This window comes from Bubalus bubalis, chromosome 9 (assembly GCF_019923935.1).
Source record: "Bubalus bubalis isolate 160015118507 breed Murrah chromosome 9, NDDB_SH_1, whole genome shotgun sequence".
Classification (NCBI taxonomy): domain Eukaryota; kingdom Metazoa; phylum Chordata; class Mammalia; order Artiodactyla; family Bovidae; genus Bubalus; species Bubalus bubalis.
This window is the reverse complement of record NC_059165.1, coordinates 70,677,346-70,818,583: the sequence shown is the minus strand read 5'-3', so window position 1 is coordinate 70,818,583 and position 141,238 is coordinate 70,677,346. Positions and strand designations below refer to the sequence as shown.

Below are 141,238 nucleotides of genomic sequence, written 5' to 3'. Positions count from 1 at the left end.
TCTTTGCATGAAATATTCCCTTGATAGCTCCAATTTTCTTGAAGAGATCTCTAGTCTTTCCCATTGTATTACTTTCCTGTTTCTTTGCATTGTTTATTTAAGAAAGCCTTATCTCTCCTTGCTGTTCTCTGGAACTCTACATTCAGTTGAATATATCTTTTCCTTTCTGCCTTGCTTTTTGCTTCTCTTCTTTCCTTAGTTATTTGTAAAGCTTCCTCAGACAACCACTTTGCCTTCTTGCATTTGTTTTTACTTGGGCATGGTTTTGGTCACTGCCTCCTGTGCAATGTTACATACCTCCATCCATAGTTCTTCTGACACTCTCTCTACCAGATCTAATCCCTTGAATCTATTCATTACCTCCACCTTATAAACATAGGGGATTGATTTAGGTCATACCTGAATGGCCTAGTGGTTTTCTCTACTTTCTTTAATTTAAACCTGAATTTAGTAATAAGGAGCTCATGATCTGAGCTACAGTCAGCTGCAAGTCTTATTTTTGCTGACTGTATAGAGCTTCTGTATTCTGTATTCTGTATTCAGCTGCAAAGAAAATAATCAATCTGATTTCAGTATTGACCATCTGATGATGTCCATGTGTAGAGTCATCTCTTGGGTTGTTTGAAAAGGGTGTTTGCTATGACCAGTGGGTTCTCTCAACAAACCTCTGATAGCCTTTGTCCTGCTTCATTTTGTGCTCCAAGGCCAAACTTACCTGTTATTCAGGGTATCTTTTGACTTCCTACTTTGCATCCCTATGATGAAAAGGGCACCTTTTTGTGTGTGTTAGTTCTAGAAGGTGTTGTCAATCTTCATAGAACTGGTCAACTTCAGCTTCTTTGGCATTAGTGGTTGAGGCATAGACTTGGATTACTATAATGTTGAATGGTTTGCCTTGGAAATGAACTGGCCTGTAAAGTTTCTGCTGAAAGTCAGCAGATAGCTGAATGGGAGTTCCTTTATAAGTAACATGTTGCTTTTTCCTTGCTGCTGTTAATATTCTCTCTTTATCCTTAATTTCTGCCATTTTAATTACAATCTGTCATGGAGTGGTCCTCTTTGGGTTGATTGTATTAGGGATCCTTTGTGCTTCCTAGACTTGGATGTCTGTTTCCTTTCCAAGATTAGGGAAGTTTTCAGCTATTATATCTTCAAATATGTCCTCTACACTTTTTTCTCTTCTTCGGGGGTTAGTACTGGCTCATTTGAGGGAGAACTGGATTCTGAGGTGGTTGTGGGGAAGGAATCTAGTGGATCCCGGATCTAATGTTGGCTTGTTTTGGTGTAGGGTCAGTATCTGACATGGTTGGCTGTGGGTTCTTTTTTTTTTTTTTTTTCTCATAGTGGTATATATTTAATGGTGTTTATGATTAGTTATTATAATTTTTAAGTAATTTATTTATTTTAATTGGATGCTAATTACTTTACAATATTGTAGTAGTTTTTGCCATACATTGACATGAATCAGCCATGGGTGTACATGAGTCCCCCATCCTGAACCCCTCTCCTACCTCCCTCCCCATCCCATCCCTCAGGATTGTCCCAGTACACTGGCTTTGAGTGCCCTGTTTCATGCATCAAACTTGGACTGGTGATCTATTTCATACATGGTGATATACATGGTTCAATGCTATTCTCACCAATCATCCCACCCTCGCCTTCTGCCATAGAGTCCAAAAGTCTGTTCTTTATAACTGTGTCTCTTTTGCTGTCTTGCATATAGGGTCTTTGTTACCATATTTCCAAATTCTATATATATGCATTAATATACTGCATTGGTGTTTTTCTTTCTGACTTACTTCACTCTGTATAATAGGCTCCAGTTTTGTCCACCACATTAGAACTGATTCAAATGCATTATTTTTAATAGCTAAATAATATTCCATTGTGTATATGTACCACAGCTTTCTTATCTATTTATCTGCCGATGGACATCTAGGTTGCTTCCATGTCCTAGCTATTGTATACAGTAGTGTGATGAACATTGGGGTACATGCATTTCTTTCAATTCTGGTTTCCTCAGTGTGTATGCCCAGCAGTAGGATTGCTGGGTTGTACAGCAGTTCTATTTCCAGTTTTTTAAGGAATCTCCACACTGTTCTCCACAGTGGCTGTACTAGTTTATATTCCCACCAACAGTGTAAGAGGGTTCCCTTTTCTCTGCACCCTCTCCAGCATTTACTGTTTGTAGCTTTTTGATAGCTGCCATTCTGACCAGCGTGAGACGGTACCTCATTGTGGTTTTGATTTGCATTTCTCTGATAATGAATGACATTGAGCATCTTTTCATGTGTTTGTTCAGTTCAGTTCAGTTCCATCACTCAGTCGTGTCCAACTCTGTGACCCCATGAATTGCAGCACACCAGGCCTCCCTGTCCATCACCAACTCCTGGAGTTCACTCAAACTCAACGTCCATTGAGTCGGTGATGCCATCCAGCCATCTCATCCTCTGTCGTCCCCTTCTCCTCCTGTCCCCAATCCCTCCTAGCATCAGAGTCTTTTCCAATGAGTCAACTCTTCACATGAGGTGGTCAAAGTACTGGAGTTTCAGCTTTAGCATCATTCCTTCCAAAGAACACCCAGGACTGATCTTCAGAATGGACTGGTTGGATCTCCTTGCAGGCCAAGGGACTCTCAAGAGTCTTCTCCAACACCACAGTTCAAAAGCATCAATTCTTCAGTGCTCAGCTTTCTTCACAGTCCAACTCTCACATCCATACATGACTACTGGAAAAACCATAGCCTTGACTAGATGGACCTTTGTTGGCAAAGTAATGTCTCTGCTTTTCAATATGCTATGTAGGTTGGTCATAACTTTCCTTCCAAGGAGTAAGCATCTTCTAATTTCATGGCTGTGATCACTATCTGCAGTGATTTTGGAGCCCATAAAAATAAAGTCTGACACTGTTTCCCCTGTTTCTTCATCTATTTCCCATGAAGTGATGGGACCAGATGCCATGATCTTCGTTTTCTGAATGTTGAGCTTTAAGCCAACTTTTTCACTCTCCTCTTTCACTTTCATCAAGAGGCTTTTTAGTTCCTCTTCACTTTCTGCCATAAGGGTGATGTCATCTGCATATCTGAGATCATTGATATTTCTCCTGGCAATCTTGATTCCAGCTTGTGCTTCTTCCAGCCCCTGTATGTCTTCCTTGGAGAAATGTCTGTTTAGTTCTTTGGCCCATTTTTTGATTGGGTCATTTATTTTTCTGGTATTGAGCTGCATGAGCTGCTTGTGTATTTTTGAGATGAATCCTTTGTCAGTTGCTTTGTTTGCTATTATTTTCTCCCATTCTGGAGGCAGTCTTTTCACCTTTCTTATAGTTTCCTTCGTTATGCAAAAGCTTTTAAGTTTAATTAGGTCCCATTTGTTTATTTTTGCTTCTATTTCCATTACTCTGGGAGGTGGGTTATAGAGGATCTGCTGTGATTTATGTCAGAGAATGTTTTGCCTATGTTTTCTTTCTAGGAGTTTTATAGTTTCTGGTCTTACATTTAGATCTTTAACCCATTTTGAGTTTATTTTTGTGTATGGTGTTAGAAAGTGTTCTAGTTTCATTCTTTGCAGATGGTTGGCCAGTTTTCCCAGCATCACTTTTTAAGAGATTGTCTTTTCTCTATTGTATATTTTTGCCTCCTTTGTCAAAGATAAGGTGTCCAGAGGTGTGTGGATTTATCTCTGGGCTTCCTATTTTGTTCCAATGATCTATATTTCTGTCTTTGTGGCAGTATCATACTGTCTTGATGACTGTAGCTTTGTAGTATAGTCTAAAGTCAGGCAGGTTGATTCCTCCAGTTCCATTCTTCTTTCTCAAGATTGCTTTGGCTATTTGAGATTTTTTGTGTTTCCATACAAATTGTGAAATTATTTGTTCTAGTTCTGTGAAAAATGCCATTGGTAGCTTGATAGGGACTTCATTGAATCTATAGATTGCTTTTGGTATTATACTCATTTTCACTATATTGATTCTTCTGATCCATGAACATGGTCTATTTCTCCATTGATTTGTGTCATCTTTGATTTCTTTCATCAGTGTTTTATAGTTTTCTATATATAGGTCTTTTGTTTTCTTTAGGTAGACATATTCCTAAGTATTTTATTATTATTTTTTTCATTGCAATGGTGAATGGAATTGTTTCTTTAATTTCTCTTTCTGTTTTCTCATTGTTCATGTATAGGAATGCAAGGGGTTTCTGTGTATCAATTTTATATCCTGCACCTTTACTATACTCATTGATTAGCTATAGTAATTTTCTGGTGGTGTCTTTAGGGTTTTCTATGTAGAGGATAATGTCATCTGCAAACAGTGAGAGTTTTACTTCTTCTTTTCCAATCTGGATTCCTTTTACTTCTTTTTCTATTATTGCTGTGGCTAAAACTTCCAAAACTATGTTGAACAGTAGTGGTCAGAGTGGGCACCCTTGTCTTGTTCCTGACTTTAGAGGATATGCTTTCAATTTTTTACCACTGAGGATAATGTTTGCTGTGGGTTTATCATATATGGCTTTTATTATGTTGAGGTATGTTCCTTCTATTCCTGTTTTCTGGAGGGTTTTTATCATAAATGGATGTTGAATTTTGTCAAAGGCTTTCCCTGCATCTATTGAGATAATCATATGGTTTTTATCTTTCAATTTGTCAATGTGAGGTATCACATTGATAGATTTGCAAATATTGAAGAATCCTTGCATCCCTGGGATAAAGCCCACTTGGTCATGATGTATGATCTTTTTAATATGTTGTTGGATTCTGTTTGCTAGAATTTTGTTGAGGATTTTTGCATCTGTGTTCATCAATGATATTGGCCTCAAGTTTTCTTTTGTTGTGGCATCTTTGTCTGGTTTTGCTATTAGGGTGATGGTGGCCTCATAGAACAAATTCGGAAATTTGCCTTCCTCTGCAATTTTCTGGAAGAGTTTGATTAGGATAGGTGTTAGCTCTTCTCTAAAGTTTTGGTAAAATTCAACTGTGAAGCCATCTGGTCCTGGGCTTTTGTTTGTTGGAAGATTTCTTATTACAGTTTTGATTTCTGTGCTTGTGATGGGTCTGTTAAGATTTTCTATTTCTTCCTGGCTATGGGTTCTAAAGTATCTCAGAACTGGTGCAGACCCAGGTGTCTGGGCTAGATACCAGGGCACCTGGCTGTCAAGTCCAAAGTATCTCAGAGCTGACATTGGTTTGTTTGTAAGTGTGGCCAAGGTTAGGGGGATCCTGAGAATGGTGTCAAACTGCTGGTGCGTGGAGCTATGGCTCAGGGGATTCTGGGCCCAGTACTGACTCACTTGTAGGTGGAACCTGGTCTGAGGATCTCTGGCTAGACAGCCCAGGTGTTCCAGCCGTCTGGCAAGTGGTACCAGATCCCAGGGTAGCTGACTGAAAGGCCCAGGAGATCCAAGGTCTGTGCTAGCAAGCTGGTGAGTACACTGGGTCCTGTCACAGCCAGCTGTGTGATTGCAATAATCCTGAGGCTGGTCTCTGCCCACTTGGTAGCTATATGGATCCCAGATTCTCTGTCTACAGAGCTCTAAGTTTCCACAGTTGGTGTGTTAGCCTTCTGGTGTGTGGGGCTGGGACCCAAAGGGTCCTGAGTCTGTTGCTTAACTGCTGATGGATGAGATTGGTCATGGGGTTAATGCAAGCCCACTAGTGGACTGAACTGAGTCACAGAGTCTCTGGCTGCAGGACCCTAGGGGTTCCTGGGCTAGTGCCAGCACACTCATGTGTAGGGCCATGAGCTGGGCTGCCTGGTGGACATGGCCATGTCTCCTGGTAGCCATGGATTCAAGAGGTCTTAAGGCAGCCTGTCAATTGGTGGGTGGGGCCGTGTCCCTGCCTGGCTAAGTGCTTGGCCTGCAGTGTCCTAGTACTTGTGTAGATAGGCTGTGAGTAGGGCTGGGTCCTAATGCTAATAAGCTAGAGGGAGGATTCCAAAATGATACTAGTCAGCATGAGCTCCTAAAAGTGTCTTCCACCATTGCTTATGTCCCCAAGGTGAGATCTAGTTACCTCCTGCCTCTCCAGAGACTCTCCAACACCAGCAGGTTGATATGACCCAGATTCTGATCAAATTACTGCATCTACCCTGGGTCCCAGAGTGTGTGAGATTTCTGGTGTATCCTTTAAGAGTAAAGTCTCTATTTCCCACAATCCTCTGTGACATCTGAAAGTAAACATTGACAGCCTTCAAAGCCAAATGTTCTGGAGGCTCACTTTCCTGGGGCAGGACCTGCAGGCTGAGGAGCCTAATGTGGGGTTTAAACCTGTTGCTCCTTGAAAAAAATCTTCACAGTTTTAATTATCCTCCCATTTATGGGTCATTCATCCCAGGGGTTATGGTCTTGACTATATCATGAGTCATCCTCTCCTACTTGTCTCCTTATGGTTCCTTCTTTATATCTTTACTTGTAGAGTATCTTTCCTGCTAGATTCTGGTCTTTCTCATCAACAGTTGCTCTCTTAAAAGTTATTTCTTCAGTTGGTCATGAGGGGAGATGAGCTTAGGGGTCTCCCTACTCTGTCATGCTGTCCTGAACACCCCCACTCAGTTGTTTATAATTATTTATTCTTTTATTTGCCTTGGGTTCAGATATTGTGAATATCACCAAGGAAGCTTTATCATTTTATTAATAATATGCATTACTTCTTTTCTCAATTTGGTTTTTGCCCTTGTATAACTAGACCATGTCTGTTCTTTTATACAATAAGATACTTAGAAAAAAAATCTGGACCAAATATCCAGGAAATATCTAGGAAAATATCTGGGAAAATATCTTTTCATTGACATGTGCTGCTCTGTACTTAGTCTCTCAGTCACTGCTCTTTGTGACCCCATGGACTGTAGCCTGCCAGGCTCCTCTCCATGGAATTTTCCCTGCAAGAACACTGGAGTGGGTTGCCATTTCCTTCTCCTTGATTTCAGTACCACCTCACTCCAGTACTCTTGCCTGGAAAATCCCATGGATGGAGGAGCCTAGTAGGCTGCAGTCCATGGGGTCGTGAAAAGTCGGACATGACTGAGCAACTTCACTTTCACTTTTCACTTTCATGCACTGGAGAAGGAAATGGCAACCCACTCCACTGTTCTTGCCTGGAGAATCCCAGGGACGGGGGAGCCTGGTGGGCTGCCCTCTATGGGGTCGCACCGAGTCGGACACGGCTGAAGCGACTTAGCCGCAGCAGCAGCATACTGAGGTAGGATTACCTGCCCTTGATTTCAGCACCAGTATACTAGAGCCCCTATCCTGGAGTCAGTCAAGCTCTCATTCTTCTTAAGAGGTTTGGGGATGAAGTCACTGCTTCTCCCTTGTGACTTTTCTGTCACTCCCAATATAATTGACAACAATAATATCCAACAGCGACTCTTCCTTCTCATGTGGGGCACTAGAGAGCCCTTCATTTCTATATATATTTAAAGTACTGCAGAGTGGTTATCATAACAAAACTCTAAGAACAAAGAGAAAGATGTAGACTAAAGATAAACTCATGCTTCATTCCCTTCCATTTTATAACACATATAAATTGTCTCAAGAATGAAATGATTTAAGTCCTGTTAGACATAATTTACCAAGTCAATGTGCCCTCTGATAAAAGGCTCAGTGTAATATAGTAAAGCCAATACCTTCTCTGTTGAAGGAAATTGACCAAAGGGCCTATGAAAGATAAAATAATTCTTTCCATTCTTATTGACACAGATACATCCCAATACGGCTATGCAGTCCAATTCTGTAAACCAGAAAGTTTCCTGTTGCTGTGTTGGGGTTATGAAGGGTTGCCTGCTTCAATGTCCCAAAGCTTATGTTGTTAAACATTCTTGAGTTACAAACATAACAGCTGCCTGAAGATGTGGAATATAGAGGTCAATAAATAAATTTCAGTCAATCCAATATTTTTTGTCCATGTTTTCAGGTGACCAGGAACATCAGCTGAGCCATGGAGATATGGTTGAATCAATCATCCACAGATGACTTTGTCCTCTTGGGCATCTTTTCCTACAGTTCCACTGACCTTGTTCTTTTCTCAGCAGTCATGATGGTCTTCATAGTGGCCCTCTGTGGGAATGTCCTCCTCATCCGCCTCATCTACATGGATTCTCGACTTCATACACCCATGTACTTCTTCCTTAGTCAGCTCTCCCTCATGGACCTGATGTTGGTCTGCACCAATGTGCCTAAGATGGCAGTCAACTTCCTGTCTGGCAGGAAGTCCATCTCCTTTGTAGGTTGTGGCATACAAATGGGTCTTTTTGTCTCACTCATGGGATCTGAAGGGCTCTTGCTGGGACTTATGGCTTATGACCGGTATGTGGCCATTAGCCATCCACTTCACTATCCTATCCTCATGAGTCAGAGGGCCTGTCTCAAGATTGTTGGGAGCTCCTGGGCCTTTGGGATAATAGATGGTTTGATCCAGATGGTGGTAGTAATGACATTTCCTTTCTGTGGCTTGAGGGAGGTGGACCACTTCTTTTGTGATATGTTATCCTTAATGAAGCTGGCCTGTGCAGACACATCTATTTTTGAGAACTTTGCTTTTGCTTGCTGCATCATCATGCTGTTTCTTCCCTTCTCCATTATTGTGGCCTCCTATGCTCGCATCCTGAGAACTGTGCTCCACATGTGCTCTACTCAAGCTGGTAAAAAGGCTCTGGCCACATGTTCCTCCCACCTGACAGCTGTGTTCCTCTTCTATGGGGCAGCCATGTTCATCTACCTGAGACCTAGGAGCTACCGGGCCCCAAGCCATGACAAGGTGGTATCTGTCTTCTACACAGTCCTTACTCCTATGCTCAACCCCCTCATTTATAGCTTGAGAAACCAGGAGGTGATGGGAGCCCTGAAGAAAGGGCTGGACCATTGCAGAATTGGCAACCAAACCTGAACTTCAGGCCAGATATTGTGACTCTGTGATGTTGGATAAATAAACTCTATGTGAGGCTCAATTATCTTATTAATAAGAGAATCATGAAACCTGAAGCCTCAGAGAGGTCTTTTTCAATCCCAAGGAACTATTAGATGACTCTGATTGGACAAAAAATTAAAAGGTTTTCCCCTTCCATTGTTTTTGGACTGATCATTTTGTTTAAAATGGAATGCAGGATTTTGTAAACTCAATAGCAGTGTGGAAATAAGACATTGGGATTTTGGTCTCTTAAATTGAAATTGTTCATACTATCAGAGAATGCCCTGACCCTAACTTCCTCACTGGTAACCTTCACCATAGAGTCAGAGCCTGCTGCTGCTGCTGCTGCTGCTAAGTTGCTTTAGTCATGTCCGACTCTGTGCGACCCCATAGACGGCAGCCCACCAGGCTCCCTGTCCCTGGGATTCTCCAGGCAAGAACAGTGGAGTGGTTTGCCATTTCCTTCTCCAATATATGAAAGTGAAAAGTGAAAGTGAAGTGTCTCAGTCATGTCCAACTCTTCGAGACCCCCTGGACTGCAGCCTACCAGGCTCCTCCGTCCACAGGATTTTCAAGGCAAGAGTACTGGAGTGGGTTGCCATTGCCTTCTCCAGAGTCAGAGCCTACTATATGCCAAACACAGTGCTTTGTTCCTTATATGTTTACAGAGGTATCACTTGTCTTTTATTTATATGTCTAACACAGATATACCCTCACACTACCATCTTAGATGAAATACTTCTAGATGACAAAAAAAGAAGTTAGTAAAATTCTCTAGAGAATGTGAATGCTTCACCCTAGTACTAGAATCATTATAATGACTTTCTCAAAGAATAAAAGTGCAGTCTTTTAGATTCATGATGAAAGAAGTAAGTACTTGCTTATTGGTATATTCACATAAAAATATGCATAAATGTTTTATATATATATGCAAACTTCCAATGAAATCAGTCATTTTTTTAAATTTGTTTTTAATTGAAGGATGATTGCTTTACAATATTGGTTTGATTTCTGCCACACATCAACATGAACTAGCCATAGGTGTATATATGCCCCCTCCATCTTAAAGCTCCCTCCCACTCCACCACCCCTTTTCCTACCCCTCTAGGTTGTTAGAGCTCCAGTTTGAGTTCCCTGAGTCATATAGCAAATTTCCATTGAATCAGCCATATTTTATCATTTCTGTTTCTATCAATAAACTAGGAAAATTATATTATTTTTCTTTGGGGGATTAAGATTGAAACATAAATGGGAGAATTTGATCTGTTATTTCAAATTTATTTTCACACACTTTTATTTGAACAACTGGGATTATTTGTATTCATATAGCTAAACTCCGGACTAGCTCTTGTACACATTTGCAATAAAACCATCTTTTCCTGGGGTAAAAATACTCTTGGTTGCATGCAGACAGAAGAGAAAGGATAGAACTGGGCTCTGGAAGTTGGACCAAGCCAGAGGAAGACATTTGCACTGTTTTCTGTTTTCAGGCGTGGAGAGAATGAAGAGTAATGACACTAATAGTAATTATGATTCTTAGGACCTACCAGGGAGAGCTGACCTGATGACTCAGTTTAATGTCACCATAAACATTTCATGGGGAACATCATTCACTTTTTGCAGGCAAGAAAACTGGACCTCAGATTAGTTAAGTCCCTTGTCCTCATGCCCCAGTTTTCCTCTCCACATCCTCCAGGGAGAGTTTGTTGGAGCAGCTGAGATGAAAAGAGAACTTTGCAAGAGGCTTCCTTCTGTTGGAGTTTAATTTGCAAACTGAGGGGAATGATGTAGCATGTGTGGGGTCTCTGGAAATTTGTGAAAACTAACTTTTCTTAGTCACATCAGAGGGGAGAATGATGGATGGCAGTGAGGAGTGGCAGAGCATAAAATCTCTGAGCCTGGAGGTGGACCTGGCCCAGTGAGGCATTTTTTCCACTACTTCGCTGGCTCCAAGTAACGGGCGCCTCCTCCTAGTCCAGTCCACTCCCACAGTGCTCCCCTTATGGATGAGGATGAAAGTGCTCCTTGTGCTATAATTTTTGTTTCTGGAAAGCTTTTTCTTACCCCTAAATATTCTGCCAGAGTTTTAGGATGAAGCTCTCTCAGGTTTTTCTGGGTTCCTTTTTTCAGATCTATTTTCTTTCCATTTTAACCAATTAGTACATTTCTTCAAAACGTTTCTACAACCCTGTGGATGGGCACCCCAAACATCTCCATCAACTCTTATTTTCAAATGATAAGAGGAGATATTCTAGGGGAATTCTGACTGTGCAAGACTTTCTTTCTCCTGGAAATTTCTCTATTCTACCTTTCCTAGGCCCCTCCCTCCATTTCAGGCCCATTTTCTTCACGGTGATGAAGATAAACTGGCTTCCCTGCAAACCCAACAGACTGATCAGAGCAGCCCTCCCTGGATTGTGGAGTCATTTCACCAAGGACACTGGGCTCCAGATTGGAACAACGCCTCTTGACCCTCTGGCACTTCTTGGTGTTATTGACTAGAAAGTTTCTATAAAACATTCTCCCTTTTTTAATACGTTCATTTACCATCACTGTCATTGGATATTTTAAAATGTTCTTTATTCACTTCTTAAAAACTGTTAAGTAAAGCGTAAATTGATACAGCCACTATGGAGAACTATGGAGGTTCCTTAAAAAATAAAAATTAAATTACCATATGACCCAACAATTCCACTAGTGGGGATATGCCCTGAAAAAACCATAATTCAAAAAGACACACTTACCACCCCCCCCAACCAATGTTCATTGCAGCATTATTTACAATAGCTGGGACATGGAAGCAACCTAGGTGTTCATCAACAGATGGATGGATAAAGAAGTTGTGATACATAAGCACAATAGAATGTTACTCAGCAAGAAAAAGGAGTGAAACTGAGGCAGTTGTAGGGAGATGGATAAACCTAAAGTGTCTCATATAGGGTAAAATAAGTCAGAAAGAGAAAAACAAATATCGTATATTAATGCATATATATGGAATTTAGAAAAACAGTACTGATGACCCTATTGCAGGACAGGAATAGAGACACAGACATAGCAGACATAGCAAACGGATTTGTGGACACAATTGGGGAAGGAGAGGGTGACATGAATTGAAAGAGTAGCACTGACATATATATACTACCACAAATAAAATAAATAGCTAGTGGGAAGCTGCTGTATAGCACAGGGAGCTCAGCTCAGTGCTCTGTGATGACCTAAAGCGGTAAGATGGGTGGGTGGGAGGGAGCTTCAAGAGGAAAAGGATATGTGTATACTATAGCTGATTCACATTGTTGTACAGCAAAAACTAACAAAACGTCGTAAAGCAATTATCTTCCAATAGAAAATAAATGCTAAATAAATATATAAGAGATAAACTTGATGATTAAAAAAAAAACTGTTAAGGGAAGGATTGAATCATGCATCCCTTTTCTGGATGAGCTTGTCAAAGTTTTGGGTTTTTGTACAGTCAAAAACACAATTCTTGCTCTTCTTGTGAGCAGGCTGGTGTCAGTGAGAGCCTCCTGTCCCCCACTGTCTGGGTAGGAATGGTATTGAGACCTGAGGAGTTCAGGGGTCCCATCACTTCCTTAGGGTCTTGACTCAAAGGTACCACTCTTCCCATCTCAAACCATTGGGCAACTGTGTGGAAAATGTGATGGCAAGCGTGTGATCTGTGAGTCTCTGTGAGTCCTCTATGCATCCTGCACCCTGATGTGCATATGCAATGTGTATAACTATGGCTCTTACCAGGGATGCTGTGTGATTGGTAGAGGCCTTGAGTTTGATACTGGAGTTCATCACCCAAGAGAAAGATAGAGATGGTTGCCCAAAGATTGCCAGTTTGGGGAGCTCTAAGGCAGATCTTTTCTTTAAATGCAAAAAAGTATGTCTTCAAGAAGAGGCGATTGATGGGCTGCCACTTCCTTTCCTCATCAAACTGCTGCAGCTGCCAAGACAAATGCCTATGACTGCAAGCAGAAAGGAAGTGGAACACAGAGCCTCAACTGAATTGCCTATTAGTACACTGGAACCTATCCACCCTTTCCTCTTCTCTCACTCAGAAGTGGTAAGAATGGAAAAAAGATTCTTCGCAGCACATTCTGGCAGGTGGTATCAGAGAAAAACTGATAGATTAGTTTCATGGTGTTTCTTAAATTCAAGAAGCGAGGCTGTGTTATCCACATTGAAAAGTTCTTTACACCAAAACCCTCTAAAACACAAGTATCATTTCAGTCTTCTGTTTGAGGATTTGACTGTGACACTATCTGCAGTGAGACTCATGTTTTACAGCAGCTCTGATAGCAGTTGTCCTTGATGAAGCATCTGCAGTGTGGTGGAGAGCTCTCAGAACAATAAATATAGACATTTCATCTTGCAATCATGTTACTTTTCTTTTAGAAAATTGAAAACCCTTTCTGCTGCTCTTGTATTTTAAAGTAGCACACTGACTTTTAAAAAATTTTTACTTTCAGTTCAGTTCAGTTGAGTTGCTTAGTTGTGTCTGACTCTTTGCAACCCCATGGACTGCAGCATGCCAGGCCTCCCTGCCCATAACCAACTCCCAGAGTTTACCCAAACTCATGTCCATTGAGTCAGTGATGCCATCCAACCATCTCAACCTCTGTCATCCCCTTCCTTTAAATTCTATTTAACTCATTAGTGAATGGGAAAAGTGAAAGCAAAGTTGCTCAATCATGTCTGACTCTTTGCAACCCCATGGACTGTAGCCTACCAGGCTCCTTGTCCATGGAATTCTCCAGACAAGAGTACTAGAGTGGGTTGCCATTTCCTTCTCCAAGGGATCTATCTAACCCAGGGATCGAACCCAGGTCTCCCACATTGCAGGCAGACGCCTTACCATCTGAGCCACCAGGGAAGCTATCAGACAGTAAAACCAGTTCTAAAAGCATGGGCTATCAGAAAATTTCCTTTAAAAAATCAAAGAATATTAGAATAAGATTTCTAAGGTACACAAATGGTGAAAATCCTATAAGATAATAAAACCATAACCTTTATAGCTGTGTTTTCTACTGGACATAAATCTACAAGTTAACATGGAACTTCACAGGGCCCGGCCTTAAGTTAAATAGCAAATGTAAACACATACAATAAGAATTATTTTTCCCTATCATCCTTCTAGCATATATCAGCAAATGCATGAAAACAGATTCTCAATTTTTGCTGCCATCAATGGAGAATCAATTATCAGTCATGTGCAGCACAGAACTAATCTTTCCCAAAAACTAAAAACAAAAGCAAAGACACAAATACAGAACATCAAGAACAACAAGAAAATAAAAACCAGAGAGCCAGCAAAGAAAAAATTCTTAGCCCCCAGGGAATCATTATTCTGGGAGCCATGCTTGGGTTTAAGCAGCCCTGAGGTACACTTCTTCAGCAAAGTTTACCTGTTCCCTCAGGTAAGTCCACTCAAGCAAGTATATGGGACCTCCAAAGCATAATTTTTTGAAAGGTTAAAAACCTGACTCTCATATAAACATAAAAGAAGCATGTCAAGTATTTTATTTCATTTATATTAATTGATGAAGCAAGCAATAAGATGGTAAAGATGGCTCAAAGAGTAATTGAAGAGTTGAGAGTATGGGCTATCTAATAAAGAGCTGACAGGATAAAATGCTAGGTAAGGTAAAAAACTTCATGACTCAGATAATCACGATGGTATGATCACTCACCTAGAGCCAGACATCCTGGAATGTGGAGTCAAGCAGGCCTTGGGAAGCATCGCTACAAACAAAGCTAGTGGATGTGATGGAATTCCAGTTGAGCTATTTCAAATCTTAAAAGATGATGCTGTGAAAGTGCTGCACTCCTAGGATGACCCAGAAGGATGGGGTGGGGAGGGAGGTAGGAGGGGGGTTCAGGATGGGGAACACATGTAAACCCATGGCTGATTCATGTCAATGTATGGCAAAAACCACTACAATAATGTAAAGTAGTTAGCCTCCAACTAAAATAGATAAATTTTTTAAAAAAGAAAATGAAGTGCTGCACTCAATATGCCAGCAAATTTGGAAACTCTGCAATGGCCACAGGACTGGAAAAGGTCAGTTTTCATTCCAATCCCAAAGAAAGACAAAGCCAAAGAATGCTCAAACTACCACACAATTGCACTCATCTCACACACTAGTAAAGTAAAGTAATGCTCAAAATTCTCCAAGACAGGCTTCAACAGTACGTGAACTGTGAACTTGCAGACATTCAAGCTGGATTTAGAAAAGGCAGAGGAACCAGAGATCAAACTGCCAACATCCGTTGAATCATTGAAAAAGCAAGAGAGTTCCAGAAAAACATCTATTTCTGCTTTATTGACTATGCCAAAGCCTTTGACTGTGTGGATCACAATAAACTGTGGAAAATTCTGAAAGAGATGGGAATACCAGACTACCTGACCTGCCTCTTGAGAAATCCATATGCAGGTCAGGAAGCAACAGTTAGAACTGGATATGGAACAACAGACTGGTTCCAAATCAGGAAAGGAGTATAAGGCTGTATACTGTCACCCTGCTTATTTAACTTATATGCAAAGCACATCATGAGAAACGCTGGACTGGAAGAAACACAAGCTGGAATCAAGATTGCCGGGAGAAATATCAATAACCTCAGATATGCAGATGACACCACCCTTATGGCAGAAAGTGAAGAAGAACTAAAGAGCCTCTTGATGAAAGTGAAAGAGGAGAGTGAAAAAATTGGCTTAAAGCTCAACATTCAGAAAACTAAGATCATGGCATTTGGTCCCATCACTTCGTGGCAAATAGATGGGGAAACAGTGGAAATAGTGGAAACAGTGAGAAACTATTTTGGGGGGGCTCCAAAATCTCTGCAGCTGGTGAATGCAGCCATGAAATTGAAAGACGCTTGCTCCTTGGAAGAAAAGTTATGACCAACCTAGACAGCATATTAAAAAACAGAGACATTACTTTGTCAGCAAAGGTCTATCTAGTCAAAGCTATGGTTTTTCCAGTAGTCATGTATGGATGTGACAGTTGGACTATAAAGAAAGCTGAGTGCCAAAGAATTGATGCTTTTGAACTGTGGTGTTGGAGACAACTCTTGAGAGTCCCTTGGACTGCAAGGAGATCCAACTAGTCCATCCTAAAGGAGATCAGTCCTGAGGGTTCATTGGAAGGACTGATATTGAAGCTGAAACTTTAATACTTTGGCCACCTGATGCGAAGAGGTTATTGGAAAAGGCCACCTGATTAGAAAAGACCCTGATGCTGGGAAAGATTGAAGGCGGGAGGAGAAGGGGATAACAGAGGTTGAGATGGTTGGATGGCGTCACTGAATCAATGGAGATGAGTTTGGGTAAACTCCGGGAGTTGGTGATGAACAGGGAGGCCTGGCATGCTGCAATCCATGGGGTCGCAAAGAGTCGGACACGACTGAGCAACTGAACTCAACTGAACTGAAAGTAAAAATTTTTTAAAAAGTCAGTGTGCTACAGAATAATATGTTAAATCTTTGGGATTATTTTTTCCATCTGACAGAAATTTACAAGTTCAGGGTAGAACCTCACAATGTCTAAGCTCTAACCAAATAGTAAGTAGCAAAGTCAAACATACATATTAGAATATTAAATAATCCTTTGATAATCCTGTGAAACACAGATATTGAAAGGATATGCCTAGAATATTAAATAAACCTTAGCTGAGCTTGTGAAACGACATTGAAAGGATATGCATTTATCCTCAAGCCATATTTCCAAACTTTGGATGACTTTTAACTCAGAGCTCAGATGATATTTAAAGCCATGAAACTGGATGAGATGGTTCATGAGTTGCCTAAAACTAGGAATGATTAAGCAATTCCTCCCTTAAATGGCTAAAGGGACTAACCATGAAAGACAACTTCATTCTCACATAGTCTAAGAGCTGCCTCCGCTCTTCCTCAATGACTTTCTTGTTTTACAAAACCCCAGTTTTCTTCCTCTTCTTTGAGACTTTCCTCATTACTAAACATTCTCTGTATTATAATAGTCTGAATAAAATAATCTGTTTAGCTTTCTAGTGCATTTTGTCTTTGACAGTCACTTAGGCATCATAAAGAAAGAAGAGTCTGCTTTTTCTATGAAGCCCTCCATTCTTTGCCCCATTTCCCCAAGTGCATTTTCAATGTAAATTATTGTATTCATTTTTAAAAGGTAAGAAATACAAAACAGAGAAAAAAACATACAGTGAAAAATGTCTCCTTTTCTCCTCCTCCTTCTGCTGTCTATTTCACCTCCCAAAGCAACAATTTCTTTCATTCTTTTCAAGAACTTCAGTGTGTTCCATTGTGTGGATGAACCACAATTTATTTTACTGTTCCCTACTGAAAGCCAAACTTACTCCTTGGAAGAAAGGTTATTACAAACCTAGACAGTATATTAAAAAAAAAAACAAAAAAAAACAAAAACAGAGACATCACTTTGCCAACATATATCCATCCAGTCAAAGGTATGGTTTTTCCAGTAGTCATGTATGGATGTAGAGTTGGACCATAAATAAGGCTGAGCACCAAAGAATTGATGCTTTTCAAATTGTGGTGCTGGAGAAGATTATTGAAAGTCCTGTGGACTGCAAGGAGATCCAACCAGTCCATCCTAAAGGAAATCAGTCCTGATTATTCATTGGAAGGACTGATGCTGAAGCTGAAACTCCAATACTTTGGCCACCTGATGGGAAGTGCTGAATCATTGGAAAAGACCCTGATGCTGGGAAAGACAGAGGGCAAGAGGAGAAGGGGACGACAAAGGATGAGATGGTTGGATGGCATCACTGACTCAATGGACATGAGTTTGGGTAAACTCTGGGAGTTGAGATGGACAGGGAGGCCTGGATTGCTGCAGTCCATGGGGCCACAATCAGGCACAACTGAGTGACTGAACTGAACTGAGAAGTCAGTGATCAAGAAGCAAAGAGGCTTCAGGTAAGACCCAGATAGGATTATAGTCAATATCTTGTAATAACCTCTGTGGACGAAGAATGATACCTGCCATATCAGTAAAAAAAGGATATCACAGTCATCACCGATTTCAGGCGCCTCGAGGGAGAGCCCTGAGGGAACTCAGGAAAGAAACAAAGAATGCCTGCCATCTAGTGGTTACCAGTCTGCAGCCACCCCTCAAGGGTGCAGCTTTAGGAATCTCAGGATTCGAAAACATAAGATACTGGCCCCAGATAGCTGAGTTCAGTTCAGTTCAGTTCAGCCGCATAGTTGTGTCCGAAGCTTTGCAACCCCATGGACTGCAGCATGCCAGGCTTCCCTGTCCAACAGCAACTCCTAGAGTTTGCTCAAACTCATGTCCATTGAGTCGGTGATGCCATCCAACCATCTCATCCTCTGCTGTCCCCTTCTCCTCCTGTCCTCAATCTTTCCCAGCATCAAGATCTTTTCCAGTGAGTCAACTCTTCACATCAGGTGGCTGAAGTATTGGACTTGAGCATCTTCTTTCCAATGAATATTCAGAGTTGACTTCCTTTAGGATTGATGGTTTGATCTCCTTGCGGTCCAAGGACTCTCAAGAGTCTTCTCCAGAAAAATGTTATAGTTAACCGGAGGTATCTAGTTTATTTTATTAACAGTAACCTTTTATTCAACCATCTGCTTTTTGTTGCAAAACTCATATTTCCAAGCTCCCCTCTTGCCTTTGCAAAGAAGTTTTCTCAGTGTTACTTGAGATGCTGCCTCCCAGGCTTGATGTCCTAAAAATGTCCACTGAATGAAACATATCTCTCAACTTATAGGTTGTGTGTATTTCCCAGTTGACACCTGTAATGGAAAAGAATCTGATAAATGAGATTTATATATATATATATATATATCTCACATATCAAACACAACATTGCAAATCAGCCATACTTCAATTTTTTTTTAATTTCAAAGAAAAAACAAGAAAAGAAAACCCAGATAAGGAACACCCCCACCCCACCAAAAAATGCTGTAGGCTTTTGAAATATAACCTCTGAGGCTCCCTCCTGTTCATCGCAGCACTTTACACCATTCATCTACATTTTGCTCCCTGAATCCTTGCCTTTGAGGACTAACTGATGAGAAGAACATTTCTGGTACATTCACCGCAACTCTGTCCTAATGGGAGTAGGGTGAGGAAACCTGAGGACAGTTTTCCCAGACCCTCCCTGTCTTCAGGGACCCCCCATGTGGGTCCTTTTGAGACAACGGCTGGATTTATACCAACCCAGAGCAAAGGAACCAGTAGTTGGAACAGCTCTGGTGACAGACTACTTCTTTTCTGAACTTCTGTTTCCCAGGCCCAGGCTGCGTAAAATGAAGAACAATGGTGGGGAGGTGTTGGGGCAGTTTAAGGCTGGTGCCTCATTACATGTCACAGAGGCCAACTTTTCCAACAGTACTCAGGCAGTCCAGAAAATGACCTCTTGATTTTGGCCTTTCAGTCACCCTGATAATGGACAGGATGCTCGGCAGAGACATTATTGGAAATAAGACAAATCTAAATGCCACAAGAGCAGGGAATTTCAGAGCTAGAAGGGACCTTTCAAGATCAACTTATTCTGCCCTCTCATTTTACAGATGTGAAAACAAGCTCAGAGATGGGGATGGATGGCTGGCATCACAGAGCATGTCCCTACACTCCATGCTCAGGTCTCCCAGGCCGTGCAGCCCTGGAACTGAATCCACATGGAGTTCCAAATAGGCAGAGACCAGCCAACATAGTTGTCCCATGGATGCCAGACTCAGAATGACCCTACCTGTGAAACTTCCAAAGCAAAGCTCCCCCCATTAAGTCTGGATTGTGCCTCTGTGCTCAATTTGACCTCTGGGGGTCAAAAGGACCTCAGATCTCTCAGGTTCCTTTCCAGGGTGGCTGAAGGCCAGGAGAAATGTCAAGGGAACCAGAGGCTGATCTCTGAGCATCAGAATATTTCCTGCCTTATCAGTAAACAAAGGAAGTCACAGTCATCAGGGATTGCTGTCATCCCAAGGGTGAGCCCTGAAGGAACTCAGGAAGGAAACAAAGAATGCCTGCCATCTAGTGGTCATCAGACTGCAGCTACTCCCTATGGTGAACCCTGAGGAAACTCCAATATGAAAACACAAGATACTGGCCCCAGACAGCTGAGGAGCATATAAAAGGAATGATTTCAGTGAGTCCAGACTCTTGCATCTTCCCATGAATAGAAAAGCACTACATTCCTTAACTTGGGATATCTGGTTTTCTTGAACTAACAATCATTTTTTGATGTTCCACCTACCTGCCGTTTGTTGCAAAACTTCTGTATAACTTAGCTCCCCTGCGCACTCCTCAGAGAAATTCTTTCAGGGTTACTTGAGATGTTTTCTCCAGGGCTTTGAAGTCCTAAAACTTCCCACCAAATAAAACATGATTCTCAAATTCAGGTTGAGAATATTTTTCAAGTCAACACCTCCATGCCAGATGAACTCGGTACATGGGGAGCTAGTCTGAAACCTCCAGAAAGCTGTTTTCAGTCCCCGGGTGGAAGATGTCACCCCCTTCTCAATCCCTCTTTTGTCATGTGCTTCATCTTATCCTATCCTATCTAATTTGGGACATCATATTTACAGTCAGTTAAGTTTTGAAAACCAGTGAACACAACTAGCTCCCTCTGATCCTCAAACCAGCCCTAGGAGGGAATGATTCAGATGATGCTCCCATTAAACAGCCCTTCAAGGAGAGAAGTGTGAGCCATGGCATGTCAGTGTAGAAAGGAGAGCCAGGGGGACATTCTCTTGGCAACAGAGAGGGGAAGTTCCTGCTCCTATGATGGGAAGAGCAGCAACTGTCCTGTACCCTGGAGCCCTGGCAGATCTCCCTGGAGCCGTTGCCAAGGACATGTGGCTTCCACCAGATGGGTGAGTGCTCCCAGTGGGAACAGCCAAGACTCCAAGGCAGGGAAGGACTCTTTCTATCGAATTTGCATTCTTGGTAAGTTTCCAGCAAGACCAGGGACCTTTATGTCCCAAGGAATGCCTGCCTCTCCCAGCAGCTCTCTTGCTGAAACTTTCCTGTTAATGAGCCTGGAGTGAGGCACAAAGAGCAGGGAAAAGGAGAGAGAAGACTCTGCACTCTGAGCAGGTATACCTGAAGCCTGAGGAGCAGGTTTCAAAGGGACCCCAGGATGACCTCAACCCTCCTTGGTCCATGTCCCACCTGAAAGAGCTCCTAAAAGAACTTTCAGAGCGAAAGGCTCAGGGCCATCTGCTTTATATAAGTTGTAACAGTTAATAGAAAAGCAGAAGCTTAGGCTGCAGGAAAATGGGGCAACTACCAACACTTTTATTTTTTCTTTAGTATTCTTGATGATAATACACAGAAACCTGGGCCCAGCAGCCCCCCACCCATACATCCACCCACCCACGTCAGGCCGGTGTGTTAGTCCCCTCCACTGTTTGTGATCCCATGGACTGTAGCCTGCCAGGCTCCTCTGTCCATGGGATTCTCCAGGCAGGAATACTGGAGTGGGTAGCCATTCCCTTCTCTAGGGGATCTTCCTGACTCAGGGATCAAACCCAGGTCTACTGCACTGCAGGCAGACCTTGTCTGAGCCACCAGGGAAGCCCAGGCCCCCCTTTTGTCTTTCATTGTTCTAATCCCTCCCAGGGCTTCCTCTGGTCCTACCTCAGATGTCCTCCTCCCAGCCATCCTCCATTCTTGCTGGTCTGTATATTGTGTCTTCCTGTTGTGCAACCATCCCTCCCCCCACCCCTCTGATTGTAGTGCTGGAGAGCAGGGTACTCCTCTGTCTCCTTGCCTTCCTGCTGTATCCCCTGAACCTAAAACAAAGCCTACCCTGGCACACCTGCTAATCCAGTAAGCATTTCTCAACTTGTGCTTTGCACTTGTTAATTCGTTTAACCCTCCTCATCACCCTATAAGAACACTACTATCATCTGTTCTGCAGATGAGAAATCCAGGACATCCAGATGATGGCTAACTTGCCCAGGATCCACCCTGATGGTGAGGATGCAGAGGGGAGGCCTGACACCACCCCAGGTGGGAGCAGTCCAGAAGTCACACACACTCTTAACACTACAACTTCTCTGCAGTCCTGAGTGCTTATAAACAGAATCCTTTGAATTTTAATTTAAAAAGACAGTTATAGGGACTTCCCTGGAGTTCCAGTGGTTTAAAATTTACCTACCAATGCAGGGGACACAGGTTTGATCCTTTCTCTGATGAGATTCCACATGGGCAACTAAGCCCATGTACACAGCTACTGAACCCCTACTCCGGAGACCATGAGTCACAACAAGAAAGGCAACCGTACCTAGAGAGTAGCCCCTGCTCACTGCAACCAGAGAAAGCCCAGTGAAGCAACAAAGCCCCATGCAACCAAAACAAAAAAGACAGTTATAGCGTATAAAAGGTGAAAATCTCCTATTTGTTCAAGCACCAGTAAATAGCTTTCACATCATGCACAAAACATCAACATAAACTGGCACCTCGTGCAGACACACCATGGGGTGTGTGCTTGTTTTCACCATAAACTGGATTATTTTATTTCTGTGACAGTCAGTTTTCATTTTTTAAACTATCTCATGGTAAGTTCTCTGTTTTGGCAATTTTATGTTGGATGACTTCCATCACTCTCATTCAACTTATGCAATCTTACAATGGCTGCTCACTTCATTTAATTGACATTTCTTTAAATTTACTCATATCTTTGTTACTTATATAACTACTCTAGCTTCATTGCAAGCAATACCATCAATAAATTTCAACTTTCAAGGTGCAAGATACACACCCGCTAAGCTGCATTAAAGTGTTACATGAACAGTATGTCTCTGGGTCATTTAAAGAATTTTGCACACTGCAATTGTCACCCATGCCATTCTCTGAAAAATGCCTGCACACTGTTGTGATTTTGGTTTTTTGTTTTAGCATTTCGTAACAGCTTTCTTGAGGTATGATTAATGTGCAACAAAGTTCCTTCACTGTGAGTATACAGTTTTGTGATTCTTTACTCAATCTTTTTTACAGATTTCTGCAACTATCACCACAATTCAATTTTAAGTGTTCCATTATGATAAAAATTTCCTACATGCACATTTGCAATCAATCTTTGCTCTCTCCTTTAGGCACAGACAACCACTGGTCTGCCTTCTGTCTCTATGGATTTTCCTTTTCTGGAGATTTCATATAAATGGTAGCACTGGAATTGTCATGTGTTAGGTTTAACTCTGCTATCAAAAAGTCAAACACAGAGTTACCATTGCCTTCTCTGCAGAGTTACTATACAACTCAGCAGTTCACTCCTAGGTACATATCAAAAAGACTGAAAAGCATGTGTTCATGCAAAAACTTACACATGTAATATTCATACTAGTATTATTCCTAATAGCCAACAAGTGGAAACAACCCAAATGTCCATCAAATGGATAAATAAAATGTAGTACAGCTATAAAGAGCTTCCCAGGTGACGCTAGATAAAGAACCTGCCTGCCAGTGCAGGAAACTTAAAAAGATGTGAGTTTGATCCCTGGTCCTGGAAGAGGGCATGGCAACCCACTCCAGTATTCTTGCCTGGAGAATCCCATGGACAGAGGAGCCTGGTGGGCTACAGTCCGTAGGATTGCACGACTAAAATGACTTAGCACGCACTCATAGCTATACAGTGTGATATTATTCAGCCATAAAAAGAAAAAAGTGAAAGAAGCCAGACACAAAGGCCATATGGTGCAGCCTAGCACTCTTCCTCTTCCCCAGTGCCAGAGATGACTCAGCATTATTCACAAGACTCTTCAAGGCCACAGCAGATAAGAGGGTGGCTTGGTTTAAGGCCCTGCTGTGTTGAAATTCTTTATGATTTGGTCTTTGAAGGTGGGCTGCCGTCTATGGGGTCACACAGAGTCGGACATGACTGAAGCGACTTAGCAGCAGCAGCAGCAGGAAAATGAAGCACGCCTATGAACAGAGATCTATGCACTGTTGTACATTATGTGTCCCGTGTTCCTTGCCACCCCATTTGTACACAATCAGCAATATCTCTTGGGCCCACAAGGCATGCTAATGCTAAGTCGCTTCAGTCGTGTCCAACTTTGTGTGACCCCATGGACAGCAGCCCACCAGGCTCCTCCGTCCACAGGATTCTCCAGGCAAGAATACTGGAGTGGGGTGCCATTTCCTTCTCCATAAGGCGTGGGAATTCAGTAAAACTCAAAGTCGAATTCAAGGTAAGCTGTTAGCTTAGGACTGAGTAAGGAGAGACAAGGAAAGGGAAAGATAGGGAGACCAACTACTCCTTCAATCCTTTCTTGTCAGTAAGCAGAAGGTAGAATGTCATTTCAAGAAATGAAATAAAAATAGTTGAGCTAGTTTTGTGTAGTGTTTCCACTGTTACAATAAGAATGAACTACCTGTGTGTTTATGAGCTACCAAATGAGGATCATGTGGGATTTTGGCAATTCTGTATTTGAGTGAAATGTTCTTTTATCTGCATTTAAAACCAGCATTACATAATAAAAAGGTGAATAGAAAGCCCATGCTAATAATTTAGGTTTTTAATTTTTCTTTACTTAGAATGACATTGACTAGCAAAACAAAAAAACAAAATCCACCATGACAAGTCATGAGAAAGACCACAGAAGAGTGGGAAAGCCTTGCATTTATGTTTTTAACTTTACTATCTTTAACTTTCTTGCTTGTTTGAACAAGAATCCCTACATTTTTTCTTTTTTTTTTTTTTTTGCTCTGTGCCCTGCAAATTATGTAGTAGACCCTGTCCTTGAACCTGTGACCCATTATTCTCCGAGGATGCACCCCCAGCAATACTCATTGCCCCCCCCACCCCGCCCACCCTGTCCCACCCCTCTCCACCTTGGGGCCACAGGTGAGGTCTGGTATAAGAATGCACCTGGGTGCACCAGAATCATGAATGCTGCCCCTGCTGCACTCTGACTCTCCCATGTGCCTGAAAACTTGTACTTCTCCCTTTGCAGCTTTCTGCCTCTCCCCCGCCCCCCCTCCATTTAGAGCACATTCACTTGTCTCTCAGTATGAAACCCTATCTTCCCCACAAGTCCATGAGTTCTCTAAGGCACACATCTCTTTATGCTTAAGATCTACAGCAGGGCCTAGAACAGGAGCAGGTCACAGAAATGTATGAATGAACTGAGTATATGAATGAATAAAAAGTAAAAGTGTGGGTTGCGATAATCCTTCATTCCTTCAACAAGCAAATCCTGACCAGCCCATACTCTTGACGAGGGACATTTCTTGCATTAGTCGACTTAACTCTAGCCCTGACCAGTCCCAGATGGCATGCCAATTTCCACCAACTTCTCCCCAGCAGTGTGCTAGTGGAGACCACCCGCACCTCTTTGCTACTTTACAAGTGTGAAACTCTCCCTGACCACCCTGGGTTCTGGGCCCTCCTGGTTCTTGGAAAGTCACTGTTCTTTTATTAAAGGGGGTTTCGTTCCACCTCTCTTGCACTATTTCCAAGAGTCTCAACCTTTTTGGGATCATGAACCCTTTGGTAAGTCTGGTGAACATTATGGACCTTCTCTCAGAATCATGTTTTATATGTACAAAACACACGGCATCTTAAAGAACCCAATTCTACTGAAAAGAAAGAAAGAAAGTGAAGTCGTTCAATCTTGTCCAACTCTTTGTGACTCCATGGACTGTAGCCCACCAGGCTCCTCCATCCATGGAATTTTCTAGGCAAGAGTACTGGAGTGGGTTGCCATTTCCTTCTCCAGAGGATCTTCCCAACTCAGAGATAGAACCAAGGTCTTCTGCATTGCAGGTAGATGCTTTACCATCTGAGCCACCAGTTGCCAAATATTTTTAAATCAATTTTCAATATAGAAATAAATATGCTGCTTTATTAACACACTTAATAACAAGATCCAGAAGAATATCTAATAATTACCATAATTTTTTTAAATACTAAAGAGCATAAAGGATAAAAAGTATTTACAACAACTATGATGAGATGTGAAAACATCTGCAATTTCTATTGGCAGTGAAGTCACAGGTCCTGTTAATCCTACTGGGGTCTGTTGCCTGCATTAAGAATGGAAATAAAGACTCTATTTCACTTAGTGATTAGGAAAAATATGAATTCTGTTCTTTTTTCCCATCCAGGATCACAGAACCGCCCCCTCACCTCCAAAGAATTCTCTTCCAAGATTGCAACTACCGCTTATTGGCAGTAGAGGGCGCCAACAGCAAGGGGTTCCCTCTGCCTGTTGGGACTAGAACCAGAACCGGCAGAATTGAGTCCTCAAGCTTTGACAGAAGAGTTTCCTTCTGTCAAATCGTGAATATCATTATTAGAAAAACTAAGAATGCTCTTATCTAGATGACCGTTATTTAGCTAAAATTATTATTTTATCTAAAAAATTCATCTAAATGATTTCTTCAATGAGACAAGAAATTACCCACACGGTTTGAAAGAATTCTATCCAGGTGAGAGTTTGTCATGCCGGGTACCTGCTCACCTATTACTTTCTGGTTTCCCCCCTTGTTGCCTAACACCCATCGCCAGTGTCAATTGTGTTTTATTTCTTACTGCAAATTCTGGGCTTTGTCCACACATCCCTTTGAGCTTGGTTAATGGAGTAAGCAGAGAAGAAATGGACAACTTTCTGATGTTCTGGAAGGAGGTGTTGTGGGGGTTCCTGATGAAGGGTGTATCAACAATCCTGAAGAGAGATGATGGCGGCAATAGTGTTGGAGCTACCCTGTGGGCTTGTGAGTTGAACAGCGGGCAGGATGCTGGCAGCACTTCCTGAAGGCAAAGAAAATGTGATGTATCTATAGATACAGGTTCCCACAATGGTGCCCATGCCTAGTATAATCCTTTTCCCATGAGTGGCTATGACCAGATGTCACTCCCAGGATCATGTTACGTTTTATGGAAACAGTGATTTTGCAGAGGAAATTAAGGTCACCGGTCAACTGGCTTTGAGCTAATCGAAAGGGGAATCATCTGGCTGGGACTGACTTAATCGGTGGGAACCTTTTCAGTTCAGTTCAGTTCAGTCGCTCAGTTGTGTCTGACTCTGCGACCCCATGAGTTGCAGCACGCCAGGCCTCCCTGTCCATCACCAACCCCCGAAGTTCACCCAAACTCATGTCCATCGAGTCGGTGATGCCATCCAGCCATCTCATCCTTTGTCGTCCCCTTCTCCTCCTGCCCTAAATCCCTCCCAGTGTCAGGGTCTTTTCCAATGAGTCAACTCTTCGCATCAGGTGGCTAAAGTATTGGAGTTTCAGCTTTAGCATCAGTCCTTCCAAAGAACACCCAGGACTGATCTCCTTTAGAATGGACTAGTTGGATCTCCTTGCAGTCCAAGGACCTTTAGAAGAAGATAAAGTCTTAGAGAGAGGCCTTACCGTGACCTCAAAGGAGGAGTAAACTGCCCTACTGTGAGAGGGCCAGTGAACCAGCAGAGGGGCTCTTAGAAGAGCCCCCAGCCAACAGCTAACAGGGAAATGGGGATTTCAGTCCTACAACAGCAAGGAACTGAACTCTGCCAACAGCTAGTGAGGATGGGATAGAACCTGAGCCTGCTGCCATGTAGCAGCAACAGCCAACACCTTGATTTTACCTGGTAAGCCATGAGGAGAGGACCTTGCTAACCTGTTGCCAGGCTCCTGACTCACAAAAACTATATGGTAATAAATTTGTGTTGTTTTAAGCCACTAAATTTGTGGAAATTTGTTATGCAGTAATCAAAAACTACTGCAGTGGTTTTCTCATTAATTAACTCATGTTCTTTATAATTTTTGTGCAAAGATATCTTTATTGTGTACTCTTATATGTGCAAAACTCGTAAGTGCACAACTAAGTGAATACATAAGTGTCTGTGTCTGTGTGTGTCACCCAGATTAATACAGAACATTTTCAGCACCCAAAATACTTTCCTCATGTCACTTGTCAGTATTAGTACTTCCTTCTCTACAGTAACAAAATTTCTAACTTCACCACTAATTAGTTTTACATTCTTGAGTGCCATATGTATGAAATCAACAGAATTCAAACTGCTTTTTTGTTGCTATTTAGTCACAAAGTCATGTTTTGTTGTTTTTGTTTAGTTGCTAAGTCTGACTCTTTGCAACCCCATGGACTGTAGCCCACCAGGCTCCTCTGTCCATGGGGTTTCCCAGGCAAGAATACTGGAGTGGGGACTTCCCTGGTGGTCCAGTGGGTAGAACACCGAGCTCCCAATGCAGGGAGCCTGAGTTTGATCCCTGGACAGGAGACTAGATCCCACATGCTACAACAAAGGCCTGGCACAGCCAAATAAATAAAAAATTAAAAAAAAATACTAGAGTGGGTTGCCATTTCCTTCTCCAGAGGATCTTCCCAACCCAGGGTTGAAACCTGGGTCTCTTGCTTGTCAAGTGGATTCTTTACCTCTGAACCACCTGGGAAGCCCGTACAAACTGTTTTACATCCAATTTATTGTGCTCAATATTAATGTCAATGAAATCATTCATGTTGTTGTTTGTAGCTGTTAGCCTGTCTTAGTCTGCTCAGGCTGCTGTGATACAATACCACAGACTGGGTGACTTATAAACAGAAAAAAATTATTTCTCACAGTTCTAGAAGCTGGAAGTCTGAGATCAGAGTGCCAACCAAGTCAAGTTCTGGTGAGGGCCGTTTTTCAGACGGTCAGTCAGTCTGTTCAGTTGCTTAGTCCTGTCCAGCTCTGTAGCCCACCAGGCTCCTCTGTCCATAGAACTCTCCAGGCAAGAATACTGGAGTGGGTTGCCATTCCCTTCTCTAGGGGATCTTCCCGACCCCGGGATCGAATCCACGTGTCCTGTATTGCTGGCAGATGCTTTACCATCTGAGCTATCAGGGAAGCAATATGTAGATAGCAAAAGCTCTGCTACTGTTAGGGGCTGTGGTCAATTAATGATTCCGTGTAGTTTTACAGACACATTTTCTAATCCACACTGAGGTCCTCACTGTAGAGCAGAGGAAGGCCCTGTTATTAAAATGATTGAGAGGAAGTTCGTGTTATTAATATTAAAACACAAAATACTTAGCCGAGGCCATCTCTGCAAGCCCACGAGGCCTGAAATACACACATGTTGGCTGAAAAACAGACAGCTATACAGTTCTAAAAATCACACCATCATCTTTACATTAAGGTTTAACATAAGCACCAAGAACACAGCCACACCATGCCGCAGTTATCTCAGTGTATTCTACTCTATTATGGGTTACCATCCTCTCTTTCAATCTCCCATTCAAAGTCAGGGGCTAGGGCAGAAATCTGGCTACTTTTGTCTTCTAGAAATTGAGCTTTCAAGTGAAGTTTTGCACTCTGGGAAATGTAGGACTGTGCCATCTAGATTCTAGATTCAAATTAAAGTTGAATATTCATAATCAGGAAAAAAAGACAAATGAGATTTTGGAATATTTAATGACACAAAAATCTGTCATTTTTTTTAATGACAAAAATCTGAGTTAAAAAAAACTTGTCTCAAGCGTAGCTCCCTTCTTAGTATAATCGCCTTTGGGGAGGTTGAGCCACTTGCACAATATTGGAAATGTACGATCAGTCCCAGCTCTACGAAGAGAGTATTTACATGCAGACGGATCTGATACATGGCAAGACTGACCTTCCGCAGATGGAGGTAGGCAGCTGGAGCCAGGAGCATCCCTGAACCACCCACAAAGGAGACCCGCCACAGCCGACCAGGAGGCCCAGTCAAGCAGGAGGAGACACAGCCAACGGCAGAGCAAGAGAGGGACCAGAGTTTTGCTAACTGGTCCAAGTCTGGGGAGCAGCCAAGCCAGATTGCCAGCCCTGGCTTCGAGAAGAGGGGATGGGGGTAGGCGGACACAAGGAAGGCTGGGAATTTTATGACTAGGACTATCTGGAAGAGGAGCAATCAAGTGGTGCAGACTACAGAATTTCAGCAGCCCTTGAAGAAGCCAATAAGATGTTTCTGAGAACATCCTGAGCAAGAGGAGAAGCTCTGGATGGTGGGTTTCAGATGCATTATGAGAAGACCTTGTTTGATCAGTTGGCTTTTATCGAAGAGCTTTTTTCCACTCATGATTGTCAATCATTTGACTGAAAAACAATGATTAGGTTATCTATATGATAGTAGTTCAATGATGCTATAAGAGGAAACTAGTCAGAAAAGACCCAGCATTCCATTGTCTCTAGGGTTCATTCCAAATAGTTACCTGCCAATGCTTCAGTAATAAGTTTCCCCTTGGTCTCATGGCACCAAGAATTGAACCTGTGCTTTTGGTAGCAATTCCAAAGAGTCTTTTCTGCTAGTTCAGTTCAGTTCAGTTCAGTCATTCAGTCGTATCCGACTCTGCAACCCCATGGACCACAGCATGCCAGGCCTCCCTGTCCATCACCAACTCCCAGAGCTTACTCAAATTCATGGTGCCATCCAATCATCTCATCCTCTGTCATCTCCTTCTCCTCTTGCCCTCTGTCTTTCCCAGCATCAGGGTCTTTTCCAATGATTCAGCACTTCCCATCAAGTGGCCAAAGTATTGGAGTTTCAGCTTCAGCTTCCAATGAATATTCAGGACTAATTTCCTTTAGGATGGACTGGTTGGATCTCCTTGCAGTCCAAGGGACTTTCAAGAGTCTTCTCCAACACCACAGTTCAAAAGCATCAATTCATTGGTGCTCAGCTTTCTTTATTATCCAACTCTCACATCCATACATGACCACTGGAAAAACCATAGCCTTGACTAGACGGACCTTTGTTGGCAAAGTAATGTCTCTGCTTTTTAATATGCTGTCTAGGTTGGTCATAACTTTTCTTCCAAGGATCAAACATCTTTTAATTTCATGGCTGCAGTCACCACCTGCAGTGATTTTGGAGCCCCCAAAATAAAGTCTATCACTGTTTCCATTGTTTCCCCATCTATTTGCCATGAAGTGATGGGACCAGATGCCATCATCTTAGTTTTCTGAATGTTGAGTTTTAAGCCAGCTTTTTCACTCTTCTCTTTCACTTTCATCAAGAGGCTCTTTAGTTCTTCTTCACTTTCTGCCATAAGGGTGGTGTCATCTGCATATCTGAGGCTATTGATATTTCTCCCAGCAATCCTGATTCCAGCTTGTGCTTCATCCAGCCCAGCATTTCTCATGATGTACTCTGCATAGACGTTAAATAAGCAGGGTGACAATATATAGCCTTATACTCCTTTCCCGATTTGGAACCAGTCTGTTGTTCCATGTCCAGTTCTAACTATTGCTTCTTGATCTGCATACAGATTTCTCAGGAGGCAGGTCAGGTGGTCTGGTATTCCCATCTCTTTAAGAATTTTCAACAGTTTGTTGTGGTCCACATGGTCAAAGGCTTTGGCATAGTCAATAAAATAGATGTTTTTCTGGAATTCTCTTGCTTTTTCATAGGTCCAACAGATGTTGGCAATTTGATCTCTGGTTCCTGTGCCTTTTCTAAATCCAGCTTGAACATCTGGAAGTTCATGGTTCGTGTACTGCTGAAGACTGGCTTGGAGAATTTTGAGCATTATTTTGCTAGTGTGTGAGATGAGTGCAATTCTGCTAGGCCACCAGGGAATTCCCCAGACTGAGGGTATATTGAGAAACCTTTGAAGATTCCACTTTGTGCTCTATCCAAGTTGTGGTTATCAAAGGCTAAATTTGTAATGTAAGATAAACTGAGTATTCTTCAATATCTCAAAAGGATAATCAAGCCCCCATAGACATACGTATCATGTGTGCTGTATCCAAAAATGTACTTCCAAGAGCATCTGAGATTTTGCTTGTACTTGTATCTTAAATGTTTAGAAAGCTACCGTGATCTGTAAATCAAGAAAATTCGTTGTCTTGACAATTTTTAAAAGTCAAAATTAAGACTTCCTTAATGAAGTTTCAAATTTTATACATTAAGATGTTTGTGAAAGGAAACCAAACTATTTCTAACATCTTTATACTCTAGAGAAATTGTTTATTTCTCTCGCTCTCTATTTTTCATTTGCTTTACAGGTAAAAGACTATTTCAACTTCATAATGTTAAGAACTGTTAAGTGAAAATTGTCAAGTGGAAGAAAAGCCCTACATCTAAAAGAGACTTCGTGAACACTCATGTCTGTCAACCCTTAAAGATTTTAAACCTGCCCAGAAATCTACCTCAGTATCTGAAGTTTCCCTCTGTCTCCTCCTCTAATTAAGCTTGTCATAAGTTATGCACTGGCATGGAGATAGATAATTTTTTAAAAAAAAGCTTAATTCAGATCTGTATCTGTAGCATGATCACAAGTAAAGACATAGCCTCACTGCTGTTCAGTCTCTAAGTCCTGTGGGACTCTTGGCGGCCCCATGGACTGCAGCATGCCAGGCTTCCCTGTCCTACACTGTCTCCTAGAGTTTGCTTAAGCGCATGTCAGTTGAGTCGGTGATGCCATCCAAACATCTCATCCTCTGTCACCTCCTTCTCCACTGGTGCAGGTAAAAATCAACAGAAAAGCAAACTGGAGATTAGTTCACCAAGTATTGATGGTTGTCTCTGAGTTTGGGGCTTGCGAGGGGATTTTTTTCTATACATTTTTCTAGGATTTGCTATTTTTTTAGAAATAAAAAATTTTTATGATTGGTGAGGGGCGGGGAGGCGGGGAGGTCTCCAAATAGTGTGCAATCAAGCTTGTTTTGTCAAGGCCCTATACCTCCACCAGGAACATTTGTTTCAAGGGTGGAAATATCAGGCAACAAAACTGCAAGGATGGAGGCTTCTGAGATGGTGGCCACGCGATCGTTAATGAGCCACTTCTGAATGTGTCCGTGTTATTATCAAAAAATGTTATGGGGTAAACAAAAAAGAACCGGGAGAAGTAGTGTAGGGTTCCTTTCTGGTTTTTTTTTGTTTTGTTTTGTTTTAATTTATAAAAACAACAGAAGATCACAGTTAAAATATAAAAATAAAGCAAGTGATAGTGTAGAAGTCTTCCCCTGCGTCCACGCCCACTTCCCAAAAGTGAAATGTCGGAGTGACTTGAATGTTCTTCCCCAAACCATTGTGTGCGGTGGTCTGGACTCCACGACTCATCCTTTGTCAGAGGAGCGCAGGGTGCAGATTCCGCTCCCGGTTGGTTCTGCTCTGACCTGTAGAGGCACCGGAACACAAGATTTCCCTCAGGAGCCTGGGGACGTTATCTAAATTGAAAAACAACACCAAAAAAAGCTATTCCCCGGTACGGTAGCGTGGCCGAGCGGTCTAAGGCGCTGGATTAAGGCTCCAGTCTCTCCGGGGGCGTGGGTTCGAATCCCACCGCTGCCAGCTTGTGAATAACCTTTTTTTCTCCCGCCCCCTCGCCCCCTCAATCCTCCACAAAAAAAGATTATGCATAATGGTCACTCAATCGCGACCTTACCTTTATTCTGAACATGAGACTGTGTTTGCCAGCTTTCAGCGAAATACCCCTTGGATCATAGAAAAAGCAAGAGAATTCCAGAAAAACATCGACTTCTGCTGCATTGACTATGTTAAAGCCTTTGACTGTGTGGATCACAACAAATTGTAAAAAATTCTTAAAGAGATGGTAATACCAGACCTCCTTACCTACCTCCTGGGAAACCTGTATGCAGGTCAAGAAGCAACAGTTGGAACGAAAGACTGGTTCAAAATTGGGAAAGGAGTAGACAAGCCTGCATATTGTCATCCTGTTTATTTAACTTATATGCAGAGTACATCATGCAAAATGCTGGAATGGATGAAGTACAAGCTGGAATCAAGATTGCTGGGAGAAATATCACTACCCTCAGATACTCAGATGACACCACCCTAAGGGCAGATATCGAAGAACTAAAGAGCCTCTTGATTAAAGTGAAAGAGGAAAGTGTAAAAGCTGGCTTAAAGCTCAACATTCAAAAAAGGAAGATCATGGCATCCAGTCCCGTCACTTAATGGCAAATAGAAAGGGGAAAAGTGGAAACAGTGACAGACTATTTTCTTAGGCTCCAAAATCACTGCAGAAGGTGACCGTAGCCACGAAATCAAAAGATGCTTACTCCTTGGAAGAAAGGCTATGACAAACCTAGACAGCATATTAAAAGCAGAGATATTACTTTGCTGACAAAGGTCTGTCTAGTCAAAGCTATGATTTTTCCAGTAGTCATGTATGGATGTGAGAGTTGGACCATAGAGAAGGCTGAATGCAGAAGAATTAATGCTTTTGAACTGTGGTGTTGGAAAAGACTCTTGAGAGTCCCTTGGGCTGCAAGGAGAACAAACCATCAATCCTAAAGGAAATGAACCCTGAATGTTCATTTGAAAAATAGATGCTCAAGTTGAAGCTCCAGTACTTCTGATGTGAAGAGTTGACTCATTGGGAAAGACCTTGATGCTGGAAAAGACTGAAGGCAGGAAGAGAAGGGGACGACAAAGGATGAGATGGTTGGATGGCACCACTGACTCAATGGACATGAGTCTGAGCAAGCTCCAGGAGATGGTGAAGGACAGGGAAACCTGGTATGCTGCAGTCCATGGCGACACAGTTGGACACGACTGAGCGACTGAAAACAAGCAAAATCACCCAACTTAGTGAGTGCAAAGTCCCAAACTGAAAGTGGGGTGGGTTAATACTAGTTTCATGGGTTAATGCCTCTTGAGTATGAGAATCCAGAGGTGTAAATGTTAAATTTCTCTTCCCTGGAAAAGTGTACACCTCTGTAACCAGGTGAAGGTGATGACTGGATGTCTTGGACTGGGACGTCCTGGACTAGGACTAAATTTACCTCAAAGTAATAAATTTCCAATAGTGAAAAAAAAAAACAAAACCCTCAAGATGCTACCAACTTTGTTTCCCCTCAGTTTCAAACTGGAGACCTTTCACCTGTTAGATGAAGGTAATAACTACTACAATAGAGAAACGCCTGAGCTTGGTCATCTTTGTGACACTATTGATTTTTAGGAAAACTGGTGGGATCAGTGAATATACAGTTCTGTGGTGGGAAAGGATGGTCCCACGACCCAATCAGTGGAAACACCCGCGGGAGGCTCTGCTCCCAGTCTCTCACCGGGAACCATGGGCTCTGAAGCGCCTCACCCACTCTTCTACCCGTACTTCTTTCCCATCCCCAAACGTTTGGTAATGCCCATTACCCGTCCAGGACCAAAACTGTCCACATGAGAGATTTTTAGAAAGAAAGGGACAAAGGAAAAGAAGAAAAGGGCTCGTCCGGGGTCTGAACCTGGGACCTCTCGCATCAGAAGCAAAAACTGTAACCTGTAGACAAAATAGCCTGCCCCCAACTCGGGAATGATTGGGTCAGTCCCTGGTATGACGCTATGTGGACTCTTTTACCCACTGAGAAACCAATTTTTCTTTCTGGCACGTTGAAAATGTTCTGTGCATTTCGGACTTTCTCACGCCCGACCTATCCCAGTTCGACGGTATCCACGTCCGCCGTCTCAGCTGTTAGTTCTGCTGCTGCTGCTGCTGCTGCTAAGTCGCTTCAGTCGTGTCCGACTCTGTGCGACCCCATAGACCGCAGCCCACCAGGCTCCCCCGTCCCTGGGATTCTCCAGGCAAGAACACTGGAGTGGGTTGCCATTTCCTCCTCCAATGCATGAAAGTGAAAAGTGAAAGTGAAGTCGCTCAGTCGTGTCTGACTCTTAGCGACCCCATGGACTGCAGCCCACCAGGCTCCTCCGTCCATGGGATTTTCCAGGCAAGAGTGCTGGAGTGGGGTGCCATTGCTTTCTCCGGTAGATAGTTCACTCAGCATCAATTCTCAGTATCTCTCGGCCCCTCTGAGATCTCCTGGAATGCCAACGAGAGCCTCGTTGCTAAGATTTCTCGGGCAGCAGGCAGGGGTACCCTTCCACTGTGGGGACTCTTTTCCCAGTGGAGCCCAAATAAGGCGCAAGTCTGGAGAACTGGAGGCAGGGCACAGAAGCCGGGAGAGCCTGAGGGTCCCTGAAGAGAGTCGGGGACCAGGAGGGGTAGACTGGGTCAGTAGCTGCCGCAGACGAAGGGAAATCTGGATAATCGCTTCCTAACGAGCGCCTGGTAAGGGGGCGGGGGCTTTTCTCTATCATTTTATGAAAATGTTTTCTAAAACAACTATTTATTTGCAAAGTATTCCGAAAATGTAGGAAAGTGAGAAATGAAAAGCATACATGAGATGACCAGGAACCCCGCTCCTTCAAGGGTGACCGGCAGCGGCGGTTGGTGCACACCCGGCAAAGTTCGCCTCAGTGCCCTCGCGCACACATAGGCGCGGCGCCCAGGCCGCGTGTCCCGGCTATCCGCCCTTGCTGCCTTCGGCCGGGATCGTCCCAGAACAGTCTTAGGTCGGGTGAACCGGAGGCCCAGACTGGGCGGGTGCTTTCCTGTTCCAATTCCACTGGGTAATCTAGTTGTGAAAAGCGGTTATTCTGATTCCTTGCTAGAAAAATTCACGAAAATCCACTTAGAGTTGACCCCAAAGTGTATTTTTGTGCCACTAGCGGAGAAATTCCCCTACACAGATGGCTGTTACAAAACAGCGTGGGAGATGAATGCTGGTAAACCCACTCCGGGATGGGGGTGGGAGGGTGGGGGAGAGAGTGCTCTTTTTTCCTATTGCCATTCTCTTAGATCTTAGCTCAGCGCTCTGCCCTGGCCTCTCCACTCAAGTGCTCCTCCTCTCGGCCTCTTCCTTGGAGACTACGATGCTCACGCACCTCATCACCACACCGCTGTGTCTTCCCCTTCTCCATTGCCCATTCAGCAATGGAGGTAGGTGGGTTCACCTCTGCTTACGGCCGCGGTGCGTCCTTGGCCCCTTGGCCACTACTGCCTCGGTGTTATAAGCATTCGCCTGTCTTCTCTATGGAATTATATAAAGAAAAATGCAACAAAAAGAAAGAAAGAAAGAATCCACATTCGTGATACCTGGACCTAAAGACTACAATTTTGTCACATTCACTTCCAATCTTAAAAAAAAAAAAAAAAAAAAACAACTTTTGGTTTTCCTTTTAACGAACCAAAAGCAGTAATTCATGATGACCTGTCTGATTGATTTATTAATGCCGTGAATGGAAATCAAGTGCACAAATTAGCCTAAATCCTAAGTGAACAATGGGGGCCCTGCCCAACGGGCAGAACCAGGCCCGCTGGAGGTCTTGGGTGCCCGCCCGCCGTGGCCTTCGCAGGCATGACCCGTGGCAGGGGTTGGGGGTCTTGGCAGAGGCAGAGACGTGATTAATCCCGCCGCGCCATCCGGCGGGTGAGGACCCTCAGAAAAGCCCCGAGTGAGTCGCCAGTCCACATGAGGTCTAGCTTGGATCAGCTTTGGAAAATAGAGCCCGGGCCGTATCACCAGAGGAGAGAATACTGCTCGCGGGAACCTGGGTAGACTCCCAGGAGGGGTAAATGAGATAGGTGGGGTGCGTGGAGCAGGAGGGACTCGCTTCTCTCCGTCACACAAGGCAGATCTCATCCGAAGAATCACGCTTTGCGTCAAGAGCCGAATGGATCTGCCCCACACTGGCACGATGGGGCATTTGTGCGGCCTGAACTCCTAGATTCTTCAATCCCAAAGTGACTACCCTACTGGAAGGCCACCTCATTGAAGAAGCCGGATTTCGAGGACCAAAGGCAGACTTCCCGGGGTCTTAAACACAGCCCCACTCGCAACTAAAATAATAGATTCCCAGAGTACGGAGGTGGATGTGGAGCGTTCACAGGCGCTCCCGGCGCAAGGAAGAAGAACGAATTAGAGAACACGGCAAAGGCCCTGGCCCGAGTCAGTGACGGGAGGGGAACAAAAAGACTCGCTATGAATTTGCCAAGAAGACGCGCAGAAAGAAGCGAGGGAGGGGTCGCTGGGGAGAAGGCGCGCGGAGCCAGCGGAATCGGTGATCGCCAAGTCCAAGGGAGCAGTGGGTCTGGTTCTTAAAGAGATAATGCTAGAGGAGGGGTGGAGGGAGCGAAAAGTGGCGGCCACTTGAGGGGCAAAAACACTCAGATCTGCTTAATTTAAGTCTACCCTTTCAGTATGGCGAAAAGTCGTGTTGGCAAGCGCATCTTCCCCCCTCCAGAAAAAAAAAGGGTGGGGGGAAAAAGGTAATCAGGCCCCAGCGAGATTTGAACTCGCGACCCCTGGTTTACAAGACCAGTGCTCTAACCCCTGAGCTATGGAGCCAACTGCGATTCTGCACTCTGCGCACGAGCAGTTGATACCGCTATGGTCACCGCGCAGCCGCAGACAGAAGAGCGACGCGGAAAGGCGGGGCCCACGCCCCTCAGCCAGTGACCGCCCTGTCCGGCTGCCACAGCTGAGTCTGCAGCGTCAGTAAGTGTCAGTGTCACAGACTGAGCCGCAAATCCTGGGAGAAAGTCCAGAGTAGAGGGGACCACGTGGGTGGGCGGAAGCTGGGAAGGATCGGGTGAGGGCGGGGCGCGCTGCGGAAGAGGGTGGGGCCACCAGTGGGCGGAATTGTTGGAGGGCCGGGGGCCTTCCTCCTGCCCTTGGAATCAGGGGCAAGACTTGAGTAGAGAGGTCCACTAGTAATTGTGTATGAGAATAGGGTTCAGGGAGAAGGCAATGGCACCCCACTCCAGTACTCTTGTCTGGAAAATCCCATGGACGGAGGAGCCTGGTAGGCTGCAGTCCATGGGGTCGCTAAGAGTCGGACACGACTGAGCGACTTCACTTTCACTTTTCACTTTCATGCATTGGAGGAGGAAATGGCAACCCACTCCAGTGTTCTTGCCTGGAGAATTCCAGGGACGGGGGAGCCTGGTGGGCTGCCGTCTATGGGGTCGCACAGTGTCGGACACGACTGAAGCGACTTAGCAGCAGCAGCATAGGGTTCAAGGCCGAGGCCCTGAGGGGAAGGCTAAAGGAATGGTGTCAATATGCCTGTCCTGAGAGGAATCCAGCTAGGCTGGTAGAAGAGATGATCAGGAGAGAGAGATTGGTAGAGAATGGTGAGAAAATCAGGTGGTCAGTGTGTTAACGATTGCATCAGGACAGGAGACGCAGATCACTGGGTAGCCAGGCCCAGCGAAGTTTCCTAGGTGCCTTCCTGTTTGGATGCTGAGGACCAGTGTGAGGGTCTGGTGTCAAGGATGTGGGTTCTCATATCTATCGCAACTTAAAGCAAATTATTAAAAAGCAACCCTTAGAACCCTGTCTTGGACTTTGGGAGAGCTGGATCCATCATGGCCCCCCAAAGGACCCATGGAGCAAAGGGCAGAGGTTGAAAGCCCAGGTATGGGACAGGAACCCTAGCCCAGAAATGGTCAGAAAATGTGTCTGTAGTTGGTAGAACTTGGTCTGATGGCCCAATCTGTTCTTTGGTGCCTTCAAGGCCAGATGACTGATCACTGGGTAGCCAAGCCCAAGGAAGTTCCCTAGGTGCCCTCCTGTCTGGATGCTGAGGACTAGTGTGAGGGTCTGGTGTCAAGGATGTGGGTTCTCATATCAAAGTAGCTCTCAAGGATCCAGGACCAATGAACAGGTAGTGTCAGAAGGAAACCAAATTAGGCCAGTCATTGCTTTCAGAGGCCCAGACATCTCAGAGAGCTTACAATGGTCACAGGATGGAAGAGGAAAATGTATACACAGGCATACTCACACCAGCATTGTGACATCCTAAGTCACTGCACCACCCTGGAGACCAAGAGAGAACATCTCTCTTACCAACCACGTGTGATTGTTATGTATTGTTACGTCTTCGGATATGTATATATCTATCTAGTTATTCTACAAACTCTGACAGACATATAGTCATATTCACAAACATAAAAGCTGAAAATATACACACAGACAGCCAGCTCTGCAGTGCCCAGACCTGATCCTACAGGCACCTCCACCAGTCACCCTACCTTCTGTGATCCATAAGTGTTGCCATACTTCAGCACAGTTATTAGAGGATAGAAAGGGTAATTGTGACACTCAGTCAAAAAGCCATACAAGCCATACAGCCATACCTGAGGGTTTGATGATTTTCCTTGTAGAAATCAGTATATTCAAATACATGGATTGGGTACAGTGTTCTAGAGCTATACAACATAGGATTTACCCTTTGGGATGCTGCTGTAGGCTGGACTCTTAAATGATCCTGTCCCCAGCCTATAGGACACTGGATTCTGATTGCCTGGTGTTATGTCCACTGGGTCTACCTCTAGAACAGTGTCATGCTGGCCTGACGAAAACATCTCTCTTACAGTCCCTTGTATGCAAAGTGTGCTTGAAGTATCTCAGGGACAGAGCATGGAAACTCCAAGATGCTTGTAAGTCAGACTATTTAATTGTCGCTGTCCCTGCATGCCAACAATATGTGCAGGACAGAATTAGGTCTGAGACTGGCTTTCATCTAGCTAGGTAGCTAGGTAATGGGGGAAGGAAACCTTTGACCTTCACCTAAATATGGGGTGGCTAATATTAATATTTTACAACAACAAATCAATAATAGGGTGTGACCATACTGACTTAGGTCTGTTCGTACCTAAATCCTATATGCATACTTATAAATGCCCTCTATAAAATTTACATGGCCCTGCACCCCATTCCTGAGATCTAAGACATATACACACATACAGATGTTCCTCACACACATAACACACATGGCCACCTAGTCTGGCAGAAACTTTGCTCACAACTGCTCTTGCATTCAAACTGGGGGAGTTAAGAATTAGCCAAGGCACCATACAAATGAGCTCACAGTCTGTATTTCCATCCCCTTTTCCAGGAGCATACTAAGCAGTGAATAGCCCACCTCCACTCTCCCAGAAATGCAGCCATACAGAAGCTGGGGAACAGTTAGCCAAGGGAATAACACAGGCCAGGGTACAGACTGAGCAGAGCTTGAAATCAGGGTCTTCTGCCATTGGCATACATTTGAGAAGCTCCAGGAACTGTCTGTCAGGGGTATGCCTGGGCCCTGCACATTTCCATGCTGGAGTTAATTGCTTCTGTAAAATTATAAGTGCTGCCTTGAGTTTCAAAATTCCATAATCTTTGGTCTCCTGTCCCAGGGGAGACTGTACTTTGGCACTTGGAAAGGTTTAGGCAAATGTGAGAATGTGGGATTGTCACTGTGGCCAAGGATATACATATAATCTCATCAGGCAAAGCTGTGTTGAGTGACAGCAATGTCAATAGGCTGTTGTCCTGGGCTGTTCCAATTGTACATATCAAGGGTCTCTTCCCACTTCTGGCCTAGACTCTCCTTTGGGCTGGGAATACCATGCTCCTCCCTGAGTAGACGACTTTGTCAAGCTAGCCAGATCCAGGTTCTGAAGGCAAAGCTGGCAGCTGACAAGAAGGCAAAACAGGAGGGATCATGAAGCTGAGCAGTCTGGGAGGAAGCTGCCCCCTTGCACAGCCAAGAGCTTGGTTTTGTTCCATGGAACTAGAGGTCCTGCTGAATTGGGGCAGTGATAGGAAGCACCTCTGATGGAGCTGGGCTCCTCTCACCTCCACCTCCTTACAGCTCATGCCAAATCCTCACCAGGACAACAGGCAAGAGACAGAAGGGAGAGTCCAAGGCCATATATTCCCCTGCTGAATTAACCTTAGAATCCTTTTCCCCAGTAGCCCAATCTCATGTGTTTGATGTTGTGGTCTGCAGAAGCCCCTCTAAGGCAGCCTGGGGCAACAGTCAGGAAGACAGACCCAAAGTGTCCAGGAGGTTCCATCCGAGGGCAACAACCCTTCCCATGGGCAGCCAGGACTGGGAGGAGTTCACCCTTGACTGGTTTACTCCCTCCGGGAGGCTGGACAATGACTCTCAAGGCCAGATTCGCAAGTAGGTGCCGGTAGAGCAGACAGAGAAAAGAGGGAACACGCGCTCTTGGAAGTTGACGCGGAAGGTATAGATGTGGCGCATGTCCTCTGCAGCGTAGAAGGACACAGCCCCCACCTCCAGGTCCAGGGCGACCCGCACGCGGGACAGGTGTCCACAGCTGAGGGGCGTCCGTTCAGGGCTGGTCACCGCCCAGTACTGCCCGTTGTTGAGCTGCAGCGCCCAGACGCCCTCCTCCGGGGTGAAGGGCGTGAGACCCTTGCGGCGCACGCTCTCACGGGCCACGCCGAAGGCCCAGCCGTCCTTGGAGCCCACTTCCACTTCCCAGTGGTGCCTCCCAGAGGAGAAACCGCAGGAAGCCAGAACTCGTGTGTTGGTGTCGAAGCGGCGCGGGTGGCTGGGCAGGTCCTGGGCTGCTTGTCCGAGGCGCACGCTCTTAAGATCCAGAGAGAGGATGAGGCGGGGGTTGGCCGTGTCGGGGTCCAAGGTCAGCTCCACTGCGGGGGATGGGTGGTTTAGGGGAGGTGGGGAGACAGACAGAGGACTTCCCATGCAGGCTCCTTGCACAGCTCCCCTTGCCCAACTGTCCCCTCAAATAAGTATATGTTGAAATCACACAGCTACAGTTTATGGGCTTGATTTGGATCTCAATTCACACAAATTGATAAATCCAATTTAAAACACTTGTATCATAATTTATGGAAAAGTTTTTCCATAAAGTTTTCTTTGATATTGTATTACCTTTTGATACTATGTAAAATTTTACTTAAAACATATATGTATTATTAAACTGTATTTTTTAGCAAAAAGACACCTGGGGAATTTTGGACACTAGATACTGGAAAGAATCATTAATTTTTTATTTATAACAATAGTTTCCTCTTTATGCTTTTTAAAAAGTATGTCTCTTTAGAGACAGCATACTGAGATATATATGAAATCACAGTTATCTATGATTTGCTTCAAAATAATCCAGTGGCAAGAAGTGGGTAGGGACGTTTATGAAAAATACTAGTCATGAGTTGATAATTGCTGAAGGTATATGATGAGTACATAATACTTGTTATGCTCTTCTCTCTACTTTAGTGCATGTTTGAAACCTTCCATAATGAAAAGTTAAAATACGCATACTTGCTGTAAGTACTACTATGTTCCAGGTCTGTTCTAGGCCCTGTGAATCCCACAGAGGAATATCCCTGCCCTCCTGCAGCTTCCTTTCTATGGGGAGAAGGAGGAGAGACAATAAATGATAAAGGGATCAGAAGAGCAGGCTGTAATTTCAACTAGACAGGCCAGGGAAGGCCTTACCGAAAATGTGCATATGAGCACAGACATCAAGGAGATGAGAAAGCCAGACAGGTGGCTGTCTGGGGGAAGGGTGTTCCAGGCCCTGGCACAGCTGGTGCAGTGCAAAGGCCCTGAGGTAGCTGTGTGCTCCTGGTGCATTCCAGGAGCAGCAAGCGCGTGTGTGACTGCACAGAGTGAACCAGGGGAAGAGTATGCAGTGAGGCTAGATTTCATGAGACCTTGAAGACCAGTTACCCCACCCCTCACTGAGTGAGAGGGAGAGGCAGGGCTGTCACAGAGTCCTGAGCAGAGGAGGTCTGATTCAGTTGGTTTACTAGGTAAGATATGACTTGGCTTAGTCATCAGCATCAGGAATATGTGCCTTCCCCTCCCCACTTTCCCAGCCCATTGGGGTTAGATCCCACTCACCCCAGAACTCTGCAAGAGTAATAACCGCTTCCCTTCCTGTTTTCAGTCTGACCCCTGACCCAGTACACAACCCCTGTCCCCAGAAGAGGTCTCCGTCTGTCTGGGAGTGGGAACAGGGAAGAGAGATTTGTCCAGGTGACTGACAAGCACTTCCAGATCTAAATACCCCAAGGTGCAGGGCACTCCTACTCTGGAATGACCCATAGCTTTATCGGCCTATGGGCCCCACTGTGACATGAAGGAATCATAATTATGAGGATGAGGGAGAAAGGACAGCTGATGGCAGAGTTGCTTAGGTAGATGGGCAGAAGGAACCAACCATGCACAGAGCCCAGAGAGACAGTTACTGTATCTCCACATGGCCAAATGACAGGTACTCACTGTCACAACAACCATCGTACCTTTTTCCTCTTTCTCCAGCTCTCCCCGAAGATCCTCTGAAGAGAAGAAACAGAGCAGGTTGTGCATGAATGACATGGAAAATTTCTATCTGGCAATGACAGTGACACCATCTCTTGACTTGTAAGCCCCACTGACTCACTCACTCCCCAGATAACCTAGAGATGACAGGCAGGTACCGGGCCAAGCACAAGGGCAGAAAGGGGACAATAGTCTAACTCTACCTCTCCCACTTTCCCCTATTTTGTCTGGAGCCATTCTGAGCTGAGCTCTCCTTCCTCATCCTTCTTTCTGCCCCTAATGACCCTCGACTCCATCTGTCTTCAGCTGAAGCTTTGTGTCCTGGGGTAGGGTTGGGGGTTCTAAATAAATTAGCCACCACTAACTGCCCGAACCAATCTGGCTTTGAGAGACACACTAGTTCCTGTTTTATCACACAGCTTCTGGAAAGGCACATCCTTAGGACCCTAAACCACCAACACCAGGACTGTAAGGCCCAGCCCCACACACAGGCCCCTACCTTTGAACTTCTTGAGCAGCCCCTTTAAGACAAAGGTCTTGAGGGAAGCATTCCAGACTTTATTCTTCATCTCAGAAGAGACTGTGGTTGGCTTGGGGGCAGGCACATTGCTGCACCTGCAGGACAAGGACCCTGAAAAAGGCCCACAACCACTGTCCCACTCCCCCTGGGCTTGACAATTAGAATAGTGAGGTCCTCTGGGTAAAGAATGGTGAAAAGAAGAGCCTGACCCTGTGCCGAATACCCATGGCCAGGCAGCAGATGTTTGCCTCATAAAGTACTCAGGTAAGTTGGTGAGGGGAACAGGAGGTGAGAAGTCAGGATGGGGAATGACAAGAGGAAGCACACTAGAAGAGAAGAGCCACCTTAGAGAGGCCTCAGGTATTGTTAGGTCCACTTACCTGCTTAGTGTGTTTTTGAATTCCTGGAAGGAAAGGTGAGAGAAAAACAAATCAGCATTCACCTTTGAGAAAATAAAACTGGTCCCTTGCCCTGCTTCCAGAGGAATAAGCAATATGGAGATGCATTACCCCACACATACACACTGCTTGCATGGGCCCCACGTGGCAACAGCTTCCTCATATGGCAGACCACTGCATGTCTCATCAACAAGGTAGACCCCTCAACCCTGCCCACACCTCTGCAATTGCTCCCATCATTACAGAATCATCACTGGAGACAAGTGCCAGGAGTCAACGTTGCTTCTGCTTTTAACATAGCCTAAGAAAACTGATGGGGCTTCTCTAGTGGCTCAGATGGTAAAGAATCTGCCTAAAATGCCAGAGACCTGGGTTCGATCCCTGGGTAGGGAAGATCCCCTGCAAAAGGAAATGGCAACCCACTCTAGTATTCTTGCCTGTACAGAAGAGCCTGGCTGGCTATAGTCCATGGGATTGCAAAGAGTTGGACATCACTGAGTGACTAACACTTTCAAGACAACTGACAGCCCTTATTCAACAACTGGTCACTCAGATCAGTGCTTTTTTCCCCCATATATTATTATTTTTCTTCTTTTTATTTTTTAAATTATGAAAGTATGATGACACATTTACCAGAGACTTGGAAAATACAGAACAAAGTTACATACAGTTCCACTATATATCACAATTATTTTTTAAGTAGATAAGAATTTTAGTTGCATTTTCAATATCAGACTCTCAAAAATTAAAAAAATGAATAGACAGATAAGTAGAAGGATATAATAGATCTGAAAAGCACTGTGAACCAATCCAACATAATTAAGATTTATACAATTTTCAGACAACAGCAAGATACAAATTCTATTCAAGTTCCCATAGACTATAAACCAGGAAACATTGGAACATATTCAGGGACATAAAGTGTTAGTCGCTCAGTCATGTCCATAAAACAAGGTGAAAAAATTCTTAGACCAGTGCCTTTTAAATGACCATTCTTTTTAGGGGGTGGGGGGGGTGGTGGGGTGCTGCATGGCTTGTGGGATCTTATTTCCCTGATCTGTGTGGAAGCACAAGAGTCCTAACCACCAGGGAATTCCCTTAAATGACCTCTCAATCCATTTGTCCATTTGTGACTTGTGAAGTTTAATTAGTGGGTTGTGACTATTTATTTTAGAAGGACATATGATAGGAAAGATCAAAGTGCACCATATGTAGTACAGGTGTTATTTTCTGAGACTTTTTTCACACATATGTATATAATAGAATGCATTGTAAGATATATTATTGTGGATCATGGTCAAGAAAAATTTTAATCACATCCTTTTAGACTGCTAACCCCAGGAAAATCAGGGCTTTTCTCTTCAATACCCTTTGGCTCCAGATTGTGTGATTCTACTAAACTAATTCTGTTCTCGCTGCTGTTTCCTCATTTGAAAAGTAGGAGGGATACATTCAAGCCTCCTGTCTTAAAATTAATGACTCATACCCCTGGCCAAGCCAGACTCACCTGGAGAAAGTCAAGATCAGGCCTGCAAGTTGTCTCCTGGATCTGACTGCTGAGCTTGGAGAGCTGGGCAATCTCATCCCCAAGCTGGGCCAAGTTCTCATTCTGCTTCTGTGTCACCTCCCGGGACAGCTCCTCCAGGCGGCCTAGAAGTCGACCCTCCTGTTCCACCAGGAAGGCCCGCAAAGCCTGGAACTCTGCCCCTACCTTCTCCTGCTCAGCTGCCATCTGCTTCTGTCTCAGGAGAAATGAAGTTGAAGAAGGCAAGGGATGTGGTCATCAATGGGTCATCGATCCCATCCCATTTGGATGGGACCCTCTGTGCCATCTCACAGGAAGGGTTCCATCTCCCTCTGACCTCTCACCTCCATGCTCGGGGGTCAGAGACTCATGTACACATACCCACAGTACACACACTCTAGTTTAAGTATCACAGTTCCGAGTATGCAGTAGCCTCAACATGTGCTTTCCCTTCCCCTGTCACAGTTGTGCCCATGTGTTACTTTAGACCTGGGCTCTCCCATCAACCTAGGACAACTTCAAACTCATTCCAGAACCACCCAGGGCTGCAGTTTCCTCATTTGAAAAATGGAAGGGATAAATCAGTGCCTTCTGTAGTTACTGTAAAGATTAAGCTGAGGTCCCCAAACACATTTATTTTGTGTTAAAAACAAGACAACAGGCTCCAAATGGAGTCACTTATGCTAAGCCCCATGTCACCAAACCGAGACCTAATTACAGTTTCAGCTCTCAGAAATATTACCTTAAACCATCCTATAAGGAATGGCCTCCTCAACGTTTGTTTAGTAACCTGTCTGATAAAACCATGCCAGCCACTACAAGGAAAGCAACTTTGCAGTAGCCAACCCACTTTTCTGTGTGTGTGACCAAATTTATGATCTTTATTCTGCGGAAATCCAAACACATTATGGTTTCAAGTAGAGTTGGAAAGTTGGAAAACATTAAAGTTGCAGAGTTGGAAAACACCTTTTATAGCACACAGTGAGATCTCAAACGTTATGCTGTCGAACTCTTCTCACTTGTATTTAGTTCAACATTTTTGGCAATGATTTAATAGATGATTTACAAGGCAACTTTAAGGTGTGACTTTGAAGCAAAACTTTTGTGGAGCTGGGGGTGCCAGTGAAAATTCGTTTTAAGACACAGAAATTTAAAGTGAACCAACAATGTAACTGGCTGTCAGACAGACAAGCCAACATAGTACCCTAAGTCATTGTTAGGCTGCAAGGCTGAAGCAAGGTATGGAGAGATGGTGTCCGACCTCACATTTAAAGAAGCACATTCAGTGTTAAAACACATACTAATAGAATATCAAAATTGCAAAATTGGAAGTAAATTTTAAATAACTCTACTTTCATAGCTTTTTGTTTTGTTTTTTCTGTTTTTGGCCACATGGCATGTGGGATCTTAGTCCCCTCAGTAAGGATTGAACCCATGCCCTTGCATTTGTAGCATGGAATTCTAAACACCGGACCTGCCAGGGAAGTCCCTCAAAGCACTTCTGATATTTAAATTCCCTCTCTAATCAGACACCCAAGTCACTTTAGGACCATAAATCATGTTGATGAATCAGTTTATAAGCCCTTACTAGTGCTGACTGAGGCTCCACAGGCAGCAAAGACAGTTCTTATTCAGAATATGTGTCAGTTTCAGCCAAGATAAAATACTTTCCCTTCCAGGGTGGAAGAGGTCCAAGGCAATCCATCTGCTACCAAGTAACTGGTTTCCTTCAAGGATGATGCTGTATCAGGCCTCCACATTGCTTCTGTTGCTACCAGGCTGAATATTGTGTGGATCACAACAAACTGTGGAAAATTTTTAAAGAGATGGGAATACCAGACCACCTTACCTGCCACATGAGAAACCTGTATGCAAGTCAAGAATCAACAGTTAGAACCAGACGTGGAACAACAGACTGGTTTCCAAATTGGGAAAGGAGTACGTCAAGGCTTCATATTGTTACCCTGCTTATTTAACTTCTATGCAGAGTACATCAGCCAAAACACTGGGCTGGATGAATCACAAGCTAAAATCAAGATTGCTGAGAGAAATAGCAAACTCAGATATGCAGTTGATACCACTCTAATGACAGAAAATGAAGAGGATCTAAAGAGCCTCTTGATGAGGGTGCCAGAGGAGAGTGAAAAACCTGGCTTGAAACTCAACATTCAAAAAATGAAGATCATGACATCCGGTCCCATCACTTCATGGCAAATAGAGGGGGAGAAAGTGGAAACCAGATTTTATTTTCTTGGGCTCCAAAATCACTGCAGATGGTAACTGCAGCCATAAAATTAAAAGACACTTGCTCCTAGGAAGGAAAGCTATGACAAACCTAGACAGTGTAGTAAAAAGCAGAGACATCACTTTGCTGACAAAGTGGTAGCCATTTAGTCAAAGCTATGGTTTTTCCAGTAGTCGTGTATGGATGTGAGAGTTGAACCATAAAGAAGGGTGAGCACCGAAGAATTGATGCTTTTGAATTGTGGTAATGGAGAAGATTCTTGAGTTCCTTGGACTGCAAGGAGATAAAACCTGTCAATCCTAAAATAAATTAATCTTGAATATTCATTGGAAGGACTGATACTCAAACTGAAATTCCAATACTTCGGCCACCTGATGTGAAGAGCCAACTCATTGGAAAATTGAAGGCAAAAGGAGAAGGGGGCGGCAGAGGATAAGATGGTTATATAGCATCACCAACTCAATGGACATGAGTTTGGGCGGACTCCAGCAGATGGTGAAGGAAGCCTGCTGTGCTACAGTCCATGGGGTCAAAAAGAGTTGGACAGGACTTAGCGACTGAATACAACAGCAAAGAAAGAAGAAAGTGAAATCAATGCCAGTGATCAGAGGTAACAGCATATCCACAAGAACTAAGTGAGAATATGCTGTGTGCAAGCTTTATATTCCATTCTTTCCATTATTACTATTCATGGGATTTTCTCCCCTGTGTTTTTAGACCCAGACTCTCGCCCAGGGATGGGGGAGCCTGGTGGGCTGCCGTCTCTGGGGTCGCACAGAGTCGGACACAACTGAAGTGACTTAGCAACAGCAGCAGCTCGCCCCTGATCCTCTTGATTCTTTACACAAACACATGGGAGGGACTCTGTGTGATATCACAAGTGGGGCCTCTCGTGGCCAGTGAGAAGAATCCCATCCCTCCAGGGCAAGCTCAAATGTCAAAGTTCCTTTTCCCTGAAAATGTTATGGGAGGAAAGAGTAGCTAGAAGAGCAGACTGTAAGTGAGTTCTGAAGTCAGGCAACCCGGGGTTCAGGTCACTGCTGCCTAGTCTTCAGGATGTTGGGCAAACAGGCAGCAGAAATAAGGGGCACTTTACAGGTATCAGCTCCCTCAGTGATGACAACCACACAATGGCATGGATATACTCTCATCCCAATTTACAAATGGGGAGACGAAGACAGGTGAATTACCAGGAAGCGGGAAGTCAGGATTCTAATCCAGGGAGTCTGACCTCAAAGTCCAAGCTTCTTACACAACAACACAAGTGGAAATAACACAAGTGTAACAATATTTGCCAAAGTACTCTAAATCAGGGTTTCCAGCCTGGGTGCTATTGACATTTGAGGCTAGATAATTGTTTGTTGTGGAGGGCTTTGTCCTGTGCTTTACAGGATGTTTAAGCAGTACCCTGGCCTCTACCAGTAAACACCAGTAGAACCTCCGCCCCAGTGTTGACAACCAAAAATATCTCCAGGTGTCGCCAAATGTTCCCTGGGGCCCAAAATTGCCACCGGTTGAGAACCACTTCTCTAAATAGTAAGAGCATTTTCAAACAAAAATGTTCTTTCTCTGTTCTCATGGCAGCAATATTGTTTCATTAAGCAGGTATCTTGCAGTTATAAAGGATGTACGGGCCAGAGAGGGGTTGGCTGGGTGGGTGTAGGACAGAGTAGAAAGTGCTAAGCAAGGCCATGGGATGTAGGATCAGAGACCATGAAGCTGCCCAAGCTGAAGGCCCTCTGGTCATAGATATACAGCAATGGCCAAAGAGCCACACGTTTATTCCTTTTTCCAGCAGAGAGCGTGGAGGTGTGGAGGGGTGAGTTCTTCCTTATGGAAGGAAGTGAATGTTCAGAAGAGAAGGCCTGAGGTGTGCACCGAATGCAAGTGTACCCGATGCGGTTCAGGATCAGGAAAGAACACTGGGGCATCTGTACACATGCCTCCCCTTCACCCCACCTCTCCTCCCTTTAAGGACAGAGGGGTCCTCAGATTCCTTTCCCTCCATTTTCCAACTTCACAACTAGACGGTCCTGTGCTAACAAGCAGGAACTGAATTTTCGGGATAGAAAATAACAGTGACCCACATTTCCCCACCTTAAAATGAACCCCATTTCACTTTTCTGTTTCACTTCAAGGAAGACAAAATACCACCCCAGGCTCTGGGCACAGGGGTGCTGGCACAGTCAGCTGCTGAAAACCCAAGTCCCCAAACCTTCTGCCCTCTGCTGGGTGGGGAACAGCTCTGCCATCCCCTCCTCCACCCCCAATCCCCTCTCTCCTAGCTTCAATTTCAAAATCTAAAAAACTCTAAAAATGAAGAAAAAGTTTTTTTCATAACTCCTTTGGTGGTAAAATTTGCCCTAAAACTGACAGAAGGCTACTTATTTTCCATTTATATGTTTCTCTACAGGAATATTAATGTATTCAATTACAAGATGCTCCACAGACCCTAACTGAGGTGTTATGTCATATTAGGGGGACTATACTTCCTGATTCACTGAGACAGTTCCAGTTTAAGCGAGATGTTTAAAAATAATTATTTTAGCTGTCCCTTTTACCCTCAAAAGTTCTGGTTACATAATAAATTATATGGTCACACTATATGATATGCATACTATTATATTTCCAAGAAGAGAAATGCAAAAAAGCAAAATGGCAGTCTCAGGAGGCCTTACAAATATCTGTGAAAAGAAAAGAAGCAAACAGCAAAGGAGAAAAGGAAAGATATACCCATTTGAATGCAGAGTTCCAAAGAATAGCAAGGAGAGATAAGAAAGCCTTCCTCAGTGATCAGTGCAAAGAAATAGAGGAAAATGATAGAATGAGAAAGACTAGAGATCTCTTCAAGAACATTAGAGATACCAAGGGAACATTTCATGCAAAGATGGGCACAATAAAGGACAGAAATGGTATGGACCTAAGAGAAGCAGATGATATTGGGAACAGGTGGCAAGAATACACAGAAGAATTGTACAAAAAAAGATCTTCATGACCCAGATAATCACGATGGTGTGATCACTCACCTAGAGCCAGACATCCTGGAATGTGAAGTCAAGTGGGCCTGAGGAAGCATCACTATGAACAAAGCTAGTGGAGGTGATGGAATTCCACTTGAGCTATTTTGAATCCTGAAAGATGATGCTGTGAAAGTGCTGCACTCAATATGCCAGCAAATTTGGAAAACTCAGCAGTGGCCACAGGACTGGGAAAGGTCAGTTTTCATTCCAATCCCAAAGAAAGGCAATGCCAAAGAATGCTCAAATGACCGCACAATTGCACTCATCTCACACGCTAGTAAAGTAATGCTCAAAATTCTCCAAGCCAGGCCTCAACAATACGTGAACCGTGAACTTCCAGATGTTCAAGTTGGTTTTAGAAAAGGCAGAGAAACCAGAGATTGAATTTCCAACATCCATTGGATCATCGAAAAAGCAAGAGAGTTCCAGAAAAACATCTGTTTCTGCTTTATTCACTATGCCAAAGGCTTTGACTGTGTGGATCACAACAAGCTGTGGAGAATTCTTAAAGAGATGGGAATACCAGACCATCTGACCTGTCTCTTGAGAAACCTGTATGCAGGTCAAGAAGCAACAGTTAGAATTGGACATGGAACAACAGACTGGTTCCAAATTAGGAAAAGGAGTATGTCAAGGCTGTATATTGTCACCCTGCTTATTTAACTTATTTGCAGAGTACATCATGAGAAACGCTGGGCTGGAAGAAACACAAGCTGGAATCAAGATTTCCAGGAGAAATATCGATAACCTCAGATTGCAGATTACACCACCCTTATGGCAGAAAGTGAAGAAGAACTAAAGAGCCTCTTGATGAAAGTGAAAGAGGAGAGTGAAAAAGTTGGCTTAAAGCTCAACATTGAGAAAACTAAGATCATGGCATCCAGTTCCATCACTTCATGGCAAATAGATGGGGAAACAGTGGAAATAGTGGCTGACTTTATTTTGGCGGGGCTCCAAAATCTCTGCAGATGGTGATTGCAGCCATGAAATTAAAAGATGTTTGATCCCTGGGAGAAAAGTTATGACCAATCTAGACAGCATATTAAAAAGGAGAGACATTACTTTGTCAACAAAGGTCCATCTAGTCAAGGCTATGGTTTTTCCAGTAGTCATGCATGGATGTGAGAGATGGACTATAAAGAAAGCTGAGCACTGAAGAATTGATGCTTTTGAACTGTGGTGTTGGAGAAGACTCTTGAGAGTCCCTTGGACTGCAAGGAGATCCAACCAGTCCAGCCTAAAGGAGATCAGTCCTGAGTGTTCATTGGATGGACTGATGTTGAAACTGAACCTCCAATACTTTGGCCACCTGATGCGAAGTGCTGACTCATTTGAAAAGACCCTGATGCTGAGAAAGATTGAGGGCAGGAGGAGAAGGGGACAGCAGAGGATGAGATGGTTGGATGGCATCACCGACACACTGGAGATGAGTTAGGGTAAACTCCTGGAGTTGGTGATGGACAGGGAGGCCTGGTGTGCTGCAGTCCATGGAGTTGTAAAGCATCGGACATGACTGAGCGACTGAACTGAACTGAACTGATATTTCTAAAATCCACCTCTGTTCCACAGGCACACACTTCAAAGCCAGAGTGGTAGGTGGCCCTCTGTTATCAGCCTGGGCATGGGGTTGGGGGAGGGGGAGCCAACCTGGGGGTTACCATTCTCACCAGGAGCTCCTTGCTCTCCTTCTCTTCTGTGGAACGAAAGGCCTCATAGTCCTCCAAATCCTTCTTCAAGACCTTCAGCCTGGACTCCAGAAGCTCCTGCAGGAGGGTGAGAAGGAAGACATTGGAGGGAGAAGATTCTGGAAACCCCCACATGGGCCTTCCTGAAACCACCCAGAAGAAATTGAAGGCCCTGTTCACTGAGGCGGAGGAGGCAGGATTGAAGCCACCTCTGGAAGTTGGGATGGATGCAGCCTACACAGGCTGCACTTAAGGGTACAGGGCAACTGCAAGCTGATTCCAAAGACCTCAGGGTCTCCGGTCCTCAAGATCATCTGTGCACAATCTAGGCTGAAATGCAAACACTCCAGCGCCCAGTCTGCCTAGTCCTCTTTTCCACTCTCCTCACGAGCATCAGAAAGCCATCTGGGTAGGAGGGCTGGAGCAGAGTCAGAGCAAAGAGAGACTGGGGACTGTGCCGCAGGCCTCCTAGTGCACACTCCAGCAAGTTGGCAGGAAAGGGAGGCGGCAGGCACCCAGAATCCCAGGTGGCTCTTGGCACTCTACTCAGCCCTGGATCCACTCACCCCCTTAGCCCAACCTCCTGGGAAGGTCGTCTCACTTGGCCACAAGAGGTGAGAGAACATTGAACAGAGCTATGCCCGTGGTAAGGGTTGATAGTAGGGGTAGCAGATATGGGGGTGTGAAGGAGGCACTACTAGAAGCCAGGGACCGACAGAAAATCGCCAAATCTGTGGGGTATCATGCAGTTGGTCCAGTATGGGCCCCAGAGGAAATGATAGGGGTGTGGGAGGCTGGTGACGGAGAAGAGAGCCGCGTTGAGTCCCGAAGCTAATGCCAGGCAGCATGGGATAGGACAAAAAAAGCAGGGGCTCACCTAGGCCTTCCTGCGTGAGCAGGAATGTAGAACCGGGACTGCAGGTCCCGAGAACCCGCATGGGTAGGGACGACGCTCACCTTAGCCTCCTGAACTGCCTCGTCCAGCGGCAACACGGCGTGAGCGCGGTGCTCGCGGGCGCGGTCGCACACCACGCAAATAGCCCGTCCGTCGTCCTGGCAGTAGAGCTTGAGCGGTTCGCCGTGCTGCGCGCACCCGGCCGCCACGGCCTCCGGAGGCCCGCGTTCTCCTGGCGCTCCGGCCGGCAGGCTGAAACGCCGCAGCAATGTGGCCACCGCGGCCAGCTGCCGGTTGGGCCGCAGCTGGCTGGGGCGCGCGGGCTCGCGACACTGCGGGCAGGGCAGCGAGAAGGACAGCGTGTGGGACACGGCGGTGGCCCTCGTCCCCGGGCGCTCCCAGCAGCGCGCGATGCAGGCGCGGCAGAAGCTGTGGCCGCACTCGACGGACACCGGCTCGCGGAAGAGCTCCAGGCAGATGGAGCAGGTCGCCTCTCCTTGCAGCTCTGCTGCCAGCGCCAGCGCCTCGGCCCCGGCACCTGGGCCAGTCCGCGGCCCCACTGCCGCCATGCGCGCTCCCAGCTCACCGAAGTCGGGCGACGCTGGGGAAGTTGCTGGACCCGACAGTGCGCCGCCGGGGCGGGTGTCCGAGCGGCCGCTGAAAGAGGAAGGGCGGGGCTGACGCCGGCTGGCAGAGACTAGAGCTGAGTGCTCCAGGCTGAGAAACGCTAGAGGAGGGTGCGTCTTGACAGCTAGTGGAGTAGCACAGGTCAAGGGGATCCAAGCGCGGGCCAGTGCCTTGCGTTCCCGCTCTGAGCCCCCTCAATACCCCGCCTTGGCCAGCGGCCTCGGAGGTCCCGCGGCCCTCTCTCCGTCTCTCCCTTATTTCAGCTCTAACGCGAACCTACGCTGTCCAAGCCTGACTCCGTCGGCCGTGAGAAACGGCCCGGGACAGGTGTAAGCACACGCCCACCTGGGCGCCATTCCCAGTTGCTGCCCGAGACCGACCCAGCACAGCCCGAGGGTCTGGCGCCCGACCACAGTGTCGGGTTCCCGGAGCACAGGTTTGTCCGGCCCTGTACTAAGTTAAATTTAGAATCTGGAACCTGGCTCTTGCTCCTACCCCCACCCACATGAGTGGCCTTTTATCCACTTTTGTAGCTACCTTTCTTGCATTTGTGTCCTCCCCTGCCCGTTTATTCTTTTTTTTTAATGCAAGTAATACACTTACAACCAATCCCCCCGCTTTATTCAGTGTTATCCTCCTCCCCTAAAAAACCCCCCATCCTCTATTGTCTCTTTATCTTTATTTGTACAGCTCTCTGCAGCCCTTCTGGAGCTGCCAATAATATTTGCTCACACCCGGTCTCCCCTCGGGGGCTTCCCTGGTGGCTCAGACGGTAAAGAGTTTGCTCGCAATTCGAAAACTCGGGTTTGATTCCTGGATCGGGTAGATCCCCTGGAGAAGAGAATGGCTACCCACTCCAATATTCTTCCCTGGAGAATTCCATGGACAGAGGAGTCTGGCAGGTTACAGTCCCTGGGGTCACAATGAGTCGGACACGACAGAGCGAGTAACACACACACGTCTCTCATGACTCCCTCTGGAGGGCACTCGAAGCAGATTTCTTCCTCAGCCTCCTCAGAAACCGCGCTTGTCAAGGTCACGGGTGACCGCAGCGATCATAACCCAAAGATGAAGAAGGCAGGCGGCTTCTTAGGCTTTACCTCCTCTCTCCTCGGATGTTTCCTCCTTCTGGCACCATCTCTTCCTTCCGGGGTACTGTACTCCCTGGCTTTTCTCCCACTTCTGTGGCCTCCTACCAGCTTCTTGGTCACCATGGTTGTTTCCTCTTCCTCTCCCTGCCCTTGCTTGGTCCTTGGACTTTCTGTCTACGTTCACTTCCTTGTGATCTCTTCCACTTTCTTGCTTGAAAGACTTTCTCTCTGCTCTACAGACAAATCCCCAGCCCAACTCTTCCTAGGATACCTGGCTCCCACAGCCAACTCACTGGGCAGCATCTCCACATGAAGCATTCTAAGGGAGAGTTACACACTCGACACTTCCACAATGCACTTCTGTCTGCCCCTCCACCTGCTCTTCCCATAGCCTTCCCCACTACACTCCTTTAACAGCAACTCCATCCATCCAGGTGCTCAGGCCCAAACCGGTGAGTCTTCTGAGACTCCCCAAGAGAGGGGAAATGTACAGGACCCACCCCTAATCCTCAGCATCTCTTCAGTTCTTCCACAGCATCATCACCTATAATTTGATGATCACAACATTTCTTTCCCCTTCTGTCCCTCTCCTGCCCTATCTTCTCCATCCAGCTGTGAGAACAATCCTGTTAAAATGTTAAGTCAGTTGGGGGCCCTCCTTTCCTCAAATTCTCCCATGGCTCCCACCTCTCTCAGAGTAAAAGTTGAAGTCTTCACACCGTCTAAAGGTACTATCCATTCTTTCTCTCCATCCCCTGCATACAAAGTGATAGGGGATGCATCCCCTCACCTCCTGTCACTCTACCCTGCTGCATGGACCCCCTTATTATTCCTGCAATAACATGTCACAAAGCTCCTACCTCAGGGCCTTTAAACTGGCTCTCACCTTCACTTGGACCTCTTTTCACAGACACTTTCATGGCTCACATTCCATCTCCTTTCAACCCTTTTCTTCAAACATCACCTTCTCAGAATCATGCTTTACTCCATTCTCTCTCTCAAGGCTGGCTCTATTTTCTCTTTAGCACTCAACCTCCTCTGAAACCAGAGCTGAAAGATGTAATGAACTATGTCAGTTTTGCTTATGGCCGAACTCCCAGTTTCTACAGCAGTTCTAGGTACACAACAGAGCTTGATAAGCTTTTCTTGGATTCAGTTAATTTAAATATGGCTCAAAATTCAGATGTACAGAGCATTTAACAGTGAAAACCTTTGCCCATCGCCTATGCCCCAGCCCCCTTCCAATCCTGAGTGTCAACTTTGCAATTCTGAATTATTTTGTACAAATATTGCACACTTTACTACACTCCTTCTTCTCAACAATACTTGAAACAAGAACTTCCAGATGTACAAGCTGGATCTAGAAAAGGCAGAGGAATCAGAGATGAAATTGCTAACATCTGTTGGATTATAGAAAAAGCAAGAATATTCCAGAAAAACATCGACTTCTGCTTCATTGACTAAGCTAAAGCCTTTGACTGTGTGGATCACAACAAATTGTGGAAAATTCTTAAAGAAATGGAAATACCAGACCACCTCACCTGCCTCCTGAGAAACTGGTATGCATGTCAAGATACAACAGTTAGAATCAGACATGAAACAATGGACTGGTTCCAAATTGGGAAAGGAGTACATCAGGGCTGTGTATTGTCACCCTGCTTATTTAACTTCTGTGCAGAGTACATCAAGCGAAACGCCAGGCTGGATGAATCCCAAGCTGGAATCAAGATTGCTGGGAGAAATATCGATAACCTCAGATATGCAGATGACACAACCCTAATGGCAGAAAGTGAAGAGGAACTAAAAAGCCTCTTGATGGAGGTGAAAGAGCAGAGTGGAAAAACTGGCTTAAAACAACATTCAAAAAACGAAGATTATGGCATCCAGTCCCATCACTTCATGGCAAATAGCTGGGGAAACAATGAAAGCAGTGAGAGACTTATTTTCTTGGGCTCCAAAAGCACTGCAGATGGTGACTGCAGCCATGAAATTAAAAAAACGCTTACTCCATGGAAGAAAAGCTATGACAAACCTAGACAGCTCATTAAAAAGCAGACGTCACTTTGCGGACAAAGGTCTGCAGAGTCAAGCTATGGTTTTTCCAGTAGTCATGCATGGATGTGAGAGCTGCACAGTTGAGAGGCTGAACGCCAAAGAATTGATGCTTTCCAACTGTGGTGCTGGAGAAGACTTCTTGAGAGTCCCTTGAACAGCAAGGAGATCAAATCAGTAATCCTAAAGGAAATCAACTCTAAATATTCATTGGAAGGGCTGATACTGAAGCTCCAATACTTTGACCACCCAATGCGAAGAACTGACTCATTGGAAAACACCCTGATGCTGGGAAAGATTGAAGGCAGGAGGAGAAGGGAACAACAGAGGAGGAGATGGTTGGATGGCATTACCGACTCAATGGACGTGATTTTGAGCAAGCTCTGGGAGACAGTGGACAGGGAAGCCCGGCATGCTACAGTCCATGCGGTGGCAGAGTCGGACACAACTGAGCGACTGAACAACTCTTCTCTTTGTTTAACAAACGTAGCATCCTGCACCTAATCTTACTTTGCTTCTTTCGGCTCACAATTCATTTTTGAGCCTCGTGCCGGATGACTTTCCCTTCTTTTTTCACCGCTGCCTCCAAGTGTTTATCCTGGTCCTGTGCTCCCCTTGGTCGTCATCTCGGTCGAAGTCCAGTCGCTTAGAGTCAGTAGAGGACCCTGGAATAGCTCCCAGCGCTGGCCGCTGGCCTTTGCAGCCTTTCGATTGTCAAAACCAGCAGATGCCTTTCGTTCGACCGTGCTTTTTGCCCATAACCACCTAACAGAAATTAGAGGAAGGCTTGCGGCGGCCTGGGGATGTAGCTCAGTGGTAGAGCGCATGCTTTGCATGTATGAGGCCCCGGGTTCGATCCCCGGCATCTCCAGAACAAGCAGCAGTTTCTGTTTTGCTTTCTCTCGACCCCAGAGTTTAGAAATGCAGAACCCAAGGAAACACCCTAAATCGTGGAGTTTGGCAGGTTGTGGGCACGGCGGCGGCCTTCACCCACTCTAGGCTCAACCCCGCGACGGTGCATTTAAACTTCGGACTGAAAATTCACGGATTAAGCTCTGCTATTGCATCAGGATGCAAACATCCCTCCTCAGAGCCTGTGTTTCTCAGGGATGGAAAAGGGCTAGGGTGATGGCAGAAAAGGGACGGAAGTGGGAAGGACGGTAAGTCAAGCATGATTGGTAGAGTTTGAATTTCTCAGGTTGCCAATAATCTTGTCTTTAGTGGCCCAATTTTGTCCCAATTAAATTCAACTTTAAACCTCAAGCTAGATACAACCGGAACCCTTCCTTCAAGTAAAAGTTACTGAGACGAAAGTTTACATGCCCGGCTAGCTCAGTCGGTAGAGCATGAGACTCTTAATCTCAGGGTCGTGGGTTCGAGCCCCACGTTGGGCGACAGGTGTATTTTGCTCTTAACTACCGGAAGGTTGATAATGAAAAATACTTCTGTTCTTGATCCATGTGTATAAGTTGATGTGGGCTTCTTGCTGTTATGCTCTTGTTCGTTGATTGCTGTATCCTTTACCTACTAGCAAAGCAACATTTTAGAAATTACTGATCCCTGGCCTGGGAGGAACCCGCATTGCCTTGGGCAACTAAGCCCATGGGTCACAACTGTTCAGCCTGGGCTCTGGAGGCGTAGCCGCGACTTCTGAAGCCTAGGTACTCTACAGCCTGAGCTCCACAAGAGATACCACTGCAATGAGAAGCTTGTGCGCCGCAATTAGAGAAAGCATCCGTCCAGCAAAGAAGACCCAATGCAGCCAAAAATAAATATTTTTTAAAAATTGTTCAAAACGTATGTAATAAAATTTACTATTTTCACTATTAAAAAATAATTATAGCTGATACACAATGTGTTAGTTTCTGCTATACAGCAGATATATATATCAGTTCAGTCGCTCAGTCGTGTCCAACTCTTTGCCTGTATGTATATGTATATATGTCTATATACATATAGACATATGTATGTATGTATATGTATATACTTTGTCATATTCTTTTCCACTATGGTTTATTAGAAGATAGTGAATATAGTTTCCTGTGCTATACAGTAGGATCTTGTTCGTTTTCACTATTTTAAAGTGCACAATTCTGTGCCTCTAAACACACTTACATCGCTAGGCAACCCTCATCACCATCCATCCTCAGAACTTTTCCATATTGCCCAACTGCAATTCTACCCAATGAACATTAGCTCCCTATCTATCTTTCTCCCAGTCCCTGGCAACCACCGTTCTACTCTCTGTCTCTATGCATTTGGCTATTCTTTGTTGTTGTTGTCTAGTCACTAAATCGTGTCCGACTCTTTGAGATCCCATGGGCTGTAGCCCACCAGGGATCCTCCGTCCTTGGGATTTCCCAGGCAAGAATACTGGAGTGGGTTACCATTTCCTTCTCTGGGATCTTCCAGACCCGGGGATCCAACCCACTTCTCCTGCATTGCCTGATGAATTCTTTACTGCCTGCCACTCTAGGAACTTCATATAAGATGAATCAAAATTATTTTTCCTTTGTGATTGGGTTATTTCACTTAGTGTGATATCTTCAAGATTCTTCCATATTGTAGCATGCTCCAAATTTCTTCCTTTCAAGGCTAAACAACAGGGGGTTCCCTTGTGGCTCAGACGATAAAGAATCTGCCCACTTTGTGGGAGACCTGGGTTTGATCGCTGGGGTCCCAAAGAGTCAGACACGACTGAGCGACTAACACTTTCACTTTTCAATATTCCATTGTATGTATATACCATATTTTGTTTATCCATTTATCTCTTAGTAGACACTTCAGCTCAGTTCAGTTGCTCAGTCCTGTCTGACTCTTTGTGACCCCATGGACTGCAGCATGCCAGGCTTTCCTGTCCATCACCAACTCTCCAGGCTTGCTCAAACTCATTTCCATCAAGTCGGTGATGCCATTCAACCATTTCATTCTCTGTTGTCCCCGTCTCCTCCTGCCTTCAACCTTTCCCAGCATCAGGGTCTCTTCAAATGAGTTAGTTCTTTGAATCAGGTGGCCAAAGTACTGCAGTTTCAGCTTCAGCATCAGTCCACTTAGATTCCTTTCATCTTTCAGCAACTGTGAATAATGCTGCTGTGAATATGGGTTTACTTATATCTGTTCTGTTCAAGTTCCTGCTTTCACTTCTGCACATATATCTAGAAGTGGATTTGCTGATCATAAGGTATTTCTATGTTTATTTTTTTTAAATCGTCATACCATTTTCCACAGAGGCTGCACCATGAAATGAATTTTTAAAACATCTTTTGAGTAGGTAATATACTGTACTGTTCAAAAAGTGAAACATCTATAAAAATATTCAGTGAAAAGTATCCAACTTCTATTCTCCTTTCTTAGGTAACAAGTTTGCATCCATGTGCATATTCTCCCAGAATTTTTTTAATGCAGAGATATTTTTATTTTCCTCTATCTTACATAAAGATATAATTACAGCTCTGTTATATTTTTATTTTCTTTCTATCTCAAGACATAGAAATTTTACTCAGTCTTTTTTGCAGCTGTCTAATATCCCACTGTAGATGAATCCTAGTTCATTCAGCAGATCACCTACTGATGGATATTTATAGTTTCCAATCTCATGCTATTTCAAGTGATGCTGCATTAATAAGCATGTAGTGTAGTCATTTTGCACTTTTGAACTTACATCTGCAAGGAAAATTACCAGAAGTAAGATTCCTGGGTCAAGTAAGATTCATTATATATGAAGCTGTAATTTTACAGAAATAGACAAATTACCAGGCTATGGCTCCTACAGGGTATTATTACTTCCCACCAGTCATGAATAACTGTTTCTCCTCTGCCTTGGTGGCATCAAGCTGCTTGAAAAACAAACCTAACATGTGGCTGTCCCTATCCCCTTAATATTGCCAGGGTCCCTCATTGTCTGTCTTATAAAATAATAACCATTGCAGGGCCTACAGGATACTACCTACAGAGAAAGGGACCTTCCTTTTGCCTCTCATAGGAGCATACTTGGACAAAAGATTTTGAAGATCACATTGTCACTCTAACTTATGATTTCTAATCCAACTGTATAGGATAACACTGTTTTCTCTTTTCAGACATGTTTTTGTGGGAGCCATCGTGTTTTCTTCACTTGCAAAGCCATGACATCGTTGGAAGACCTGTTTAGTTATTTTTTACTTGGCAAATTTTCTCCCTTGGGCAGGAAGACTCTAGTCAGATATAGGAAATTAAATTTGTATGTGATTTTCTATAACATCTTGATGTCATGTAGGGCATATATAAATTATTTGATCATGCATGTAGATTGTGAAGTGATCTCGAATAACGATTATATATAATTTATATGTAAAGGGGCTTCCCTGGTGGCTGAGAGGTTAAAGCGTCTGCTTGGAATGCGGGAGATGAGGGTTCGATCCCTGGGTCGGGAAGATCCCCTGGCGAAGGAAATGGCAACCCACTCCAGCACTCTTACCTGGAGAATCCCATGGAGGGAGGAGCCTGGTAGGCTACAGTCCATGGGCTCTCAAAGAGTCGGACACGATTGAGCGACTTCACTTTCACTGATCAACCATCTACTTGAATATTTTTATTTAAAAATCTCATTTGAAACAAAATTATCTTCAGGTTTACTATATTCATGGCTAGTGGGTAAAGAACCTGCCTGCAATGCAGTAGACACAGGAGATGCAGTTTTGATCCCTGGGTCAGGAAAATCCCCTAGAGGAGGAAAGGGCAACTCACTCCAGTATTCTTGCCTGGGAAATACCATAAACAGAGGAGCCTGGCGGGCTACAGTCCATGGGATTGCAAAGAGTCGGACACAACTGAGCATGAACAAGTAGACGGATATTCTGACCAGTCTAAAAATATTCTAGTATCAAAAATAAAAATACTCCTGTATCTTTAACAGTTACTGGTTTCCCTTTCCTAAACTTGAGAAAATCATTCTTCTATGGTCTCTGTAGCATCAGCAGAGATGGTTCAAACGTCATCAAAGGCTCACCCCATTATTTCAATGCTATTTATATCACATTGGTTTAAGGGTGCAAGTCCCCCTAGAAAAAGGCATATCTCAGTCACATCATGGGGAATGTGAATTTGGGGTAAGGAAGAAGACAAAAGGTCAACTAGAGCAAGCTAACTCTGGAGGACTCCCTGCAAAAGGAATAATGGCCAAAAAAGATGACCCAGAATGACCTGCTCCTCTAGTCTGTGTCAGGACCAATTGAATTAAAATCACTGCCTATTTTGGGAAACCCTTTCTGCTGTCATTTGAGATGTTCAGTGTCTAAGGGCAGTGGAAGGCTTTTGAAAAGGGAAAGGAATATATACTTCTTTTGTGATTAATATTCATTGTATTATAGTTACAAATGTTAAAGTCTAGTTTTTCTCAAGGTTTTAAATTCAATTAAAAAATTTTGTTGTTTTTCTTATAAAGCTAGAAAATGTTGAAACAACCAGAACAATCCCTTTCATTGGTTCTTATGTGAATTAAAGCCACCGAAAGGCATCATTCTGAACATCTAAGCCACTGATGATATTCTCTAAAACATTTTAAATGATAATTACAGACTTTATCTGAACCCTCAATTCACGACGAGGTGAGGGAGGCGCTGGTGAGGTCACACAGCTAGGACCTAGAGCTGATGTTTATTGTTTATTTGAAAATTTCTGAATGAACCTGTGTGTTCATCTTAAAAACTCCACACTGTGTTAAAATTCCTACTGTGTTCTTCATTTGCCTGGGAGTCCTCAAACACATAAAATCCTGTGTCCTCCACTCATTTTTCTACCCATCTGCAAACAAAACCAGCAAATGGTGTGGATGCAGTCATCAGAATGCAGAGCCTTGGGGGTATAGCTGTGGCTCCTTAACCTCCAAGGTTGGTTAAGGAGGTCTTGGTTTTTTCCCCCATCCTTAAATCCACCAAGTTTACACCTACTTCAGGGCCTTTGAACCTTCTGCCCCTTCTCCCAAAGTCCATTTCTCCAAGATATTTCTAAGGTGGCTCTTTCTTATCTTTCTCAGCTCATTGTCACCTCTTGTGATGTATCTTTCCTGGACTATCTCTCTAATACTGTCCTCTGCCTACCACTCTGTCAGATAACCCTCACTAATTTTCTCACAGTCTGTATCACTCTCTAAGATTACTTTTCTATCTGCTTATTTGTTTGTTGTTTTAATTGCCTGTTAGAAGGTAAACATCAGGAGGTCAAGTCTTTTTCACTGGCCTGTCTTTTTCACTGCAGTGTAAATGAATGAATGAATGAAGTTTCCCTTTAACAGTGGCACACCATAGGTTTGTTGCAAGAGTGCAAAGAATCAATGTGTGCCCAGCATCTAGAACAGTTTTTAGTCCATGGTAAGGATTCAATTCACAAGGTTTGTAGCTATTAATATTATTTCCTAACGCTGAAGTTTTATACAGTAACAGAATAACCAGAGGGAAAGGGAGATGATCAATAGAGTGACTATAGAAGGATATATCACGAGATCTATGAGGAATATAAAGAAATGAGGCCATGGGGTGGGAACTGGGGAATGTAGAGATAAAACAGAAATGGTGGAAGAGAGAGAAGTGTTGAAGCTGAGTGATGAGTGCTTGGGACTTCTTAATACCATTCTGTCTACTTTATATTTCTTAATAAAAGTTTAAAAAATAAAAGCAAAAAGTAACACAATTACTTTTGAGTGAGAGATTTAGGTAAATAATTTTGTAGAGTATTGATGTTGAGTATATTTGATTGAGGTTTATTTGGGGGAAAAAAAAAAGGTAAAGATCCAGCAAAGCTACAATTAAATAGAGCTCTCAGTGTACGTTTACATCCTTTAAAGGATTTCCCTAGGGAACCTCAGAAGTGGGGGAGCCAACCTTTGGTCCCATGCATTGTGTCCTGGTACCCATATTTGACTCTTTTATTTTTTACTAAAAAAAAAAAAAAAGAAAACAAAACACCTTTCTGAACTTGATTCTTTCAAGAATTCTTCCAAGTGAGGTCCAAAATTATTCTTTATCTAGGAAAAATTAAAGATAGGCCTGAAGTGTGAGTTTCTACCAGAAAATAAGTGTGCTTTCAAATTGTCAGGGCAGTGCTGAAAGGATAAAGGGGCCAATTTTAAAGGGGCTTCCACTGACAAGCAGCAACAATTTAAGCATCAAAAAGAGGATAACTTTAGCATTAATTGAAACAAGATGAAACTAATAAAGCTCTCAAGCCCTATTGACAAGTTAGCATTAAATGTAACCCAAAAGAAATATGACCCTCATGAGACAACTTCCTGTGGAGCTTATTGCCTAGCCCAGCTGCCTCTTTGGTGTTAACTGTGTTGCAGTGGATTTGTTTACTGCCTCCCCAAGGAAGTCAGAGGAGACTCGAAGGTTAGCTGAGGCAGGGACCAAAATCCACCTGGTGAAGAGTGACAGGACTGAGTGATGATCCTGGCCTCCCGGAGTCTTGGGTGGGCTTGGAGGGGGTACAGCAAGAGACACTCTGACAGTCCAGAGCCTGGGATGCAGGGACTGTTCTGATCTATCTCAAATCAGTCAGTAAAAACTGAGGGAAAAAAAAAAAAGAAAAGAAAAAAGAAATTGAGGGAGCAGGGGAAACTCTGGGAAAATTCTTCCAAGTGGGGTCCAAAATTCTTCACTCTTCTAGGGCTCTACGTTGTACAGCTGGGCCCTAGCCGTTTTGGTCGGGTTTACATCTGTAAACCAAGCTAAGGCATATGAGTGAGTATTTTTAAAAAAGCACTGATAAAGATACGGGCATGATATTGATTTTGTGTCTGTGAAAGTTATGTGAATGCAGGTAACCTAACAAGCTTTGCCATCACGTAGCTAGTTTTGATTATGCTTTGTCTGCATTTAAGATGCGAAAGTGCTTTCACTGCCAGGGCCTGGGGTTTGATTCCTGGCCTGGCAACTAAAATCTCTCAAGCTGCGCAGCACAGCCTCCCAACCTTCCACCCCGCCCCCACCTCCGCACAACCAACACCCCCGGCCCCAGCCCCGCCCCAATGCAAAAAGAAAAAAAACAAAAACAAAAAAACCCTGTGAAACTTTATTTAAAAAGAATTTGATTTACCACTTAGATATTTTATCTATTTGACTTTCAAGCTTGACAGAAGTCCTAGGGAAAGAAGTAGTTGCTTCTCGCTCGTGTAAATTGTTGTACCGTCAGGTGTATGAAAGTGTAAACCCCATTTTCCATGCATAGAAGCAGGCTACACTTCTTCACAAGTCCACACCGTGTGCCTGTCTGCAGACATCTTTCAGGCCGGGAACTCTGGCCTGGGGACTCCAAGTACCGCTGGTCTGCTTCTCTGAAGCCTTTGCGGACGTTTTGCCCTTGACCTCTGGAGCCCGTTTCCTAACACACCCTTCGAGTCGCATAGGCACGCAGCAGATGCGCAGCAAGTGAGGACGGATGAAGAAGGCGGCTGACCGAGACACCTGTGGAGAGGCTGATGTTCTTTTTACTGTTCTATTCTGCCGCTGAAGACGGATGCCGTAGGTGCAGGCCTGGAGTGAAACTAGTCAGGATAGAAGAACTTAGACTCGCTCACGGTGGTGTCCCGTAAGGTGAAGGTTGTCGCGCTAATATTCGTCAGCGCTGAGCGGGAACCAGTCACCAGCAGATCTCTGGCAGAACCAGGTACTTTCCCGGCTATGCTAACTTGAATTTCTCTAGGAGCCGTTTCATTCCGCATTCTCCGTCCTTTAGCTCCGTCTGCTACTTCCTCTACCCCACATTTAGTCATCTCGTGTGACGTGTCTGTGGCTCAGTGGCCTCACCTGCAGGAGAGGGAGACACCGACAACAGGACCAGTCAACGTGATTGTGATACATGGTGAGGTTATTACTGCTGTTTCCTGTGAACTCTCTTTCCCAGCCTGACTTCCACTATATGATTCCAACGCACTTCTTGTACTTTCTACTATTTCATTTGTCTTTGAGTGGCATTCCTGCCTTCTGATATTCTAGGATTTTAAGTTCTGTGAAGGATGGCTCTAATGACAGACCACCTTCTCTTGCGCTACAGACCTAGACATCCGTAATATACTCGCTTGAAGTGAACTGGTAATAGATTGGAAAAGAGAGCGATAGTATAAAACTGTAAAAGCTAAGCATACTTTTACACACATACATTCCAGGGACAGATGACAAAACTTGACAAATCAACCAGAAGAAAGTGGTTGTAGCTGGGGAAAATAGAAAGCATCCTTACTGTTTCCGCCCGGTTTCGAACCGGGGACCTTTCGCGTGTTAGGCGAACGTGATAACCACTACACTACGGAAACACCTGACATTTACTCCTTTCAAATCCCTTATAGACTATAGTCATTGTCATTGCCCAGGCCCTCCTACCTCACCTTCTGGGTCAGGAGCCCTTGGAACAATTCTACTCTAGGACATCGGTCCCCTGGTGGCCCCAGGTAGCAGTGTTTGTCAAACTTGTGGAGCACGACCGGTTGGTAGGTTATGAAATCAGTCAAGTTCAGCAATTTTTTAAAAAAAGGCGTGAATGAAAGCAGCAAGCCTCGCCGAAGGGAAGGTAAAACTTGGATAACCCTTTTCATTATCTGTCTTCTAGGGAGACTGCTGATGCTGGGTAAGATTGCGGGCAGGAGGAGAAGGGGACGACGGAGGATGAGATGGTTGGATGGCATCACCGACTCAATGGACATGAGTTTGGTTACACTCCGGGAGTTGGTGATGGACAGGGAGGCCTGGCATGCTGCGGTTCCTGGGGTCGCGAAGAGTCGGACACGACTGAGCAACTGAACTGAACTGAGGGGGACTGCCGCCGGGTTTAAATTTTCACATAATTTGTGCTCTATTGATAGTTACACTCTAAAGTATTCAAATAAAAATACATGAGATTTGAATATATTTTCATAAAAATATATGTTAAATACGAACAAGCAACAATGAAATTAATTTTACATATGCTTTCAGAATAACTATTTCTTAGAAATAATATAAAATTATTAAGAATAAAGGGGAGATTAAAACATATCGTTTTAAGTCGATGTTACTTAAATAAAGCTGAAATTTTTATTAAATTTTGAAAATGTAGTGAAATCTCTTAAGTACCTTATAAAAATAAAATTCATCAATCCTAGCATTCGATGCCCAGAATTGGGATGAAATTTAACGTATATTATATGTCGTTTACACGTATGCAAATTTAAGAGCAGTATGGATGGTTTAAAATACTGCAAAGTGTTTTTCTGCCACCAGCGCTGGTTGCCAAAGACCAAGGTAACCAGGAATTGGAAAAGAGGCTGGGTCGTACTGAGTGGGGATTCTTAATGTGTGAGTACGGATTCTGTGACAGGGAAGCCCCTCTCCCCCAGAGCACAGGGCAGGAGACTCTTGTCAGAGTCTAGTTCAAGGTTAGCAAGGAGACTGCAAGTGGCTGAATTCATGCATGCGTTACAATTTTCCCTTCCTAAACCATAATTTGACTCTACCCATTTGTCCTTCCTTTTTTTGCACATCTCCACTCCCTTGGCTTCAGTGGAAGTTTTGCTGCTGGGTTTCCATCTAATCGGACTCCTCTATGTACTTGAGGCCAACTCCCTGAGGGTCAGATCTCAGCTCACACTTGACCCACTCTCCTTCCCTCCATCTGTCACTCCAGCTGTGACCGCTCTCCCCAAGCTTCAGATCTTCCTGCCTTGGACATGCCCTTTTAGATATCTCCCAACCTGTCCAAGACTGAACTGACTAAACCTCTCTCCTCCCTCCCCTAACAGCCCCAATCTTCAGCATCTGATCTTGATTATTAACCCATATAAAACAGAAATCCAGAAGACCCCTTTCCTACCCTGAGTACAAACCATACATCCAGCTCCTTTGCCGCTTCTCCGTCTGGCTGCTGCCTTGACCCTGGCACAAGCCCCTTCCTGTCTGGACTGTGGTTGTGTCCTTCCAGCCCCTCTCCCTGAGGAAGTCTCACTTGGCTCACACCTTCAGCTCTTCATTCCTGAAAGGCTCCAAAACGTACATCAGAGTCTTTCTGCCTCTTCGGCCTTTAAAGAGCAAAGATCCTACCATGCATTAGCCTGATTCTGAACTGCTGAACGCCAAGAGCTACATAGGTCACTTACTAGCAGAGGGATCGGAGAAGGCAATGGCACCCCACTCCAGTACTCTTGCATGGAAAATCCCATGGATGGAGGAGCCTGGTGGGCTATAGCCCGTGGAGTCGCTAAGAGTCGGACACAACTAAGCGCTTCACTTTCACTTTTCACTTTCATGCATTGGAGAAGGAAATGGCAACCCACTCCAGTGTTCTTGCCTTGAGAATCCCAGCGACGGGAGCCTGGTGGGCTGCCGTCTATGGGGTCGCACAGAGTCCGACACAACTGAAGAGACTTAGCAGCAGCAGCAGCAGCAGCAGAGGGATTCCAAACAAGACCTGGCCTGAGGGGCTTCTGTGGAATGGGTGGAGAGGAGAGAAAAGCAGAAATTGTAGCAAAAAGCTGGGGAGGGTGTGCCCTTGGCTTGTTGGGAGACAGGGAAGAGAAACGTGTACATTTGGACTTTCTCTTAATGAAAAAGTCAGAATCTTTTAAGAATGTTTTCCAGTCCCAGTAAAGGTGGTAAAAAAAAAAAAATATCCCTGAAGCAACTTTGCAGATGAATTTGCAAGCCTTTTGCAACACGAAATGCCAAAGTCCAAACTATTTCAACACTGGCTTGTTTAGACCCGTCTATTCCAAGAAAAGATGGTAATAACAGTAACTCCCCAGGGATCTGTGAGTTATGACTGTACTAGGAACTCTACCTGTTTTACCAGCTCTGCCCAATTCCTGTCTTGCACTGTGCTGGGAGCCGGCATATTGCATATTGAGTGAGGATCTGTAATAGCTCAACTGGAATTCTGTCACTGCCGGGAGCCAGCGTGAGGCACTCCGCCCATGGCAAAGGTCATGAGGAAGGAGGCTCGGCATACGCAAAGGCGGGATCGAGCCTCAGGATTCCCCCTGGAAATTCTCGAGCATCTACCCCCAAAACCAGAGTCTGCCTACTTTCTGCTTTGTGCTTTCACCTACACCTCTGACTTTACGGGGGGCTGTCCCCCACTACCTCTCTCTGAAAAAAGAATTAGCTTACAGCTCCAGTTAATTCCTGGGTGTGACTGTGTTTAACCTACAAACTCCTTTGGAAATCCTCTAGCCTGCCTGAATAGGTTTTTCCGGCCACATGTGATTGTCCAGAGCCTCCCAACTGTGAGAGGCAGGAGATGTTCTAAACTGTCTAAACACAGATTCCTTTGAGTAGTTAAAAGATTGATTAGAAATTGTATTGGTGAAGGGTTTTTCACTTGTTGGGCCAATGTTTGCTGCTAAGTCTGCATACTCCTTACCTACTGTGTCCTTGGTAGTGTATTGATTGATATAATGGGTGTATAGAAATGTAAAATGCAGCTTTGTCCAATGCTTTTTGGGAGGCTGGTGCCTGACTTTGGAATAATCACCTTTAGAGAAAAATAAGTTTCTTAAAATGTTAACAGGCCTCCAAGCCAGAAGATGATGTAATTCACCTGAACTTTTGCATATGATAAGTTTGAAAGCCTGGCTTCGATTAGGACCAGGAACTGCTGTCCTTGCATGACTCCACCCCTTCCCCCATTATCCTCTATGCACAACTTAAGGTATAAAAACTACTTTGGAAAATAAAGTGCGGGCCTTGTTCACCAAAACTTGGTCTCCCCATGTCGCTCTCTCTTTCAAATTCTGGCTGAGTCTCCATCTGGAGCGCGGAACCCACCATGCTTGCTAATTATGCCTGGGCTTCTAAGATCCGACTGGGGAGGCCTCAGTGTCTCCTCTCCTTTGGGAGAACGGAAGGACGCCTGCAGCCTACGTAAGTGGTGCAAACTTCTTGTCTTGAAGTTTTATTGGTCTCCCGCGTAAACCAAGCTACTCAGCCTCTTTTCTCCACTGAATTTTCCTACTGAGCTATCCTCATTCTATTACTCTTTGTATCCTTAATTAAAGTGTAATTAAGCAGTTGTTTCCTGACCCTCGCCTACGCCGTCTCTCCTTCAAATACCCTGGATCAGCTGGGGCTGGACCCCGGCAACTGTCTTCAGAGGGTGTCATGCTAAACTCTCCCTAACTCTTCCTTTCCATACACTTCTGAGACTGAAGGTGATAACTATCCTTCACTTAGCAAGTTTAATAAACCAGCTTTATATAATCAGCCAACTTCTGTTGTGGTCTGGTATGTATGTGGGGAGACTTCTACAGATGGAAAATAGAAAATGAGATGAATTTATAGGACCGACCGAGGAACAATAAATGGAAAAGAATGAATTCATGTGAAGTTAAGGAAGAAGCTGGTGACAAGACCTGCTGAAGATGTTGATGTTAGGGTCTTTTTAAAAAAGGGCATTTTAGCTGGAGAGGATGTGAAGAAAAGGGAACACTCTTACATTGTTGGTAGGAATATAAACTAGTACAGCCACTATGGAGAACAGTGTGGAGATGCCTTAAAAAACAGGAAACAGAACTGCCATATGACCCAGCAATCCCACTGCTGGGCATACACAATGAGGAAACCAGGATTGAAAGAGACATGTGTACCCCAATGTTCATCAAAGCACTGTTTACAACAGCTAGGACATGGACACAACCTAGATGTCCGTTGGCAGACAAACAAGGAAGTTGTGGTACATATACACAATGGAATATTACTCAACTATTAAAAAGAATGGATTTGAGTCAGTTCTAATGAGGTGGATGAAACTGGAGCTTATTATACAGATTGAGATAAGTCAGAAAGAAAAGCACCAATACAGTATATTAATGCATATATATGGAATTTAGAAAGATGGTAACAACGACCTTATGTGCAAGACAGCAAAAGAGACACAGATATAAAGAACAGACTTTTGGACTCCCTCGGAGAAGACAAGGGTGGGATGATTTGAGAGACTACCATTGAAACATGTATATTACCATATGTGAAATAGATGACCAGTCCAAGTTTGATGCATGAAACAGGGCACTAAAAGACATTGCACTGGGACCACCCAGACAGACGGGATGGGGAAGGATGTGGGAGGGGGGATCCGGTGACTGATTCATGTCAATGTATGGCAAAAACTACAATATTGTAAAGTAATTAGCCTCTAATTAAAATAAATTAATAAAGAAAACAAAAAAATAATTTTTTAAATAACTGTAAAGACCTGTCATAAGCATATCCTCCAACACTCACCAAATGCCTTTTCCCAGAATAATGTGTTTGATAGGTCATCAGTCTTAGAACTCTATAAATAAAATGTATCATGATTTTAAGATTTAAAAAGGGGGGGGGGTTATTTTAACATTCCTTTATGTGTGTGGGGGGAATGTGGAGACTAGGATGTGTAGGGCAACATTTCACAAAAGATCGACTCAGTATGGAGCTTAAGGAGAATATATTGAACGTGAGGTCTTCAGACTTCGAAATAGGGCCGTGGCTTTAAGAGCGCGGAATACTAACCTCAAAATCACCTCGTAAAGTGGTCGCTAATCAGGGTGCCCTGGGGTCATACCTCAGTTTCTGGAGGAGTATTGTCTCGTAAACAAGGAATCTGTCGCCCGGTATTCAACCTTCACTGTCCCCTTAGAGCTTGGTGCGTAAACAAGGAATCTGTCGCCCGGTGTTCAACCTTCACTGTCCCCTTAGAGCTTGGTGCACTCCATCTGTTCTGTAGCCCAGCTACTGGGCATCATCAGCGGGAAGATGGATCCTAGAAGGGTCTCGGACTGCTGCCCTTACACGGAGATCTCTTTTACTGTCTCATTTTCCAAAATCGATTACCGCCCAACGTGGGGCTCGAACCCACGACCCTGAGATTAAGAGTCTCATGCTCTACCGACTGAGCTAGCCGGGCTACTGGTAGACGCATGTCTTCTGTCCCAGGAGACCAAAATCCACAAGCAAGAATGCAGCTCACTGCTGCTGCTGCTAAGTCGCTTCAGTCGTGTCCGACTCTGTGCGACCCTATAGACGGCAGTCCACCAGGCTCCCCCGTCCCTGGGATTCTCCAGGCAAGAACACTGGAGTGGGTTGCCATTTCCTTCTCCAATGCATGAAAGTGAAAAGTGAAAGTGAAGTCGCTCAGTCGTGTCTGACTCTTAGCGACCCCATGGACTGCAGCCTACCAGGCTCCTCTGTCCATGGGATTTTCCAGGCAAGAGTACTGGAGTGGGGTGCCATTGCCTTCTCCGGCAGCTCACTACTAAACAACTACAAAAGTACTATGGAGCTCCTACTGTGCGCCTGGCGAAAGCATCTGAAATCTACACCCTCTCGACGTGGGACAGCTGGCCATGCAGGCTTCCGTGGGGAAGAGCAAGAAGATTAGCTAAGGTGCCAGAACCGAATTTCCACTGGAGCTCTTAGGTAGAATATTGCCTGCTACAGTGCCGCTTCACTGCCTGTCTCCGAGAAACAGAAATACAGGTAAACATAGATACACACACACGTTTTTGATGTGACGGTCTTCAATCCAGGACGCGAGAGAGGTAGTGACTAGAATTGAAAAGTAAAACATGTTTCCGCCCGGTTTCGAACCGGGGACCTTTCGCGTGTGAGGCGAACGTGATAACCACTACACTACGGAAACGCCCACAAGGGCTTTCTCGCTGATTACTTCCCTGAATCTACACATGGCCCCTACTGGTCAGGATGATACAACACAGGATTCCAAAGGGACATGGGGCTTTAGGGGCCGTCTGAACCACATTCAGGTCTGGTGGTCCCATTTATCTGCCACAGTAGCGCTTGCAGCTCCTGGCACGGCCTAGTACATAGTTTATGCACGAAGATTCGTAGTTTTGGCGCGTTCCCACCACCATTTTATAAAGCACATGTCCTTTTGTGGCGTTTCCACAAGAGGCGTGAAGCGCCTCGCGATTAGGGTCAATTCTGCGTGCCCAGTTCTGGCATCGCGCAGCGCCCGACACTCACTAGGGAGTCCCGTAACTTTCCCTGCTGTTTTTAAAATTTTTTTTTAATTAAGCAAGATCATGTTTTTTAAAAACATCAAGAATTATTTCTATCGCACAAATAATCCATTTGGCTGAGATGCTCCAGGTACCACAGCAGCATCTTGACTGATACCGTTCTACATCCTAGCTAGGATTCTCTCAAGTAAAACCCAATGCCGCAAACCCAGTTTGAGCCCCTGCTCTTACACTGCGACTCCACGCAGACAGACCTCGAAGTATTCTGGGCGTGGAGCACGCGTGGTGCACAGCTCAGAAAGAGTTGAAAGACTCAATAGCAATTGGGTGGTGGGAAACAAAATTATTATTTTTTTCTTTAAGGCAATAAATTGACTTGGTTCAAGTTCAAAAGATACAGAACGACATTTACAGAAAAGTGTCCTAGATAAACTAGTATTCATCCAGAGATAGACAACAACGATGATAATGATGGATAGCTAAACCTTGTATCTCACTTACAATGTGCTAGGCAATAATAGTTTTGCACGACAGTAATTTCACTAAACCCTCTGAGAACTACCTTTATGAATTAGTACAGGACTATAAAGCTATTACATACATTTAACATCCTATCCCCCTCCCTTCTTTACAATTATACTCTACACATTGTTTAGCACCTTGTTTTTTTCATTTCATTTGTACATTTTGGGGAGGATTCCCTTTTTTACATCTGAAGTGTTCCACTGTGTGAATGTGCATGTCATGATTTGCTACGGTTCCTTTACTGATGGCAGTTAAGAAAGTTCATCTAAACGAAGCGACAGTGACCGATGGTAGTTTCTACAGTGTGTGGAAATGCCAACTACAGCAGGGAGTATGGGAAGGGTCTCCGGTCCCACCTCCACCGTACTTCTACAGACCCCGCCCCCTAGTCAGTCTCGGACCGACTCTCGGAGTCTTCAAACAACCAAGTCCTTCGCCTAGATGGGCCGGAAGTACTTCAGGGTTCTCACCGACACCCGCCCTTCCCATTTCCGGCATCGGCCGTGGGGAGTTCCTGCTGCAGTTCTCCGTCGGTAGGATGGCGCCGGGCCGATACGGTCATAGCATCGAGAGTAGACGGGTGCCAAGCCCTTCCAAGGTCCCCCGAAATTTATCCCCAGTGGCGGGCGATGGGGGAGGCCGGGCTTTCAGTTTCGTCTGCGTTCCCCACTCCCTCGCATTACAAAGTCGTACGCCTCCGTCCTTCTAGGCCTCCCTCCCTGTTCCTGAGTGCCTGCTAGAGCGTCGCCTCACCGTTTCCTGTCATCTGGGGACCCGGGGCGGGGAAGCGGGGGGAGAAAGGGGCGTAGCGTGACCTGGGAAGGAGCTCGCGATCTTGGGTGGTTAGCAGCACCGGAAGTGTTAGGGGAAGCCGGAAGTGAGGGGGCGGAGCCAGGAAGTGAGGAGGGGCGGGGGTTTATGAGGAGGCCAAGGGAGCGTTGGGGCAGATTTGCACTCAGGGCCACCTGAGGGACTTGGCGGTATAGCTCAGCTCTGTCCCCTCCCCTTTCAGGGACTCGGTTGTGGTCTGGGAGTAGGGAACTCTGTGTGCAGGGGTGTGTTGTCGGGAGGACATTTCTTTGGCTGCGCTTGAGGCGAAGTGTGGAGGGGCAGGGCTGGGGGTGGGGCTGGGTCGTCAGGGAGTCTGAGAGGGAAGACCCCCCCCCGCCCCCCACCACCCACCACCCGTCTATACTGGCTGACTGGACACTTAAGATGGCTGCCGTTGCCATGGCACCCAACCCTGTGCAGACCCTTCAGGAGGAGGCGGTGTGCGCTATCTGCCTCGATTACTTCACGGACCCCGTGTCCATCGGCTGCGGGCACAACTTCTGCCGAGTGTGTGTAACCCAGTTGTGGGGAGGGGAGGATGAAGAGGACAGAGAAGAGTTAGACCGGGAGGAAGAGGAGGAGGATGCAGAGGAGGAAGAAGTGGAGGCTGTGGGGGCCGGTGGGGGTTGGGACACCCCCATGCGCGATGAAGACTATGAGGGCGACATGGAGGAGGAGGTCGAGGAGGAAGAAGAGGGTGTGTTCTGGACCAGTGGCATGGGCGGATCCAACTGGGACAACATGGACTACGTGTGGGAGGAGGAGGAGGAGGAGGAAGACCTGGACTACTACTTGGAGGACATGGAGGAGGACCTGAGGGGAGAGGAGGAGGAGGACGAGGAGGAAGTGCTGGAGGAGGACGAGGAAGAGGAGCTAGATCCCGTCACCCCACTGCCCCCGCCTCCAACTCCTCGGAGGTGCTTCACCTGCCCTCAGTGCCGCAAGAGCTTTCCTAGGCGGAGCTTCCGGCCCAACCTGCAGCTGGCCAACATGGTCCAGGTGATTCGGCAGATGCACCCAACCGCTGGTCGGGGGAGCCGTGGGAACGAGCAGGGCATTTGTCCCAAACACCAAGAAGCCCTGAAGCTCTTCTGCGAGGTGGATGAAGAGGCCATCTGTGTGGTATGTCGAGAATCCAGGAACCACAAACAGCACAGCGTGGTGCCATTGGAGGAGGTGGTGCAGGAGTACAAGGTGAGAGTAGAAGATGGGAGTTTAGTTGGGGTGGAGAAGAAGTAAGAGGAACTGGGGAAAGGAGATGGTGTCTTTCCTATTCAGAGAGCCTCGTGTACTGTTGAGCTGATTCTCCTTACCTAAGCACTTAACTGGCACCAGGATGATTAGAGTGAGAAGGATCCTGGACACAAAGTAGACACAGTGAAGAAGACCAGGGAAGACTGGCTTCCTCAAACGAAATCTGGTGATGTCATATCACTGGACTTGGTCTTTTGGGGAAAAGCCACTGCTGTTTTGCACTTCCACTGTCCCTAAGTTATAGAAATGCAAGTGACAAGCCCTTAGGGCTTTACCACCAGTCTTATTAGCTGTGAATGACTTAAAACTCTATCCTTGATTAAAACCTCTAGAAATGGAAAGAACTTGCTCAGTCACAAAGTCTTGGCCGACTCTTTGCGACCCCATAGACTGTAGCCTGCCAGGCTCCTCTGTCCATGGAATTTTCCAGGCAAGAATACTGGAGTGGGTTGCCATTTCCTTCTCTAGGAAAGAGCTTGGGCCTCAAATAATAAAGTGAGGAACAGAAGTGTATATTGACTAACTACTAGTATTAGACTCATATGCTCTGCTCTTGTTCTAATGGGTTCCCCACCCACTCCAAGATATGGCTTTGTTTTCCCCTTGAGGAATTTTGTTGGATCTGAATCATTCTGGTGTACTGGCCAGGACTTCTTACCTTTCCTGGGTATTTAGAAAAGAGGGATAGGCTTTTAAGTCAGAAGATCTGGCCCTTAGTCTCTGAATGTCTTTGAACTTTAATTTCTGCAGGATTAAAAGTTAATATGTACTGAACACTTACTGTGTACCCCTGCACTGTACTAAGCACTTTTTCATGGACTGTCTCATTTAAAATCGAAAACAACCCTGTGTGTTTGCTGCGGTTTGTATTCCCGTTTTACAGATTGGGAAATGGAAGGGAAACAGAACCAGAGAGATGTAAGTAATATACACAGAGGGCCACACAGTTACTAGTAACTACACCACCCACCCCACCCCGCCTTTCCTGGCCTATACTGTTTATAACATCACCACTATTTAGATGTCTGTTGTTTGATTTTTCTGACATGTGACTTTTCTTCTCGAAGTTTAATTCTAATTTAGTTAATATCTTTTTGGACACAGGTAAAGGAGATTTGTGTGTGAGATAGCTGGTAGAAATAACATTTACCGAAGGGCCAGATGGTTTGTGGAAGTGGAACCAGGAGGAGAGGGTAGCTGCTTCTGTGTAGTCTGCACAGAGCTTTTCTGTTTTATGACTTGTGTTTTCATAATCTTCTCCTGATTTGTACAGTAACTTCATTTGGGTTTTATTATCATTACCCCAGTTTTAGAGTAAGATGTCTAGAGCTTCTCAGCTGGAAGTGGTACGTACAGTTAAGACAAACCTACACCCCTTACGACAAGTAACTGTTCCTCCCACAGAGTGATTGTCAAACCTGGCTGATTGTTCCAGTTATTAGTGGAGGTTTTCAGAAGTACAATGGGCCCTACCATCATCAATTCTGAACCACTGACAGGGAGGGTTATCTTTAGAAAGCCCAGGCTACTATGGAAATCATTGCACTGGTACTACCACCTGCCTTTTGGGCCCTACATTATTAGGGGACATTGTGAGCTCCTTTTGTCCTTCCCTTTTGTATCCTCTTGGCTTCTAGTTACCTGTACCCATCAGTGTGTAGTCACTTTGTTAACTGGATCCCAGGGTGGCATATCCATGGGGCATTCCATCCCTTCTCCACCCTCTCCATGCAGAACTCTTCTGAAGAGCTTCTGAAACTGGATTTTAATTTGTGTTAGCCATAGCTGTTGAATGCCAGCCCAGTAGAGCTCTGCAATTTGAAGAGGCCACTAAACATCAAGTCTGACATTAACTGATCAGTTAATATAAATACATAAGTTTTATTGACTAATTTGAGTCTCTTCTAAATTACAGGGTATTTTACAGGCAGGTAGTTTCTTTTCAGATACATACACTAACTAGCACTAGCTTGGCACAGTGTTGTTTTGTAGAAATATTTCTTTATTGAATAGGTAATAATGCACAAATGATATATAAATAAAGCTTCAAAAAGTTAAAGGTTCTTGAAAATTTCTTTTAAATGGTACTCTATTTGGATTCGTGTATGAATTTTTTGTCCATAATTTAGGAAGAATATTAAATGAGAAATATAAGCATAAATGTTGAATTAATAGAGTTGAAATTATTGACCCTACTGGAAAAAAAGTAGAAAATAATAGCAAAAGGCAAATTTTTGTGTTGTTTGTGTTATTTTTATGTTATGGATTGTAATTTTATTACGATTTTTTTTTTTTCCAACTATTTAACCTTGCAATGACTACCTTTTGTGCTCTGGGTCAGGAACCTCTTTAGATCAAGGGTCATTATCAGATTGTCATTGGAAGCTTAGGCCTGGGTAGGGAATTCTAGATAACATTTAGTACTGATCTTTTGCTCTGTGCCAGACATTGTGCTAAGCATCGTGTCCACAAGGTAGATTCTGTTATTCCTTTTTAAGATGAGGTAACTTGAAGCATGGTCACCTGCCTGCATTCAGGTTCAGATCAGAGTCTAGGCTTGAGCTCTTCTAGGCTGTATCACCCACCAAGGAAAAGGAGGCAGAAAGGCAGAAGTAGTAGAAGGCATAAAAAAGGAAAGGGCACAAAAACCAGGCTTATCCATTCTGGTCTTTAAAGCACAAGATTCTGTTACAAACTATTAGAATACAGAGCTCAAGTGCATTTTTGTTGCAGGAGTTAAAACTGTAGGAGGAGAGTGTATTTGTTTTCCATTTAGCAAGTAATTGAGTGGGAGAGAAGCATAGAAATTAAAATAAATGGGGTCCGTGCTCCCATGAGCCTGTGTGTCCTAGGGACAGAACACATGTAAGTGATTACAGTGCAGGAAAGTATTGTAAAGGTGTATTCATGTTCCTTGGGATCACAGAGGAAGTTGGGGGTGGGAAGCATCAGGGGCATGGACAGGTAGCTGGATTTTAAAGGAAGAATGCCTTGGGCTAAGTGTAGAAGGGCAGTCCCAGACAGAGGGAGTAGCATGGATAAAAGTATGGAATTATGCTCAGGAAAAGACTAGAAGTTTTATGACTAAAACTAAAGATTCTGTGTTTAGGAGGTATAGGAGGGGAGGCTAGAAATGAAGGTGCAATGAGAGCCTCATATATTGCAAGTCATGGAGAACTGTTGAAAGATTTTTAGCATAGGCATAAAATCATCAGAAAAGTATTTAGAGTTGAAAATTATGAGGAAGATTGCTCATGAGGAGGAAGGGACCATATGTAAGAGCATTCATATGGAAAGACTTTGTGCATTGAGGGGCTCAAGCCATGTTCACTCCCAACTCTTGAGTGTGGTGCTGTGTAGTCATCAGGATCCTACCTTTATTTATTATTTTGACCAGGCCGAGTGGCATGCAGGATCTTATTTCCCTGACTGGGGACTGAACCTGTGCCCTGTGCATTGGAAGTGCAGAGTCTTAACTGCTGGACTGCCAAGGAAGTCCCAGAATCTTAACTTGCAGACTTTGTATATGAGTTCAGGAGGAGGGTTGAAAGCCTTTGTCATCATCTGAAGAGAAGAAAGGGGAGGAAGGGAATTTGATGCTCATTTAATACCTGTAATGGGGATCAGGCTTTGAGCCCAACCCACTGCAGGGAGAATGGGGGATATGGCCTTTGAGGGCAGGTGCTTCTCCTATCCAAGACCTCTAACTTTCCTTTCTCCATTTCTTTAGGCCAAACTGCAGGGGCATGTGGAACCGTTGAGGAAGCACCTGGAGGCTGTGCAGAAGATGAAGGCCAAGGAGGAGAGGCGGGTGACAGAGTTGAAGGTGAGTGAATGTCCTTGACAGGGCTGACTGGTTCTGTGGTTAGAGCAGGAAAGATGGGCTCTCACAGGTGGTGACTGGATCCTCTGAAGAGGGACAGCCAAGCCCTGGGAGAGAAGTAGACACCTTCTTGGGTGTCTGTGAGGAGAGGTGTCTTAGCAGCTCAAAGAAAGAGTTAGTTGCTCAGTTGTGTCTGATTCTGTGATCCCATGAAGTGTAGCCCAACAGACTCCTCTGTCCATGGAATTCTCCAGGCAAGACTACTGCAGTAGGTTGCCATTCCCTTCTCCAGGGGATCTCCATGACCCAGGGATTGAAACCAGGTCTCCTGCATTGCAGGCAGATTCTTTACCATCTGAGCCACCAAGGAAGCCTTAGCAAATCAAGAGGCATGTTTATTCCTAGGTTGCAAAATGGAATGAAATAGGTTTAGCTTGGAGAGGGCTGGTCCCTGGCTCAAGGTTGCAGAGCAGGTTTACCATCCCAGACATTTAACCCTAGACCTGCTGCCCCATACTATCACTCCAGATAGCACAGAGGACAGAAGAGGGCAAGGCAAAATTCACATACCAGCTGTCAGAGAAGCTCCAGGTTCCAAGACAGATGTCAGGTGGTAGGCAAGGCATAAGTGAGAGGAGCATGAGTGGAGGAATGTCAGCATTGCAGAGACCTATTATCTTCTAGTCTGGTGTTTTTCAGCCTTTTTTCATTATTGCTTACCCCTCCCCATGGAGTATTTTTAAATATTTTCCCCCTAATTCCAGCCCTTTACTCCTGCCTCTTTTTGTAAAGCTGGTAGGCACTGGAATGACCTGGCAATGAGCTTTGGACACCAAGCCAGGGCATCCCTCCTATCTGACATCTTTCCCCATCTCTCTAGTGCCTGGCATCCTGGCAGGGTGGCTGAGCCTTGCCACTTTCCAGGACCCATGCTCATTTATTGCCACCTATACATTAGGGACTTTGTTGCTGGGCACCTAGTGGGAATCTTGAGTCTGGGAGTCAGGGAGTTTCTTGTTTCTAGCCTGCTGCCCAAATTGACATTTTTGGGCTCCTGGGGTGCAGTGGTGTCAGGAACTGAGTTTCACTGGGATAGAGAGTGAAACTATTTTCTTCACACAGTTGACCAGCCAGGACTTCCCTCCACACTCTGGTCTTTTAACTCTTTTTACATACCCTTAAGAATGTCTCCAGCTTATATCTGGGTGAAAAGTGTGCTGATCATCCAGGGTTGCCCGGCCGAGGCAAATGGGGTGGGAATGGGTAGAGGTCTTCTCTCTTTATATATTAATGTTATCTACATAATATTTTTGATTTTGCCTCATGGCCCATAAAGTGTAAAATCTTATCTGACCCTTTATGGAAAATTTACTGACATCTGACCTAGAAGGACTGGGTGACTTTCCCATGGTCATTAGTGGAATAGCCAGGACCCTGATTTTGTATCTTGATTCCTGAATTTTTTATTTATTTCAAAAACTTCTCACCAAGCACCTACTCGGTAGTCGGCACTGTTCCAGGGTCTGAGGACCCTGTGGTAACAGAGCTTACAGAGCAGTGGGGAAAGAGGATTTTAAAAGATACTCCAATGTAAATATAACCTTTCAAATTGAGGCATATGCCACGAGGAGATATTTATATAAGTAACCCTGATTTAGATCTGGAAGAGAGATAAGACATTTCTCAGGAATATTTAAGCTTAGACTTGAAGAGAGTCAAGTAGCCAAGGTGGAGATAAGCGTTGCAGGCAGTGGTTGGTGGGTTTGGGACCATTGTGCCAGGAGCATGCTAAAGCCAGGAGATGGGGAAGGGGTCAGGGGCTCTTTTCCATTCAGAATGTAGGGCTCCTTTGCTTTGGATTGAGGGGCAGCAGTTACCAAATTGGAGGTTTGTTTCTGTGTGTTGAGGTGGTATCCACCATCCCCTTTGCATCATCCCAGAGCCAGATGAAGTCAGAGCTGGCAGCTGTGGCCTCAGAATTTGGGCGGCTGACACGGTTTCTGGCCGAAGAGCAGGCAGGGCTAGAGCGGCGCCTCCGAGAGATGCACGAAGCTCAGCTGGGGCGTGCAGGAGCAGCAGCGAGCCGCCTCTCAGAGCAGGCTGCTCAGCTGAGCCGCCTGCTGGCTGAGGCCCAGGAGCGAAGCCAGCAAGGGGGCCTGCGGCTACTCCAGGTAAGCAATGGCCCCTTCCTTGTCCACCCCCCAGAGCCCTGTGTCTGCTGTAACAGGTGGTGCTTACCAAACACCTGTCCAGAGCTACCTCTCTTCTCATTGGGAGGAACTCACAGTGATTTAACCCGAATTTTTGAGGCTGGAGACAGATTAGTTGATACTGAATGTGGTGTGTGATAATTGTACCTAATGAAAAGAATGAAGATTCAGTTTGTAAAAGGATTTTAAGAGTTTGGAAAAGAATTTTTGATATTAACATCTTGAAAAATAGGACCAAGTCATATTGTGAAAATTCTTTTACTGGGGCTGTAAATTCTGTTGGGCTCACAGCAGGATGGGTTAAATTAGGCATAATGAGTCATATGGGTGATTGAGATGGATGCATGCTTATTGAAGGCCTTGTATGTGCTTTCTCACTCACTGTCCAAGTTCAGTTCTTTCTCTGGCTGGAATCAGATGGGGAGAAGGGAACCATCCCTGTGCAGCTGACTCTCTGTTTCTTTCTCCCTCTCCCTCTTTTTGTTATTCCCAGGACATCAAGGAGACTTTCAATAGGTGTGTTCTCACCCTTTATCCTTTGTGACCCAATGGCATCTGGTTCCCCATCCCTGCATCTCTTGGATATCCCGCTCCTCTCCTTCCTTCCCCAGGACCTGAGTTTCTGCCTCCTGGACCCTCTCCTTCCCCTCAGCTTCTGCTCTTTCCTCTGGGAATATCATGGTCCCACCCCCTGCCCGGTCCCCTTCTCCAGGTGTGAAGAGGTACAGCTGCAGCCCCCAGAGGTCTGGTCCCCTGACCCGTGTCAACCCCATAGCCATGACTTCCTGACAGACGCCATCGTGAGGAAAATGAGCCGGATGTTCTGTCAGGCTGCCCGAGGTAGGGAGGTCACCTGTTCGACCTTCCTTTGCCTTTCCCTTCACAGACCTGAGATTGGGTTCTGAGGGGAAGTTGGGCCCTGGGGGAATGGGTGCTGAAATTGGAGCAGGATAAAGGCAGGCCAAGTGGGGCTTCAAGCCGAGAGCAGCTTTTGTTCTAGCCCAGGTGGGTGTTGGGGAGTAAAAGCCAGGACCAGAGGGAAAACCTGTCTGGTGTCCTGAAAACAGAGTGGGGAAAAGAAGTGGAGTCCCTAGGAATTTGAGCCCAGACTCTGTCGGGGCAGGGAGCTGAAGACAGTTGGATGGTGGGGAGGGCGAGAGGTGAAGGGGAAAGCAGGAAGGCCAAAGTTTGGAGTTAGCCACCAACAGTCGTTCCAGCCCTGGCGTATTTGTCCTCCCTCCTCCCAAGTGGACCTGACGCTGGACCCTGACACGGCTCACCCGGCTCTGATGCTGTCTCCCGACCGCCGGGCGGTCCGCCTGGCAGAGAGGCGGCAGGAGGTTGCTGACCATTCCAAGCGCTTCTCGGCCGACTGCTGCGTGCTGGGGGCCCAGGGCTTCCGCTCTGGCCGGCACTACTGGGAGGTAGAGGTGGGTGGGCGTCGGGGTTGGGCGGTGGGTGCTGCCCGTGAATCAACCCATCATAAGGAGAAGGTGGGCTCTGGGGGGTCCTCTGTGGGCAGTGGGGATGCCAGCTCCTCTCGCCATCACCACCGCCGCCGCCGCCTTCACCTGCCCCAGCAGCCCCTGCTCCAGCGGGAAGTGTGGTGTGTGGGCACCAATGGCAAACGCTACCAGGCACAAAGCTCAACGGAGCAGACACTGCTGAGCCCAAGTGAGAAACCACGGCGGTTTGGCGTGTACCTGGACTATGAGGCTGGGCGTCTGGGCTTCTACAATGCAGAGACTCTGGCTCATGTGCACACCTTTTCGGCTGCCTTCTTGGGCGAGCGTGTCTTCCCTTTCTTCCGGGTGCTCTCCAAGGGCACCCGCATCAAGCTCTGCCCTTGATCAGCCTGCCACCCGCATGGGCCCCTCTGGTTAGCACTAGGGGGGCGGGTGGTGGTGGAAGGTGGCCCATAAGTTTGGGGGCTAAAATGCTCCCGTTCCTGCGTTGCTTCATGCTCCTCCTTTGACCCCAGGCCCCTGCTTCTACTTCTAGGAGTCTAATAAACTCTCCTAGCCTCCAGCTCAGCTTTCTCTCACCTACTGGGTCTGTTCAACAGGTCTGCATGGGTCCCTGATGACAACAGCTGCCTGGTGTTCCCTCCCTATCTGCCCAGGGATCTGAGTTTTTGAGTAGGGGATGAAGGGAGGTCGTAATCTCATTACTAAACTTCCCTTTCCCCACTTCCTGTTCAACTCTCATGTCAGTTCTGAGGCTGGAGGATTTGGGCAGGACTCATGACAGCCCTCATTCCATTTTCTGATGCAAATTTTAGCTAAGGGATTTGGAAGCTTTTTTGGGGGAGGCAGGCTGGGAAAAGGGTAGAGCTGGATAATCAACAGTCTACTCTCTGGGGGAAGTAGGAAGGATTCTAATTTTCCTTCCATCCCCAATTTCTACCTCCATAGACTGGCCAGAATTTAGCTTCAGTGAGATCTGGAATGGTCGACATGATGGAAACTACATACATCATCCAATTATTTCTTCCCCCTTCCTTTTTCAGCACTAATCTAGGAGCAAGGCTCCTCCCCCACCCCAATCCCTCAGGTCTTTTCACTGCCAGGCTCCTTTCCTTTTCTGTAAAATCCCCTTGTCAGTTTCCAGCCTCTTGTCATGTGCTTAGTTCCCTCCATTTGGTGAGCCCTGGAGGGGAGCCTTGGGACGGATTTGAATCCCTAGGAGAGCCTTGGGCAGAATCTATTTTTCTAGTAACCCTTTGCCTTCTGTCACTTATCAGCTTTTGTCCTCTGCTTTGATGGCTGAGGTCAATTTTATGCTCCTGGGAGAAAGGAAGATGGGTTGTGTTGTGAAAATAAAAACTATTTGCTGCTTTTGTGGAGTCCATTCCTTTAGAAGAGTAAGGTGTTGCTAGTGGTAAACAATCTGCCTGCCAATGCAAAAGAAGCAAGAGATGTGGGTTCAGTCCCTGGGTGGGGAAGATCCCCTGGAGAAGAAAATGACAACCCAGTGACAGAGGAGCCTGGGGGGGCTATAGTCCATAGGGGTTGGAAACCAGAATCGGACATGACTTGAGTGTGCATACACACACAAAGGAGATGTCACAGAATGGAGGAGTACTTAATTAGATCTTTGTCAGACGTGACTGTTTCAACAGAGCGAGGTATAAATCCTACCACCCTCCATCTGGGTCCTCTGCCTAGCTTGTTATTGGCAGGCTCCTCAGGTCTACTTCAAGATCATCTGCCACTTCTTTTCTACCACTGCTTGAGACTTTGATTTTCCTAATAATCTCCATACTGTGGCCCTCATGCCCAAGACTCAGGCACGTTACATCTCCAATCTTTTAATGTATTGTATCTAGTTGGAAGTCAAAGAAGTCTCGTTGCCATTGAGTTGGAGGGTATATATACAGGAGACCTCGATGTGCCACACATCTGTCATTTAGCTGCCACCTGAGGAAAAGCCACCATCTCCAGACCACTACCCCTAATTTTAAATATCTATGTAAAATGAGTACAAAGGAATCCTTGCCTTAAAGGACTAAAACAAAACCTTTTTAATCAAAGCCCCAGTTTGATGCAGACTAAGCTAACATGATGAGTCTCAAGAAGTTTTCAGAGAAAGACACTCACTATAAAAAGTCAGAAAACCAGTTTTTTTAATTTTTAAAGCTCTGCCATGTTTGTTTCTAGCGGGTGCCGATGGTTACCTGCCACACTCGCACCAGGTTGTCCGTGTAGCCAGCAAACAGTGTCTGCAAGGGAGAAATGACAACATTAAGTTAGAGCCATGCAATTCTACAGTCCTGTTAGTGCAACAAAAATGACCCTTGTTTTAAGATGCCCACTCTTCTACTATTCACAGGTGATTATGTATTCCTAGAAGAAGCAACAGCTGGTCGTAAGGATTCACTTGATCAGTTGTAAACTGATCAAGTTAATCAAGGTTTTAACTGAAGACAGGTAATCACTGTCCCTCCACAATCTTCCTACTGACATTAGCGCATGAAGGCTGATCTGTGTTCACTGGCACAGTTATCCAAGTCCCGCCAAAGGCAATCACCTATGTCACTAGTTTTGTAACTGGCTGAAGCGCAGAAAGAAAGGTTAAAAGCTGAATCGCCAGAGGATAGATCCACTTACCTGGCCATCAGCAGACCAGGCCAGAGAGGTACACTGGGGAGGCTCTGCCTTACTGCTGGTACTTATAACTTCTTGCTTCAGTTCATCTACAATGATCTTGCCCTCCAAGTCCTGGGGAAGGGGAAAAACCAGGATTCAGGACATTCGGCCCTTTCATGTGATTATTGGTTTTTAAAAACCAAGACAGACACGTCCCCTCTCAAACGCCCCTTTAACTGTAATTCAGTAATTCTCAGCAGAGAATTACTTTCTGCCTCTTTGGGGACCCTTGGCAATGCCTAGAGGCATTTTTATTTTTCACTAGTTTGCTACAGGCATCTTGTGGGGAGTAGAGCCTGGGATGCTATTAAACATCCTAAATAATGCACAAGACTGCCTCCCCTCCAACAATGGATTACCCAGACCCAAGTGTCAATTGCACTGAGGTTGAGCAGATCGCTACAATTGGTCTTCCTTTTTTTCCCCAATCCCAAGAAGTTATAATTCATCCTTCTTGGGTATCCATTGATAGCATGATGGTTCTGGAGTTGTTTAGGAAGTTCAAATCCCAGCAGCGAGTCAGAAGACACACTGAAAATTTACAACATTGCCAAGGCTTGCACAGCCAGGTATCTAGCCTCAATCGCAGCCCACACTCACCCAGATCTTGATGCTAGGACCCGTGGCAGCACAGAGCCAGTAGCGGTTGGGACTGAAGCACAGGGCGTTGATGATGTCCCCACCATCTAGTGTGTAAAGGTGCTTGCCTTCATTGAGGTCCCACAACATAGCCTGCCCATCCTGGGTGACAGGAGAAAACCAATCAGAGAAATATGACTTCTTCCACATGTTAATCCCACCCATCTTGCCTCAAGATGGGTCCTTTATTCTTAACTGTTTACCACAGTATCCTGTCTTTATAAAATTAATTTCACAAGTATCACCAGTTATCTTTTTATGTAAGAGATGACACTTCACCAACCCTACAAGAAACCTGACTTCAAAATGCATCACTGTAAACTCCAAAAGCACAGGATTATAATCTCATCAACAGCTTTAAGAAACCAGCCTCACATGAGACAATCTCTTAACGCCTCAACTCATTTTCAAAATGTCTCTCCCCTGGACTGCTATCCCATTATCTTAAGTATCCAATTGTTCCCATTGATTAGGGGACTCCTGTGTCTATGAATCACCTTGCCTCCAGAAGCACAGAGGGATCCATCTGGAGAGACGGTCACAGTGTTCAGGTAGCCTGTGTGGCCGATGTGATTGGTCTTCAGCTTACAATTTGCCAAGTTCCATACCTAAAATTGGGTCAAAGGTGAAGAACCTGGGCTCTGGATCTATCAAGGTCAAAAGGGCTCAGGTCAAGAAAAGGCATGGCATCATGCTTAAAAGGCATCCCTGGATAGGACAGCCAATTTCCATTCTGTCATTGACAAAAAAGTTCAAGAATTATTTATCTTGGCCACTTAAGGAAAAAAATGCTTTCCGTATTGCCACCTTACCAGGGACTCTGGGCTCCCAATTAGCTACTTTAGACCAAATATCAAAAATTAACGGACCGTACTGAGAAAGTATCAAGAGGAAAATGGTCAGTTAAGGGACAAGTTGGTCAGTTAAGCATTCAAAGTTGATTATGACCAACTGGGAGGCAGTGGGAACATATTCTGGTTGGTAAAGGCCTCACACCCTGGCTCCAAGCTCACCTTGACCAGCTTGTCCCAGCCGCAGGAAACAATAATGGGATTGCTGCTGTTGGGTGAGAAGCGGACACAAGACACCCACTCTGAATGGCTTTCATCCTGCAGAGGATGGAAAGGAAATAAGGAGAAATTGTCTTGTCTCATGAAACTCCAGACCCCACACTTCCCCCTCAGTTATGTGGGATATATATTCAGTATGTTGACAACCTGTATTCACACTTCAGAACCCAAACCTTTAACATAAGATAGAATCCCTTTAGGTTCCAGATGAGGCTTGAAATCACCATATAAAAGCACCAGTTAAGAAGGATAGGGGGAAATGTTCAACATATGCTCCCTGCATGTGCCTTTACTTTACCTGGACAGTATACTTGCATACACCCAGAGTATTCCATAGTTTGATGGTTTTGTCTCGGGAGCCAGAAACAATTTGCCGGTTGTCAGAAGAGAAGGCCACACTTAGCACATCTTTGGTATGGCCTACAAATCGGCGAGTGGTGGTGCCCCTGAGAGGGAGGACTTGGTTACTCTCTAGACAGACTCTGCAAACATTCTTCCACAGTCAGACTGTTTCCCTGGCCCGGTTCCTCACCCAATGGAGCTGTGTTACCCACACAACCCTGGATATGGCTTTGATAAACGGCAAGCCCTTGGCCGAGAATATGCCAGAGAATCCCTTCAGAATTGCAGGACATGTCCTCACTCCCATGTGGGGATTGGCTGACAATGTCATCTGTCATCACCAGGATCCTCCATTATGCCTGACCACCCAAGACTGAGCTCCCAATATACAGCATGTTCAAACATGTTGCCCACTCCCAAATACAACATCTGATAAAACTGCTAAAACAGACCATTCTTCAGCAATTCTGTGTATCTAATTAAAAGCAACGGGGAGGGAGGCGGAACAACCACAAATATCTTCTCCAGGTACTCTGCCTTACAGTTCCCACTCAAGTACCAAATCACTACCCTGGGAAACCTGATGGTATCTACCTGCTTTCTACCCAGCTTCCCCCCAGTGCCCCAGAGCAGCTACTTGCGTTGTGAGATCCCAAAGGCGAAGGGTTCCATCCCAGGAGCCTGAGAGGGCAAACTGGCCATCTGAGGAAATGACCACATCACTAACAAAGTGGGAGTGACCCCGAAGAGCACGCTGTGGGATACCATAGTTGGTCTCATCTCTGGTCAGCTTCCACATAATGATGGTCTTATCTAAGGGCAGGTAAAACAAAAAAGCAGACCCAGTGAAAAAACCCCACGGCTCACCATCTGACCTTCTGAATCATAAATCAAGGGCATTTATGGGTAGGGAAACTACCTAAAGGCTGAGAGAGTAGTTATTAGCCAAGTCCAAGTAACTCTAGTGAAGAGTCAAGCAGAGCTAAGTTGCACCCTGAGAATTTAACTCAGGTGTGTGAAACCGTACCAGGTTATGGATGCCCCTTTCGGAAATCCAAAACGATTCCACATCTATTTATTGGGCTTCCCTAGTGGCTCAGATGGTAAAGCATCTGCCTGCAATGCGGGAGACCTGGGTTCAATCCCTGGGTCAGGAAGATCTGGAGAAGGAAATGGCAACCCACTCCAGTACCCTTGCCTGGGAAAATCCCATGGACGGAGAAGCCTGGTAGGCTACAGTCCATGGGGCTGCAAAGAGTCAGACACGACTTAGTGACTTCACTTCCACAATGCATGCACACAGCAGGCTGGATATGGACGAGTAGCTAGCTGTGGGCCTCCTGAGACTACTGCTGGGGGATGCAAGAAATACTTGCAATAGAAAATTCACTTTAGACGCTAAGGATTGGATGCTTTCACTGCAATGTGTTCCACTGAACAAACTTTCCTAGTAAGTGCCATACATGATCGTAGCCTCAGATGAACTATTTTTAAATAGCGTGAACGCAAAAGGCAGTCGACAAGAAGTCTCCAAATGCAGTCAGGTACAGAGAGAATGAGAAGAAAAAAAAGGGGGGGGTGGGGTGGAGAAAGGGCTGCCCTGAAGTAGCCGAGAGACTAGACACGAGGTCCGCCTTTAAGTCCACTTTTTAATGAGCAAAGGGTCCGGGCAGCAGCTCAGAAACAGCCTCTGGGTTTCAGCATAGGCACTCAGATGGCATGTTGGGATCATCACCGCGCCGCCCGACCCGAAGGCTCCTGGGCTTACAGCTACATACACGGGTTTGAGAGGTAGAGATTAAAAATGCCCCAGCCTTGCAACCCTCCCGGCAGCCAGCTGTTTCGGAGCTCGCAAAGTCGGGGACGCCGCATGGGTTTATCCGCAATAAGGCCTAGGCACAGGTCAATTCACAGCCCACCTCGCGGCCCACAGGCCCAACCACGTGATGCGCGCAACGACCACTGCCCCTTAATCCAGAACCTCAGCCCGTACCTCGAGAGGCGGACAATATCATGTCCGGGAACTGGGGAGTGGTAGCGATCTGGGTCACCCAGCCGTTGTGGCCCTTGAGGGTGCCACGAAGGGTCATCTGTTCAGTCATGGCGACGGACAATGCTGGTGTCGCCGCAGCGACAAGGATGGAACTGGATAGCTCAGAGAGGCGACCCGCACACCCGCTTCCACCGCGGCCCTGCAGAGGAAAAGAGCGAACCGCCCACGCCGGAACCGGAAATACCCGCCCTCCCGAGCAAAATGGCGCCCTCCCATAATTCACTTCTGCTCAAGATGGCAGCCCCATGTAGTTCAAAGAGAGAGATAAAAGACTTTTGGTCCAGACCGTAGTACAATATAATTTGGTAGCACCGTACAAATTCCCTTATTAAACCAACATGCCTGAGTATTTAAAAAGGCTCCTTATGGTTGGGGCATGATGTCTCAAAAGCGTCAGAGAGGAAGTACACGCCCCAGAGCTTAGTAAGGAGAGCCTAGTGGCTTCACTGGCCCTACGTGGCACAGCCTGAACCCCTCCCTTTCCGCTTGGTGTTTCGGAGGGCATCGCAGAGGGAGCTTAATTTCATGGGCACAATTGTGAGTAACGGTGGGCAATGTGAATAATACTATATTAAATTTTTAAAGTAAACTGCATTCAGGTGAACTATTAAACCCTAACAGATTCCATGTGCGGGCGGCGACTCTTCCCTCAAGAGGTTTATTCACTGATGGTGTTGGGTGAGGAAAGACAGTCCGCCCAGGACTAAGGCAGGAATGGGTTACAGAGAGGAAAACCGGGAATGAAGGATAAGTTAGTCTGTGGGCTGCTGGACAGTAAACCCCACTCCCGCCTAAGCAAGAGCGTGGAGAGCTCTCGCGGAAACTGCAAGGCCCCAAGAGGAAGGTTGGCTCGGGCAAAACCACCTCATAGAAAGGTCCTTGGGTCTGGGTGTCCAGGCGTGCCCAAGTATTTCTTTTCTGTTTGTCACATGTATTATTTTCTCGTGAAATGAGATTGGGAATAATAGTACCTACCTCACATGGTGTGGAGAGTATATTAGATAGGTAAAACACCCAGAAAGATGCCTGGCAAAGCAAATGCACAGAACTTAGTGAGCACCTCTTGGCTACCAGACACGATTTTAGGTCTTGGGAACATAGCTGTGAACAGGATAAAAGGGACCTGTTTCTTTGTTTTTTTTGAGTTTACATCCAATGAGATGGGGAAAAGAGAGCTCAAGGGGGAGATTTTTAACAAAGAAAGATATAGGAGAGAGCTTTAGGGATTTATGGGTGGATGTTCCAATCCGAGGAAACAATCAGTGCAAAAGTTCAGAGCTGGAGCGTTGAAGGCCCTGGGGACCAAACCAATGCGATGGAGGTGGAGGTGGGGGTGGCAGTTGACAGAGGGCCTTGCAGGCTGGGGGAAGGACCTTGCAGACTACTAGAAGGCCTGCCTTTGGGAAGGAACAGTATGGGACAGTGGCAAAGCTTCTATGGGCTATGGCTACTCAGATGTGTGAAGGCCAGAATCCATCCCTTGAAAGCAGCTACTCTCCTGGTGCCTTGCACACCTCTGCCTTCCTCCACAGCCAAGTTGGGCTCATCAGGAACAGCCTTCGATGCGTTCCTGCACAGCCTAAGGGCGCCCCCAGTTGGCTGTCCTGTAGTTTTTCCAACCCTGAACTCTACCCCTACCCATGCTTTTTTTTTTTTTTTTTTAATATTTATTTAGCTGCACCCTGTCTTAGTTGTGGCATGTGGGATCTAGTTCCCTGACCAGGGATCCAACCGTGGCCCCCCTGTATTGGGAACACAGAGTTTTAGCCACTGGACCACCAGGGAAGTCCCTACCCATGTGTTTTGTTTCTCCTGTGATGGTGAGAGATCCTTGCCTTTACCCATTTTAGTATCCAGCTTGCTGCCCACAATTTAGGCCATGAATAAGCCTCCCTGGGTACTCAGCACAATGGAGAGGTGAGTGATTCTGTGGTTATCTCTGTGGAATGTGAGATGTGTTATGCAAAATTTCCTCTGTCCTCAAAAACACTTGCTCCTCCACCTCCTACCTCTACTCTCCAAAGACACCCTCACTCAATCACATTATTATATTTTTCCCCCCTCGAAAAACCTGATTCAGCTGTTTCTTGAATTTTGTCCAGGGTACCCCTGTGGAATCTGCATCCTTGAGGCAGGGTGCCAGGAAACCAGGTTTAAAAGGAGCCCAGGTCCCTCATACTGGCTCAAAGATGGGACCTTTCTGTAACACCAGACTCTTTTCCAGAAGCCTCCCAGAGGATCCTTGTTCTCCCAGCTTCCCAGCCCGCCCCTGCCCAGCCCCTCCCAGGTCCTCCCTGCCCTGCCTCTGCTCTGAGACAGTTGAAGGTGACTTTCCGAACCCGCAGGCTTCTCCACACACTTGTCTCTAATCTTGAGATGATTCTGGCAGGAGCCCCTCCTATGGGGTCAAGGAGGGAATTCGGGTTTTGCCTTGGTGCTCACCAGGACTAAGCTGGCAATGCCAGTAGAGGAGAGAGAGAAATAGGATGTAGTGGACTTCCCCATAGACCAGAGACCCTGCAGGATTCAGGCTTTCCACTTCAGAGCTCTTTTACAGCCACCACCTGGTCTCTCCTCTCTTGAAGGGGAGGCTCACAGGCCACAGTGCCACTGAAGGACAGTCTTTAGCTGAAGGAGGCCTTGCCTTGACCCTGGGGACACTGGGCACCTCTCTGGCATTGGCTCTGGGTAGAGATCGGGGTGGAGTGACCTTTGCAGCCCAGCCACATTCACGCCTGCTTCCCTCAAGGGCACTCTGTGGCTCCCTGCTGCAGTGGTTCCCAACCTTTTTGACACCAGGGACCAGTTTTGTGGAAGACAGTTTTTCCATGGACATGGGGGTGGGTGGTTTTAGGATAATTCAAACACATTGCATTTATTGTGTACTTTATTTCTATTATTATTACATCAACTCTGCCTCAGATCATCAGGCATTAGATCCCAGATGTTGGGGAACCCTGGCATGGAAGCCCTCACTTGGCCCTGGTTAGGGATCTGCTTGAACTCCTCACTCCTGTTGAGGAGGCTGTAGGTTGTTTTGGTTAGCAGAGAGATCCTGCCCTCTTCTAGCAGGGTGGTGTCCCTCAGCTGCTGGACAGTTTGAGAATCAGCTGCACCTTTCTCAACAAAGTCTATTTACTACCCCGGCCAGACCTCTTCCTTCTCATTCAGGGCATTTCTTCTTCAACCTCAGGGAGGTGGAAGGCTGCTGGAGGCTCTCATCTGCCCTTTAGGGAAGACTCAGCTCTCCTCCAAGGCATCCTCCCACTTTTCAAGACAGCCCACACCCTGTAGGTAGAACCAGTCCTGGCTCTGAGCTTACTGCTGTCTCACCTACTTATTGTCTTAGCCCCTGGGCAGCCCCATCTTTCCCTTGTCCCCATGGGCACCACCTCTAGTCCACACAAGGTAAGAATCCCACAGAAGAAATTGGAGATGCTCTTCTAAGGAAGTCTGTCTCACCATTCATTTCCTGAAGGAAGCCCCTAGCACCCACACAGCTGGAAAGGGTCCTTCAGACTTCTTATTGGAGGCTCATGATCTCCAGGAGCAGAGGCTTCTCCATCCCCTCCTGCCAGCATTCAAGAGGTAGGAGAGGTCTTCCCTTGAATGCTGAGGTGAGGACCTTAAGGGAAAGGTGTATGGCTGGGACCAGAGGGCCTCCTGACTACCAGCTCTGGGCAGATGGCTTCCTTTTGTTTTACTGTCTTTCCACAGACTTAGTGTGGTTGGCTCTGGCATACCCCATACTCCATTGTTATGACTACATTGGCCCTCCCTTGCTCCTCCAACTCATCCATCAATTCTCTCCCATACAGAATATGCATTGTTCTGTCTGGAAGGCCCACCATGTCTTATTATCAACACCCCCCCCACCCCCCCCCCCCACCTTAGTTAAATCTAAGCTTCCTTCAAGTCTCAGCTCAAGTTGCCACATCTGGGAGGCCCTCTGTGACCCTCAGGTGTATGTCAGGCTCCTTTATTTAATGCTATCCTACTAGTGGTGCAGTGTATGTTGGGTCTCTTAAATTCTGCCAGCCTCTCCTGTGAGTGTTGTAAGGATAGGGATTAGGCTGTTTCTGCTCACATTTTGCATTCCCAGCACCAGGTAGAGGGTTTCACATGTGGAAGATTCTAACTTTGGTGGTCAGCCTCACAGGCTGAGTAGTTAGGAACAAGTAGTTAAAGGCAGGACATTCTAGGCAGAGGGATCAGCTTGGGAGGAAATGTGCAAACTTGTGCATTGTTTGCATGCACAAGTTTGAGCATGATTATTTCAAGAGAGAAGGCAGAATGAAATCCAAGGTGGGCAGTTCACCCTAGTGATTTTGTCCTGAAGCCCAGGACAGTCTCTTAAAGATTATCTCATTCCTCTCCTGCCTACCCTTGATCTTACTAAAAGGCATTTGTTGTCAAAGTGGAGGCTAGGTTGGAGGAGTAAGACTAGAAAAAAGTAAGAATTCAGAAGCTGAAGAGGGCCTCCTGGAGGATCATGAGACTCTTATAAAGGAAGGAATAGAAGATTTACCAAAGGTCTTGAGTGAGGGGTTGAACATCTCTTCCAGTCCATCTCTACCTTGCTTCCTCCATTCCAGGGTCTAGAGTCAGGTTCTTTATACAGAAGCTATGTAATGATTGAGGCCTAAAGAATTAAGTTCAAAAAGGCTGAAGACAGGGAAATGTGAGACTATAATTACAGGTTTTGTTCCATTCTTCCTAGTCAGAGGCAGGGATGTGACATTAAATCAATGTTGGGAATAGATCTTAAAAAGAAATCACATGCCATTTTTTAATCTCTTGAAAGGTCCCCTGTCCATCCAAGGCAGAAATCTGAGGTCTAATAGTCTCCCAGAAAGCTGCTAACACATCCTGTGGGTCTTTCCTGAGAGACAGACTGGCATTCCCCAGGCTCTGGGTGCTTTAGCACAGTGGTCCCCAACCTTTTTGGCACCAGGGAACATTTCATGGAAGACAGTTTTGTTACAGATGGGGGCAGGGTGGGGAGGTGGTTTTGGTTTCTCTCATCACTCAACTCCTACTATGTGGCCCAGTTTGGGACCCCTGCTTTACCAGATGTGCAGAGTCACAGGTTATGAAAGTGGGCATGATCTGGGCAAGTGGCTATATTCCAGGCCAAACTGTAAGAAATGCCAGCAAAAGGCAAACTTCTTTGCTTTGTTAAAGGATTTAAAACAGCACTCGATGGAAGGGAGAAACAAAATGTGACCCAGGGTGCTTGTTCTCAGCTTTTTACCAGGAAGAGAATTTCATATGAACCAGGGTCAGGAGATTGTGTTGAAATGGAAACTTGAGGCTAACTAGCTTACTACAAGATATGAGGGCTGAGAAGCAGACAGCCCTCAGCCCATGTAACCTTTCCCTGCTCACACTTGGGTTAAATAGCCAGAGCATGCTGAGAAATTCCATCCTTTGCTATAAAGGGAGAGAAGGGATTTTTACACACCTAGGAAATGGTAGTCAAAAAAGGGGTGTCATTTTGAGTGAGATAATTCTTTGCTTTGGGGAGTGGGGGATAGTCTATGCATTTGAGGATGCTTAGCAGCATCTATAGGAGAAGGCAATGGCACCCCACTCCACTACTCTTGCCTGGAAAATCCTATGGACGGAGGAGCCTGGTAGACTGCAGTCCATGGGGTCACAAAGAGTCGGACACAACTGAGCGACTTCACTTTCACTTTTCACTTTCACGCATTGCAGAAGGAAATGGCAACCCACTCCAGTGTTCTTGTTTGGAGAATCCCAGGGACGGGGGGAGCCTGGTGGGCTGCCGTCTATGGGGTCACACAGAGTCGGACACAACTGAAGCAACTTAGCAGCAGCAGCAGCAGCAGCATCTATGGATCCCACCTACAAGATGTATATAGCACTACTCCACCAGTTGTGACAACCACAAATGTCTCAGACATTGCCAGATGTCTTGGAGGGAGTGGTGCAAAAGTATCCCTGCTTAAGAACCACTGCTTTAGTCTCAGAAGAGTTAGTCCTGTCTGCAGACCTGCCATTACTAGCCTCACTTAGGCTGTATAGTCAGTACCTGGCAGGGGGGTTTAAAAGTGTTCAGGGAAGAATAGCCTCACCCAGCTGGTCTAGAACACAACATGGATCAGTTCTTCGTGCCAAGACTAATCATGAGGTACAGGGTCAGAAGGATAGTAAGTAAGGCTAGCAAGTGTCTGATAAATTGGGAAAGGAAAAAATTAGGAGTCAGTGGAACACTGGCCTCCATAAAGATGAAGGGCATGTATAACTGGAGTGTGTTTAGCTGTACTAGAATGAGAGGTCATGGTACAACTGGAGTTCAGGATTTCAGGTGTGTAGCAAGTCTGTGTGAAGAAGAGGTCCAGGGTACAGCCACAGTAGAGAGGAACAAGTTTAAACAGTCTGACTTGTGATACAGCAGTCAACAGCTGAACCTAGTAGGGAAGACATTCAATAAACAGATGAGCATCTGATGGATTTGGATATGTATTAGTTTTTCTCAATGTTTTTGTAACCCACACATGTTTTATGATCCCTTTTTTCCCCCATATATCTTAACAACTCACATTCTCCTTCCTTCAATGTTATTTAAAATTACAAACTTAAGTTTCATGACTAAAATTAATCAAAGATATGGTAAATTTTGGAAGGCAAAAATTTATTCAAATGATATAATAACCATGTCACTGTTAAGCCTTTTCTTTCCTGGATGGTGTAGAAAATGCAATAAAACACAAGCTGCTTTGACAACACTCTGGCGGTATTTTCTCCCACAGTTATACCAATTAAAAAAAAAAAGCTTTTAAGATATAAGGAGAAAAATGGAATAATGAAGGATTAAAATCTGAAAATTTCTAGTCAAAACAATACAACTTTGAGTTCCATAAACTCCTGAAGTTCTTCCAGTGAGAATTGAACATTAAGTGTGAAACATGAGACATTCTTCCCAAAGCTACCACAGGTAGGTTTTAAGAGGTCAACAAAATATCACCCAAAATAGTTTTAGATTTTCCCTTTTTTTCCCCTGGAAATAACATTCATGAATCTGGTTCTCAAAAGATTAGCCAAGAAAATTGACATTTTTCGCATGAGTGTGCTATTTGTAGAGATTTTTGGCAAGTGCTTAAAGTGCTCATTTCATAACAAGCAGTGATGTTGGTGTCTGTTCCTTGACATTTCAGGGTCAACGTATTTTAAGCTTCAATGTGTTAAATTCTGCTTAAAGTTTTAAAGTACAGATTCTTTATCATTGGTGTCCCAAGTTAGTCGTTCTGTCCATAAATTCAGGTGAACCAAGTTTTCTGATCAAGGAAACTCAATGCGTGACAGAAAATACTCTGAACAGCATTCAGATTTTTGAAAACCAAGGCAAACTGGGATCAGATGGACTACTTTTCACAACAGTTATGCTGACAGCAAGGTTTAAGATTTCCAGTAGATTATGGGCAGGCTGATGAAGTCAATGCTTGGTGGTGACTGCTACGGTACATCTCTCCAGTTTTCTTCAATTTTTGACAAAGACCCATATCTAAAACATATACTTCTCTAATTTTTTTCTTCCAACCAATTTCATTTCATACAACTTCAAAAATACTGTCTTTAGTGCTAGGCTTAGTGAAAATAGCACATCCAGAGTTTTTAAAGCCTTACTCTGAACAAAGCAAAGTACAATTTTCTTCATCAGTAGGTTAATCTCAACTAACAGCAAAGAAGGATGAGCTGATGTTTGTTGGTTTTTTTAAACCTGATGTTTGCTAGGCTCAGTCAATGAATTCAGATGCAGAAGTTGATGAAGAAATTCTGGAATTCCTCAATTTCCTCTCAAAGTTATGGCAGCACTTGGAATGCAAGGTTTCACTAGTTTCTCCATTTTTTTCTCCTTTGCAATTAAAAGAGTTATTTAGTATTAGGTAGGCATTCATGGCCTTTGAAGATTCTTATTAATATTCCAATACTGTCCAATCTTAAAACTGCAGAGAACTGTGCTTTGCAGAATACTTCACTGTTTTTAGTGGCATAACTTTTAACAGTGTTTGGCATGTATCACTGCTCAACACTTTCAGATAACTCAGCCGAAGAAGCTGACCCTATCTTCTGCATCATTCATGAATACATACTTGATAAAAGCCTCAAAAAATGTTTTGGCTGCCACCTTTAGCTACCTCAAGGAAAAAAACAAAAACAGGAGTACTGATGATGGAAGCCTCTGGTCCCTCTTGTAGAGCGATGAATGATTTTACCGGTGGCAGCTGGGTGGCAGGGCAATACAGGCATCCAGTTATGCCTCAGCCTCAACAAGTGAAATCTTTGTTCATTTTCTTTTTATACACCCATCTGCTGGCTAAAACCTGACACCATTTAACGGTACCCTTGGTCAATCTAAACGATCTTACTTTCATAATCCTCTGATTCTAGCTTGAAGAGTCAAGACGAACTCTAACTCATGGGGTGAACAAAATGGAAGATGTAAATAAGTAAGTGTTTCAGAGCTTAAAAAGCCTCTTATACAAAATTAAACTTTAAGGAATAGCAGTATGAATGGTACCATATCCACAACAAACATCTCTGGGTATACAGTTTGTTATATACCTCACTGATTATAGGCTTTACTCTGAATACTTCTTGGTCTGTCTGTATTCCCACCAGCCAAGGAGTTCTTTCCAATTTATTTCTTATATTATGAAAAATTAAATCTTTTTTTCTTTTTAACATTACAATATTAAGTATGATTTCATAAACTATAACTTTCCTCATACCCTGCAATGCTGATATAATGTGTGAAGGGAGGGGGAGAGAATGCTTTCTTTTCTATTTCTGAAAATCACTAACCTGTTCCTTGAGTCTATGAGTAACAACTTCCTACTGTAGCCCCTAAAACTAAAAAAGCTTGATCACCTCCAAAGGAGATTAAAATTTTGGTGAATTGGGAGATGGTGATGGACAGGGAGGCCTGGTGTGCTGCAATTCATGGGGTCGCAAGAGTCGGACACGACTGAGCAACTAAACTGAACTGAACTGAACTGAGAGAATTTAATGTAACCAGAACTGTGTAGTGGCTAATGTATAGCAGATTAAATAAACCATTATACAAAAACAGTTCCATATAATGTTAACTATTATTGTGAGAACTTTGTATCATAAGGTTCTAAATCATGCTACTGTAAGATGCATGTTTACCAATAAAAAACAAAACTATAAACCATATAAAGAAGGCCTACACAATTATTAACCTCTTCAGTGTAATTCCTGTGTTCGGTAACACCATCAATCTAAGTTCTGGTATATGTTTGAAAAAAAAAAAGTTTTATACTCTTTTAAATAGTATATATTTTGAAAGGGATTATTTCCAATTTAACTTGATTGTGCTGTTTATACAAGTGTGCTTTATAAGTAACTTCCGAGGTTTCAAATGAGTGTTAGCTGGCTTCCCAAGATAAAGAGATCACCTCTTTTTCTCTTGTCTAAATTGGCTTTCAATTAAAATTTTGGTTCAAAAATTCTTTTCAGGAAATCCTAGCAGAGGAATGAAAGGTTACCTATTCTCCTTAGCGTTAGGTACTAAACCCCAGAAGTACAGGACATAGTTTCTTCTATAGGCAAACTTAATGATTACCCTGGGGGGAAAGCAGATACTAGGGTTTATCCTTAAATCATATTGATGGAATTAGCAATGGTTTGTAATGAAGATTTGTGTCTTAACTGTGTACTTACCAACAGTACTGTGAAATGGGGTGGGGGTGGGGTGGGGGGTGAGGGATGATAATATCTAATATATAATACCTGTAGGGCAGGGTTCTGTTTGTGTTTTGACTGCAACCCAGAGTAAGCGATACGTTTTGTGGCCCAAGTATACACCTGTGTACGTATAATTTAAAAGTTTCATATAACAATACTTACCCTTACTATGCTCCCGTGCACTCGATATTTTCTCATTTCATTTAAAAATAATGCTGGGCATTGACCCATTTAAGACCCACTAATTGGTCAAAACCCACAGTTTGAAAACCACTGCTGTAGAATATGAGAAAATACACTTTAAGACTTTTAGGGACCTGAAGATAACCTTTCTCTCCTTTGGGTACTGCTAGGAGTCATATCCATTTAGGCTTTTTGACAGTCTTCATGCTGTCATTGAGATAATTCTCTAATACTCAGATCAGAACTAGAACGCAAGGTTTTAACCATATCAGAACCCATACAAATTAGAGGAAACTAGAGGAAAGCCAAAGAAACATCTGTTTAGTGCTTTATGGTTTATAAAATACTTTCATATAAGATCTCTTTTAATTTTAACAAGCTTAGGAGAAAAGTAAAGCTAAGAGGTTGAGGCTTGCCCAAGATTAGACAGTAAGTTTTAGAGCCAGGTCATCTGATCCTAAATCCTTAACTTCTTCTGCTATGATAAAGTAACAGGTAAGGAAAATGATCGGGGCAGGTTTATTCTGATGTTTATGTCCTCTGCCTTTCTCTACAGGGGAAATGGGCCCCACTGAAGGTAGCAAAGTAACTCCAGACTTTACTAGGCAGGTATGTCCAGCCGCTCTTATTAGCAGCAACCACACCCTGGCTTTTTGGTCTACCAGTTAGTCCTCAGTTTTGACACTGCCTGTGCTGATGTCCTAAATGTCTAGTTATCTACAAGCATATGGCTTTCCATTCCTGTGTATTAAGGGTCCTAGAGTCTTGGTCAGGTATAGACTCAGTACTTACATTAGAGGGAAATTAAGTCGGGGAGTGGGGAGGAGTCTGTCACTTGTACCCCCTTACACTTGGGCAAACTGAAAGGTAGTGAGGACAGTGATCAGCTCCTGATTACTGTCTTTAGTCTTTACTCAGTTTCCTCTGGGGAAGCCAGTCAGCCTCCGCCAATGTTTCTTTTCTCCACATATTTCCATCTCTCTTCACCCTGTGCCTCATCCCTCACAAAAAAAGAGGCTCAGCTACAAAGTACCCAGCTGCCCTGGTTTCTCCTCCACTTCCTTCAAATCCCCACATTCTCCCATGCTGCTCACCTTGTACTCGTGTACCGCTTCGTCTAATGGCACCACACTATGCTGTTTGTGGCTCCTGGATTCTCGACATATTACACAGATGGCCTCTTTGTCCACCTCACAGTAGAGTTTCAGAGCTTCCTGGTGTTTGGAGCAGATGTCCTGATCATTCACCCGGCTCTCTCGATTAGGAGTGGGACACATCTGGCGAATTATCTGGACCATGTTCGCCAGTTGCAAGTTGGGACGAAAGCTGCGACGCTTAAAGCTCTTTCGGCATTGGGGGCAGGTGAACTGCCGTGGAGGGGCTGGAGGCGGGGCCAGGTGAGTGTCAGGGTACAGCTCTTCGTCGTCCTCATCGTATTCTTCCAAAGTCTCCTCCTCTTGCAGGTAGACGTTAATTCTCAGGTCATGTCTCAAGCCTCCCAGGTAGTAGTCCGTATCTTCCTCCTGGTCCCACACATAATCCCTGCTGTCCCTTATGCCACCGTCACCGACCCAGGGTTCATCATCCTCTTGGTCCTGGAACAACTCTTCGTCAGCATTCCCCTGGTATAAAACCTCCCGAATGGAGTTGCCCCATCCACCGATGGCCCCTACTGCCTCCTCGTCGTCCTCGTCCTCCTCCCATTCATCTTCCTCTTCCTCCCTGTCTTGCTCATTATCTTCCTTGCTCCACAGCTGGGTCACACACCCTCGGCAAAAGTTATGACCACAGCCGATGGACACGGGATCCTTGAAGTAATCCAGGCAGATGGCACACACGGCTTCCTCCTGAAGTGTCTGCAAGGGATTAGGAGTAGTGGCACTGCCAGCCATCTTAAAGCGCTGCCGGTTGGTGTGGATGCGTCGTCAGTTCAGAGCCGAGGAGCAGGGGACGCACCTGCGGACATGCCTCCAAGCTACGCTGGTGATTCAAAGCTGTCCCCAACTCTGCTCTCCCTCCTCAGGCTCTCAGAGAAGCCTTGCTTCCTTCTCTCAGGCGCTCCCTGAACTCACAGCTGCCCTCTGAAGGCAGTGGGGGAAAGAACCAGGCTGCGGCCCCCACTTCCCTTCGAGACCCAGCGTTCAAACTCAGACCACTCCACGCTTCTCGCCTGCCTCCGGGTGTACGCGACCCTGCGGCGTTCTCCTCAGAAGCCGGCGCTCCTCACTCCGTCGGAGGCAACCGAAAATGACGTAGGCACGCTAACACGCGGGAGACGGCGGACTGGGCAGGCGGAGGACCACGTCTCTATGGTGCCCCCGGAAACGCGCCAGGCAAGAGCCCCGGCCGCCCATTCAGCTACCACAGATAGAAAAAACTGCCTGGTCAGAATGGGTGGAGGCGGCGAGAGAATCAATTTAAGCCACGAGTTCTCTAATCAGCCAGACCCAGAGGGTCCAGCAGCTGTCGGAAAGCCCGTCCCCGCATGCACCCAAAAGGGCCGTAAGTGCGGCGACCAAGCTCTGGTGCTCTCCTGTATTTCCGACCCCTGTCTACCCAGAGTCTTTTGTGGTAGGGAGGACTCCTCCGAGGCTCCCGCGCTCGAGGGTGTGGTCTGTAGGAACCTGGCGGGATTGAGTTCGCTGTGGCCCTGAGTGGCCGTGAAGTGGAAGAATCTCGCATAAAAACCTGGGTGCTTCCAACTTTCCTTCTCAGATCAATTCACCCCTTTCTTGCTACCTGCCCTCAGACACCTTAGACTCGGCATACCCTACACTGACTTCATCTGTGGATCTTTTCATCTCCATCTATAATTCTTCCGTTCAGCATCTACCCTCCATGCATGCGACTTCCCTGGTAGCTCAGACGGTAAAAGCGTCTGCCTACAATGCGGGAGACCCGGTCTTGATCCCTGGGTAGGGAAGATCTCCTGAAGAAGGAAATGGCAACCCACTCCAGTACTCTTGCCTGGAAAATCGCATGGACAGAGAAGCCTGGTAGGTTACAATCCATGGGGTCGCAAAGAGTCGGACACGACTGAGCGACTTCACTTACCCAAATAACCATTCATTTTTCATCCATCCCTCTGCCTTTCCATTCATCCATCATATTCATGAATAACCCTTCCATCTATTTATCCACCCACTTTCATCTGTCCACATTATAAGAACAATAACAACAGAAAATGAGTAAGGCATGATAGGGTCCTTCAAGGAGTTACAGAATTATAGACGTTTGGTCATCTGTCACCCAAGGTTTACAGGGTTTGTTTGTTTAACTTGGCCCTCAGTAAGAAGTACATTGCACATATTGATCCAATACAGGCTTCCACATACATGACAGAAACAAAATTTGGGGAAATTGTTCTTTTCCTTGAGGCATTCATATCACTCTGATATGTTCTGCTTCAATAAGATGCTGTTCAAGACCCATTGGAGTGATTGCAAAGTGCCTTCACTAATTGGTCACTTTGGTGTGAGGAACTCCACTTGCTCTAACAGAAACTTCAGCCAACCCTAGATCCCATGCTCTTCCTCTCTGGGCCTGAGCTTGAACACAGAGTAAGAATGATAAATGCACTGTTCAACATTGTGCGCACAGCTCCATCATAGTGCTGAATATACAGCTAATACTCCCTATATATCTGCAAAGTAAATAAAGGAAACCCAACAAATTGCTAGGATCAAGTCCTGCTGATTTTTATCTCCCCAAATCTAGGTCTTCTTTGCTATTTCTGTTTCTTCCAGCCTATATTTTACCCTATCAGCTTCCAAATGGACAAAAAATTTTCTGAAGGGCCATTTGCACTCATTTCAGTGCATCCTTCAGCTACCAGTACCATTTACCTGAAATGAAGGTCTGACACACTCTTGCCAGGCTGTTGCCTCTGTCTTTGAACATGTTCACTCACCTAGAAGGCTTGCACTTCGCTGCTTCACGTAGGTATAATGCCTAGTTAAGCTTCAGGTCTCTGCTTAGGCATAAACTCCTGAAGGAGACTCTTCCCAGAGGATGGCTGCTGCTGCTGCTGCTGCTAAGTCACTTCAGTCTTGTCCAACTCTGTGCGCCCCTCGTCCCTGGGATTCTCCAGGCAAGAACACTGGAGTGGGTTGCCATTTCCTTCTCCAATGCATGAAAGTGAAAAGTGAAAGTGAAGTCGCTCAGTCGTGTCCGACTCAACAACCCCATGGACTGCAGCCTACCAGGCTCCTCCGTCCATGGATTTTCCAGGCAAGAGTACTGGAGTGGGGTGCCATTGCCTTCTCTGCAGAGGATGGCATTGAGAGTCAATTCCTAGGCAGGCTGATAAGGAGTCCGAGGTCCCTGAGGAGGAGAAGAGAGGGGTCCCGAGCCCTTGAGAAGGAGAAAGGGGTCTGGGGCTCTCAAGGAAAAAAGTACCAATGATTTTTTCTACATTGCTTTGTCTTAGTCAATATAACAATTTATCTTGCTGAAGAACATGTTTCTTCTTCTTGAGAACCTTTTGACTAATCCTGTCATCTTAAAATGTATATTATGGGAGCGGGTCTGGTGAGACCTTTCTGTTGTTAGTTCTAATCTTGTTAATTTATCTGCACCAGCCTGTGTTCAGACCCCAACTCTGTTACTCATTTTCTGTATGACCTTGGGTTAGTTACTAACATCCCTATGCTGCAGTTTTCCCACATGCAACATAAAGATGATAGTAGCACACGCATCATGTGTGTGTTAGTCCCTCAGTCGTGTCTGACTCTTTGTGACCCCATGGGCTGTAGCCTGCCAGGCTCCTCTGTCCATGGAATTCTCCAGGCAAGAATCCTGGAGTGGGTTGCCATTCCCTTCTCCAGTGGATTTTCCCAACCCAGGGATTGAACTCAGGTCTCCTGCATTGCAGGCAAACTCTTTACTGTTTGAACCACCAGGGAAGCCTAGCACATACTTCATGGGTTGGTATAAAATTGGATTAATTGTAAAATGGTTAGAACAGTGCCCACTGGAGTTATTTTTGTGTTTTTATCACCTACCACTGTATTACTTTCCTGTAGTAGATAAGTCTCAGAAGAAACTCTCCCTTATCTCCTATTCTCTTACTTCAAGTATGTTCAAGTGATTGGAACCCTGAGGGGAAAAATAACCCACCATATGTCATCCTACTTTTTTTTTTTGTCCTCAACAAGCAGGGTCCAGAGCAGGGATCAAACTCCTCCCCACTGAAGTGGAGGTGCAGAATCCTAACCACCGAACTGACAGGGAATTCTCTGTTATCCTAATGGTTCTGAGAGCCTTTATTCTGGAGAGGGCAGTAGTAGAAACCCAGGTCTTCCCTGTGTAAGGTGGGACACATATCCATGGTGTTTATTTGTTAGAAAACAAACATGTGAGCTCCCATATACAATCTGAGAGCCATCCTGGAGGTCGTGACTGAGAAGCCACAGTGGGTAATACGTGCAACAGGAACTGGAATTGAGTTTCAAGGCTGGAATACTTCCCCATCCCTGAATGCAGGTTCTCCCCTGCACATGGAAGGGGGTGGGCAAAGAGCTGGGGAGTAGACCAAGAGAAAGAGGGGCCTGCTTATGAAAGCAAGTTCCTGTTTGCCCCAGGGAGCAGAGCCCACGTGGGAAGGAGAGCTGGAGAGAGAGCAAGGAGGAATGAGTGAAAGAAGATGGTGAGAGGAGGCTAGAGGGAGCATCCTGAAGGAACCAAAGTGACTTAAACATATAGTGGACACCCATTCTCAAGAATACCTAGCTGAACGAAGACCTAATTCAGTACCTATTTTATCTTGCTTCTCTTCTAAATTACCTCCCCTCAAATCTAAGTGGCACCTGAGAGAGGGACTTTGTTTAAAACAATTTCCATCATGTAGTGAAACCTAGCTGATATTTTCCAGGGTATACAGGCGGCTTGGTTTTAAGCCCTCTTGCAACCTGTACACCCTCAGCAACCAGGCACACTCTCCTATTCACAGAGGACTGCTAGCCTTCTCTTGAACTCAGCTGGGGGCTGTGGGTACTTGGAGCAGACCACTTGGCACACACAGGGCCTCGGTGTCATTGTCCCGGGGCACTGGGAAAACAGAGCTATGGAGGGCACTCAGGAGCTAGGGCTCAGCAATGAAGGTGGCTGCCAGGGCATTTTTCTCAGGATTCTGATTTCAGAAGACTTATCCATGGAAACTCACATCAGCCTTTTTAGGCTGAAGAATCCCATACAATGGCAGATGATTATATTCTAATTTATGGTGAGGAGGCAAGCATTTGTCACACAGACACTGGAAACCACTTTGTCAGCGGTATCCAAGAGGCAGTGTAGCATGGGCTTGACCACACAGGGGTTGGCAAATCTGGCCCTTGGTTTCTTTTTGTAAGGCTCAAGAGCAAAGAGCAATTCTTAAATTTTAAAGGGGTTGTAAAACAAGAAAACAAAGGTGAATATTTAGACAGAGACTGTGGCCAGAAAGGTCTAAAATATTTACTATCTGACACTTTACAAGAAAAGTTTACTGAACCCTGGGATATGGGGTTAGAATGGAGGACCTCTAGAATGCCTTGTTGTTTTTTTTTCAATCAAAGTATAGTTGATTTACAATATTGTGTTAGTTTGAGGCATACAGCAAAGTGATTCCGTTACACATATATACTTATATTCTTTTCCAATATGGTATATTAGAGGTTATTGAATATAGTTCCCTGTGCTATACAGGACTTTGCTGTTGGTGGTGGTTTTTTTGCTGTGCCACGTGGCATATGGGATCTTAGTTCCCTGACCAGGGATGGAAGTTGCAAGCTGCTGCATTGGAAGCACAGAGTCCTAAGCACCAGAATGGCAGAGAAGTCCCCAGAATGCCTCTAATGTTACAATTCTGGTTTGTCTCTACCTTCTGGGTTCAAGACTCAGGCTTGTCCACCATGCCCTAGCACCGTCTTCTCCCTGTCAGATTCCAGAGGTCCTGGCTGGACAGAGTGAGTATGACCAGTGGGTCAGCCTTGCTTTTCCTTAATACAGGCCCAGCCTCTTCTCTGCCTTGGCTGTGGTGCAGAGAGCTCGGGCTTCCTGGGTCTCTTCCCTATCCTGACTCTGGCACTGTGGAGTAAAAGGACCTGGAGGGACAGGCCTTTGGCATAGACAGCTGGAAGGCTGACACCCTCCTCCCTGGCTGTTTACTTTGAGATGAGGTTGTGTGGTTCCCTTTGTACTGTGTGGCAGTTTGGGGCAAGGAGAGTCTAGAAAGACACAGTTGTGAACGAGCCTATGTCCTTGATTATGCTTTTGATGCCACACTGATCTGTGAACATTTCCAGAAAGTTAGAAGAGAAAAAAATACCAGCCCAGGGCTGGGCCTTCCTGTTGGCCTTTGTCATTAGTTCCCATCTGACCAGGCTGTGGCTGCTTGGATATCCTGCATAATTCATCATGCAGGGCAGGCACGTCCAGGTCTCTGAGTTCTGGATGGCCTTGGGAGGAAGGGAGGCAAGGCTGGAACACTGATGGAAACTGGGTGAGTCAAGCTGCACTGGAGATGATATTGTAAGAAAGCCTTGCTGTTTGGAGAGTTTGGATTCTAATGATATTCTTTGAATACCCATGATTCATATTATTCATTAGTGAATTCCTTCATTCATTCGACGCATAATCACAGCACCAGGCCATACTGAACAACCAGAGAATTCTGTTCTGAATGGAATAGCCCCTCAAGAAGTTGTGGTTTGGGACAGGACTCCTGAGTGAGCGGTTAGCATGTGATATTTGTGCAAATGGGGGTAGGGAGGCCATCAGGGTGGCCTGAGGCTTAGAAGTATGACTTAGCACTCCACCCACAGGTTGAGCCAGGGGTGGGTCTGTGGGTAGAGACCTCACAGTTCTGAGCCACAGCCCAGAATGGCTGACAGAAGGAAGCAGTTCCCTAGAGAGGCCTGTGGCCGTGCCCTCAGGACACAAAGTCAGTGCCTGCTGGATAGGAAGGCTCTTCTCTCAGATCAAGGATTTGAGGGAGGAGCCCTTGCAAAGCTGCCATCCTACCCCTGCCAGATTCCCATGCCCTTTCTAGGGCACTCAGAACCCTCCTTACTTGCCTTTCTGCCTCTGTCCACTCCTGAGACCATGGTGTCCATCGGTGAAGCTGAGAGGAACACTCAGGGCTAAGACAAACTCCTTCTGCATTTGCCTTCTGTCCCCTCACAAGTTTCTCTCCTGGCAGCAGTGGCTGGGGAAGGAAGCCAAGAGAGGCAGATGTCCAGGTGGGTTCAGCTAGGCTCAGAGCACCAGACTTTGGTTGAGACCATTGACTAGCCGCTACTAAGCAGTGAAACAAAAATGGGGGTGGAGGGACTTCCCTGGTGGTCCAGTGGTTAAGTGTCCACCTTGCAATGCAGGGACTTGGGTTTGATCCCTGGTTGGGGACCTAAGATGTCATATGCCCCAGAGCAACTGAGTCCACACTCCACAACTACTGAGCTGGTGTACCACAATGCATGACACAACAAAGGTCCTGCATGCTACAACCAAGACTGATGCAGGCAAATAAATAAATACATATTTTTTAAAAAGCCAAAAAACAAAAATGGGGGTGGAGCAAAACCTGGGTTATGGGAGACAACCATGCTTTCTAAGCCTGCTCATCCCTTGGTGCCATTAGATCCCTGGGTTCACTCCTACTGGTTGTGGGGTGGTAAGTGAATTATGTTCCTTTATTTCAATTTTTGCAGCTGTACCAGACATAAACCAATATATGTTGGGGTGTGGATGGAGGTAAAAGAAATGTGCTTGAGAGAGAGCTCACAGCCTGGACAGGAAGGACTCTAACGTGAGAGGCCTCAAAACCTCAGCAGAGGGAAGTAGTGTGATAGGGGTGGAGCAGTTAGTGAGAGGGTCAAATTATCAGGGGTTCAAAGAAGTGCTTCAGGATCCTTTTAGGTCCAAAATGTATTATTTTATTTTGTATTTATTTATATTTTTTATTTTTTTTTGTTTTCCTAAAATGTATTTTATGGTCCTATGGGCAAAACACTGAACTAGTCTATAAGGGAGATATGATTAAAACAAAATAAAAGCGATCCAGTTACCAAAGATTTCATAATCTGTTTATGGAACAGATACTTCTTGAACATCAGGACAGTGGTGCCACTGGCAGCAAAAAGGCTGGTAGGTTCTGCCTGGGGTGTCAAGTTTGGGGTGGGGGCTACTCCACCAGGGAAGGGTTAGTGGGACTCAGGAAAGGGGAGGAAGGCCCCTCAGGCCAGGGTAGGCAGGGTAGGCTGTCTCCTTGCCTCAGGCATTTCTATCAGACCCCTGGTCCCAGAGCCCCAGGTTTTCTTGCAAATGTTATGTTCTGATGAGAAGATTAGAGGCTGGGTGGACAGAATGAGTAGAACCAGCAGAATAAGGCAGTGAGGTGTAAAAACCAGGGTTTGCGGATGGATATCCAGGACAGATGTAGACTGCACGTCCCTTGCCCTCTGGCAGTTTCTAAGCCAATTAGCCAATGAGGCTAATGGAAGAAGGAAAGACCATACCTTTAAGGGGCAGGTGCTTGGGGCCCTGCTGCTGTCCTATAGGGGCTCTGATGGCACTGTTCTAGTTTATGGCCTCTCTGCCCCTTTAATTCCACAGCCCCAGAAGTATTCAGGGTCCTAGACACAGGGAAGCCCAGAACTGGACAGGAACTTCCAGCCTATTCTGCCCAGTGTTCATAATTACAGAAGCCAGACCCTATATCTAAGACTCCCTGAATATACCACCTCCTTGCATCAAAGAAGCCATGCAGATTGTCAGTCTAAGGGCTACACTTGGTTGGGTGAGATCAAAACTGGGAGGTGGCTCTGGAGGGTCTATAGAGGAACCTGAACCCCCATAACCTTGGGGGTATGTGTGGGGTACAGAAGGGTGACCAGGTTATACCAATTCAAAGAGAGAAAGACTAATCAGAAGCCTCCTTCTATCTGCTTCTTCCCCAAAACGTTCTGCCTCCACTCCTTCCCCAGAGAAGAAAGTTCCACTTCTTCTCAGGAGGCCCTAAGTGTACCCAGGGCTGAGGGAGCATTGAGGGTCCACCTGGGCACTTGTGCCTCCCATTGCTGGGGACCAGACCTGACCTTTGTTATAACTTATCTCACCATACAGCCAGAGAACTGTAAAAATAAAACATGTTTATTACCACAAAACCTTATTAATACAGGTCCACAATCCCTTACCCGAAACCCTTAGAGCTGGATATAGTTTAGAATTTAGAATTCTTTAGGCTTTAGAAAGATACCAAGATGTGAATGCTGAATATTATATAATGGAGAATGCAATGGCACCCCACTCCAGTACTCTGCCTGGAAAATCCCATGGACGGAGGAGCCTGGTGGGCTGCAGTCCATGGGGTCGCTAAGAGTCGGACACGACTGAGCAACTTCGCTTTCACTTTCCACTTTCATGCATAGGAGGAGGAAATGGCAACCCACTCCAGTATTCTTGCCTGGAGAATCCCAGGGATGGGGGAGCCTGGTGGGCTGCCATCTACGGGATCGCACAGAGTCGGACTCGACTGAAGCGACTTAGCAGCAGCAACCAGAGATGTCTGGGGTGACATGTAATAATCCCCCAAATCAATATTTCTGTGAAAAAAATGTGAAAAGGCACACTAGAGGAAGTAAATGAAGAATATGAATAACTTCACTTGACTCTTTCTTTTTTGCTCCATAATGGGGCATGTGGGATCTTAGTTCCCTGATTAGGGATCAAAACTGTGCCCCTGGCAGTGGAAGCACTGAACCTCACTTCACTTTAGGATTTTTTTTTTCCCCTCCTGCCCCTCTCCCAGTTCATGTTTTGATGACAAAGTTGGGAAGACACTTCTAGCTTCCAGAGGTTTTTGTAGATTTCAGAATTGCGAATAAGGGATTGTAGACCTGTACTTACTTGTCCATTTACAGAACAGCTCAGTTATTGTTGAGGCTTTGGTGCAGTGGTGAGGTGGCCAGGCTGCAGCAGCCAGACTGCCTGTCCTCACATCCTAGCTCTGGCATGAATCAGCTGTGGGACCCTGGGCCTCAGTTTCCTCATCTGTACCACAGGAGTATTAATTCCCCCTCACAGTCATGCTTGGAAGATTAAACAGCTTAGTATACAATAAAGTATAAAATAAAGGGCTTCCCTGGTGGCTCAGATGGTAAAGAATCTGCCTGCAATGCAGAAGACCCAGGTTCGATCCCTGGGTCAGAAGATCCCCTGGAGAAAGGAATGGCTATCCACTCCAGTATTCTTGCCTGGAGAAGTCCGTGGACAGAAGAGCCTGGTGAGCTACAGTCCATGGGGTCTCACAGAGCTGGACACGACTGAGCAACTAACGTGTAGTAAAGTGCTTAGAATTCTGCTTAGTAAGTGGTTTGCACAGCATATATGGGGCATGACAACATCAGTGAGAAAGACAGACATATAAGATACGTCTTCAGTACAAGTCAGTCATTACAAGCTCACTGCTTAGGTCCCACAGGCCACCAGGGCGGGTTGTCTTTTTCTAGTATTACAATCATTCACATCCTTGGCCTTTGAGCCTCCCAGGGCTGTAGACACAGAGGTTTCAAACTCCCCACAGGAGGCTCTGTCACACTTTGGAGTCAGCTGAAGGGGAGGCAGAGGGTGCTCTGGAAGGGGTCTGACCTTGTGTCCTTTATGACAATGGAGCGTGCACTCTCTCTGCCTCGGTTCTGGAGTCCCAGCTGCTAGCACATCAAATGGCCCTAAGATTGGATTCTTGTTCAGAGAGTCGACAAGGGGTTTCTGCTCCACTGAATATGCAAAGGTGAGGCTGGGCCTTCTCCAGACATATCCTTCATAGGCATTTTCACATGACATAGAGAAAAGGGGTCTTTCCTTACTGTAACAGTAACATGTGCCTATTGTAAAAATTCAACCATTCAAAAGGATAGGACATAGGGAAAGTATGGTCTGAATTGTTTCCCAACCTTCAGTTGCCTGGGACTAACTAACAGGTCTCCAGGTACCTGTCTTCTGAGCTTCTCCTCGAATACAAAAGAATACCACACACCACACATACACTCACCCTCACATGCACCCCATATATCCTCTCACCCTCAAACATACACACCCACACATCCTCACCCTAACACACCTCCTCAGTTTCACACACCTATACCCTATACCCTCACACACCCAACACTCTAATCTATACAAAAGGAGATCATACATATATACAGAACACACCTATGAAAGAGGCAGGCATTCAGCCATTTCTTTCTGGTGCTAGCAGCTTCACACATGATGCTGCCACTATAACTCTTGGATATTTTTCGGGTTTTTCCCTGACTGCCCAAACCCTTGGTTTTCATGTTGGGCAAGTGGGAGTAAGAGTAACAGTGCCAAACTCATAGAGTGCCTGAGAAGCTCAAGTGGTATTTACAATTAACATGAAATCACTCTGCAAATTGTCAAGTGTAAGAGGACCTGAGGGATTACTACTGCCCCCCCTTCCCACCCCCCAAACCAGAAATAATTAGATGGCAGGAGGCCTTCAGGCCCCCTAACACCCCACAAAACACCTCCTTGATCTGTGACAGTGCCTTCTGTCAGGAGATGAGTTGAGCAGCTCCTGATCTTGCTGGGCTTTGAGAATTATGGGGGTCCTCTTAATCTGCAGGAAGAAAGGAAGGGAGGTGTTCTCAACAGGCTCTCCAGCCCTCTTCCAAACCCAGATGGTGGCTCTCTGGAGTGCTCCCCACCCCCTCTGCCTAGGGGCAGGATGGTGGCATGGGCCAGGGGGCTGAGGCCAGGGAAAGCATACACCCCATGCCCCACCCCCATCCTGAGTTCTAAGGCATCTCCGCCGTGTTGGGAACATCTGGGGTTTCCTCTCCCCAACTGGTCCATACCACAGTCACCTGGGGGTTGCTCGTAAGGTTCCTTATTCCTGGCTGTGGAGAAAAAACACAGGAGACCCAGTGAGTGGTGGGTCCCCACCATCCCTCTTCCTCTCCCGAGCTGAGCCTTTTCCCAAGTCAGTCCCAGGTCTCCCCTGACTGTGGGATCCACAAGGTCCTCCTGGTGGTGTGCAACTGGGGTAGGGTGGGGACATGTGGGCTTTTCTACAGGTGGGGGACAGGGGGCAGGACCTCAGCAGTAGTTGCTGCTCCCAGGAGAAAACAGTTCTTGCTGCCGCAGGGAAGGATACATTATATTGTTCCCTAAAAGGCTGTACCAGCCAGAGGGCTTCCCACTCCTTTGTTCCTTACCCACCTACCTTGAAGGCACTTGGTCAAACTCACACCACCACCAATCACCAGCAAGATCAGGATGAGAGAGATAACCATGGCCATAAGTCCTGGATGAGAGGGCATTTCTAAGAAAGACAGAGAAAAATGAGCACTCCCAGATCATGGGACTGTCTCTGGTCCCCTGGAACTCTCCTCTTCCCCTCCTCAGCCCCTCCTGGCCAAGCCCAGCTTCTCACCCCAGGACACAGTGAGCGTGTGATTCAGGCTGCAGTGCTGCACATGGCATGTGTACTGGGTCTCATCTCCAGCCGGCACCCACACGGCCATCCACATCTGATAGGTGCCATCTCCACTGGGGCGTGCCTCCACATACTCAAGCTTTGAATTCAACTTCTTCTCACCCAGCCACCAGCTCAGTGAGATGTCTTGTGGATAGAAGCCCAGGGCCCAGCATCTCAGGGTGGTACCCCCGTCCTGGGCTGAGTGCTTTGTCACCCGTACTGTGGGTGGTTCTGCAAGGAGAGGAGGAGGGAGGAAGACTGCTGAATGGCTGTTCTCTGCCTGTCCTTTATGCTTAATTCTGGGCTCCTCCAGCATCTTCCAGGGTGGAGGACAAGGAAATGGGGACAAGGTCTCTCTCTAGGGGATGTACCCAATCACTGTTGCAGGCAGGGATGACTGATTTCCAGCTGTTACAAAGAAGCATTGACCTGTTAATTGCCATGAAGGGGACTGACTTCCTGTGCCCAACCTCCAAGGACCTACCTCTGTGGAGCTGTTGGGTCCTAGACTGATACACCTGCTTCTTCCTACAGAGATCCTAGGGTTTTCTCAGTGACTTTATTTACTTCCTCTGTGACTTCCTGCATACAGTAGGTACCTAATCAGTTCAGTTCAGTCACTCAGTCATGTCCAACTCTTTGCGACCCCATAGACTGCAGCACTCCAGGCTTCCCTGTCCCATCACCAACTCCTGGAGTTTGCTCAAACTCATGTCCACCGAGTCGATGATGCCATCCAACCATCTCATCCTCTGTCATCCCCTTCTCCTCCTTCCTTCAGTCCTTCCCAGCATCAGGGTCTTTTCAAATGAGTCAGTTCTTCCCATCAGGTGACCAAAGTATTGGAGTTTCAGCTTCAGCATCAGTCTTTCCATTGAATATTTGGGGTTAGTTTCCTTTAGGATTGACTGGTTTGATCTCCTCACAGTCCAAAGGACTCTCAAGAGTATTCTCCAACACAACAGTTCAAAAGCATCAGTTCTTTGGTGCTCAGCTTTCTTTATAGTCCAACTTTCACGTCCATACATGACTACTGGAAAAACCATAGCTTTGACTAGATGGACCTTTGTTGGCAAAGTAATGTCTCTGCTTTTTCATATGCTGTCTAGGTTGGTCATAGCTTTTCTTCCAAGGAGCAAGTGTCTTTTAATTTCATGGCTGCAGTCACCATCTGCAGTGATTTTGGAAGCCCCCAAAATAAAGTCTCTCACTGTTTCCATTGTTTTCCCATCTATTTGCCATGAAACACATTCTGCCCATCAACAGAAAATTGGATTAAAGATTTACTGAGCATGGCCCAGTAGAAAGAGTCCCAAAAAAACATCTGCTTTATTGACTATACCAAAGCGTTTGACTGTGTGGATCACAACAAACTGTGGAAAATTCTTAAAGAGATGGGAATACCAGACCACCTGACCTGCCTCCTGAGAAATCTGTATGGAGGTCAGGAAGCAACAGTTAGAATTGGACATGGAACAACAAATTGGTTCCAAATAGGAAAAGGAGTACGTCAAGGCTGTATATTGTCACCCTGCTTATTTAACTTCTATGCAGAGTACATCATGAGAAATGCTGGGCTGGATGAAGCACAAGCTGGAATCAAGATTGCCAGGAGAAATATCAATAACCTCAGATATGCAGATGACACCACCCTTATGGCAGAAAGTGAAGAAGAACTAAAGAGCCTCTTGATGAAAGTGAAAGAGGAGAGTGAAAAAGTTGGCTTAAAGGTCAACATTCAGAAAACTAAGATCATGGTGGCCAGTCCCATCAGTTCATGGCAAATAGATAGGGAAACAGTGAGAGACTTTATTTTTCTGGGCTCCAAAATCACTGTAGATGGTGACTGCAGCCATGAAATTAAAAGACGCTTACTCCTTGGAAGGAAAGTTATGACCAACCTAGACAGCATATTAAAAAGCAGAAACATTACTTTGCCAACAAAGGTCCATCTAGTCAAGGCTATGGTTTTTCCAGTGGTCATGTATGGATGTGAAAGTTGGACTATAAAGAATGCTGAGTGCTGAAGAATTGATGCTTTTGAACTGTGGTGTTGGAGAAGACTCTTGAGAGTCCCTTGGACTGCAAGGAGATCCAACCAGTCCATCCTAAAGGTCAGTCCTGGGTGTTCATTGGAAGGACTGATATTGAAGCTGAAACTCCAATACTTTGGACACCTGATGCGAAGAGCTGACTCATTTGAAAAGACCCTGATGCTGGGAAAGATTGAGGGCAGGAGGAGAAGGGGACAAAAGAGGATAAGATGGTTGGATGGCATCACCAACTCAATGGACATGGGTTTGGGTGGACTCCAGGAGTTGGTGATGGACAGGGAGGCCTAGTGCACTGCGGTTCATGGGGTCGCAAAGAGTCGGACACAATTGAGCGACTGAACTGAACTGAATAATAAGTGACATTGAACATCTTTTTATGTATTTGTTGGCCATCTGTATGTCTTCTTTGGAGAAATGTCTACTTAGGTCTTTACTCATTTTTTGATTGGGTTTTTTTTTTTTTTTTAAATATTGAGCTGCATGTTCTGTCTGTATATTTTGGAAATCAATCCTTTGTCTCTTGCTTTGTTTACAAATATTTTCTTCCATTCTGAGGGTTGTCTTTTCCTCTTGTTTATGTTTTCTCTACCATGTAAAAGCTTTTAAGTTTAATGAAGTCCCATGTGTTTGTTTTTGTCTAGGAGGTGGGTCATTACTCTAGGAGATAGGTCAAAAAGGATCTTGCTGTGATTTCTGTTGAAGAGTATTCTGCCTGAGATTAACATTTGAATCATTGGACTCAGTGAAGCAGACTGTCTTCTGCAGTGTGAGCGGGTCCATCCACTCAACTGAAAATCTGAACAGAACAAAGAGGTTGAGTAACAGGGAGCTCCACTAGCATGACTGCTGAGCTGGAACACTGGTCTTCTCCAGCCTTCAGACTCAAACTGAAACACTGACTCTTCTTGGGTCTCAAACTTTCTAGCATTTGAAGGAACCATACCACTAGTTCTCCCAGTTCTCAGGCCTTTAGTCTCAGACTGGAACTGCAACATTGGCTCTCCTGGCTCTCCAGCTTGCCAACCGCAGATGTTGGAACTTAGCCGCCGTAGTCACATGAGCCAGTTCCTTAGAACACAGCTCTTTCTCTCTCTCCATGCAGCCTGTTGGTTCTGCTTCTGTGAAGAATCCTCACTAATCTCCCAGGTGAAGGACATAGGACAAACCTGGTGCTAAATGAGAGTTCCACAGTACTCATTTAATGCACACCAATATGGTGCTTTGGAGAGGCAGCGGCTATTATTACTATCCTCATTATACTGATGAGGAAACTCAAGTGCAGAGAAGGCGAGTAACTGGCAGGAGGTCACACAGCCAGTTAATCTTGGAGCTGGGATGCGCTATCTGGAGGCTAGGCTCCAATGCCTGAGCTCTGTCCACCATGCTCTGTTCTCACAATCACATCTTCTACTCCTGATGTTATCTGTCCTGTCCTCCCTTTGAGGAATATCCTATTACCTCAGCTGATTCACGTCCCGCCATTCAATTGCCAGACATCCATGGTGTCCTGGGTGTTCTGATTAGCTCCACCTCTGGCAACCTCAGCCAGAAAGGCTTTCACCCTAGGCACCCCCAAGCACCCACTTTCCCTAGTGTCCACCCCAGCCTTTGTGTCTCTAGCCCTGGTTGGCTGGGGTCAGGAGAAGTTTATGATGCACCTGGAGTCTGGGGAGCACATTGAGCATGAGGGGTGTGCAGGCAGAAAGGGGAAAAAAGCTTAAGCTTCCCTGTCAGTCCCCAGTGGTCTAGGGAGAGGTGAGGGCTGCTGTTCTCCTGGAACCTGAGATCTGTTTCCCAAGGAGCAGAGTTACAGGCTGGTAAATTCCCCAAAGGATTTTAGGAGGACCTAGTTTAACCCACTTGCTCTGCAGATGAAGAAAATGAGACCCAGATTACGAGACTTTATTCCCAAGACCACTTTGGAACAGGGGAGACTCCAGAACTCTGCACTCTATCTTATTTGGAGCAAAGACCTGAGGTCTGGGCTTTGTTCTTAGTCTGCAGCAAAAAACAGTTGGCTAGCTGGCCATCTTTCTGGATCCCAGAGGGCTTGCCTGGGCCAGGGGGACACAGCCTGGGGAAGCAGCCCACCTCTCATTCCCCAGAGACTTGTCTGTCAAATGGGATGGCTCTTGAGAATGGGAGCATGGGGCCAATCTGCATTGCCATAGGCTGAACCTTACCTCTACGTGTGAATCTCTGGCCTCCCAGCTCCAGGTATCTGCGCAGGGAGGCGAGACAGGGGCCTTCCAGGTAGGCTTTGTTGTACTCAGCATAGCAGTGCTCTGTCTCCATTCTACGCTTGGTCAACAGAGCCACGGGGTTAGCTGACACCCAACTCAGAGTTTCCATGTCCAGTGACACGTGGTCTTGCCCATCATAGCCAAACTGCCAGAAGCTGCTGGACTGGCCATCTTCCTGGATCTCACAGCCAAACATGCGGTGAGTGCTGTGCATGCCTATGAGTACAGGTAAGAAAGCTGTCACTAGTGGGGACTGGGGGTCAAGTCCCTGACAGCCAGGGAGAAGCCCACCACCCACAGGGACATCAAAAAAGTAGAGGGACAGGGCATCATCATTTAGATAAAAATCCCCCAAGTAATTTTCATAAGCAGCCTGGGTTGAGAAACCTGCTAGGCCTCTCATGTGGGACAAACACCCCAGTTCATAATTAGACACATCCTTATTTCATATCCCACACTACTCGAAAGTGAAAGTGAAAGTTGCTCAGTTGTGTCCGACTCTTTGTGACCCCATGAACCATACAGTCCATGGAATTCTCCAGGCCAGATACTGGAGTGGGTAGCCTTTCCCTTCTCCAGGGAATCTCCTCAACCCAGGGATTAATCCCAGGTCACCCACATTGCAGGCATATTCTTTACCAGCTGAGCCATCAGGGAAGCCCACCTGTGGGTGTAAAATGTTCTCAATGGTAAGACTAAGTCATGCCATGCTTATTCTGGGGGCCCTTGGCTGATGCACAGCCCTTCTCAGTCTCAATCTTTTATATCCTTTGTATCTACTGATTCTGAGGCCTCTGGGGACCTGAGGCTTTTAGTCTGGGCATTTGGGTATCCAGGCACAGAGAGGGATGGTGTTGTGTGAACAAGCTGTGCTCCATAAGCACTTCATTCAGAATAAGCAGCAGCCCTGGTGGTGGGCCCAAGCGCACTGTTGCTGAGAGGGGGAAGCTGAGGTGGTGCCAAAGGGCCTGGGGGTACTGCATGAGTGAGGATGAGGCAGGAAAATCCTCTCCCCATCAGCTGAGTTTCAGAGCCCAGGTTAGCTAAGGGGTAGGCAAGGGCTGAGGGGGAGACATCATGGGCCCCCAGCTCCTATGATGCTTGCTAAACTGGCCTGTGTGCTGGCTGCTGAAGCCACAATGGATTCTGAGGCCCTGAGGCCCCTGCTTGACTGTGGAGGAAGGAGACTGAAAAGAGCCAAGTATCAGAGGCTTGCCCCACACCCTCTGACAAACACAGCTGCCCGGAGAGTGAGTGTGCAGAGGGTGAAGGAAGGAGAATGGGGCGTCCACCCAACGTACCGCTGCTGTGGTTGTGGTAGCCCATCGTTTGCCATGTCACCACCTTGTGAATCTCTGCCCATTTCCTCTGCTTCTTGGTCTCCTTCTCCCAGTACTTGGCATTCATGGGTATAATCCATGGAGCCTGGGGCTCAGCTTTGTCCACACGACTGTCATACCGGATAAAAGGCTGATCATCCACGTAGCCTACAGCCAGAAACTTAGGGAGGCTCGGGCCCGGCTCTGACAGGTCCAGGTAGTGGTAGCGGAGGGAGTGCGTCCCTGTGGAAACACAAACTGGTCTTGGGTTCACATAGACGACCAGGGTTTGCACCAGGCCTCAGCGTGCTGGGTGAGGTTGGCAGTAGAAACTTATCCAAGAGAATTCATTATGAGCAAGAATGTGTGTGCGCGTGCTAAGTTGCTTCAGTCATGTCCGACTCTTTGCAACCCCATGGACTGTAGTCCACCAGGCTCCTCTGTTCGTGGGATTCTCCAGGCAAAAAAACTGGAGTAGGTTGCTGCTCCTCCAGGGGCTCTTCCCAACCCAGGGATCAAACATGAGTCCCTATGTTTCCTGCATTGGCAGGTGGGTTCTTTACCACTAGCGCCACCTGGGAAGTCCATTAGCAAGAGCAAGCACTAGCAATTTCAGTGAAAAAAAAATATAAGGGCATCCAAAGAGATTAATATAGAGAGAACCAGTTGAACATTGAGGCCAAAGTTCATGCATTAAGGCTTATGGACTTTATTCTCAGAAAGTTTCTCAGCTCCTCATGCAGGGCCTACTTACTCATACTTTGTATTCATCTCTAGTGAGTGTGATTGTCTGGTTTCCAATTTCTCACAAAAAGGGTGGGATGTTTTTAAAAAGTTGGTTGCTTGGGAGCTTAATTTATGTGGTTGCTGCTGCTGCTGCTGCTGCATCGCTTCAGTTGTGTCCGACTCAGTGTGACCCCACAGATGTCAGCCCACCAGGCTCCCCCGTCCCTGGGATTCTCCAGGCAAGAACACTGGAGTGGGTTGCCATTTCCTTCTCCAATGCATGAAAGTGAAAAGTAAAAGGGAAGTCGCTTAGTCGTGTCCAATTCTTATCAACCTCATGGACTGCAGCCCACCAGGCTCTTCCGTCCACGGGATTTTCCAGGCAGTAGTACTGGAGTGGGTTGCCATTGCCTTCTCCAAATTTATGTGGTTAATTAAGCTTAATTCATTGCCCAGATATGCTTGAGAAAGGTTGGACATCATTCTTAGCTTGAACCATTACTGCCAAGCTGGTGGCACCTTGACTCCATTCCCCACTGCCTTCTGTTCCCACAGCAGACATTACTGTGTGTTAGTCGCTGAATCATGTCCGACTCTTTGTGATCCTAGGGACTGTATCCCACTGGGCTCCTCTGTCCATGGGATTCTCCAGGCAAGAAACCTGGAGTGGGTTGCCATTTCCTTCTCCAGGGGATCTTCCTGACCCAGGGATCAAACCCAGGTTTCCTGCATTGTAGGCAGATTCTTTACCATCTGAGCCACCAGGGAGGCCCAAGACTAGTTGATCTCTTATCTCTTTGAGTCCAAATGCTGCCTCTCTACCGTAACTCCAAACTCATTGATTTAACTTGGTGCTGGAGATGAAATCTACTTAGCAGCCAGTCCTGACTCAAGCCATTCAAATAAATGCTGTATCTTAAACTCAGGTCACATTTCTCAAAGATATCCCTGGCTTACTTTCGTACTTTTAAAAAACTTTTGCTCAGAAGTTTTTATCCCCTAACACGCCTGTCTCTGTGTTATTTTTCTCCAGAGCACTGGAGAGAGTATGCATTTGCACTGACTAGAGTATGCATTTGTTTGTCTTGTTAATGGACTCTTTCCTCTGCAGTGTCAGCTCTCCAAGGGCAGGGATTCCTGTATGGATTGTTGTTTCCCCAGCACCTAGAACAGCTTCTGGCATACAGTGGGTGCTCATTGGTTGAACATTCACATGTGAAAGGAGTCAAACACATCTCTACACTCACAGCTCTCTTTTTATTGCCTCCTTGTTACTTCAGGCTATACCAAACTCTGGCCAGGTCCTCTGTTCCTGCTGTTTCTTCTGCCCTAGGCATCCCCCTTTCTGCTTTCTCTCAGCCACTCTCCACATCCCTCAGGTTGCAGTCAAGCATCCCTTCCTCCAGGAAGTCCTCCTGATTTCAGCCTGATGTCTCACAGAGGGATCTCAAGAGTGTCCTGTGCTTCCTGTGCAACTATGGATTTCATGAGGGTGGGAAGTCCATCTGCTCTCTATTTATCCAGGACCTAGCACACAGCTGGCAATGGCACCCCACTCCAGTACTCTTGCCTGGAAAATTCCATGGATGGAGGAGCCCGGTGGGCTGCAGTCCATGGGGTCGCTAGGAATCAGACACGACTAAGCGACTTCACTTTTCACTTTCATGCATTGGAGAGGGAAATGGCAACCCACTCCAGTGTTCTTGCCTGGAGAATCCCAGGGACAGGGGATCCTAGTGGGCTGCCGTCTATGGGGTCGCACAGAGTCGGACACAACTGAAGCGACTTAGCAGCAGCAGCAGCACACAGCTGGAAGTTGCTAAATTGGACAAAAAACAAGAACATGAATTGTATGAGGATAATCAGAGTTGCTATTTTTGGTGACCGCTGTGCCTGTACTGGTTTAACTCCTCCTCATTCACTATTTTAGTTCATCCTTACAATAAACCTAAGAGGTCAGTGTGATTGGTCCCATTTTACAGATAAGGAAATCAAGGCCCAGGGGAGACCAAGTGTAGTACTCAAAGGCATGTACTAGAATGAGGGCAGCCCAGATTCTCTCCCCAGGGACTGCTGTCTTCTTCTAAACTGAGAAAAGGGATGCTGTCTTCTCATGCCTGGAGAACCTCCTCATGGGAGGCAAGAGTGGTCAATGTTAGGAGTGTTTGAGTGAAGGTTAACGTCAGGCCTGAACTGATGTGGGCCTCCTGGGAAATGACTGAATTATCTCTCGTGGTGCTGTTTCCTTGCACATCTTTGAGTTACTCAAAGGGCAGTGTGGGGGTACTCCTGTGCTGGCAGCTGTGAATGGGCACAAAGTTCTTTGGGGGAGAACAGAGGCTATGATTTCTCCACGTCAAGGTGATCCACCCACTCCTTGGCTCTGATCTGCAGCAGCTCTACCTGCCCTGGAAGTGAGGGACAGAAAAGATCCTGTGTCTTTGTATAGCTGCTGGGACTCCTGGGTAGTGAGGAAGCCGTACAAGCTGGGCCTCCGGTCCTGCCTCCCTCTCCACAGCTCAGAAAGCATAGTGGGGTAGGCTGAAAAATGCCCCCTGAGATATCCCTGCAACTGTTGAATGTTAGTTTATATGGTAACAGGAGTTTTGCAGATTAAATTAAGGATCTTGAGATGGAGAGATTATCCCAGATTGTCTAGGCAGGCCCCAAATGTGTCCTTAGAAAAGGGAGGGAGAGGGAGATTCCAGCAGAGAAAGATGCAGGAAGGCACTATGTGCCAAGAAATACAGTTCTAGAATGGAAAGGCCTCCTCAAAAAGGGAATTCTTTATAAAAGACAGGAAGGAACCAGCCATATAAGGATCTGACAGCATTCCAGGTCTGCAGAGGGAGAGCCAGTGCAAAGGTCCCAAGTCAGCAGTCCCGAGGCTGCTGCAAGAAGGCAGGGAAAAATAAAATGGTGCTGTGATTCCGTGTAGCAGATGTGGGGGTGAAGGAAGGGGCTGAATTCTGAATCCTTCCCAGGCTTGTCCAGATCTGGCCTGGCTCTCCTTGCCATGAGGGGTCTGGTTCCTGGCATCTGCCCTGCCCTAGACTACTTACCATGGCCTACATCCTGGCATCTGGTACCCATCCTGGGAGTCAGGGACCTGCTTTTTAGAACAAGTTCATGACTGTGGCCTGCCTCAGTTGACTTTCAGGTACTGCTTCCCATGGACCCAGTGAGGGGCCTGTCACCCTTCCCTCCCTGAAAATCCTACCAGTCTCTGCTCTGCCTACCAGATAGTCTTGAGAGTCCAGCCTGCTCTCTGTGGGGGCTCACATACTGCTCATTGCCATTTTTGCCTAGGAGAATAATCTCAGCTGGGACTAGATTCCCACCTGCTAACAGGACCCAAGTGGGATCATCATGCCTTGGGCTGCAGCCCAGAGTGAAGCAAAAACAGCTGAGGAAGGCCACCTCCCTGGCTTTGGAGGCAATACCACCTGCCAGGCTGGGGTCAGTGCCAGGCACTGTGAGACCAAGGCAGGAGGAAGTGGGGGCTACACGGCAGGCATCCAGCGGTATCTGCTCCTGCAGTGACATGGCCTAAGAAAGTTGCTACATGCCCATTGTTGTTTCAGGGCCTGCGTGAACATTAGTTTTTCCCCACTTCCACCCTAACTCTCCACTTCCTAGTCTCTTGGCCACATGGCTGGTTTTCAAAAAGGAGCAGTCCTGCACCCCATTAGCCTAGCCTCCTTCTTCCTCTGACCATGGTTGGGGAGGAAGGAGCCAGTCCCTTTGCCACCCAGGCCAGGAGATGTTTTTGTGTCTGCCCCACCTGTGAAAGAGATGGGAATACCAGACCACCTGACCTGCCTCTTGAGAAACCTATATGCAGGTCAGGAAGCAACAGTTAGAACTGGACATGGAACAACAGATTGGTTCCAAATAGGAAAAGGAGTACATCAAGGCTGTATATTGTCACCCTGCTTATTTAACTTCTATGCAGAGTACATCATGAAAAACGCTGGGCTGGAAGAAGTACAAGCTGGAATCAAGATTGTCCCGAGAAATATCAATAACATCAGATATGCAGATGACATCACCCTTATGGCAGAAAGTGAAGAGGAACTAAAAAGCCTCTTGATGAAGGTGAAAGAGGAGAGTGAAAAAGTTGGCTTAAAGCTCAACATTCAGAAAACTAAGATCATGGCAGCCAGTCCTATCACTTCATGGGAAATAGATGGGGAAATAGTGGAAAGTGTCAGACTTTATTTTTTGGGGGCTCCAAAATCACTGCAGATGGTGATTGCAGCCATGAAATTAAAAAGAGGCTTGATCATTGGAAGGAAAGCTATGACCAACCTAGATAGCATATTCAAAAGCAGAGACATTACTTTGCCAACAAAAGTCCATCTAGTCAAGGCTATGGTTTTTCCAGTAGTCATGTATGGATGTGAGAGTTGGACTGTGAAGAAAGCTGAGTGCCGAAGAACTGATGCTTTTGAACTGTGGTGTTGAGGAAGACTCTTGAGAGTCCCTTGACTGCAAGGAGATCCAACCAGTCCATTCTGAAGATTAGTCCTGGGTGTTCTTTGGAAGGAATGATGCTAAGGCTGCAACTCCAGTACTTTGGCCATCTCATGCAAAGAGTTGGCTCATTGGAAAAGACTCTGATGCTGGGAGGGATTGGGGGCAGGAGGAGAAGGGGATGACAGAGGATGAGATGGCTGGATGGCATCACCGATTCAATGGACGTGAGTTTGAGTGAACTCCGGGAGTTGGTGATGGACAGGGAGGCCTGGTGTGCTGCAGTTCATGGGGTCACAAAGAGTTGGACACGACTGAGTGACTGAACTGAACTGAACTGAACTGAACACCTCCCCTACGATCCATATAGCACTGCCAGTCCCTAGCTGCATGGCTCTGAGGAAGTTATTTCAATGCTCCAGGCCTTGGTTTCCTCATCTGTAGGTAGGCTCAATGAACTGACCTGCTCCACAGTGCTGGAGCATCCAATGAGATAATGAACATAAGAAAAAGTTCAGGCATGGGGCCAGCTTCCCAGGTGGCTCAGTGGTTAAAGAAAAAATTGCCCACAGTACGGGAGACTCAGGTTAAATCCCTAGGTCAGGAAGATTCCCTGGAGAAAGAGATGGAAACCTACTTGAGTACTCTTGCTGGGGAAATCCCATGGACAGAGGAGCCTAGTGGGCTACAGTCCATGGGGTCGCAAAGGGTCAGACATGACTGAGCGACTAAACAACAGGCATGGAGACAGCACCTTCTTAGTCTCAGTCTTTTCCTATTCTGAAGGGAGAGGTGGCCTTGGGAAGGAGAGCTGGAGTTTGGGGTGGGGTGGGGAAAGATGCTTGGGTCAGCTCTCTGGAGGCCAGGTCTCAGTCCCTGGGACGCTGTCCAGAGGCCCTGGCCTCTGTATCCTCTATCCTGGCAGAGTTTCCCCACCCCAAGACAGTCCTCCAGATTCCTAGACAGTGGACATGGTCTCCTGCAGGCTGGGGGCTCCTGGCCTCCACCATCCTATCCTTTCTTTAGCAGGCGGGCAAGGTCTTACCTCTAGGCCATGACTTGTTTTCTAACTTCAGGTTTGCCAGTTCTGCCATCACCACCTTTGCCATGGAAGCTGGGCCATCGGCCACCAAGGGCAACCCCCAGGGACTCTCTGCAAGGGGAAAATGGAAAAGGATAGTATGAATCTTAAGGCATAAACATCCTTCCCATCCTTGTGTTCGCTGGGAGAAATAGTATGGAATGACAATGAGAGGCACATTGGAAGGGAAGAGGAACATGGGGGTCTTGCCTCAGGAGTGACGGGAAACTTCCCCAGCAGGCAGGCACAAAGCCAGGAGAGCAGCCAGGACTGGGATGTCTCCATCTGGCTGCCTAACACCACCCGGCAGCTTTGACAATCCTGCCATTGACATGGATTTAGTTGGTTTGGAGGTACAGGAGGGCTGGACACTGGCAGGCGTTGAAACCTCCCAGGTGATGCTCATATGCTGCCAGAAGGAGAACCCATGCACTCCTGCCTGGCTCAGCCCTGCCCAGCTGCTCAGCTAGGCAGCCCTTACCTCTCCCTTTGCAATATTACTCATTTGACAAACATATTTGTTGTTTAAAGAACACTGGAATGGGTTGCCAATTCTTTATTTTTTTTTTAATAACAGATTATATAGTTAATAGGAGAAATGGAACATGCATATACATCTTTGGAAAAATACATATTCATTTTCTGAGGACAGATGTATATTTAGTATATGAAACAGAATACCCAGATACAGAAATCCTCCCCCACATTTTTTATGTTCAAGGACATTTATTATACCATTCTTTTTTAAAAATTAATTTAATTGAAGAATAATCACTTTACAATATTGTGCTGGTTTTTGCCATACATCAACATGAATCGGCCACAGGTATACATGTGTTCCCCCATCCAACCCGCCTCCCACCTCCCTCCCCAGCCTACCTCTCAGGGTTGTCCCAGAGCACCGGCTCTGGGTGCCCTGCTTCATGCATCAAATTTGCACTGGTCATCTATTTTACATATGGTAATATACATGTTTCAATGCTATTCTCTCAAATTACCCCATCCTTGCCTTCTCTCACTGAGTTCAAAAGTCTGTTCTTTACATGTGTGTCTCCTTTGCTTGGCAGGTGAATTCTTTACCACTAAGCCACCAGGGAAGCCCTGAATCCTCCTATTGCATTCAGGAGCCTCAACTTGGAGGAAAAAAAATAACCTCTTTATCTTCACTAAGCTCTAGCTGAAGGTTGGCCCATTTTCCATGCTGAATGGAAGTTCAGCAGGATTAGCAGAACCTGTGCAGTGGTCCATGATAGAATCCACAGATGTTTTCCAATCATACGACAGTGGTTTCAGACACCTGTAAATATGCTTTACTCTCAATACTTACAAATTCTGGGAACTGTAGCTATTTAATTGGTGATTTAATGTGTTAACTTTAAGGCACATATATTACATATCACAAATTTATACTTATAGCTAAAAATTTTAATAGCTTATAAAAATATAATTTGGATCCTTAGGAATCATATGTATTTCATTTATGTATAAAAAACATTCTGAGACAAGGCCCAAGTACAAATATGGTTAAAAACTCTGAGAAAAAGAAAGGAAAAAAATTTCCGAATCTGGATCCCAGTGTTGCCCCCTAGCGTCCTCTCCGGGCCCTATTTTAAATCTGTAAATTGTACATTTTGAATTTTCTACAGCCGAAATGGCTTCTTGTACTTGAAGCTTTTAGTATAGAGCCTGGAATAAAGGACATCAGCTATTATTACTGCCGTGACGGTGGACACTCCCGGTCTGTGCTAATAATCTTCAGGCCTCTGGGCAGTTAGGATGGGTGGTGCTCGGTGTGGTGGTCGGGAATCTGGCATGGGAGGGGCGGGGAGAGGATCAGCCCTGCAGTTCTGCGTGCAGAATGGAAATTGGTAAAGGATGGAAATTCCCCGCCAAGTCAAAAAAATCCTTGCTGCTTCTCTCACCCGCTACCTCAACAAGGAGCTGCCGGGCCACACGCGATAACCTCGGCAGGGAGCCAGGGAGACCTATAGCAATGGGCAGGTGCCTCGTCAAGCAAGTAAGCAGAGGCTTGTGCAGATTCCAAGGCCGCGCTCAGATTCCTGCCCCCAAAGAGCTTTTCTCCGGGGCCTTCCTGGAGGACCAGGTCTGGGAGCCGAGTGCGAGCGGCATCCTCCAGACGGGCCAAGGGATCCCCAGGAAACTGTGGCTTCGGCTATCTTGGGTCAGTCAGCTCTCCAACTGACCATGCTCTCCTCTCCTCCAAACCCGGAATGGCCTCTGTATTCTTGGAGGATCCTTCCCTAGCAGCTCCCCCTCCGCCGCCGCCGCCCCGCGTTACCTGCCGCTCCCTTCCGCACCAGTCCTGACAGCAGTAGCAGCAGCCGCAGCAGTGGTGGTGGTGGTGGCGGCGGCGGCGGCGGCCGCGGGTGCCGCGCACTCCCGGAACTACGAAGCCACACGGTCGCCAGCCTCACGCACCGCCCGAGGGCGCCGGTCCCCGGGGGGTCCGCCTTCAGTTGTGCTAACTCCGGCCGCGTCCCTTCCCGGGTCCCCGGCGGGTGAGCGCTCAGCTCCCTCTGGGCCGCGGAGGGTGCGACCATACCCTGGGTCAGGTTTAGACTTCCGGCTGGGACACCATCGCACCGCTGGGACCCGCCCCCAGCTCCTCGATGGCTCCCTCTGCTGGGCCTCGGATGAAAAACAGGAACGAAAAACCAATCGATTAATTGTGAAATACAGCCTCACAGCCTTTCGTGTATATTACCTCACGAAAGTAGACCAGGCTGTGAAGCTCACGTTACAGCCGTCTGGCAAGTCGACAGGTGTCTCCGACAACTGTCGTGATTCTAAAACTCTTGTGGTTTCTGTTGGGGACCAAGGCACCGCTCCTGCTAACCTCACTGAGCTTTCTTACCTCCATCCATCAGGGAAGAACGGCGAAATTTCAAATAGAAGTTAGTGAAAATAAAGGTTATTTTCCCCATCTGGGTTCACAGAACCCCTGAATTCTCACTAGGGACTCTCATGTTCAGAAAAATGGTTTTCAGCCCAGCGTTCTCTGATATTTGAAAATTCATAGGGAGGGCTCTGGTGATTCTGATCGGGGTGAGTGAGGGGGACAATTTTCACACCAGAGGGAGGGAGCAGGAGTGTCAGATGTGCAGTCCTGTCTGGGGACCACCACACAAATGGTGTCCTGCCAGCTAACAGGAGGAAAGGAACCAGACTGTAATGATCTGAGTCTAGAATACAATGTTTGTTAAGTTTTAATATTGTCAAAAAAACACATGGAGTGAAAAGAATAGAGGAAGGTGGGCATCAGAAAGTTTAAGCAAATACAATTTGTATGTAAAGGAAAAAACCTACAAAATTAATGAATCTGCATTATGATATGATTATTATATTCACAAAGATTGTGACATAGCTGCAGCATTGTTGTTTTTCTCTTGTTCAGTGGTGTCTGACTCTTTGCAATCCCATGGGACTGCACTTCTACAGACTTCCCTGTCCTTCACCATTTCCCAGAGCTTGCTCAAATTCATGTCCTTTGAGTTGATGATGAAATCCAACTATCTCATCCTCTGTCACTCCTTTCTCCTCCTGCCCTCAATCTTTCCCAGCATCAGGGTCTTTTTCAATGAGTCGGCTCTTAACGTCAGGTGGCCAAAGTATTGGAGTTTCAGCTTCAGTATCAGTCCTTACAATAAATATTCAGGGTTGATTTTCTTTAGGATTGACTGGTTTGACTTTCTTGCTGTCCAAGGGACTCTCAAGAGTCTTCTCCAGCACCACAATTCGAAAGCATCAGTTCTTCAGTGCTTAGCCTTTTTTATGGTCCAACTCTCACATCCATACTTGACTACTGGAAAAACTATACCTTTGACTATATAGACCTCCTTTGCTGGCTAGGTGATGTCTCTGCTTTTTAATATGCTGTCTAGGTTTGACATAGCTTTGAAAGTTATTTTTCTAGATAATCGAGGTTTATTTGGGGGGCCAAATGGTGGCTCAGATGGTAAAGCGTCTGCCTACGATGCAGGAGACCCAGGTTCGATTCCTGGGTGGGGAAGATCCCCTGGAGAAGGAAATGGCAACCCACTCCAGCACTCTTGCCTGGAAAATCCCATGGACGGAGGAGCCTGGTGGGCTACAGTCCATGGGGTTGCAAAGAGTTGGACACGACTGAGCGACTTCCCTTTCTTTAAATCAAATAAAGCAACCCAGTTAGCTTTGGTTTGTTTCAAGGTGTAAAGTGGGGTAACCAACTGTCCTGGTTTTAGTATTGAAGGTTCTGCATCCCAGAAGACCCATCAGCCATGTACAAACCAGGACAGTTGGCTATAGGACTTGATGGGCCTACTCATAAGGAAGCAAGCAACTGTCATTTTTTGCTTCCTTTGTACACACTGAATCTTTCAGGAAGGCAGCTGTGCTGCAGATAAAAGAGAGGTTGTACTTTGTGCTGTGGGGTACTTTACCAAGAGAGGCTTTCTGTAGTGCTGTGTCACCCTCAGGGATGCTCCAGATTGTCCACACTGCATTTTCAAATCAGTCTGCATTTATAGCTGTCATATTTACAGAATTATTTGCATACATGTAACTACCTATGTCATCAGTTTATTTTGTATATAGTCAACTGAAACATTTAACTATTCAAACACATGCTATTATTTTACATGTTGTAATTTAATTTTTAATACTTTTTGTTATAATTACAGCACTACATTGACTCCAGTTTATAATTCTATGGGTTGTTGTTCAGTCGCCAAGTCGGACTCTACAACCCCATGGACTGTGGCACACCAGGCTTCCCTATCTCTCACCATCTCTCAGAGTTTGCCCAAGTTCATGTCCATTTAGTCAATGATGCCAAACAACCATCTCATCCTCTGTCACCCTCTTCTCCTTCTGCCTTCATGAATCATTGCCTTGTTATGGTGAAGGGGCTTGGGTAACTCAATGAAGCTATGAGTCATCCCATGCAGGGCCACCCAAGACAGATGGATCACAGTGGAGAATTCTGACAAAACGTGGTCCACTGGAGGAGGGAATGGCAAACCACTTTAGTATTCTTGCAGTGAGAACCACATAAACTGTATAGAAAGGCAAAAATTCTATGGGTGTATAGATTAAATTATCTTTGAATTTCTTTTCAGAAAGAAAATGATGTTATAAAATATTTGTAACAAGGAGAGCTATTCTGATGGGGCTTTTGATACCCACCACTGGTAAAACTTGGATCCTGAGCAGGAAGAGGGACCAGGCTCTTAGAGGTGGTGAGAATTGACCTAGTTCTTGACAAAGGGGGCAAGGAAGATGAAGGTGTAGGATGAAAGGCAATTCTGGGCAGGGAAATGCAAGTAGAGTAATGTGTGAGGAGCAGCGGGACATGCCGGACGGCGGAGGGCGGGGTGGGGGTGGGGGGACAGGCAGAAGGAAAGCTCACAGAGCTGAGGATTGCTGGGGGCCTGATCACAGAGGGTCTTGAGTGAAGAACTAAGGAATCTGCATGCTGGCCTCAAGGTGTAAGCAGTCAGATACAACCATCCATTCAGCTGGGCAGGAGTGTCTGCTCTGCAGCAGGTGCTTGGCACAGGCAGGAACCAGGTAAGGTTACTGCCAGGAGAAAGTCCACAGTCTGGAAGAAGGTGATTCACATTCATTATCCTAGTAAACAGCTAACACCAACGCATAAATAATGGAGGATGGATCAGACAGGTCCTGGTCCAAACCCTTGACTTACAGCTGCCATTTATTCCACTCAATAACCTCTGAGTCAGGAGCATCAGTATTTCTCCATTTTGAAGATGGGTAAAGTGAAGCAGCAGATATAATGGTCATCTGAGTTAAATTCACCCATTCCAGTCCATTTTAGTTCGCTGATTCCTAGAATGTCGACATTCACTCTTGCCATCTCTTCTTTGACCACTTCCAATTTGCCTTGATTCATGGACCTGACATTCCAAGTTCCTATGCAATATTGCTCTTTATAGCATCGGACCTTGCTTCTATCACCAGTCACATCCACAGCTGGGTATTGTTTTTGCTCTGGCTCCATCCCTTCATTCTTTCTGGAGTTATTTCTCCACTGATCTCCAGTAGCATATTGGGCACCTACTGACCTGGGGAGTTCCTCTTTCAGTATCGTATCATTTTGCCTTTTCATACTGTTCATGGGGTTCTCAAGGCAAGAATACTGAAGTGGTTTGCCATTCCCTTCTCCAGTGGGTGAATTTAACTCAGGTGACCATTATATCTACTACTGCGGACAGGAATCCCTCAGAAGAAATGGAGTAGCCATCATGGTCAACAAAAGAGTCCGAAATGCAGTACTTGGATGCAATCTCAAAAACAACAGAATGATCTCTGTTCATTTCCAAGGCAAACCATTCAATATCATGGTAATCCAAGTCTATGCCCCAACCAGTAACGCTGAAGAAGCTGAAGTTGAACAGTTCTATGAAGATCTACGAGACCTTTTAGAACTAACACCCCAAAAAGATGTCCTTTTCATTATAGGGGACTGGAATGCAAAAGTAGGAAGTCAAGAAACACCAGGAGTAACAGGCAAATTTGGCCTTGGAATACAGAATGAAGCAGGGCAAAGACTAATAGAGTTTTGCCAAGAAAATGCACTGGTCATAACAAACACCCTTTTCCAACAATACAAGAGAAGACTCTATACATGGACATCACCAGATGGTCAACACTGAAATCAGATTGATTGTATTCTTTGCAGCCAAAGATGGAGAAGCTCTATAGTGTCAACAAAAACAAGACCGGAAGCTGACTGTGGCTCAAATCATAAACTCCTTATTACCAAATTCAGACTTAAATTAAAGAAAGTAGGGAAAACCACTAGACCATTCAGGTATGACCTAAATCAAATCCCTTATGATTATACAGTGGAAGTGAGAAATAGATTTAAGGGACTAGATCTGATAGATAGAGTGCCTGATGAACTATGGAATGAGGTTCGTGACATTGTACAGGAGACAGGGATCAAGACCATCCCCATGGAAAAGAAATGCAAAAAAACAAAATGGCTGTCTGGGGAGGCCTTACAAATAGCTGTGAAAAGAAGAGAAGTGAAAAGCAAAGGAGAAAAGGAAAGATATAAGCATCTGAATGCAGAGTTCCAAAGAATAATAAGAATAGATAAGAAAGCCTTCCTCAGCGACCAGTGCAAAGAAATAGAGGAAAACAACAGGATGGGAAAGACTAGGGATCTCTTCAAGAAAATCAGAGATACCAAAGGAACATTTCATGCAAAGATGAGCTCGATAAAGGACAGAAATGGTATGGACCTAACAGAAGCAGAAGATATTAAGAAGAGGTGGCAAGAATACACAGAAGAATTGTATAAAAAAGATCTTCATGACCAAGATAATCATGATGGTGTGATCACTCACCTAGAGCCAGACATCCTGGAATGTGAAGTCAAGTGGGCCTTAGAAAGCATCACTATGAACAAAGCTAGTGGGGGTGATGGAATTCCAGTGGAGCTGTTTCAAATCCTGGAAGATGATGCTGTGAAAGTGCTGCACTCAATATGCCAGCAAATTTGGAAAACTCAGCAGCGGCCACAGGACTGGAAAAGGTCAGTTTTCATTCCAATCCCAAAGAAAGGCAATGCCAAAGAATGCTCAAACTACCACACAATTGCACTCATCTCACACGCTAGTAAAGTAATGCTCAAAATTCTCCAAGCCAGGCTTCAGCAATATGTGAACCGTTAACCTCCTGATGTTCAAGCTGGTTTTAGAAAAGGCAGAGGAACCAGAGATCAAATTGCCAACATCCACCGGATCATGGAAAAAGCAAGAGAGTTCCAGAAAAACATCTATTTCTGCTTTATTGACTATGCCAAAGCCTTTGACTGTGTGGATCACAATAAACTGTGGAAAATTCTTAAAGAGATGGGAATATCAGACCACCTGACCTTCCTCTTGAGAAATCTGTATACAGGTCAGGAAGCAACAGTTAGAACTGGACATGGAACAACAGACTGGTTCCAGATAGGAAAAGGAGTACGTCAAGGCTGTGTATTGTCACCCTGTTTATTAACTTCTATGCAGAGTACATCATGAGAAACGCTGGGCTGGAAGAAGTACAAGCTGGACTCAAGATTGCCGGGAAAAATATCAATAACCTCAGATATGCAGATGACACCACCCTTATGGCAGAAAGTGAAGAGGAACTCAAAAGCCTCTCGATGAAAGTGAAAGTGGAGAGTGAAAAAGTTGGCTTAAAGCTCAACATTCAGAAAACGAAGATCATGGCATCCAGTCCCATCACTTCATGGGAAATAGATGGGGAAACAGTGGAAGCAGTGTCAGACTTTATTTTTTTGGGCTCCAAAATCACTGCAAATGGTGACTGCAGCCGTGAAATTAAAAGTAAAATTAAATTACTCCTTGAAAGGAAAGTTATAACCACCCTAGATAGCATATTGAAAAACAGAGACATTACTTTGCCAACAAAGTTCCGTCTAGTCAAGGCTATGGTTTTTCCTGTGGTCATGGAAGGATGTGAGAGTTGGACTGTGAAGAAGGCTGAGCACCGAAGAATTGATGCTTTTGAACTGTGGTGTTGGAGAAGACTCTTGAGAGTCCCTTGGACTGCAAGGAGATCCAACCAGTCCATTCTGAAGGAGATCAGCCCTGGGATTTCTTTGCAAGGAATGATGCTGAAGCTGAAACTCCAGTACTTTGGCTACCTCATGCGAAGAGTTGACTCATTGGAAAAGACTCTGATGCTGGGAGGGATTGAGGGCAGGAGGAGAAGGGGACGACAGAGGATGAGATGGCTGGATGGCATCACTGACTCGATGGACATGAGTCTCAGTGAACTCCGGGAGTTGGTGATGGACAGGGAGGCCTGGCGTGCTGCAGTTCATGGGGTCACAAAGAGTCGGGCATGACTGAGTAACTGAACTGAACTGAACTGAAAGTGAAGCAGATTGATTCAGGCAGCTTGTAAGAAGCTAAGCTAAGATTTGAACCCAGGCAATCTGAGTCCAGACTCCAGGCTCTCAAACACTCTTTAAGCGCATAAGGGCCACAGGGCACTCTAAGCACTATGATAGAAGTTTAGAGGAGACACTGGAAGGGACTGGCCATTGCCTAATGGGATTTACAAAGGGTGTACTGACAGCTGTCCCTGGGTCCAGGTAGAGGGTAGGACACTAGCTCTGTGAGAGAGGAAGAGAAAGACCCCAAGAGGCCATCCTCATCTAGCACCCCATGGGAAGAGCTTTCTGAGAGGTCTGGGCACCCATCCAGCACCCTGGTATGTACTTGCTGCTTGCCCTGGGATCAGCAGTGTTTCTAGAATTTCCCCTAGACCTCCTCTACTTGCATGGTTACTTAGTCTTGGTCCAGGGGCCCATTCACCTAAGGTCTTTGTTTTAGGGACATTGGCCAAACTCTTCCCCATCCCTGGCTCCATTCTCTCCTCTGGATCTCCATCCAGACATCCAGGGGTGATTCTCCATCAAATGCTTCTCATGAGAGCTGAGGGCTGAATTCTCCTGTAGGTGCACCTGAGACTCTCAGAATCCCTGATCAATCCCTGTAGAACAGCTCACCATCAGGGCTGAGGACCCAGACATTGGAGCAGAATCCCTTCTAGGTCTACTCCTAGAAGAATGGGAGGCTCACCATCAAAGTTAAGTTGTCAAAATCAATTACCTTCTATCTCAGTCAGTTAATACAATAATCAACAATTCTGAAATTAGCAATGTTAGCATAAACAACATTCATTACTTCTGCGGAGTGAGTCTGGGCCAGGATTTCTACAGCCAGGACTTCCACAGGCTTTTGTAGTATATGTTGGCTTCTACAGAGAGAACCCAGGCAACCTGGGTTTCAGAGGACCTCATTTGATTGCGTAAACCCCTTGTTAAAGGAAGAAAGGAAAACTTAAAAGCCCAGACAAAAAACTGAATGTGAGATTCAGTTAAGAGATTAAGCATGGACAGCTTATAAGACACTGTCTCTTTAAGCAAAGCTGAAGTGGGTTTTGGTGTGGGTTTTGCAGAAGCCAGTGCTCAGAGGTTGGGGATTTTCAGAGGTGAGAGTGTTTACTTTCCGGGCTCTGGCTGACTGGCTGACTTTCAGAACTGTGGTCACAGGGGACTTGTTATAGATTGGTGATCACACAGGCTGAAAACAGATTCTGGTGGTTTCTTTTTACCATGGCTACATGGTAAAGGCAGTAAGAGCTTTTAAATTCTCACCCTTCACAACCTTATCCTTCACTACCCTTCATCCACCATAGGCTCCCTGATCAAAGTCTTCACTGCTCTGGCCTGAGATCTTTGAGGAGAAAAGGAAGAAAGGAAGTTGGTGAACAGGTTGGGGAGCATCGCCTGAAAGCAGGAAGGAACCTCAGAGTGCTCCGAGCTGGAGGTCTTGCCCTCTCTCACACCTTTCCCACCTTCCGAGGTCTGTTTAACTCACCTTTAGAGTAAGACAAGGCAAGAGAAGAGATACTAAAGGTGGTCTAGGTCCACAGTCAGGAAGGACACTGGGGCATGTGTGGGGCTGGAAGGAGAGAGAAGAGTGGAAATGGATGAGGACCCCAGGCCAGTAAGCATGAGAAGCTAAAATGACCATGGTCCTGGCAACCTTATCTAAGAAACTTGCTTTATGGTAGCAAACCCATGTGTGCGTGCATGCTAAGTCGCTTCAGTCGTGTCCGACTCTTTGCCATCCTATGGCCTGTATGTAGCCCACCAGGCTCCTCTGTCCATGGGATTCTCCAGGCAAGAATACTGGAGTGGGTTGTTGTGCTGTCCTCCAAGGGATCTTCCTAACTCAGGGATCAAACTCACGTCTCTTACATCTCCTGCATTGGCAGGCAGGTTCTTCACTACTAGCTCCACCTGGGTAGCCCAGCAAACCCTTGAAGGGGGTGCTGATGGAGGGAAAGAGAGGGCTACAGGTGGGATGCAGGGTGCTGGAACTTCCCGCCAGAGGGTCTTAACATCCACACCTCGGACCACGAGGAGCCGCATGGGGTACCCAAGTTTGATTAGGCCTTTTATCCTTTCCAGGGTGAGAGTACCTTCCTTGTCCCTGTTCCCCCCACCCCTGATTTCTGGGGGGCAAACCCTGAGCAAGGAATACTTGTAGCCTAGGGCTTCTTCTCTGGGAACCCAGAACACTTGGTTTTCACACTTGCCATCACCCTCCCCTTGGAGCCCGAGACTTCTCTCTGTGCGGTGAGGACTCCACTGTACCCCTGCTTGAAATGCTTCACCTGGGTGGCCTCTACTGCCAGTCAAATGACTCTTCTATACGTCAGATCTTTGAAGTTCTGGAAATTCACTAAATACAGAGATAAACTGTAATATACTAAAGAGTTTCGGAGAAGGCAATGGCACCCCACTCCAGTACTCTTGCCTGGAAAATCCCATGTGCAGAGGAGCCTGGTAGGCTGCCGTCTATGGGGTCGCTAAGAGTCAGACATGACTGAGCGACTTCACTTTCACTTTTCACTTCATGCATTGGAGAAGGAAATGGCAACCCACTCCAGTGTTCTTGCCTGGAGAATCCCAGGGATGGGGGAGCTTGGTGGGCTGCCGTCTATGGGGTTGCACAGAAGTGCGACACGACTGAAGCGACTCAGCAGCAGCAGCAGCAACTGAAGAGTTTAGCAAAGAGTTTTGCTTACAAAGTGTTAAAAACCACAAGGAACTGAAAGAAGGTTGGTTAGCTGAGATGACACACATTTGAGTGTGTGGTACACAGCAGGTATTCCATCATGTTTGGTGCTAAATTACTGTTACTTTGAACTTTCTATAAAGCATGATGATATTAATGTAGCTGTTCCTTATATGTCAATGGAGTTATATGAGATTGATTTGTGGTGACTTCAAGTTTTCAAAAAAGGTTTAAAAATAAAATAAAATTTAAAAAAAAAAAGAAAAAAAAAATCAAAAAAGGCTCCAAAAAATAAATGCAACTTGTCCATTAAAAAATTTACCCTCATTTTCCAAATGAAGAGATGGAGATATATATGACTCGTGCCTGGAAAATCCCATGGATGGAGGAGCCTGGTAGGCTGCAGTCCATGGGGTCGCGAAGAGTCAGACACGACTGAGCGACTTCACTTTCTCTTTTCACTTTCATGCATTGGAGAAGGAAATGGCAACCCACTCCAGTGTTCTTGCCTGGAGAATCCCAGGGACGGGGAAGCCTGGTGGGCTGCCGTCTAGGGGTCACACAGAGTCAGACACGACTGAAGTGACTTAGCATAGCATAGCAGAAATGGAATCAAGACAAGTGCTATATGCTCTTGCTTAAGTTAATTTTTTCAAAGCTAATTAATTTTCAGCCCTTCCTGTAGGAGGACAACCTCTGCCCAGGAGACAGTAAGGCCCAGGTGGTCCCTGGGATATCCTCAGCCTCGTATCCCCAGAAGCCCTGCATGGGGAAGTGCTTTCACATTTGCTGAATGAGGTGTTGATATTGTGGATGCGCAGCCTCTAATCACTGGAAAAGCAGTGAGCAGCATAGCTTGGCCATCATTCTACAAGGGCACAGTGAGCTGCTGTGATGAGGGCTTGGAGGGACAGGTACCAGTCTGGTCCATAGGCTTGCTCTTGTCCTTTAGGAACCTCTTCAGAAGGTAGACACACTCATGCTCCAGTCCAGACTCTGCTTCTCAGTGGCCATATCACCTCCCAGTTGTACTTGGTAATGAGAATGACAAGGTGGATATTGGTCTCTAAGTTAGTCTCTAAGTGATGCAGTAGTCCTTCACAAACTGGCAAAGCCCTTGGATGCTGCCATCAGCCAGGATCTAGAATCTGACCATGAGCTGGAGAACATGGCCCTGGAAGGCTCCAGCCTTATTATGGTTTCTCTGGGGCAGGAGGTAGGATGGGGTGTAAGAACCCAGGGAGGCTGCCTCACAAGACTGGTTTTCTGCTCAAAGCCTGAGGATCCTTTCAGGTACAAATGAAATTATTTACAAAATAGAAATAGAGACACTGATGTAGAAAACAAACTTACGGTTACTAGGGGATGATGGGTGGGGAAGGGATAAATTGGGAGATTTAGACTGACATACACACTACTATGTAAATGAGATAACTAATAAGAACCTGCTGTATAGCACAAGGAATTCCACTCAATATTCTTAATGACCTATATGGGAACATAATCTTAAAAATAAGAGTGGATATATGTATACATATAACTGATTCACTTTGCTGTACACCTGAAACACAATATTATAAATCAATTATACTCCAATAAAAATTTAAAAATAAAACCAGAAGGGACTTCCCTGGTGGTCCAGTGGTTAAGAATCCACTTGCCAATGCAGGGGACATGGGTTGAATCCCTGGTCCCTGAAGATTTCACAAGCCTCAGGGCAACTAACCCCATGTACCACAATTACCGAGCATGAGCGCCTAGAGCCTGTGTTCTGCAGCAGAGAAAAGAAAGAAAGGGCTAAGTCGTGTCCAGCTCTTGGGATCCCATGAACTGTAGCCTGCCAGGCTCCTCTGTCCATGGGATTCTCCAAGCAAGGATACTGGCGTGGGTTGCCATTCCCTTCTCCAGGAGATCTTCCTTACCTAGGAATTGAACCCAGGTCTCTTGCATTGCAGGCAGATGCTTTACTGACTGAACGACACAGAAGAGAAGCCACTGCAATAAGAAGCACCAGAATGAAGCCCTGCTCGCCACTACTAGAGAAAGCCTGCACAACAATGAAAACCCAGCACAGCCAAAAAATAATTCATTTAAAAAAGGAAAAATAATGATGCATATTCAAACACACTGTCACTATTAAAATTTTATTATTAATGAGAATATGTACTGTGTGAAAAGGTTTTATGTATATTTAATATGTAAAATAAACGTTAAAATGTAAAAAATAAAGCCTGAAGACCCTTTCAGGATATGCAATTTGTATGTGTGCTTTTTGGTACATTGAACATGGATAACTGGAAGCTCTCTGAGTCTGTTTTATGATTCTCTCCTCCACACAGTGCTTTTATGTGAATTGCCCTACTTCAAGGCTGCTTCCACCACTCCAACCTTGACAGCCTATTCCTCCCCAGGGTACCGGCACTGGTCAGCCAAGCAGGGGATGTCTTGCTGCCCCCTGACCTGCTGGGTGAGATGAGTAGTCCTGGACCTCAGTTCTGGGGTCTCTACAGGGTGATGATGTGCTGCTTCCTGAATCACTCACCCTGGCTCTCACTGAAGTAGCCCATCATGATATTCAGGCAGTCTTGGAACCAGTGTGACTCCACTTTCCAATGCTCAGTGTCAGCCTGGGTGACCATTAGGTCCTCCAGGCACATGAAGGCACTGTACCCAGGGGTTCTGGGGGTGAGCCTGTGATACCACATGGCAAGAACAGCAGAGAGTGGGATCCTGGGAAGGGAAGAAGTTCCTGTCTCTAGGTCATGATGGACCTGAGTTGTCCTGATTTCACTGGTTCAAGCCTTTTCATGATCCCCACTTTAGAGATGAGGACACAGAGACACAGAGAGGTTAGTCTTCTGCTCATGGTCACAGAGCTGGGAAGCAGATGAACTGGGTCGGAAGCAAGGCTGTGAGGTTCCAGAACACACACAGGGTCCCTGCAAATCTGAAGGGAAAACCCAGTGAGTGACCTTGCCACCACACTCCCACCCTTCATGGGCTCAGAAGCCCTGGGATCCAGCTCTGGGTTGGTCCTTATTAACTGTGTAACTTGGACAATAGTCTCTGCAATGGAAATACTAAATCTCTTTGTGAGGCAGGAGAGTGGACAGTGACATGGGTGAAGGGCTGGCTGGGACTGGAAAAGGTGGGTATAAACAGGGCTGCACAAGAAGAGGTATGTCATGTTACTAGTAGAAGAGCTGGGCTTTAAGGCTTCTTTGAGAAGTAGGGATCCTGGGTAATCACACAGGGCTCCACATCCCTCTACATCTTGCTGCACATAAAATAGGCTCAGAAGGAAATGAGACAGGGAGGGGAACAAATGCCACACTAGGAGGGTTTGGACAAGGGGAAGCAGAGGACAGGGGCCAATCCAGGTTCCTACCCCTAGAGATGGCCCCTTCTCAGGAGCCACTGACTGATCTTGAATTGCTTTCAGCTCCTCAATTCTCCATCCCCACCACCCCCCTAGTGGGGGCAGTGCTGTAAACCCTCAGGAGACAATAAAATAGAGGTGACCTGGGAAACCTAACTGAGGTAAGTTATACTTGGCAGAAGAAGGAGAGTCAGGGAATAGCCAGGCTTATTTGGGAATGGCATTCTAAGGACAGATTCATCATCACTGGGAAAGAGTCTTCCAGACAGGGTTGT

At 45.8% G+C, this 141,238-nt stretch overlaps 5 protein-coding genes and 9 non-coding genes across 20 annotated transcripts; 5 read left to right on the top strand and 9 right to left on the bottom strand.

Moving 5' to 3' along the window:
* Positions 1-7,927: 7,927 nt before the first annotated feature.
* On the top strand, positions 7,928-8,992 carry LOC102392938 (olfactory receptor 2V2-like). The gene has a single exon (XM_006075946.3). The coding sequence runs from the start codon at positions 7,932-7,934 to the stop codon at positions 8,877-8,879; it is 948 nt and encodes a 315-aa protein (XP_006076008.3). The 5' UTR covers positions 7,928-7,931; the 3' UTR covers positions 8,880-8,992.
* Positions 8,993-33,068: 24,076 nt separating this feature from the next.
* On the top strand, positions 33,069-33,150 carry TRNAL-AAG. Its single transcript has one exon. It is a non-coding gene; the product is annotated as a tRNA-Leu (tRNA).
* A 4,780-nt stretch (positions 33,151-37,930) lies between these two features.
* TRNAT-UGU lies at positions 37,931-38,003 on the bottom strand. Its single transcript has one exon. It is a non-coding gene; the product is annotated as a tRNA-Thr (tRNA).
* A 2,518-nt stretch (positions 38,004-40,521) lies between these two features.
* TRIM7 (tripartite motif containing 7) lies at positions 40,522-55,270 on the bottom strand. 2 transcript variants are annotated; one of them, XM_006075905.3, is made up of 7 exons: positions 54,100-55,242; positions 53,125-53,220; positions 46,175-46,405; positions 44,650-44,672; positions 44,249-44,364; positions 43,731-43,766; positions 40,522-42,110 (listed from the first exon to the last, which is right to left on the bottom strand). In XM_006075905.3, the coding sequence occupies exons 1-7, from the start codon at positions 54,604-54,606 to the stop codon at positions 41,599-41,601; spliced, it is 1,521 nt and encodes a 506-aa protein (XP_006075967.1). In that variant the 5' UTR covers positions 54,607-55,242; the 3' UTR covers positions 40,522-41,598. The 2 variants fall into 2 exon arrangements, 1 of the variants encoding a protein (XP_006075967.1); XR_329077.3 differs by having other exon boundaries at positions 42,004-42,110; positions 44,249-44,380; positions 54,100-55,270.
* A 3,336-nt stretch (positions 55,271-58,606) lies between these two features.
* On the top strand, positions 58,607-58,678 carry TRNAA-UGC. The gene has a single exon. It is a non-coding gene; the product is annotated as a tRNA-Ala (tRNA).
* Positions 58,679-59,128: 450 nt separating this feature from the next.
* Positions 59,129-59,201, top strand: TRNAK-CUU. Its single transcript has one exon. It is a non-coding gene; the product is annotated as a tRNA-Lys (tRNA).
* Positions 59,202-67,020: 7,819 nt separating this feature from the next.
* Positions 67,021-67,093, bottom strand: TRNAV-AAC. Its single transcript has one exon. It is a non-coding gene; the product is annotated as a tRNA-Val (tRNA).
* Positions 67,094-72,617: 5,524 nt separating this feature from the next.
* TRNAK-CUU lies at positions 72,618-72,690 on the bottom strand. The gene has a single exon. It is a non-coding gene; the product is annotated as a tRNA-Lys (tRNA).
* A 662-nt stretch (positions 72,691-73,352) lies between these two features.
* On the bottom strand, positions 73,353-73,425 carry TRNAV-CAC. Its single transcript has one exon. It is a non-coding gene; the product is annotated as a tRNA-Val (tRNA).
* A 1,365-nt stretch (positions 73,426-74,790) lies between these two features.
* On the top strand, positions 74,791-85,247 carry TRIM41 (tripartite motif containing 41). Of its 3 annotated transcripts, XM_025292851.2 has the most exons (7): positions 74,791-76,315; positions 80,106-80,201; positions 82,106-82,369; positions 82,902-82,924; positions 83,121-83,248; positions 83,657-83,838; positions 84,823-85,247. In XM_025292851.2, exons 1-7 carry the CDS (start codon positions 75,506-75,508, stop codon positions 85,168-85,170), a joined length of 1,851 nt encoding a protein of 616 aa, XP_025148636.1. In that variant the 5' UTR covers positions 74,791-75,505; the 3' UTR covers positions 85,171-85,247. The 3 variants fall into 3 exon arrangements, with proteins under 3 accessions (XP_025148636.1, XP_006075966.1, XP_025148637.1); XM_006075904.3 differs by lacking the exon at positions 84,823-85,247 and having other exon boundaries at positions 82,139-82,369; positions 83,657-84,436; XM_025292852.2 differs by lacking the exons at positions 82,902-82,924; positions 83,657-83,838; positions 84,823-85,247 and having other exon boundaries at positions 83,121-83,253.
* Positions 85,248-86,016: 769 nt separating this feature from the next.
* Positions 86,017-90,823, bottom strand: RACK1 (receptor for activated C kinase 1). Its single transcript, XM_006075898.3, has 8 exons — positions 90,601-90,823; positions 89,249-89,420; positions 88,564-88,711; positions 88,209-88,304; positions 87,693-87,803; positions 87,157-87,297; positions 86,518-86,628; positions 86,017-86,129 (listed from the first exon to the last, which is right to left on the bottom strand). Exons 1-8 carry the CDS (start codon positions 90,707-90,709, stop codon positions 86,064-86,066), a joined length of 954 nt encoding a protein of 317 aa, XP_006075960.1. The 5' UTR covers positions 90,710-90,823; the 3' UTR covers positions 86,017-86,063.
* Positions 88,877-88,955, bottom strand: LOC112587156. The gene has a single exon (XR_003111684.1). It is a non-coding gene; the product is annotated as a small nucleolar RNA SNORD96 family (small nucleolar RNA).
* Positions 90,281-90,348, bottom strand: LOC112587164. The gene has a single exon (XR_003111691.1). It is a non-coding gene; the product is annotated as a small nucleolar RNA SNORD95 (small nucleolar RNA).
* A 22,113-nt stretch (positions 90,824-112,936) lies between the features above and the next one.
* Positions 112,937-128,575, bottom strand: LOC102392615 (H-2 class I histocompatibility antigen, Q10 alpha chain). Of its 4 annotated transcripts, none has more exons than XM_044947704.1 (8): positions 128,254-128,575; positions 125,919-126,026; positions 119,654-119,929; positions 118,293-118,568; positions 114,011-114,286; positions 113,801-113,899; positions 113,433-113,474; positions 112,937-113,194 (listed from the first exon to the last, which is right to left on the bottom strand). In XM_044947704.1, the coding sequence occupies exons 1-8, from the start codon at positions 128,513-128,515 to the stop codon at positions 113,190-113,192; spliced, it is 1,344 nt and encodes a 447-aa protein (XP_044803639.1). In that variant the 5' UTR covers positions 128,516-128,575; the 3' UTR covers positions 112,937-113,189. The 4 variants fall into 4 exon arrangements, with proteins under 4 accessions (XP_044803639.1, XP_044803640.1, XP_025149911.2 ...); XM_044947705.1 differs by having other exon boundaries at positions 113,442-113,474; positions 128,254-128,574; XM_025294126.2 differs by having other exon boundaries at positions 119,654-119,914; positions 128,254-128,574.
* Positions 128,576-141,238: the final 12,663 nt, after the last annotated feature.

Bases quoted from the DNA above. Each gene is read 5' to 3' on its own strand.
- LOC102392938 (XM_006075946.3), top strand. From the start codon at position 7,932: ATGGAGATATGGTTGAATCAATCATCCACAGATGACTTTGTCCTCTTG.
- TRIM7 (XM_006075905.3), bottom strand. From the start codon at position 54,606: ATGGCGGCAGTGGGGCCGCGGACTGGCCCAGGTGCCGGGGCCGAGGCG. The intron at 53,221-54,099 runs GTGAGCGTCGTC...ACCCTCCTGCAG, and splicing joins AGGCAGTTCAGGAGGCTAAG to GAGCTTCTGGAGTCCAGGCT. The intron at 44,365-44,649 runs GTAAGTGGACCT...CTTGTCCTGCAG, and splicing joins TTCAAAAACACACTAAGCAG to GTGCAGCAATGTGCCTGCCC.
- TRIM41 (XM_006075904.3), top strand. From the start codon at position 75,506: ATGGCTGCCGTTGCCATGGCACCCAACCCTGTGCAGACCCTTCAGGAG. The intron at 80,202-82,138 runs GTGAGTGAATGT...GCATCATCCCAG, and splicing joins GGCGGGTGACAGAGTTGAAG to AGCCAGATGAAGTCAGAGCT. The intron at 82,370-82,901 runs GTAAGCAATGGC...TGTTATTCCCAG, and splicing joins GGGGCCTGCGGCTACTCCAG to GACATCAAGGAGACTTTCAA.
- RACK1 (XM_006075898.3), bottom strand. From the start codon at position 90,709: ATGACTGAACAGATGACCCTTCGTGGCACCCTCAAGGGCCACAACGGC. The intron at 88,712-89,248 runs GCAAGTAGCTGC...CCTCCCTCTCAG, and splicing joins CGCCTTTGGGATCTCACAAC to GGGCACCACCACTCGCCGAT. The intron at 88,305-88,563 runs GTAAAGTAAAGG...CATCCTCTGCAG, and splicing joins TATGCAAGTATACTGTCCAG to GATGAAAGCCATTCAGAGTG.
- LOC102392615 (XM_044947704.1), bottom strand. From the start codon at position 128,515: ATGGTCGCACCCTCCGCGGCCCAGAGGGAGCTGAGCGCTCACCCGCCG. The intron at 119,930-125,918 runs GTAAGACCTTGC...ACCCAAGACCAG, and splicing joins AAACAAGTCATGGCCTAGAG to TTTGTGTTTCCACAGGGACG. The intron at 113,475-113,800 runs GTAGGTGGGTAA...TTTTCTCCACAG, and splicing joins TTTGACCAAGTGCCTTCAAG to CCAGGAATAAGGAACCTTAC.